The 112769-nt window shown below is 39.6% G+C and overlaps 7 protein-coding genes and 2 long non-coding RNA genes across 25 annotated transcripts; 2 read left to right on the top strand and 7 right to left on the bottom strand.

Moving 5' to 3' along the window:
- Positions 1–212: 212 nt before the first annotated feature.
- Positions 213–10424, bottom strand: LOC129355461 (OX-2 membrane glycoprotein-like). 8 transcript variants are annotated; one of them, XM_055025056.1, is made up of 13 exons: positions 8905–10422; positions 6847–6915; positions 6021–6127; positions 5669–5921; positions 5378–5478; positions 3778–3923; positions 3489–3578; positions 2917–3083; positions 2160–2249; positions 1801–2052; positions 1396–1713; positions 666–753; positions 213–588 (listed from the first exon to the last, which is right to left on the bottom strand). In XM_055025056.1, exons 8-13 carry the CDS (start codon positions 2954–2956, stop codon positions 549–551), a joined length of 828 nt encoding a protein of 275 aa, XP_054881031.1. In that variant the 5' UTR covers positions 2957–3083; positions 3489–3578; positions 3778–3923; positions 5378–5478; positions 5669–5921; positions 6021–6127; positions 6847–6915; positions 8905–10422; the 3' UTR covers positions 213–548. The 8 variants fall into 8 exon arrangements, with proteins under 8 accessions (XP_054881031.1, XP_054881029.1, XP_054881030.1 ...); XM_055025054.1 differs by having other exon boundaries at positions 3489–3923; XM_055025055.1 differs by lacking the exons at positions 3489–3578; positions 3778–3923.
- A 2638-nt stretch (positions 10425–13062) lies between these two features.
- Positions 13063–36672, bottom strand: LOC129355481 (uncharacterized). 4 transcript variants are annotated; one of them, XM_055025077.1, is made up of 8 exons: positions 36625–36672; positions 19002–19143; positions 18757–18790; positions 18335–18483; positions 17188–17499; positions 16976–17108; positions 16735–16780; positions 14620–15497 (listed from the first exon to the last, which is right to left on the bottom strand). In XM_055025077.1, the coding sequence occupies exons 4-8, from the start codon at positions 18372–18374 to the stop codon at positions 15351–15353; spliced, it is 678 nt and encodes a 225-aa protein (XP_054881052.1). In that variant the 5' UTR covers positions 18375–18483; positions 18757–18790; positions 19002–19143; positions 36625–36672; the 3' UTR covers positions 14620–15350. The 4 variants fall into 4 exon arrangements, with proteins under 4 accessions (XP_054881049.1, XP_054881052.1, XP_054881051.1 ...); XM_055025076.1 differs by lacking the exon at positions 36625–36672 and having other exon boundaries at positions 19002–19213; XM_055025074.1 differs by lacking the exons at positions 14620–15497; positions 16735–16780; positions 16976–17108; ... (2 more) ...; positions 18757–18790; positions 36625–36672 and adding exons at positions 13063–13302; positions 13394–13430; positions 19224–19535; positions 19647–19993.
- A 3049-nt stretch (positions 36673–39721) lies between these two features.
- On the bottom strand, positions 39722–40660 carry LOC129355482 (uncharacterized). Its single transcript, XR_008605280.1, has 3 exons — positions 40576–40660; positions 40302–40401; positions 39722–39811 (listed from the first exon to the last, which is right to left on the bottom strand). It is a non-coding gene; the product is annotated as an uncharacterized LOC129355482 (long non-coding RNA).
- Positions 40661–42527: 1867 nt separating this feature from the next.
- Positions 42528–50281, bottom strand: LOC129355475 (uncharacterized). 2 transcript variants are annotated; one of them, XM_055025067.1, is made up of 5 exons: positions 50129–50281; positions 49680–50000; positions 48733–48868; positions 43699–43756; positions 42528–43610 (listed from the first exon to the last, which is right to left on the bottom strand). In XM_055025067.1, exons 1-5 carry the CDS (start codon positions 50190–50192, stop codon positions 43473–43475), a joined length of 717 nt encoding a protein of 238 aa, XP_054881042.1. In that variant the 5' UTR covers positions 50193–50281; the 3' UTR covers positions 42528–43472. The 2 variants fall into 2 exon arrangements, with proteins under 2 accessions (XP_054881042.1, XP_054881043.1); XM_055025068.1 differs by having other exon boundaries at positions 43711–43756.
- LOC129355478 (uncharacterized) lies at positions 46701–47385 on the bottom strand. The gene is made up of 3 exons (XR_008605279.1): positions 47191–47385; positions 46960–47071; positions 46701–46791 (listed from the first exon to the last, which is right to left on the bottom strand). It is a non-coding gene; the product is annotated as an uncharacterized LOC129355478 (long non-coding RNA).
- Positions 50282–55388: 5107 nt separating the features above from the next.
- Positions 55389–57157, top strand: gemin8 (gem (nuclear organelle) associated protein 8). 2 transcript variants are annotated; one of them, XM_055025069.1, is made up of 4 exons: positions 55389–55448; positions 55613–55644; positions 56389–56707; positions 56778–57157. In XM_055025069.1, exons 1-4 carry the CDS (start codon positions 55415–55417, stop codon positions 57035–57037), a joined length of 645 nt encoding a protein of 214 aa, XP_054881044.1. In that variant the 5' UTR covers positions 55389–55414; the 3' UTR covers positions 57038–57157. The 2 variants fall into 2 exon arrangements, with proteins under 2 accessions (XP_054881044.1, XP_054881045.1); XM_055025070.1 differs by lacking the exon at positions 55613–55644 and having other exon boundaries at positions 55400–55448.
- A 698-nt stretch (positions 57158–57855) lies between these two features.
- Positions 57856–88495, top strand: LOC129355469 (neuronal membrane glycoprotein M6-b-like). 3 transcript variants are annotated; one of them, XM_055025062.1, is made up of 7 exons: positions 57856–57925; positions 83859–84045; positions 84241–84400; positions 84724–84892; positions 86503–86576; positions 86669–86734; positions 88023–88495. In XM_055025062.1, the coding sequence occupies exons 1-7, from the start codon at positions 57922–57924 to the stop codon at positions 88173–88175; spliced, it is 813 nt and encodes a 270-aa protein (XP_054881037.1). In that variant the 5' UTR covers positions 57856–57921; the 3' UTR covers positions 88176–88495. The 3 variants fall into 3 exon arrangements, with proteins under 3 accessions (XP_054881037.1, XP_054881036.1, XP_054881035.1); XM_055025061.1 differs by lacking the exon at positions 57856–57925 and adding an exon at positions 68395–68706; XM_055025060.1 differs by lacking the exon at positions 57856–57925 and adding an exon at positions 80675–81141.
- A 4340-nt stretch (positions 88496–92835) lies between these two features.
- LOC129355444 (ras-related protein Rab-9A-like) lies at positions 92836–96256 on the bottom strand. 2 transcript variants are annotated; one of them, XM_055025028.1, is made up of 2 exons: positions 96138–96256; positions 92836–94207 (listed from the first exon to the last, which is right to left on the bottom strand). In XM_055025028.1, the coding sequence occupies exon 2, from the start codon at positions 94136–94138 to the stop codon at positions 93533–93535; it is 606 nt and encodes a 201-aa protein (XP_054881003.1). In that variant the 5' UTR covers positions 94139–94207; positions 96138–96256; the 3' UTR covers positions 92836–93532. The 2 variants fall into 2 exon arrangements, with proteins under 2 accessions (XP_054881003.1, XP_054881004.1); XM_055025029.1 differs by lacking the exon at positions 96138–96256 and adding an exon at positions 95189–96122.
- A 442-nt stretch (positions 96257–96698) lies between these two features.
- Positions 96699–109685, bottom strand: LOC129355442 (transcription elongation factor A N-terminal and central domain-containing protein). 2 transcript variants are annotated; one of them, XM_055025026.1, is made up of 3 exons: positions 109443–109685; positions 99695–99774; positions 96699–99429 (listed from the first exon to the last, which is right to left on the bottom strand). In XM_055025026.1, exon 3 carries the CDS (start codon positions 99406–99408, stop codon positions 98470–98472), a length of 939 nt encoding a protein of 312 aa, XP_054881001.1. In that variant the 5' UTR covers positions 99409–99429; positions 99695–99774; positions 109443–109685; the 3' UTR covers positions 96699–98469. The 2 variants fall into 2 exon arrangements, with proteins under 2 accessions (XP_054881001.1, XP_054881002.1); XM_055025027.1 differs by having other exon boundaries at positions 96699–99413.
- Between the last annotated feature and the right edge of the window lie 3084 nt (positions 109686–112769).

The following is a 112769-nucleotide window of genomic DNA, read 5'->3' as shown; positions in this document are numbered from 1 at the left end:
ACCAGAGGTCTGATGCCTGATCACAAGTCAAATCATTTCAAAAATATATATATAAGAAAACATTTACTCAATAAAACAATAAATAGGTTTGAAAATAAATAGCAAAACAAATTTTAGTAAAATTTCACATTCCTGGCATTAGATAAAAATGTGCATTCATTTTGCTTTCTTTTTTTTGTGCAAGCAATAAATATCAAAATAACAAAAACATGTCTATATATATATATATTTTTAACTGAGGTAAGACGTCCAATAAGTTTGCACGAATAGAATCACAACTTCTCAGGATGGTCGCTGAAGGAACAGGACACTAGATGGCGCCAGAGGTTCAGTTAAGAAGTCGTGTTGCTGACGTCAACGTTCTATTATGCGACACTGCGGCTGTGCTGTGACTTTCACATTCAACAAGGTCCGTAGAAAAGCTTCGAGTTAAAGTGCAATTGCAGAGAAATGTGAACTGCTGCAGCTCCGGCTGGAGCTTATGAACGTCATCAGTGCAACAGACTCCAGAGGTTGTCGTAATGCTTGAATGCTGCTGAAAAGGCGGATCAAACAGCGATGAAATCGTTGCGTCTTCTCTTTAATCTGCTGGAAAGAGAAAACAGAAAGATTAGATGATGCATGTTGAAGTTTTTTCGCGCCGGCCATAAAGTGAAACCTCTCACCTTTTGTGGACCAATAGGACCGCTGCGACAGTGATGCAGATGATGATTATTAGGACTGCGATGATCAGAACGTTCTGTGACACATTTCCTGAAGAGAAACGACACTTGGTCAGTCTGCGCAGAAATGAGCCACATCATGTTTCCCCCACCCCAAAAGAGGAAGCTGGGAATCCCTCCCTCTCTTACTGTTACTAATGACATTCAGAGAATGAGCCTCTGGGATTAGAACAGTAAACCTGAGACCCCACTCTCTGCCCCACAGCACACAGTGTGACGTGGGGTTTCCGGGAACATGAAACTAAAGTGAAACTAAATCCTTGGGTGCCTGTGAGTCACAGCTCAGCTGATTAAAGGGAACCATGACTCAGTTCGCTTTGATTCTGTTGTTTGACTTCCAGGACTACGAATTTAAACTGCGAGTCATTAACCTTGAAGAGAGTTTCTGGGATTTCCTGACTTCCTGATTGGTTGATCATTGACACAATCAGGTGTGTAAATCTTTGACATCACAACCAGGCAGTCAGAACTCTTGGGGAATTTCTTATGCCTGTGTGGGACTTCCTTGAACTGGAGCCAGGTACATCAATCTGAAGATTATCTGGAATTTGAACTTCCACAGCAGTAGCACTTCCTGATTGGTTCCCTCCCAGGCAGCAGATCAGGACAAGCGGCCCGTTTACACACATCTCCACATGATAGCTTTTAAAACCATTAAGTTCAGCATGCGTACCTTGCTCCTCCTCACTTTTTCCAAGTGAGGAAAAAGAGAATTCCTCCTGCCTCTGTCCCAGCAGTCCTTGGTTCACTACACAGTACACATGTCCTCTCCAGTCTCTCGGCATCTGCACTGTGATGTTGCTGATGGTGGTGGACGTCCCATCACTGTTGTTGACTGTAGTCTCTGTGGCGTCTGTGAGAGCGAGATCGGAGATGTTCCAGGAAATCTTGGGTGTGGGTTTCCCTGTGGCTGAGCAACTGAGTTCTTCCTTTCTGCTGTTAGGGGCAGAGCTGCTTGCAGAGGAGTTCCATTTCTGCATCTCTGATATCCCTTCATGAAAAATTGGAAACCGTTACTCCTGCTTCGTGTTTTCCGACATTTTGAAACAGAGAAAGTCGTAAAGAAACAGCAGCTCACCTTCCACCTTGAGGCAGATCTGCTTCCTTTTGGAGCCGTCGGGATACACGTTGAAGGAGCAGACGTAACAGTTTTCATCTGCCCACGTCACATCCCTCAATGTGATGGACGAGGAGCTCAAAGACGAATTGTGCAAGATCACCTTCCCTTTAAAAGGCTCATTTATTTGCTCCCCAACAGGTTTGTTGTACGTTGCCATGTTTTCCAATGACTCAGGTCTAAGACCCCGCTGCCAGGTGACCTGCAGAACGCCTGCGGGGGAAACAAACAGTCAGTACATCACCGGTGACCTTTGAGAGAGTCCTGGCTGTTTGTTGAGAGCCAGCTGTCAGGAAAACGCTCCAGATGTGGGACTTTACCTGTTGGGTTTGCGAGCGTACAGTTGAAGTTTGCCTCGCCGCCGTACGCGACTGTGGTCGTCCCATGGAGGCTGATGGGAGAGGCGCAGGCTGGAAACAGAAATACAGAGTCAGCAAACAGAGTCAGCAAACAGAGTCTAACGGTTCAACAGGGTGAGACAGAATAATCAGAAAATTATTATTGCATAAGTCCTAAACAAAATAAATAAAATAGAAACACATGAATCCATAAATTACATGAATATAAAGAAAATGCAATAAATAATGTAATAATGTATCAAAAGTAAACCACAAAGGAAACTGAAAATACATTTCATGCTAATAACTTAAGAAAATAGAGATAATAATAATAAATGACGCAAGTGCATAAATAATAATGTATATTTTATGATATACAATCATAAAATTTTAATTGTATTATTGTAAAATAATATATTTTATTTTAAGATATATATTTGTATATATCATATAAAGTTTGTTACAAAATATAATAAAAGATATATTTTATTATTTACATGAACTGGATCTATTTTTTTAGCCCAACTAATCACAAATTAACTTAAGATACATTTAATGTTAGAAAAATAAAATAGCATTTTAATATTAAAATAACATTTTTTATATGAGCCAAATTCTTACAAGCTATCATAAAAATATCTTTGTTTCACTGTGTACTGCACAACAATATCATTGTTTAATAATAGAGTCATACAGTCAGTACAGGTGAAGCAAAAATAAAAGTCAAAAGTCGTCTTACCATTAATAGCCAAACAGAGGACAGAGAGGATCAGTAGCATCCTGTCACTGCTGCAGCAACTAGAAAATAGTTTCTCTTTGTGCTGCGCTGCCTTTATAGCACTGGGTGAGTTTCTTCTGACTCATGGAAATCATTTGTGGGGGAGGAGAGAAGGTGCTTCCCTCCGCCTGCAAGGATTTGTCAACATATTTTCTTTCAATTCAGTTTAATAAATAAATACTGCAAATCATTTCTGAGGAAAGTTAAAAATTTAAAGATCAGATTTGAAGAACAAACAACTTAAAAAAAAAAATCAGACAAACTTAATTTGAGGTCTTTCCATGTCCGCTCTATGGTGTTTATTTTTTATATTTCTGCTAATAACATTGGAGCTAGTCAAAACACCGACTTTTGCACATATATATATATATATATTTTTTTTTTTTACTCAGCACCCAGTAAACAGTGTCATCACTTCTGGAAACAATATTTACTTGATCTTGCTGCCAGAGGGGAAAAAACACTGATACCAATAGTAGAAGTTCCCTAAAGTTCTTGGCTTACTCAAGGTTTATTTTCTGATGCATAATCACATTCTCATGTAGCAATGCGTCTCTCACAATCACTGGTCCCTCAGCAGAAACAGTGTGTCGTTTTCTCGTCTTTCCCATTTTGAAGAACGACTAAGAATCACAAACCAAATACGAAGTTACGCTGTTACATTTCTGGATTTTGTGTTGGTTTCTCATTTAATTCCCGTATGACATGTTCTCCTTTCGCGTCCAGGCGGTGAACCACGTCTGGCTTCAACCACAAAAACCACAGCAGAAGAAAAAAATGTGACAGAAGTTTGCTGAGCTCATGTTCGGTAAGTTTCATCACCGCTCAGATGCCGTGACACGTTCAGCGTCCACTTCACGCCGTTTCGCCCGCCTTCTACAGGAACATAAAACCAACTCCTCCAGGGAATCTATGAACCACGCATGAACGTCATGTCAGAGGAAATCTAAGCTGTGATTTCCTCTGTTCTATCAAGAAACAGAGAACAGGAAGAGGCATTTAGAAGCACAATAAATTTGGTTGGTTGAATCATTACTGTTACTGTAAACCCATGTTGTGAAACAACCATACGATTACCAAGTAAAGCCAACTTGTCAGATCATTTCTTACATCTTTTATAGTTTGCAGAGACGTTACAAAGGATTCTTGTGCACAAAGGTATCAGTCAGGAGAAGGATGCAATGAATACAATAGCATTAAATTTCAAAGTAATTGAAGAAGACATGGGATCGTCAACAGGTGAGCGACGCATTGCCAGGAAGAGTTATGTGAAGAACAGGAACATCCAAAATCCTCTCAGACTTTGAGGAAGGACTCACTGCTGCAGCTCAACGCAAAAATATAGTTTCAGGCTGACTGGGATCTGAGGTATGAAAGCATAGCACACGCTTTGGGGTGGACATTTTTCTATTTCCAATAATGGCAACGACAAAATCTTAAAACAAACAAAAAAACACTAAATGGTTAATTGATGCAAATTGTATCCCAAGTTCAAGATATTTCTGAAAAGAGAAACCTAACAGTCCAGACTGAATCACAACAGAAACTGAAACTTAGCAAAAGGATCTTAAGCTCCTCTGTGAGCAACAAACTGAGCCCCAAAACCTTCATGTATGTAAAGCTGCAGATTCATTTGAATCAATTGCACAGCATCACGTTTCAGGTGTTTTTGTAACGCCTAATAAATAACCGGTTATTTATTAGGGGTGTGTTGCTCCACGTTGTTTCCTTATTTATGGGGAAGTTCCTCTTTAATTCCTCAGAGTCACGAATATGAAAGAACCTGGCAGCTCTGGGTTGTGTTGCTGCGGGTTTTTAAAAGACACACAAAACATTTATCATGATTAAAATATGACATTGTTTTTGCTGCAGTGTTTTTTCTATCATATTTCACTTTCAGTCTGAGTCTCCTGCGAGGTTTACTCTTAAGCACGCATTAAATGTCTCTTATCATTATGTAAGTGGACCACATGGTTACAGCTAATATGACCATAGCTACTGTATCTAAATGGATAAATGACAGTAATTAAGTTATATAACTTGGACTAAATTGGGGCAGGGAAGTACCTTTAATACTGAGGTTCAATCTGGTTTTAAAGCAGAATCAGGTTAGAAACATTAGCTGCTTTGAGTTTTATGAATCTAAATTAAACCTCCTGTCAGACTGAAACACAGTCGGGTTTTTTTTTATTGCAGGTGTCACTTCTGTCATTCACAAACTTCTCCATCTGACTGTCAAATATAGTCGCAGTCTGCCGGTCAGTCAGAAAGCAGTGGCTCCGATTGGCTGTTTTTGACCAATCGTCAGGCAGCAATATCAGAGGGAGGGCATGGAGGAGTTGGACCTTTTTACAGATTATCATCATTTCAGGTAACTAGTTTTCACTCAGGACGTTTCAGAGAAAAAAACAAAAGAAATTACCTGTGGTGGTTCCCCTAAAGATCCTCAGAAGATCCAGGCATGTTGTTGTTTTCAAATCCTGCTTCCCAGTCTCGGAGGTTTGAACTTTTACCGGGGAATACCTTCATAAACAAAACAACCACAGTTCACACACATAAAACCATGACATCGTGACTGATTAGGAAAAATAACCATCATTTGTGCAAATAAAAAACAAGTGTGCAACTCTATGTTTGGAGCAGCAGCAGTTTATCTCTGTGTTTTGGTCTTACATTAAAAAAGATGCTTTTCAGCAGAAATTGAAGCTCTTACCCAAACAGAGTCGGTTGTTATTAAAGGAAAGGTGGACGCTCTCAGTAGTGAAAGTGATATGCATTTAGGGATTTTTTTTGCAAGTCACTGAATCCTCATTAGCAAGTATCCTGCTGAACCTGCAGACTCAGTCATGATAGCTGATGTTTCTTTGGGGTTTTCTTTCGGCCATGAAGTTCCTTGAATTGTGCTGAGCAACCTGTTCTTCTGACCCCCAGTACTGCAAGTCTGCACAAATCCTGAGCAACAGTCGCTGTAACAAACAAGAAAAAATAACATGACGGACAGAAAATGTGAACACAGTCGGCTGCAAGAATTGCGTGCATAGATGGAGAGAAAAAAAGGAAGTTACACAGCTGATAAATAAAGAGGAGGGGGTTTCAGGTCAGATGTTCTTGACCTCTTACTTCCTCTGCAAGTAAACAGGAATGTCGAAGTTAGAGTCCGGGGAACACCAGACTGCCAAAACATAAACAAAGAAAATGTGCTTGTCAAAGGCTGCAGAAATGAAAGTAGAATTAAAAAAACAAAAATATTTAGACTTATGAAAGATTGTATTGTCCCGTTTCTTTTAACGCAATCAAATTAATTCAATTAAAGCTTCCTGTTTCGGGATGTGAAGGGTTCTCAAAATGCAAATTGAATTTGCATTCCAAGAGTCCTGCAAGTTTTAGATGGTCCATTCACCTGAATCAAAGACTGAATGACCTTCAAGACTTTTTGATTCATTGTGTTCAAGCAGAAAACCGAAAAGTGCAAATTGCATAAATATATTTTATTCCATGTGATATTTATTAGTAATAAAGTATATTTCGGTGATCGGTGATGCATAATGACAACCTGCTGTTCTGCTAGAATAAATGTCTTTTTATTCCACACAGATTACAGCAAACTCATTCACACAACAAACAACACGTGATGCTTAGATTCTTATAGTGACACAAAGACCGGAGAGCCATCAGTCTGGGCAGAGCAGCAAACACGTGGCTGGACGTCCGTATGAAACCCAGAGCAGCCTCTGCCAAACGGAGGGGCTTCTCCACCTTTATACTCATCAACAAAAAACCTCGCAGGAGAGAAAGGAAAGGCCAATTTCCCTCTACCAGACGGGTTACCCAATCAGAGCGCTGCTGCACTCCGTGGTAAAATCGCCACAAACTCAGAGCATGACCTCTCACCTATCAGCGCTTGACCCCCGTTATCCACAAGCTCCATGACTGACAACCACGAGCTCAGAGCATGACCAGCTACACAATGTGGGTTAAAGGTTTACCAGAGTATAAAATGAGTATAAACACACAACTTATCTAAGAACATAAAAAATTCTCATATCAAGGCTCTTTATACAAATAACAGTTTATCAGAATTATTTAGGGCAGAATTTTCTTTAATAATTTTTTTAAATTAAAAATTGTGCAAAAAAAGAATTAATGAGTTTTTCTTTGCATTTGATCCTAAATGGAGTTTTTTCTTCTCTAACTTAATAGCACGCAATTATTTAAGTGCAGCAAACATGCAGCCTTCAGTGTGCATGAATGAGTAAATTTGGTGGTTAAGAGCGGCTCATGGAGGCGGTCCCAAACCGCACAGCTGAACTATTTAATGTGAAACAATAAATGAGGGGTTGTAGTTTAAAACTGTAGAGCCGGGATGTCAAAGTCAAATACACTGAGGGCCAAAAAACCAAATTTGCTGCAAGCCGAGGCCAAACAGTGTATATTATTGGATAATGAAATGAATAAAGCAATATTTTCTTATGGATCTGTCAGTAACCTCAAGGGAAAACAAATTCAACAGGCAAACAGCAAAAATTTAATTGTTTTGAAAAACTAAATATGTTTCTTAATATCAAGATAAATGCATAAATTATAAACTGAAACTACATTATTGTGCTGCTCTATGATGTTGATGCTCTTGTCTTTGTGTTTCTGAGAAGCTTGTTAGAGCCGTCTTAGATTATATTCTCATTACAGCCAGACTATCTAAAAAAGTAACTTTTATCAGATTACTGATTACTGATCAGTAATCTGATCAGTAATCAGTAGATTACTGATTACTGATCAGTAATCAGTAGATTACTGATTAACAGTAAATAGTTGAAATAGTCATTTAGATTACCACTTTATGAGGAAAGTAACTGACATTAACAGTAACTATTTACTGTTAAATAGTTTTTAAGTATTTGACAGTTAAATATTTAATAACTATTTAAGTTATTTACTGTTAAATAGATAATAACTAAATAGTTATTAACTATTTTACAGCAAATAAATAGTAAATAACTATTTACTGTTAAATAGTTAATAACTAAATAGTTATTTAGTTATTAAATACTTAATAACTAGTTAACTATTTAACAATAAATAGTTAATAACTATTGAAGTTATTTACTGTTAAATAGTCGCAGTAAATAACTGTTTAACAGTAAATAAATATTTAACAGTAAATAGTAAATAACTATTTACTGTTAAATAGTTAATTTATTTATTTTTAAATAGTTACAGTAAATAATTATTTAACTGTAAATAGTTATTTACTGTAACTATTGTTGCATTGTTGTTTTCAGCAGCTGCTAACAACGCAGTGAAAATCATATTGATCTTTGACAAACGTTAATAGTTTTGTCAAAGATTAAAATGATTATTTTCTAATGATTATTTTATAATGGTTATTTTATAATGATTATTTTCTAATGATTATTTTCTAATGATTATTTTCTAATGATTATTTTATAATGATTATTTTATAATGATTACATCATCACTGTGTTTCCAGTTATAAATTTAAACTGAAGGAGAGATTGTTTAATGGTTACCACAGTAACCATGGTTACTACAGTAACCATAAAACAACATCAAGTTAAAACAGTAACAAAAAAAACTTTAGTAATTTGTGCGTCTTTTTGTGTTTCTATTGTCTGGAAAACAAAAATAGTATTTTAACCTAAAACAGCAACTCATAACATCAGTAAGCTAATTAAAAAAAAGAAAAAGCCCAAAATGGCTTCTAATAATCGGCCGTTTGGAGCAGAACTCAAAATGCACATCTCCCTCCACTGTCCATGTTTCTGCCACATGGACGCTCCCCAAGCTGCAGAGAGGAAGACAAATTTAATTACAAAATAAAATAGAAACACAAAGTGATTTTTATAAGTCACTGTAGTCTGACTGCAGGACTCGACTTTGATATATGTGCAGTAGAAAATGTAAAAACAATGGCAAACTGAAAAAGGATACACCCACGTGAAAAAGATCCGTCCATCCGCCCGTCCATCCGTCCGTCCTTCCGCCCATCCTTCCACCCATCCTTCTGCCCATCCGTCCATCCACCCGTCTGTCCGTCCGTCCATTGTCTGCTGCTAATCCAGTGTCGGGTCTCGGGGGAAGCAGCTTCAGAAAGGAGGCCCAGTCTTTCCTGTCTCCAGCCTCTTCTTGCAGCTCCTCTGATGGAACCCAAAGTCGTTCCCAGGCCAGCTGAGAGACATGGTCCCTCCAGCATGTCCTGGGTCTTCCCTGGGGCTCCCTGGGACCCTTGTGAGGGACCAGGACCTCGGACTTGGAGGCATAGATTCTCATCCTGGCCGCTTCACACTCGGCTGCGAACCGCTCCAGCGAGAGCTGCTGATCACGTCCTGATGGAGCCAATAGGACCACATCATCCACAAAAAGCAGAGATGCGATCCTAAGTCCACCAGAACGGATCTCCTCAACACCTTGACTGCCCCTAGAAATTCTGTCCATGAAGTGATGAACAGAATCACTGAGGGCAGCCCTGGTGGAGTCCAACTCTCACAGGGAACGAGTCCGACTAACTGCCATTGTTCCACGACCAGGACGAAAACCACACTGCTCTTCCACAATCCGAGGATCCACTATCAGACGGAGCCTCCTCTCCAAAACTCTTCCATCCTTCAACCCAGACCTTCTCTCTTGAAGAGACCCAACAGTGCTTCAGAGAGTTGGGCGTGTTTCTGTCTTGATGGCAGATTTACAGCACTTTTAAAAAATCCATGATGGTACCCAATATCGTAGTGTACCCTCCTGGTACATCTGAACAAAAACACGCCCAACTCTCTGAAACACTGTTGGCTTGGGCTCATCCACCATCTTTACTGCCATGTCCTCATTTGTCTTTGCAATCTGGGCATGTGCTGACCTTGACTTTAGCCTGTCTAATTTAATTTTCAATGTCACCAGTTTTTTATTTAATTCGTTGTTTTCATTCTCTAACCACTGGCGATTTCTATTTTTTCCCTCAAAGCATTCTCTGCCCTCCTTCTGATCGAAATGTTATTTGACTCCAGTCTTTGGTTTTCCTTGCTTAAGTCTCTGCACTGTTGTTTCAGTGATTGAATTGTCACTCTGGTTTCCTCCAGCTCATTATTGAGCGCCTCGATTCTCCATTGTTGTTGCTCCATCCTTTCCTGTAACATTTTATTTTCGGACATCAAATCAGCGATGCCACTGTTTGTCCTCCCAGTTAGCTGGTGTATTTTCTGCTCCATGCTGTCCACCGTTGTTCTTAGCATGGAGTTCTCGTCCTGTAGCTCCATGCATCGCTTATCAAGAACCTCCACCGTTGTAAAATACTCCGCCATCGCTATGTCTTTTTTGAACTTCGTCAAACCGCAAATGAATCTCTCTGTAGAATCTTGGAATATAGAGACAGTCTCCAGTGATGTCACAGAGAGGATGAGTGACATCACAGTTTGTGATGTCACTCGAGGGGGGAGGGATGCGAGGGGAGAGTGACATCACAGTTTGTGATGTCACTCCCCCCTCCCACTGTTGTGTGTGAGGGGGGAGGAACGGGGGAAGATGTTTTTTTTAACTTTATTCGCAGACACACTGTATAACGACAGAGTGAAACATTTGTTATGCCTCAAGAAAAACAAATACAGATAAACATTGTTCAAGGAAAAGCTAAGGGGCTTTGGTTCCCAACTATACATTCAAAGCAGTGCAGATTTTAATTGTTTTAATAGTTACTTTTTGTCAGAGTCTTGATATAAAACTTAACTTCATTGTAATATGCAGCAAGGCATGGACTTTTGTCAAACTATTACTTGACAAAAGTCCATCTGCTGAAGGTTTTTTAATCAATTTAGTTGTGTAAATGTACCAAAAAATCTCCACAATTGATAAGTGACTTCTTCACAAAACACCAGGAAGCTTGACAGGTTTCCCCATTCGATGCAGAGATGCTGTAATGTGGGTCAGGTTGTAGTTGCCAAGCTTCTCAGATTAATGATGCAGCAAACCATACCTCCAGGGACAAAAGCCCCACTGACAGCTGGGCAAACACACACCGAATAAACTAATTACTTACTTTGGTAATTGATCCCAGGAATGATGTGTAATTAAGTCGATAAGGTGTCTGCAATTAGCCATGGCCTATAAAAAAGAAAAGGTAAACAGTTCAAATCATATTTGTGCTTCCTCTATTGGTTCTGATTACAGCATGAAAAACAGGCGGCTGATTGGCTGCAGTGACCAAAAACGACGAGAATCAGTTTTAGTTACCAGCACACAGAATGCAAAGTCAGAACTAACATGAATGAATAAACTGGTTGGGAACGATCAAAACTTAATACTAAATATGAACGCAGATGAAAAGTATATAGGTTGTCTGATGGTTCTGTGGTCAAAAGTTGCACAAATTGCACAAGAAAGTTGCTTTAAAATATAAAAAGCTTCTTAACGATGCAGAACTGGAGTCTTCACTTTTGTTTCCATCCATGTGGAAACTCGAGCTGAAAATCCTGAATCATCATCATCATAAAAAACGATTATGAGGAAGACCTCACGCTCAAAACCACATCCATGCAGTAAGTCCAATCCACACTTTGATCAGAAACAGGAAAAACCACTCAGTCTGTCGGTCAATGTTTGGTTTGGGCTTCACTAGAAGGATCAGTTGCATAAATATGCTGAATATGTCTGACAAACATTTATTTTTCTCTCAGTTCTATCATGACCCTCCATGAGGAGGGTCATGATAGAACTGAAGGCCTCTGGGCCTTCAGTTCTATCATGGCGTTCTGGCGTTCAGTTCTATCAGGCCTCTGGCGCAAGATGCACCTCAATCAAACTTACTTGATTAAGTTTTATGTAACAAACAAGTTATTCACTGAATAGTAATGAAAGTCACTACCAGTTTTTACAGTGGAACAATATTTTCCTTTCTAATCTGGTGAATCGATTAAAGTTTGAGACAGAAAAAGTACCTCAGACTCCAACTGCACAGGTTCGGCCGGTCCGCCAATCAGCTGCCAGGGAACAAACGCAAGATTTTAAGGTGCTTTCAGGAGAACTTGATTTTCCAGTCTCAACATCACAAAGACGTTGCTTTGATTTCCCCCCTGCTTGATCACTGAATATGGCTGCTTGATGAATACATTGGTATGTGTTCTGCTACTAGACGACCCGGGCCGACTGTAACGCCTTCGCCTCTCCTTTTTGGTTCATATTTGCAAAACGTACATTATTTTTTTGAATGTCTTGAACATTAAAATATTTTGAATTTAAAATCTTGTCTATTTTATGAATCAAACCTCTTAGATTATTTTTAGTGACCTTTTTATAGCTTTTGAGGGATGTATCTTGTACCCCCTGCTGGGGTAGATGCGCGACCATGACGAACAGGAGGAGCGCTGCCCTGCAAAATGACCTGCAGGTCACAAATGTGTCTGCAGAAACGGTTAGGAAGCGATTGAGTCAAAAGAAACAAGTTGAAAAGTTATTGAAACAGAAAATAAAGCAAGTGGTGACACTTAATAATAACGCTCCTAGATGTATAGCAATATAACATACAGGTTATATTGCTATACAGTATGTTGTATTGCTAAACAATATGTTATATTGTATAGCAAATTGCTGTACAAAATAACATATTGCTATAAAATATGTTATATTGCTATACATCTAGCATATAATATGCTATAGGAATCTATTCCTATTCCGGATATAGAAATAGATTTCCTATTTCAGGTGTTTTATTTTGAAGGAGCATGAGGCTACCGAAAAATTAACATTATATAAATATTAAGGATACACTTGTTGAGATCACGGCAATAAAAAAAAGTATTGAAGGTGCAAGAGAGCCACCTGGCGGACATCAGACGGTACTTCACTCATAAAACTTAATACTGTAAAACAAGATATTTGCATCAGCTATTTTAAAGAACACAATAAAAAAAATTTTTGCCCTCATCCAACATTAAATTGAACAAAATGTTCTAGTTTCTGAGGCATAAAGTCCAGAGTTTTTAATGATGGGAAAATAAAAATAAATTTAAAAAAAATCACAGTGATCTGAGAGAACTAAACCCAACTGCACAAATAACACAACATAAGAAACGAAACACAAATGAATGAGCTTATATGGCAACAACATTAATGAATACAAGGACATTTACTGAGTTTGGCAAGACATATTGGACATAAATAAACTACAAGGAAATAACCGTAAACACAAATTAAACGACAGCCATGGGCTGTGAAGGCAAATTTGTCTGTTCAAGAGAAAATATTTGCATAGTCAGAATTAATTTGACAGCTGTGCGATGTGGCTGTTGAATAAAGTGAGTTTTCCTTCTGAGTGTAGGAGCTGTACGGCTCAATTTCAGTCAAATCCTGCAGAACAAAACATGTTGAACAATAAGACTTGCTTAAAATCTGCATGTAAATAAAATCAAATGCATCCATAGATTTTGATGAACATTACCTCCTCTAGATCATCTCTGCATGATTCTGGTTGCCCTCTGTTAGGAAATACAACAGTTATAAATAAACAGACTATTATTACAGTGACTTATAAAAGACAGGAAACTAAAATAGAGCTCAGTCTATCAGTGCTATGACAACGAGGCCAGATTATTCTTAACTACAAACAGAACAATTTTTTCCTTAAAAAATAAGAGCGCTGACGCTGTTAACTTGATTCTGAGTAAAAGAAGAAATTATGAATACTGCATTAGTGTCTCACCGATGTGAACGTCTTCTGTAGATAAACACTAGAATAACTGAAACCATGATCATTAGAACTGCAGCAGTCAAAGCAGAAGAAAGAGTCACTGCTGCAGACTGGCTCCAAACTTCATCTGCTGGATTATTATCAGGATTTGATTCTATTGGAAATAAAACAAACATTGTTAGAGAATATTTGGTTCATATGAGTTTGACATAACATTTATATAGATCCACTCACCATTAACTGTGATGCAGAGATGGAGAAACTGCGGTCCATGAAGATTTGAACAGTGACAGGAGTAGTTCCCACTATCAGCTGCTGTTAAACTGGTCAGGTGCAGAAACACAGTTTGATTCCTGGTTTTTAGTGAGAATCTGGAGTCACACTCATGAACAAAGTCACCTCCATCCTGATACCGTAGATTGCACTCCTCTGTTCTGATCTTACAAATGATCAACATGATGACGTTTGATGTTTCGTTGGTGCAGATTGGAGTGAAATCAGATTCTTTCCCGATTGTTTTTACATGAGTCTCTGCAAGAAATTAAGACCAAAGAATGAGAAACTGATTGCTGTAAGAGTGGAAATTTAAATGATAGAACAAATGAAATTAAGGTTGACAGAAACTAAAAATTTAGTGAAAAACAATTCAAGACTCAATTGAAAGAAAATTAAACTTTGTGCTTTACCTTCAGCATCCAAAAAGCAAACAAAACACAGCAGAAGCAGTAAAAGGTTGATTCTCACTGCGTCCATCTGACCTGCTTATTGATGCAACATCTGCTGCTGCTCTGAACAGAGGATGTCTCAACTGTCCTCTAAACTTTTAAACCACAAATTCTCATGTCTCAAAGAGGATGTGACTTTTTCTGAAAAGGAAACACGTCTACATAACAGTGTCACTTTGAAACAACAGAACACAAACCAGAAATATCTGCACATCTAAACATTACAGTTTAAAAACCATGTTAGCTCAAAAGTTTGCTTAAAACCAAAACAATCAACTATTCTCTGCGATTGTAAACATGTTTTCTGCACACAGAAAACATGTTTTTCACACGTTTTCCTTTGTTCTGGCAAAGCCACCATCTTACACCAGAACAAAGCTGGTGGCATGACAGCCTGTTGTCATGATAGAAGATCTAAATGTCATGTTTGCTTTGTGGTCTTGACAGTTTTACAGTGTTGAATGTGAGTTGCAAAGAGAAGACACCTCCCTGCTGCAGGTTGATGTAAAATGGGCCCATTTTTTAGTCCAACAAAAACAACAAAATAGACTGCCTTAATGTTTCAATAAAAGACAAAAGCAAGACAAACTTAAAGGAATTCTTATGCATTTTCTTAAAATGTATTTTTGGCTGAGAGTTTTTGTCACTCAGATGACTTTGGCCATCATGACAAAAACGTTTGGACACCACTGCAGATCAGTGATGTCCTATAACACATACGTTTTCAAGCAAGAGAAATGAAAAACATAACATACTAATACACAAATAATAAGCACATTTTATATGTACATAAGTCCCATGCAGCAAATGCACTAATAGTGTTTTAACAGCTTTGCAAAGACAGAAATGGCACTTTCTGTTCCTAATAGTCAATAACGTGAGAATGAACTTGATTCTGTCCACACAAAGAGGTAAATTAAAACAGTAAGTCATAAGAAAATTCAGCCTGATGTAAATCAAACTGTATCTATCCTGACAGATTTTCAGTTTTCATAAATATTCCTGCTCTTTCCCAGTTTTTCCAGGCCGCGGGTGACTTTCTTCTTGGCAGAGTTTAAGGAGACGGTTTGATAGAGGTCTCTGGATGGCCGCTGGAGATTTACGTACAGCTCATTCGAGTTATCGTCATCCTAAACAACAACAACAATAATAATAAACATTAAAAACAATTTTGAAGCAAAATACTCTTAATCAATACAGACATTAATCTATGTTGCTCCTTTGTGAAAATCTTCCTAGAACTGGTAAATCTAATTACTGGAAGGCAGAAATTGACAATAACAGAGTATTTATTTATTTAATTATTTATTTATTTACTTATTTATTTTTTCTAATTCACATTTGCAACAGTTTCTTCTCACAGTTTCAGCACAATTAACATTAATGTATATATGCATATTGTGATTGTTTATCCTGCATCTATGGTCCTGTGTTGGTGCAACAGTGCCATCTTGTGGTTATTTCCTAAAGTACATGAATCCTTTTCTTATGTAAATGAATTCAGTTCATTGATCTGTTCTTGAAGCTAAAACAGTCTAATTATTGAACAAGAATTAATCTCAAATTTTCTCCGGTCAAGGATTTGTTCTGTTAATACACTAAACAGATTTATTTCAGAAGATTTAAACTGCAATATTCTTTTTTTATTCAATGTTTTATATACAGACGAAACCACAACTGTGTGTGAAACACAGCTTTTTATCTCACTGTCTGAAATTAAGTCAGGTAAAACGTCTTATTTTGGGTTTGTTAGAATTATCAGAATTATTTACATTTTCACAATAAAGATATCTGGTCTTATTATTTAAACATCAACAAGTCTTGTTCAGTGGTGTACCACAGGGCTCTGTTTTGGGCCTTCTGATTTTCTCCTTGTCTGTTGCCACTTGGATCTATTATCAAACTCCACAATGTCAACTTCCCATCTGCAAATTTATCTCATCATCTGGGTTTTACCTCGTTGTTTAAAGAGACAGAAAACATTCTCGTAAAAATCTGATTTTGAAAACACAGCAATCAGATACAACAAACTCTCTGTTACGAAAGCAAAATAGCAAAAAGAAACAACTTGATGATAAAACAGATTGATAGGATGTTTCCTGATGTCGCCCTGGGCAATTGAACATATGACTCAGATCAAAAACAAAAACTGGATGGATGGAAAGATAAATGGAAAATGAAAAAAAAAAGTTTTTCATTCCAGCCCGACTGGTTGCTACACGCTTGTAATTTCTAAAATGATCTGCAAAGTACAATAGAAATTGGAGAATAAAACAGAATGCCTGTTCTTGTGTTTACTAGTCCTTTTTATGCCATTTGGCAAAAGAATTGGTGCAAATTATAAAGTAGTAAATTATATTTACTCACTATAGTGGCAGCTGATCCATGAAAAGATGATCCAGATGTTTTGGATCTAAAGCAGGTGGAAAAAATCAGGATTAGTGTCAAAGTAAAATCATCAAAATGTAGAATTGAGACAAACATTCAATAAAAAGTCAGTTTTCACAAAAGATAATGGAATAAATGGGCTGAAGAAGCAGAAAGAGACTAAAAATGACATGAAAATCAACTATTTTAGTTGAAATAAACCTTTGAATTAGTTTCTCACCTTAGTGAATGTCTTCTGTGAATAAATACCAGGATGACTGAAACTTTGATAAGTAGGAGAACTGCAGCAGAAGTAAGAATCACTCCAGATTGACTGAAAACTTCCTCTGATGAATGATCGTCGGGATTCGAATCTTTTGGAAGCAAAACAAACATCATTAGGGAACATATAGCTACTAAACATTTGAGATAAGCAATAGAAAAGTGTCTCACCATTAACTGTGATTCTGAGATTAAGAAAATGCGTTCCATGAATATTTGAACACTCACAGGAGTAGTTCCCACTATCAGCTGCTGTTAAACTGGTCAGGTGCAGAAACACAGTTTGATTCCTGGGTTTCAGTGAGAACCTGGAGTCACACTCATGAACAAAGTCACCTCCGTTCTTATACCGCAGATTGCACTCCTCTCCATTGTTCCCCTTTGTTCTGATCTTACAAATGATCAATATGATGATATTTGATGTTTCGTTGGTGCAGATTGGAGTGAAATCAGATCCTTTCCTGATCGATTTCACAAGAGGTGCTGCAAACAGTGAAGTTCAACTGATGAGAAATAGTTTCAATGCTATAAAAGTCAATTGAGAAAAAAATGGATGTAAATAAAATGAACAGAAACTGAAACAAGACGACTTCAATGCTACCTTTGCTGTCCAACAGCCACACGAAACATGGCAGAAGCAGTAAAAAGGTGATTTTCATCGCATCCATTTAACTTCCCTGTGACTGCAACGTCTGCTGCTGCTCTGAACTGAGGCCGTCTGAACTGTCTGTACGTTTTGGGCGACTCAAACCACAAATTTTCATCTTTCAAAGTGCTTCACGAGTTCGAGACACTTTTTCCGAAAAGGAAACGCGCCCACTTTGACCACTGCTCTTTGAAACAACAGAGCACACAAACTGCAGGTATATTTGCATCTGTTTAGTTGTTCTGTTGTGTCAAAAGTTTGCTTCAAACCAAAACAATCAACTCTTATTTATATTACCGAGAAGAAATGGTACTTTTCTGTAATGTAGCATCTTATATCAGACATTGACACAGATAAATGCAAACCCAACCGTGCAACTTGTGGTCGGCAGGACTTCCTGCCGCTTTTCCTGTATCTGTAGGGGCTAAATAAGACGAGATAAAATCTACATGTGATGTTTGCTTTGTTGTCTTTATATATTTTGAAGCTCGACTGTGAGCTGGAAGAGAAGAAAGCGTCCTGGAACAGATTGATGTAGGTCAGGTCCCTGTTTGTTTCTCAATGCCACACTTTCACACCAACATGTTCACAACCAGGCAGAAAAATGCAACAAACATCCATCAGAGACTGATCTGTCATTTTATTAATGTCAACAGATTATTGGTCCATTACAATTCCTGTGCCTTTCCAGATGTTCCAGGTCGTCGGTCATGATGTCGTTAGCCGAGTTTGATTTATTTTCTTGCTGATGAAACAGTTTGGTAGATGTCTGTTGTTGGCCGCTGGAGACGTGTGTACATATCACCTGTGTTGTCTTCACCCTAAACAATAAAATAAACAGCAAAGAACAATTCAAAGAATTGTGAGACCTGTTCATTAAATGCAGCACTGAAACATTTTCTTACATTTTTAACTAAAATATATATGTTTGCATGAATAACACTGCTTTAGTTACTTAGTTTGGATACTGCAGCTCTCAGTGCAACAGTGCCATCTTGTGGCCATTGTCTGCAAGTGCAATATCTAAATGCTACAAGTTTGTAATCTCTAAAACAGGTTGCAAAATTCAGAAGAAAAAACTTGAATTTACTCACAATATCAGCAGCAGATGATCCAGATGTTTCAGATCTAAAACAGGCAATAATAAAAAAGGAATTCCAGATTAGTGTGACAGTAAAAAAATTTTGCAGGCAGTTTAGCCAAACGTATCCAAAGAAATAACAACTTAGGTAAAATATAATAGAGTAGATCATGAGTCAAAATTAAAATATGCAGTTTTAGCTGTTAAGCTGATATTTAGGCAAAGGATGAAATTATGAATACTGCATGAGTGTCTCACCGATGTGAACGTCTTCTGTATATAAATCCCAGAATAACTGAAACCATGATCATTAGAACTGCTGCAGTCAAAGCAGAAGAAAGAGTCACTGCTGCAGACTGGCTCCAAACTTCATCTGCTGGATTATTATCAGGATTTGATTCTATTGGAAATAAAACAAACATTGTTAGAGAATATATGGTTCATATGAGTTTGACATAACATTTATATAGATCCACTCACCATTAACTGTGATGCTGAGATGGAGAAAATGTGTTCCATTAAGATTTGAACACTGACAGGAGTAGTTCCCACTATCAGCTGCTGTTAAACTGGTCAGGTGCAGAAACACAGTTTGATTCCTGGTTTTTAGTGAGAATCTGGAGTCACACTCATGAACAAAGTCACCTCCATCCTGATACAGCAGATTGCACTCCTCTCCATTGTTCCTCTCTGTTCTGATTTTACACACAATCATCATGATGATATTTGATGTTTTGTTGATGCAGATTGGAGTAAAATAAGATTCTTTCCTGATTGTTTTCACAATAGTCCCTGAAAGCAAGAAAGACCAATGAATAAGAAACTGATTGCTGTAATATTGGAATCTTTTAAAAACTAGAACAGATGTAATACATTTCAAAGAATATTGAACTTTAACGTTACCTTCAGAGTCCAGATGCCATGCAAAACACAGCAGAAGCAGTAAAAAGTTGATTCTCACTGCGTCCATCTGACCTGCTTGTCGATGCAACATCTGCTGCTGCTGCTCTGAACAGAGAGTCTCAACTGTCCTCTGAACTTTTTTTGGCCAACTCAAACCACAAATTGTCATCTCTCAAAGTGGTTCAAGAGGATGTAACACTTTTTTCCTGAAAAGGAAATGTGTCTACATCACGGGGTCACATTGAAACAACAGAACACAAACTAGAATTCCCTCTGCACATCTCAACATTTAGTTAGCCAAAAGCTTCACCTAACTTTTTCCCTGTTAGGTAAAAAGTTTGCTTAAAATAAAAGCTCATTTATATCAACCATTACTGAAATGTATTTTAATGTACTGTTGCCTCTTGGATCAAAACAGAGCTGGCAGCACACAGCATTTTGTCATGGCACTTCCTGTCTGGTTTTCTGCCCCAGCAGGGGTTAGTTAGTAAAACTTAAGATCTAAATGTCATGTTTGCTTTGCTTTGTTTAGGATCGTGAATATGAGCTGTAAAGAGAAATAAAAACGTCACACTGAAGGTTACAGCATGCAGTACATTAAAAGTAGAAATACTGTTAATGTGCTGCAAAATACCCATCTTCCATTTTTTTATGTTAAAAATAGATCCTTTTAAATAGATGTATTTTTTCTGTGTATTATTATTATTAAATCATGTCATTATAAAAGTATCCAGGACATAATATGTGTAAGACGATTACACATATCACAGAAACAACTCACCAGCTCAGGAAGTATGATGAGAAGATTAATAATAGTTTTCTGACATTTGATTTACTGAATGTTTCAACAGCTTTAAAGGAAAAAAACTTAAGACCTTCATCATGTGCTGCTTTTGTCAAGATTGATGCAACAAACTTGCACAATTTTGCAAAACCCTTTTTGAAACGGCAGACAATAAATAAACCACATTGTTTATTGCTTAAACAATGTGGTTAAAAAGTGACAGATGACCCAAAAAGATGTTAACTGATGTCTAAATGTGGTTTAAAGGTGATCAGGGCTGATCATAGTCTAACCAAGTCTGACTCTTAATTTAAAATTGTTTGGGTTTTTTTTTTTTCAAAATTTGTGAGACATTGTTCAGTTATGTTTTCCTACAGTAAATAAAAACAAAAGCCAGCAATGTTAAATGTTTACTCAAACCTATTTTTACACAACACAAATATTAACAAATGTACTTTTTTTTCTTTTAATAAATCACCAAAAATTATAACTTTTCTTTGTGTTTGCTTTGTTGTTTTGTTCATTTATGCTAAACCAACATGCTGCTGAGATCTCTGGAAACATGTTAATGGATGTACATATATATCCATTTATTATATGAACACATGAACATGTCTTTATCAAAGGAACTTATAATGAACACTGGGAAATGAACCCAATGTGTCAAGACCTGTTGGACATAAATAAATCAGAAGGAAATGATCTGAAATACGCCAGAAAAAAAAAATCCCAAGAATTATGATGGTAAATTTGTTAAACATTTGTAGAGTCAGAATTAATTTGACAGCTGTGCAATAATGGCTGTTGAATAAAGAGAATTTTTCTTCTGAGTGTAGGAGCTGTACGGCTCAATTTCAGTCGAGTCCTGCAGAAAAAAACATGTCATAGAATTAGTTTAAAAATCTGCATGTGTAAATAAAATATTGCATCAATTTTTTGAATATAAATTACCTCCTCTCCATGATGAATGCATGACTCCGGTTGCTTTCTGTTGGGAAATAAAGCAGTGTGACATTGACTTGTTTGATTGATTAATATTTTTACAGAAAAAGTACATTTCTTTATATATATATATATATATATATATATATATATATATATATATATATATATATATATATGCACATTAAATATATATTTCTTATGTTGAGAAGTCTAAGTGTAAATAAAAGAAAAATACTGCATTAGTGTCTCACCGATGTGAACGTCTTCTGTATATAAATACCAGAATAACTGAAACTATGAAAAAGAAGATCACTGCAGCAGTCAAAGCAGAAGGAAGAGTCACTGCTGCAGACTGGCTCCAAACTTCATCTGATGGATTATTATCAGGATTTGATTCTATTGGAAATAAAACAAACATTGTTAGAGAATATATGGTTCATGAGTTTGACATAACATTTAAATAGATCCACTCACCATTAACTATGATGCTGAGATGAAGAAAATGTGTTCCATTAAGATTTGAACACTGACAGGAGTAGTTCCCACTATCAGCTGCTGTTAAACTGGTCAGGTGCAGAAACACAGTTTGATTCCTGGTTTTTAGTGAGAATCTGGAGTCACACCCATGAATAAAGTCACCTCCATCCTGATACAGCAGATTGCACTGCTCTCCATTGTTCCTCTCCGTTCTGATTTTACACACAATCATCATGATGATGTTGAATGTTTCGTTGGTGCAGATTAGAGTGAAATCAGATCCTTTTCCAATTGTTTTTACAAGATGTGCTGCAAACAGAAAAGAAGAATGAATGACCAACTATCTCATATACACTACCGTTCAAAAGTTTGGGGTCACCCCATTGAGTACTGTAGCTCCTGTGAGGAGCTAAACTGTTTTCAGATGTGTGCACATGATTGCACAAGGGTTTTTGAAACATCAATTAGCCTCTGAACCAATGAGCAATCACATTGTACCATCAGAACACAGGAGTGACAGTTGCTGGAAATGGGCCTCTATACACCTATGTAAATATTGCACCAAAAAAAGACATTTTTAGCTAGAATCATTTACCACATTAGCAATGTATAGAGTGTATTTCTTTAAAGTTAGGACTGGTTTAGAGTTATTTTCATTGAAAGGTACAGTGCTTTTAGTGACATTTCAATGTGACCCCAAACTTTTGAACAGTAGTGTATGTATCAGTGGAATTTAAAGTAAGTCAGATCAAAGTACAGTTCTAAAAAGTGAAGGCCCCCGATTGATAAAAAATCTCAAAATTAAATTCAAAGCAATTCAATTTTTACGTTACCTGTAGAGTCCAGTTGGCAGCCAAACCACAGTAGAAGCAGTAAAATGCTGAATCTCACTGCATCCATCTAACCTGCTTATTTCATGCAAATCTGCTGCTGCAATGAACCGAGGACGACTGAACTGTCCTTTAAAACTTTTTGGCGACACAAACCACAAACGCTCATCTCTCAAACCAGCACAAAAGGATGTGACTTTTTTTTTTTTTTTTTTTTAAAGGAAATGCACCTGCATGATGACTTCTCTTTGAAACAACAGACCACACAAACAGGAATTTTCTCTGCACAACTCAAATAAGAGTGAGTTGATTGAAAGCAAAACAATCAACTATTATCCATGATTATATTTTCCAGTACTGTAACATCTGAGATTAAAGCTTTGTCAGCATTCTATGATGCTCGGCAGGATTTCCTGCTTGTTTTCTGCAACAATGTGGGGTTAGGAGATCGAAATCTCATGTTTGCTTTGTGGTCTTCACACATTTATAAGCTTGAATGTAAGCTGCAAAAAGATTAAAGGTCATGCTACAGCTTTATGTAGGTTAGGTCCCTCATTGCTCCTTTATGCAACACTTTTAGATAAACATATTGGCAACCAGACAGAAAAATGCAACAAACATCCGAGAGACGAATCTCACTGCAAAGATGCACAGATACAAATGCATTAGAACTGCTGGTTAATACAAAAAGTTAATACATTTGTTCTTTCATTTTAAAATGTTTATAAGTACATATATTTTTCCTTAAATGTTTATCAAAGCTGCAGATGCCATCAGAAATATCACTATTTACTGTATGACAGTAAATTCTTAACATCTTGATATGAAGGTTTTTGCTCAGCGACAGCCAGAATGAAATTATGCAGATAAAACTAAAACAATAGAAAGGCTTGCATTGTGGCATCACTTTTAAGCAGCCATAAAACAAAAATGTTCATGGATATTCAGTGACTGTTTTTATTTTAATCTTCCACCAAGAAACAAAATTATATCCTTCCATGTAGAAACAGAAATCAGATCCGATTGTAAGTTATTGTGCTATACAGGTGAAATAGTGGCCATCATTTTCAAAGGTGGAGTAGATTTATTTATATATCATTTTTAAAATAAAAATGTGGGAGCTGTTTACAGAAAAAAAGGGGAACATAGAAAAAAAACACCAGATATGTCAGAAACATGACATAAAAGCAAAATCAAGTCGAAATAAAGAAAATGTTAAATGCCAAAAAAATAAAATGAGTTTTGTGTTAAAGTTTAACATGCAAACCAACAGAAAGGTTGTGAAGTACAACATAACAAGGAAATTCTGTTGTATTCATCAAGACAGATGTTTAATTCAAAATGTTTTCATAAATGTTTCCCAGCCCGTCAGTGACATTTGTTTCTGATTTATACTGATGGTGACCAAAGGAGACAGTTTGATAAATGTTTCTGGTTTGTTGTGGGAGACTTGAGTACAGTTCATCCTGAACAATAAAAGACAAAAATATAGTAATAAGAACCTTCATGCAAATGGCCAAAGTCAAGTGAAACATAATTTAATGTCTCTGTTGGGAAAAGACATTTGAAGAACTGTTTAATAAAAGACAGGAGTAAATAGACGCATTATTTAGTTCTTATCAATTTTTTTGTCCTTCAAGTATGAATTGATTAAATGCAAAGAAGATCAGTGTTTGCATACAGTGCAGTTCAGTTCCTAAATTAAAAGATTCTCTACCTAAGCGAAACAGTGCCATCTTGTGGTCATTTTGAAAAGCACATGCAATATAGATATTTTTGGATTTCTGTCACTGCTCCTTTATTGGAGCTGAAACAATCTGTTTATTGAACCAGAATTAATCAAAAACTTCCTCCAGTTACATACGATGTTGACAGGAAATGATGTGCAGCTGGTTAGGAAACAGCAGGGACGTTTCTGAATATCACAAACTTCATCTGCTGAATTATTATTAGGAAATGAGTCTACTGGAAACAAAACAAACATTATTAGAGAATATACAGACCATATAAGTTTGATTCAAGAGATATAAAAGTGTCTCACCATTAACTGTGATGCTGAGATGGAAAAAATACTGTGAAGTTGCACAATTCACAGACTGAGTTCCAGAGAAACGTCAGGGAGCAAAAACAATATTTATTACATCTGCAGACAGAGAGCAAAAATACACTGCAGGCAATCATTCTGATCTAACAAACTAAAAGTTGCATAGTTGCTTTATTCACCTCTCTGATAACAGAGGCAGAGACTCAATCTTCTAAGAACAAACAAAAGAAACAAAATGGAACAGTTCAACCTTGTACTATTTGTGATAAACATCACAAGAGTGCTTCAGCAAGTGTTTTGTTCTCTGGCGATATTAAGTAAAGCAAAAACCTGAAAATCCACAACCTTCACTGCGGTCATCAGTTCTTCTTCCTGAAATTTTTAAGAAACACAAAATCTCCAAGCTGTAGGTTATGTAATTGTTTGCCTGCTGGCACGGGTCGTTCTCCTTGGGCCTGCAGTCTTTAATTGATCTGCAAGAGATATACAGAAGTTAATCATGTTGTCATTACATGTCGTTGAAAAAACTCCAGTTTTCATCGGTGGTCCCATTGCGATGTTTGGGATATCCTGCAAATAAGATTGTGTTTTTATCTTCTTCGCATGCGCATGTAAACACAGAACACGTAGACAAACATGACACGTAAACAATCATTCACTCCAACATGAAACAGACAAACAAACAGACACCATCACAATTAAAAGTCAGTCAAATTTGCATTGCAACAGAACCTGGTATAGTCAGGTGGAACACCCTCCACGATGTCCTGTAAATCCACCTCAGAAAGGAAAGCCTTGACCCCCTGGGGAAGCTTCCCTGGTTGCCATCAAATCTTCCCCCTCGGCTCCTGTGCAAACCTTCGGCCTCCTGGTTGTGGTTTGAATCGTCTCTGGAAGCAGTCTCTGGCTCAATGTCCTTGATGTCTGCAGATAAAAACAAACATCAGCAAGTGTCCATATTGTCCTGGCTGTCCATACTGTCGTGACTTTGGATGTTCAGGGCAGCCTGATGAAGCAGGGTCAGTTGGCAGAATGGTGCAGTTGGGCCTGATGGAAACAGTGCCATCTTGTGGTCATTCTGTAAAGCACATGCAATATAGATATTTTTGATTTCTGTCACTGCTCCTTTATTGGAGCTGAAACAATCTGTTTATTGAACAGAATTCATCAGAAACTTCCTCCAGTTACATATGATGTTGACAGGAAATGATGTGCAGCTGGTTAGGAAATGGCAAGGACGTTTCTAACTATCGATTCTGTTAATACACTCACTATTTAAGTATTCAGGAAAAGTAAGTATTGTGCCAACTAGTGATTGAGATGTTACAAGTAGTACTGGGTGTCATAAAAACCACCACTAGATGAATGGATGTAAAATCTAAAATTAGAGGTAAGGTTTTAAGACAGTTTATTACAGAATAAAAGGAAAACATGTTCTTCCTGTATTTTCTTGTCTTTTTGTGACAATTTAAAAATAGTTTCTTGTAAAATAAGGATATTTACTCGCTACAGTGGCAGTTTCTCCTTGTGCAGACGATCCAGATGTTTCAGCTCTTAGACAGGCGCTTTAAAACTGAAATAAACTCCAGATTTACGTGAAAGTTTAATAACATCTGGAGGTAAAGTTTAAGAAAATATGATCAAAGAAACAAAAGTTTAGATTTAAAATAAAACCATCATATTGAAGATGCAGATAAAAATCAAAAGTAAAATTAGAAATCTGCAGCTTCAGTTATAAAGCTTGAATTAGGTAAAAGAAATTATGAATATTGAATTAGTTTCTCACCGTTGTGGACGTCTTCTGCAGATAAATCCCAGAATAACTGAAAATATGACCACCAAGAAACCTGCAGCAGTCAAAGCAGAAGGAAGAGTCACTGCAGACTGGCTCCAAACTTCATCTGCTGGATTATAATTAGAAAATTAGTCTATTGGAAATAAAAAATCATTCTCAATCTCAACATCAGGAGAGTTATGGGTTATGAAGTACGGCATCCTTAATCCACGTGGGTGTTGTTCTGCGTCGATGTCCCATCCCGACCATGTTCTCCATGCTGTCTCAGCTAGGTAGACCACCTACTGAGTGGGCTGTCGGTGGTATCCCTATTTTTTCAGGGATACTTTGTTGGAATCCCCTTGGTGGGATTCTGGGTGAATCGATTCCCCAGTAAACTTCTCGCCAATGGCTGGTGAGGACCCAGGTGGACATAAGAAAATCCACAACCTTCACTGCGGTCATCAGTTCTTCTTCCTGAAATTATTAAGAAACACAAAATCTACAGGCTGTAGGTTATGTAACTGTTTGTTCGCTGGCATGGGTTGTCCTCCTTGGGCCTGCCGTCTTTAATTGATCTGCAAGAGAAATACAGAAGTTAATCATGTTGTCATTACATGTTGTTGAAATAATTCCAAGTTTCATCGGTGGTCCCATTGCGATGTTTGGGAAATCCTGCAAATAAGATTGTGTTTTTATCTTCTTCGCATGCGCATGAAAATACAGAACACTGAGACAAACAAGACACGTACACAATCATTCACTCCAACATGAAACAGACAAACAATGGACTTGATCAGATCAAAGTCAGTCAAATTTGCATTACAACAGAACCTGGTATAGTCGGATGGAACACCCTTCACGATGTCCTGTAAATCCACCTCTGAAAGGAAAGTCTTGACCCCCTGGAGAAGCTTCCCTGGTTGCCATCAAATCTTCCTCCTCGGTCTTTGTGCAACCTTCACCCACCTGGTTGTGCTTTGAATCGTCTCTGGAAGCAGTCTCTGGCTCAATGTCCTTGATGTCTGCAGATAAAACAAACATCAGCCAGTGTCGGGCTTTCTGACTGTCCATACTGACCTGGCTGTCCATACTGTCCATACTGTCCTGGCTGTGGTTGTACAGGGCAGCCTGATGAAGCAGGGTCAGTTGGCAGAATGGTGCAGTTGGGTCTGATGGAAACACTGCCATCTTGTGGTCATTCTGTAAAGCACATGCAATATAGATATTTTTGGATTTTTGTCACTGCTCCTTTATTGGAGCTGAAACAATCTGTTTATAGAACCAGAATTAATCAGAAACATCCTCCAGTTACATATGATGTTGACAGGAAATGATGTGCAGCTGGTTAGGAAACGGCAGGGACGTTTCTGACTATCGATTATGTTAATACACTCACTATTTAAGTATTCCGGAAAAGTAAGTATTGTGCCATCTAGTGATTGTAATGTTACTAGTAGTACTGGATGTCATAAAAACCACCACTAAAAGAATGGATGTAAAATATAAAATTAGAGGTAAAGTTTTAAGACAGTTTTTTACAGAATTAAAGGAAAACATGTTCTTCCTGTATTTTCTAGTCTTTTTTGTGACAATCTTAAAATAGTTACTTATAAAATAAGGATATTTACTCGCTACAGTGGCAGTTTCTCCTTGTGCAGACGATACGGATGTTTCAGCTCTTAGAACGGCAATGCAGTTGGGCCTAAGGCCCATCCTTCAGTTGGGCCTGATGGAAACACTGTAATCTTGTGGTAACTCTGTAAAGCACATGCAATATAGATATTTAAAACTGAAATAAACTCCAGATTTACGTGAAAGTTCAATATAACATCTTGAGGTAAAGTTTAAGAAAATATATTCAAAGAAACAAAGGTTTAGATTTAAAATAAAACAATCATATTGAAGATGCAGATAAAGATCGTAAGTGAAATTTGAAATCTGCAGCTTCAATTATAAAGCTTGAAGTGTGGTTAAGAAAATTATGAATATTGAATTAATTTCTCACCGTTGTGGACATCTTCTGCAAATAAATACCAGAATAATTGAAAATATGACAACCAAGAAACCTGCAGCAGTCAAAGCAGAAGGAAGAGTCACTGCAGACTGGCTCCAAACTTCATCTGCTGGAATATTATTAGAAAATGAGTCTATTGGAAATAAACATTCTCAATCTCAACATCAGGAGGGTTATGGGTTATGAAGTACGGCATCCTTCATCCACCTGGGTGTTATTCTGTAGCGATGTCTCATCCCGACCATGTTCTCCATGCTGCCTCAGCTAGGTAGACCACCTACTGAGTGGGCCGTCGGTGGTATCCCTATTTTTTCAGAGATACTTTGTTGGAATCCCCTTGGTGGGATTCTGGGCGATTCGATTTCCCAGTGAACTTCTCGCCAATGGCTGGTGAGGACCCAGATGAATTTAAGAAAATCCACAACCTTCACTGCATTCATCAGTCTTCTTCCTGAAATTTTTAAGAAACACAAAATCCCCAGGCTGTAGGTTATGTAATTTTTTGCCTGCTGGTACGGGTCGTTCTCCTTGGGCCTGCCTTCTTTAATTGATCTGTAAGAGAAATACAGAAGTTAATCATGTTGTCATTACATATGTTGAAATAATACCAGGTGTCATCGGTGGTCCCATTACGATGTTTGGGAAATCCTGCAAATAAGATTGTGTTTTTATCGTCTTCGCGTGCGCATGAAAACACAGAACACTGAGACAAACATTACACGTAAAACAATCATTCACTCCAACATGAAACAGACAAACAAACAGACACCATCACAATTAAAAGTCAGTCAAATTTGCATTGCAACAGAACCTGGTATAATCAGGTGGAACACCCTCCACGATGTCCTGTAAATCCACCTCTGAAAGGAAAGCCTTGACCCCCTGGGGAAGCTTCCCTGGTTGCCATCAAATCTTCCTCCTCGATTCCTGTGCAAACTTCGGCCTCCTGGTTGTGGTTTGAATCGTCTCTGGGTGCAGTCTCTGGCTCAATGTCATTGATGTCTGCAGATAAAACAAACATCAGTTATAAAGTCAGTGTGAGTCTTTCTGGCTGTCCATACTGTCCTGGCTGTCCATACTGTCCTGGCTGTCCATACTGTCCTGGCTGTGGATGTTCAGCCTGATGAAGCAGGGTCAGTTGGCAGAATTGTGCAGTTGGGCCTGATGGAAACACTGACATCTTGTGGTCAATCTGTAAAGCACATGCAATATAGATATTTTTGGATTTCTGTCAATGCTCCTTTTTTGGAGCTGAAACAATCTGTTTATATAACCAGAATTAATCAAAATCTTCCTCCAGTTATATGATGTTGACAGGAAATGATGTGCAGGTGGTTAGGAAACGTCAGGGACGTTTCTGACTATTGATTATGTTAATACAATCACTAAGAATTCAGGAAAAGTAAGTATTGTGCCATCAAGTGATTGTAATGTTACTATTAGTCATAAAAAGCACCACTAGATGAATGGATGTAAAATCTAAAATTAGAGGTAAAGTTTTAAGACAGTTTTTTTTTACAGAATGAAAGGAAATCATGTACTTCCTGTATTTTCTAGTCTTTTATGTGACAATCTGAAAATAGTTACTTATAAAATAAGGATATTTACCCATACAGTGGCAGTTTCTCCTTGTGCAGACGATCCGGATGTTTCAGCTCTAGACAGGTGCTTTAAAAATAACAATCTCCATTTACCTTAAAGTTTAATAACATCTTGAGGTAAAGTTTAAAAAATATGTTCAAAGAAACAAAGTTTAGATTTAAAATAAAACAATCATATTGAAGATGCAGATAAAGATCGTAAGTGAAATTTGAAATCTGCAGCTTCAATTATAAAGCTTGAAGTGAGGTTAAGGAAATTATGAATATTGAATTAGTTTCTCACCGTTGTGGACGTCTTCTGCAGATAAGTCCCAGAATAACTGAAACTGTGACAACCAAGAAACCTGCAGCAGTCAAAGCAGAAGGAAGAGTCACTGCAGACTGGCTCCAAACTTCATCTGCTGGATTATTATTAGGAAATGAGTCTATTGGAAAGAAACATTCTCAATCTCAACATCAGGAGAGTTATGGGTTATGAAGTACGGCATCCTTCATCCACGTGGGTGTTTCTGCAGCAATGTCCCATCCTGACCATGTTCTCCATGCTGCCTCAGCTAGGTAGACCACCTACTGAGTGGGCCGTCGGTGTATCCCTATTTTTCAGGGATACTTTGTTGGAATCCCCTTGGTGGGATTCTGGGCGATTCGATTTCCCAGTGAACTTCTCGCTAGTGGCTGTTAAGGAGCCAGGTGGACATAAGAAAATCCACAACCTTCACTGCGGTCATCAGTTTCTTCTTCCTGAAATTTTTAAGAAACACAAAATCTCCAGCTGTAGGTTATGTAATTGTTTGCCCGCTGGCACGGGTCGTCCTCCTTGGGCCTGCCGTCTTTAATTGATCTGTAAGGAAATACAGAAGTTAATCATGTTGTCATTACATGTTGAAATAATACCAGGTTTCATCAGTGGTCCCAATCCAATGTTTGGGAAATCCTGCAAATAAGATTGTGCTTTTATCTTCTTCGCATGCGCATGAAAACACAGAACACTGAGACAAACATGACAAATAAACAATCATTCACTCCAACATTAAACAGACAAACAAACGTTTGACGGCATCAGGGTTAAAAGTCAGTCAAATTTGCATTACAACATAACCTGGTATAGTCAGGTGGAACACCCTCCACGATGTCCTGTAAATCCTCCTCTGAAAGGAAAGCCTTAACGCCCTGGGGAAGCTTCCCTGGTTGCCATCAAATCTTCCTCCTCGGCCCTTGTGCAACTTTCAGCCTCCTGGTTGTGGTTTGAATCGTCTTTGGGAGCAGTCTCTGGCTCACTGTCCTTGATGTCTGCAGATAGAACAAACATCAGGCAGTGTGAGGCTTTCTGGCTGTCCAAACTGTCCTGGCTTTCCATATTGTCCATACTGCCCATACTGTCGTGACTGTGGATGTTCAGGTCAGCCTGATGAAGCAGGGTCAGGTGGCAGAATTGTGCAGTTGGGCCTGATGGAAACACTGCCATCTTGTGGTCACTCTGTAAAGCACATGCAATATAGATATTTTTGGATTTCTGTCACTGCTCCTTTTTTGGAGCTGAAACAATCTGTTTATTGAACCAGAATTAATCAAAAACTTCCTCCAGTTACATATGATGTTGACAGGAAATGATGTGCAGCTGGTTAGGAAACGGCAGGGACGTTTGTGCCGTCAAATGTTTGTAATGTTACTAGTAGTACTGGGTGTCATAAAAACCACCACTAGAATAATGGATGTAAAATCTAAAATTAGAGGTAAAACCAAGAAACCTGCAGCAGTCAAAGCAGAAGCAAGAGTCACTGCAGACTGGCTCCAAACTTCATCTGCTGGATTATTATTAGGAAATGAGTCTATTGGAAATAAACATTCTCAATCTCATCATCAGGAGAGTTATGGGTTATGAAGTACGGCATCCTTCAGCCACGTGGGTGTTGTTCTGCGTCGATGTTCCATCTCGACCATGTTCTCCATGCTGCCTGTGCTAGGTAGACCACCTACTGAGTGGGCTGTCGGTGGTGTCTATTTTTTCAGGGAATCCTTTGTTGGAATCTCCTTGGTAGGATTCTGGGCGATTGGATTCCCCAGTGAACTTCTCGCTAGTGGCTGGTGAGGACCCAGGTGGATTTAAGAAAATCTAAAACCTTCACTGCGGTCATCAGTTCTTCTTCCTGAAATTTTTAAGAAACACAAAATCTCCAGGCTGTAGGTTATATAATTGTTTGCCCGCTGACACGGGTCGTTCTCCTTGGGCCTGCAGTCTTTAATTGATCTGTAAGAGAAAACAGAAGTTATGTTGTCATTACATGATGTTGAAATAATACCAGGTTTCATTGGTGGTCCCATTGCGATGTTTGGGAAATCCTGCAAATAGGTTGTTTTTTATCTTCTTCGCATGCGCATGTAAACACAGAACACTGAGACAAACATTACACGTAAACAATCATTCACTCCAACACGAAACAGACACAAACAAAAGTTGGACGCCATCAAAATTAAAAGTCAGTCAAATTTGCATTACAACAGAACCTTGTATAGTCAGGAACACCCTCCACGATGTCTTGTAAATCCACCTCTGAAAGGAAAGCCTTGACCCCCTGGAAGCTTCCCTGGTTGCCATCAAATCTTCCTCCTCGGCCCCAATGCAACCTTCGGCCTCCTGGTAGTGGTTTGAATCGTCTCTGGGTGCAGTCTCTGGCTCAATGTCATTGATGTCTGCAGATAAAACAAACATCAGTTATAAAGTCAGTGTGAGTCTTTCTGGCTGTCCATACTGTCCTGGCTGTCCATACTGTCCTGGCTGTCCATACTGTCCTGGCTGTCGAGACTTTGGATATTCAGGTCAGCCTGATGAAGCAGGGTCAGTTGGCAGAATTGTGTAGTTGGGCCTGATGGAAACACTGCCATCTTGTGGTCATTCTGTAAGCACATGCAATAAAGATATTTTTGGATTTCTGTCACTGCTCCTTTATTGGAACTGAAACAATCTGTTTATTGAAACAGAATTAATCAGAAACTTCCTCCAGTTACATATGATATTGACAGGAAATGATGTGCAGCTGGTTAGGAAACGGCAGGGACTTTTCTGACTATTGTTTCTGTTAATACACTCACAATTTAAGTATTCAGGAAAAGTAAGTATTGTGCCATCTATTGATTGTAATGTTACTAGTATACTGGATGTCATTATAAAAACCACCACTAATAATGGATGTAAAATCTAAAATTAGAGGTAAAGTTTTAAGACAGTTTTTTACAGAGTAAAAAGGAAAACATGTTCTTCCTGTATTTTCTAGTCTTTTTTGTGACAATCTGAAAATAGTTACTTATAAAATAAGGATATTTACTCACTACAGTGGCAGTTTCTCCTTGTGCAGACGATCCAGATGTTTCAGCTCTTAGACAGGCGCTTTAAAACTGAAATAAAGTCCAGATTTACGTTAAAGTTTAATAACATCTTGAGGTAAAGTTTAAGAAAATATGTTCAAAGAAACAAAAGTTTAGATTTAAAATAAAACAATCATATTGAAGATGCAGATAAAGATCGTAAGTGAACTTTGAAATCTGCAGCTTCAGTTATAAAGCTTGAATTTAGGTAAAAGAAATTATGAATATTGAATTAGTTTCTCACCGTTGTGGACGTCTTCTGCAGATAAATCCCAGAATAACAGAAACTGTGACAACCAAGAAACCTGCAGCAGTCAAAGCAGAAGGAAGAGTCACTGCAGACTGGCTCCAAACTTCATTTGCTGGATTATTATTAGGAAATGAGTCTATTGGAAATAAAAAACATTCTCAATCTCAACATCAGGAGAGTTATGGGTTATAAAGTACGGCATCCTTAATCCCCGTGGGTGTTCTGCGGCGATGTCCCATCCCGACCATGTTCTCCATGCTGCCTCAGCTAGGTAGACCACCTACTGAGTGGCCGTCGGTGGTATCCCTATTTTTTCAGAGATACGCTGTTGGAATCCCCTTGGTGGGATTCTGGGCGATTCAATTCCCCAGTGAACTTCTCGTCTGTGGCTGTTGACAACCCAGGTGGTTTTAAGAAAATCCGCAACCTTCACTGCGGTCATCAGTTCTTCTTCCTGAAATTGTTAAGAAACACAAAATCTCCAGGCTGTAGGTTATGTAATTGTTTGCCCGCTGGCACGGGTCGTTCTCCTTGGGCCTGCAGTCTTTAATTGATCTGTAAGAAAACAGAAGTTAATATGTGTCATTACATGATGTTGAAATAATACCAGGTTTCATTGGTGGTCCCATTGCGATTTTTGGGAAATCCTGCAAATAAGGTTGTGTTTTTATCTTCTTCGCATGCGCATGTAAACACAGAACACTGAGACAAACATTACACGTAAACAATCATTCACTCCAACACGAAAACAGACACAAACAAAAGTTGGACGCCATCAAAATTAAAAGTCAGTCAATTTGCATTACAACAGAACCTTGTATAGTCAGCTGGAACACCCTCCACGATGTCTTGTAAATCCACCTCTGAAAGGAAAGCCTTGACCCCCTGGGGAAGCTTCCCTGGTTGCCATCAAATCTTCCTCCTCGGCCCCAATGCAACCTTCGGCCTCCTGGTAGTGGTTTGAATCGTCTCTGGGTGCAGTCTCTGGCTCAATGTCATTGATGTCTGCAGATAAAACAAACATCAGTTATAAGTCAGTGTGAGTCTTTCTGGCTGTCCATACTGTCCTGGCTGTCCATACTGTCCTGGCTGTCGAGACTTTGGATGTTCAGGTCAGCCTGATGAAGCAGGGTCAGTTGGCAGAATTGTGCAGTTGGGCCTGATGGAAACACTGCCATCTTGTGGTCATTCTGTAAAGCACATGCAATAAAGATATTTTTGGATTTCTGTCACTGCTCCTTTATTGGAGCTGAAACAATCTGTTTATTGAAACAGAATTAATCAGAAACTTCCTCTAGTTACATATGATGTTGACAGGAAATGATGTGCAGCTGGTTAGGAAACGGCAGGGACTTTTCTGACTATTGTTTCTGTTAATACACTCACTATTTAAGTATTCAGGAAAAGTAAGTATTGTGCCATCTATTGATTGTAATGTTACTAGTATTACTGGATGTCATTATAAAAACCACCACTAGAATAATGGATGTAAAATCTAAAATTAGAGGTAAGGTTTTAAGACAGTTTATTACAATAAAAGGAAAACATGTTCTTCCTGTATTTTCTAGTCTTTTTTGTGACAATAAGGTTGTGTTTTTATCTTCTTCGCCTGTGCGAAGATAAATATCTCTTATAGTTACTTATAAAATAAGGATATTTACTCACTACAGTGGCAGTTTCTCCTTGGACGATCCAGATGTTTCAGCTCTTAGACAGGCGCTTTAAAACTGAAATAAAGTCCAGATTTACGTTAAAGTTTAATAACATCTTGAGGTAAGTTTAAGAAAATATGTTCAAAGAAACAAAAGTTTAGATTTAAAATAAAACAATCATATTGAAGATGCAGATAAAGATCGTAAGTGAACTTTGAAATCTGCAGCTTCAGTTATAAAGCTTGAATTTAGGTTAAGGAAATTATGAATATTGAATTAGTTTCTCACCGTTGTGGACGTCTTCTGCAGATAAATCCCAGAATAACAGAAACTGTGACAACCAAGAAACCTGCAGCAGTCAAAGCAGAAGGAAGAGTCACTGCAGACTGGCTCCAAACTTCATTTGCTGGATTATTATTAGGAAATGAGTCTATTGGAAATAAAAAACATTCTCAATCTCAACATCAGGAGAGTTATGGGTTATAAAGTACGGCATCCTTAATCCACGTGGGTGTTATTCTGCGGCGATGTCCCATCCCGACCATGTTCTCCATGCTGCCTCAGCTAGGTAGACCACCTACTGAGTGGGCCGTCGGTGGTATCCCTATTTTTTCAGAGATACGCTGTTGGAATCCCCTTGGTGGGATTCTGGGTGAATCGATTCCCCAGAGAACTTCTCGTCTGTGGCTGTTGACAACCCAGGTGGTTTTAAGAAAATCCACAACCTTCACTGCGGTCATCAGTTCTTCTTCCTGAAATTGTTAAGAAACACAAAATCTCCAGGCTGTAGGTTATGTAATTGTTTGCCCGCTGGCACGGGTCGTTCTCCTTGGGCCTGCCGTCTTTAATTGATCTGTAAGAGAAAAACAGAAATTAATCATGTTGTCATTACATGTTGTTGAAATAATTCCAGGTTTCATCGGTGGTCCCATTCCAATGTTTGGAAAATCCTGCAAATAAGATTGTGTTTTTATCTTCTTCGCATGCGCATGAAAACACAGAACACGTAGACAAACATTACACGTAAACAATCATTCATTCCAACATGAAACAGACAAACATTGATCATTAGGAGAACTGCAGCAGTCAAAGCAGAAAGAGGAGTCACTGCTGCAGACTGGCTCCAAACTTCATCTTCTGGATTATTATCAGGATTTGATTCTATTGGAAATAAAACAAACATTGTTAGAGAATATTTGGTTCATATGACTTTGACATAACATTTAAATAGATCCACTCACCATTAACTGTGATGCAGAGATGGAGAAAATATGTTCCATGAAGATTTGAACACTGACAGGAGTAGTTCCCACTATCAGCTGCTGTTAAACTGGTCAGGTGCAGAAACAGTTTGATTCCTGGGTTTCAATGAGAATCTGGAGTCACACTGAGCAGACTGCACTCCTCTCTATTGTTCCTCTCCGTTCTGATTTTACACACAGTCATTATGATGATGTTCAATGTTTTGTTGGTGCAGATTGGAGTGAAATCAGATTCTTTCCTGATTGTTTTCACAAGAGTCCCTGAAAACAAGAAAGAACAATTTATAAGAAACTGATTGCTGTAATATTCGAATCTTTTAAAAACTATTACAGATGTAATCCATTTCAAAGAATATTCAACATAACGTTACCTTCAGAGTCCAGACATCATGCAAAACACAGCAGAAGCAGTAAAAAGTTGATTCTCACTGCGTCCATCTGACCTGCTTGTCGATGCAACATCTGCTGCTGCTGCTCTGAACAGAGAGTCTCAACTGTCCTCTGAACTTTTGTTGGGCAACTCAAACCACAAATTGTCATCTCTCAAAGTGGTTCAAGAGGATGTAACACTTTTTTCATGAAAGGGAAATGTGTCTACATCACGGGTCACTTTGAAACAACAGAACACAAACTAGAATTCCCTCTGCACATCTCAACATTTAGTTAGCCAAAAGCTTCACCTAACTTTTTCCCTGTTAGGTAAAAAGTTTGCTTAAAATAAAAACTCATTTATATCAACCGTTACTGAATGTATTTTAATGTACTGTTGCCTCTTGGATCAAAACAGAGCTGGGCACACAGCATTTTGTCATGGCACTTCCTGTCTGGTTTTCTGCCCCAGCAGGGGGTTAGTTAGTAAAACTTAAGATATAAATGTCATGTTTGCTTTGTTTAGGATCGTGAATATGAGCTGTAAAGAGAAATAAAAACGTCACACTGCAGGTTACCTCACCCTGACTCGTTCCCAGCTCCACGACAAACGCCGTTGCAACGTCATCATCACTCAATCACCCTCAGGTGTGTCACGAGCCCAGCTGAAACCACTTTGGCTGACAAAGCCCCGCCCCCCACCAGTGAACAGTCAAAGGCACCAAAAAACCCCACAAACAAATAAAGAATCCAAAGACGGAGAGAGAAAAAAAAAATGGAAATACTCTTGATATACTGCAAAACACGTATCTTCCATTTTTTATGTTAAAAATAGATCCTTTTAAATAGATGGATTTTTTCTGTGTATTATTATTATTAAATCATGTCATAACAAAAGTATCCAGGACATAATATGTGTAAGACGATTACTTCTTACACATATCACAGAAAACTCACCAGCTCAGGAAGTGTGATGAGAATTAATAATAGTTTTCTGACATTTGATTTACTGAATGTTTCAACAGCTTTAAAGGAAAAAAACTTAAGACCTTCATCATGCGCTGCTTTTGTCAAGATTGATGCAACAAACTTGCAAAACCCTTTTTGAAACGGCAGACAATAAATAAACCACATTGTTTATTGCTTAAACAATGTGGTTAAAAAGTGACAGATGACCCAAAAGATGTTAACTGATGTCTAAAGGTGGTTTAAAGGTGATCAGGGCTGATCATAGTCTAACCAAGTCTGACTCTTAATTTAAAATTGTTTTTTTCTTTCAAAATTTGTGAGACATTGTTCAGTTATGTTTTCCTACAGTAAATAAAAACAAAAGCAAGCAATGTTAAATGTTTACTCAAACCTATTTCTACACAACACAAATATTAACAAATGTACTTTTTTTTTCTTTTAATAAATCACCAAAATTATAACTTTTCTTTGTGTTTGCTTTGTTGTTTTGTTCATTTATGCTAAACATGCTGCTGAGATCTCTGAAACATGTTAATGGATGTACATATATATCCATTTATTATATGAACACATGAACATGTCTTTATCAAAGGAACTTATAATGAACACTGGGAAATGAACCCTGTGTCAAGACCTGTTGGACATAAATAAATCAGAAGGAAATGATCTGAAATACGCCAAAAAAAAATCCCAAGAATTATGATGGTAAATTTGTTAAACATTTGTAGAGTCAGAATTAATTTGACAGCTGAGCAATAATGGCTGTTGAATAAAGAGAATTTTCCTTCTGAGTGTAGGAGCTGTACGGCTCAATTTCAGTCGAGTCCTGCAGAACAAAACATGTTGTAGAATGAGCCTAAATCTGCATGGTAAATAAAATAACATGCATCAATTTTTAAAATATAAATTCCCTCCTCTACATGATGAATGCATGACTCTGTTGCATTTCTCTCACTGTAAAGAATGAGATCAGTCTCTCTCTTTGCAGTGAGAAACTGATCTCACTTCAAAGATGATCAGATACAATGCATTAGAACTGCTGGTTAATATAAAAAGTTTTAATATTAAATACATTTGTTCTCCTTTCATTTTAAAATGTTTATAAGTACATATATTTTTCCTTGTGTTTATCAAAGCTGCAGATGCCATCAGAAATATCACTATTTACTGTATGACAGTAAATTCTTAACATCTTGATATGAAGGTTTTTGCTCAGCGACAGCCAGAATCAAATTATACAGATAACAAAACAAACAATATAAAGGCTTGCATTGTGGCATCACTTTTAAGCAGCCATAAAACAAAAATGTTCATGGATATTCAGTGACTGTTTTTATTTTAATCTTCCATCAAGAAACATAAAATTATATCCTTCCATGTAGAAACGGAAATCAGATCCTATTGTAAATTATTGTGCTATACAGGTGAAATAGTGGCCATCATTTTCAAAGGTGGAGTAGATTTATTAATATATCATTTTTAAAATAAAAATGTGGGAGCTGTTTACAGAATAAACAACATACAAAACATCAAATATGTTAGAAACATAACATAAAAGCAAAATCAATAGAAATAATAAAAGTTTAAATGCTAAAAAAAACGATTTTTTTGTGTTAAAGTTCAACATGCAAACTAACGAAGGTTGTGAAGTACCACATAACGAGGAAATTCTGTTGTATTCATCAAGACAGATGTTTAATTCAAAATTTTTTCATAAATGTTTCCACCCGTCAGTGACATTTGTTTCTGATTTATACTGATGGTGACCAAAGGAGACAGTTTGATAAATGTCTCTGGTTTGTTGTTGGAGACTTGAGTACAGTTCATCCTGAACAATAAAAGACAAAAACTTATATAAGAACCTTCATGCAAACGGCCAAAGTCAAGTGAAACTAATTTAATGTCTCTGTTGGGAAAGACGTTTGAAGAACTGTTTTAATAAAAGACAGGAGTAATAGATACATTAATCATTTAGTTCTTATCAATTTTTTTTTCCTTCTTCACTTTTGAATTGTTGCTTAAATGCAAAGAAGATCAGTGTTTTCATACAGTGCAGTTTAGTTCCTAAATTAACAGATTCTCTCCCTTAGCGCAACAGTGCCATCTTCTGGCCATCTACTGACTGTAATGTTACAAGTAGTACTGGGTGTCATTATAAAAACCACCACTAGAATAATGGATGTAAACTCTAAAATTAGATGTAAAGTTCTGGGTCAGTTTTTTACAGAATAAAAGGAAAACATGTTCTTAATGTATTTTCTAATCTTTTCTGTGACAATCTGAAAATAGTTACTTATAAAATAAGGATATTTACTCACTACAGTGGCAGTTTCTCCTTGTGCAGGTGATCCGGATGTTCTTAGAGAGGCGCTTTAAAAATGAAATAAACTCCAGATTTACGTGAAAGTTTAATAACATCTGGAGGTGAAATTTAATAATATATGTTCAAAGAAACAAAAGTTTAGATTTAAAATAAAACAATCATATTGAAGATGCAGATAAAGATCATAAGTGAAAGTTGAAATCTGCAGCTTCAGTTATAAAGCTTGAATTGAGGTAAAAGAAATTATGAATATTGAATTAGTTTCTCACCGTTGTGGACGTCTTCTGCAGATAAATCCCAGAATAACTGAAAATATGACAACCAAGAAACCTGCAGTAAAAGCAGAAGGAAGAGTCACTGCAGACTGGCTCCAAACTTCATCTGCTGGATTATTATTAGGAAATGAGTCTATTGGAAATAAAAAACATTGTTAGAGAATATACAGACCATATAAGTTTGATTTAAGCGATATAAAAATGTCTCACCATTAACTGTGATGCTAAGATGGAGAAAATGCGTTCCATTAAGATTTGAACACTGACAGGAGTAGTTCCCACTATCAGCTGCTGTTAAACTGGTCAGGTGCAGAAACACAGTTGATTCCTGGTTTTTAGTGAGAATCTGGAGTCACACTCATGAACAAAGTCACCTCCATCCTGATACAGCAGATTGCACTCCTCTCCATTGTTCCTCTCCGTTCTGATTTTACACACAATCATCATGATGATGTTGAATGTTTCGTTGGTGCAGATTGGAGTGAAATCAAATTCTCCCCCGATTGTCTTCACAAAAGTGCCTGCAAGCAGAAAAAAACAATGAATGAGAAACTGAGAATTGTTTATATTTGTATATATAAATATACGTACATGTATGTGAGACACATAGGATTTGTTAAACATTGATGATTAAAGAACATTTTATTCAGTAAATGCCAGAATAAAGAAAGTCAGAAGTTTACACTTATACACTGCTTAATTTCCTAATTTATACATTTTTTATACTGCAAACATTTAGACCTTTAAGAAACAAATGTGGGACTTTGTAATAAAAATATGAAATACACATTGATTTGACGATCCATAAAGATACCGATTAGACCTCTGAACACAACAAATTAAGAGGACGAGGCTTTCAAAAACAAGTCTCCACAATTTCATTTTAGTTAATCACCCTGAGTTAATCAGGTTATCAACTCAAGAAGCTTAATAAGAGACCAAGAATGAGCAAAGCTGCCATCAATGACTACAAAATCTCTGAAAGTTGTTTGAAAATTAAGAAAAATCAAATTAAGTCCAAACTTCTGACTAGTTTATGTGGCATTTACATTGACATGTCAAAAAGATCTTTACGTTACCTTCACCATCCAAAAATGAGAGAGATGATGGAATAAGTAGCAAAAAATGCAGCTTAAATATTTCCACAGAGATCATGATGTCCAAGCAACAGTGAGGTTTTCTTTTGTATGTCTGGCTGTCAGCATTAAACCACAGATTCTCTGTCAAAGAAACAGAAACGGAAATGCAACTACAGCTCTATGGCTCCTTTGTTTTTGAGTTCCACTAAATTTGACACCAAATTGTTTTCTACTAAACATCAATTTAATTTCCCCTTTGGGATCAATAAAGCATTTTGAACCCAATTGAAATGATCAACAGCTAAATTGTCAAAAGAAAGTTATTGGTTAAGATACTTTAAGTTTCTTCTCACTGCACAATAATAAAAAACATGAAAATCAGGTTCAATTATTGACAGTTTCAGGTATTTCAAAACAAAATAATTCAAATACATTTAAATGTGTTCTACCATTAATCTTACAGGTGCAATTAATAAAAATATAATAGCATTTCCAACCAATTCACAAAACTATTTTTTATACTCTCTCTTGGCCTCTAGGGGTCCCTCAAGGCCTTTTCTTTGGACCAGTTGTCTTTACACCTTTTGTTAATTTTCTACTTATTCAACATGTATGCAGATGACACTGCTGGTTATACACAAAACTGGAAATGTTACAATTTTTCTTGGTTGAAACTTAAGTTTCATGTTTAAGTTACTCTTCATATCTTCTCAAGCTAATTGTTGCATCACAGCATGACGGCCTTTGACAGAATAACATATGCACATCTCAGTTCGAACTGTGGTCTGCTTACTGTAAACGCTACAAGATGGTCGACTTTAAACAAACTCACCTATTGCTCCTTTTGAGATCACATGCTCTCCAGAAACATTATTTATTAATCATGAATCATTTACTCAAATGATTTAGTTTCCCCCAAATTCTAAAAGATAGATTCTAGTTTCACAGACTTTATTCTTGACTTGGACTCATGCTCTAAAGTCTCTAGCTTCAACTCTGGCTTTTTTTAAACAATATCCAAGAATCAAATCCTCGTTTCTCGTAAATACAACAAAAACAGATAAATTATCACGAGCTTACAAATGATAGAACAAACTTTGAAGTAGATCAATATTAGAAGAATCTTCTAAACCCATGTTTGAGTGAGATTTAAAAGAAAAGAAAAAAACTTAATGCAATCAATGCACAGATATTAGAGCATACAGTAAAACAAAAATACTAATTTTAAGATAATTCTATTTTTCTCTACATATTTACATCCTTACAGTTTCAGTTTATTGCAACCAATATAAATAAATAACAGGGGAGTGAAGTTAGTTAGAAGAAGTTAACACGTTTGTGCACTAAAGTCAGTGTGGTGTTGTTTGCAGAGTAACCTTTGTGTAAAAATCTGCACTCTGCAGTGAGGAAAGGTTACACCTCCAGTTTCACACCAGCAGGCCATGCGGCCACTGCGGGTGAAAACAGGAAGTTCGTACAGGAAGAAAGAACTTGTCAAGAATTTGTTGGTCAGCTTTAAACCTTCGGTTCGACCTGCTGCTGCATGAGTGGGCGAGTGAGGGAGTGGTCGACGTTCAAACGACCCGAAACACCCAAACTCACCCCTCAAGCATTACATTAAAGCAGGCGAAGTCGAGAAGACTGCGGGGGAGAAAGAGAACATGGTTTTTGTTTTAAATGTGGTCTTCTTTTTACTTTGACATGGAAAAACACTTAATGATGTTTAGAAAATGAGTTTTTAACAAAATACACATGTTGAAATATAGACAGTTACAGTGCTCCACAGAAAACATGTTTTAAAACATCAAATGTTCATAAAGGTCTCCCTGAAGCTGGATTATCCATCCCAATCACAATCAGATTATTTGTAGACAGGCTGGTGTGAATTACAGACGTTAAATAAAGTTCGTTCTCTCTGTAGACGCTGTACGGCTCAATGTCCTGCACTTCCTGCAAGAGAGCAAACCAAATCATAAACAAAAGAATATCCCAAACTGAAATAAGAAATGAAAAAACTGCATTGGATTCAATAATTTACAATGTAATGCACCGTGTTTGGATGAGGCGTTATGGTCACTTCACGTCTTCTTCTTCTTCTAAACGACAAACAGAAGTTATTCATCTCAAATTGTACATTTGTCAATTTCCAGTCTGAATATTAACTTCCGTACAAGTGTGGATGTGTTTGAAGATACTAATAAACGTTGATGAATCTTCTGTATTCTGCACGCAGATGAACATGTTGGGCATTTTTTTTGTGTGTGTGTTCTTGGTTCTGCGGTTTGTTCAAACTTTCCCCTCATTACCAGACATGCTGCTGCAGCAGGACGCCTGCTTACGAGGGTAAAGTGTGTCTGATTGCCATCATCGAGAAGTGTGCCAGGTGTCAAATGTGAATATCCTGCCGTCCCGTGCACTGCATAAAACTGCAAACATCAGTTTGACTTCATCTGCTTTATGAGCAGATAGATCAAAACAATAAACGGGTAAATGATGCCTTACTATTTTGCACAACTTAAATTTATGAAACGAGGTCACCCAGATAGAGATCAAACCAATGAGAGACAGTTAGTGTAATCATAGTAATGCAGCTGTCGGCATGAAAGCTCATCAACAATATAACTTATGATAGGCTACAAAAAAATTGGGTAGAAAGTCAATAGTAACTGTGTTTTTGAAGAGTAAATAAATTAGCAAAGTCTTTCTCAGTTTTGAACCTGGAGCAGAAAAAAGTTTCACCTTTGAGTTCGAGTCGCAGATTTTGAGCAGGTTAAAGAAACTGATCTCATGACTTCAGCGAATTAAACGGTGCATAATTCTAGAAAGACTTAAAATAAATATTCAGGATGCTTAAAAGGAAAACTTAAATTTAGTATTTGAATTTCTGTTCGTCAGGAAGTCAAGAAAAGGTTGGACAGATAATCATGTGTCTGACTGGATAATAAACTTGGACGTCATCTTCATAAATTTTAGAGGGAATATTATGTTTATACATAATATCACTAAGAGACAACAATCATTATAAAATGTTTTGAGAACAGAGCTTTGTGGTTTTCCCTTACAGAGATCAAAAACTACAGACTAACATTTCAAGATCTGTTTCTAAAAGCTTTACAACTGGAAAAAAAGCAGGACTTTCTCCACGCTGGTTATCCAGCTATTAAGTTTAATAATGGAATAATGATTTACTTAAACTAGATTAGAAAAATAAAGCGAAACCAGGGATGCTGCAGGTGTTGTTTGGTCAAACGATATGACTTAAGTCGTACAATTCAAGGCCACATATCTTCTAATTTTAACCACAAAATTAAGTAAAAGAAAATGGTAAATGAATTTGATGTTACCTGTATAAGGATGAAAGGAAATATGTTTTTGAAATTATTTTTATAGCACTTTGTCACCAGGCAGAGAGAAAAGGGGGAAGATTTGCAGCAAAGGTCTCAAGGTTGGGAATCAAACCCAAAACAGCTGTTTCAGTGACCATATCCAATGTTTATGAGGCGCCTGCTCTACCTGATTGCTTCAGGACGCCTTAATGAAAACGGCAAAGTTATGACAGTATGGATTACACTTTGAATGTTTCATGTAGACAGGATGAACTCGACCTCACTAGGAGAGCAGCACTGGAGTCATTGATGCTGATGCAGAAAATTGTGTCCAAAGGTTTGGACCAAAACCATTAAAATATCCGGAGAAGGTTGTTGTTAAGTCAGAACTATAGCAAGAACTGGACATTTCCAGTACTGCTCATCTCCTCAGTTAACAGTCGGGCTCACAAGTTTCTTTTTGCTATTATCTTGGAGGAGAGAAGCTGAAAAATAGGGGAACTGATGTCCTTATAAACTATCATTTCAAAATGTAAAGTAGTCATTAATACAAACATGATGGATGAACCTTTGAGAAAAACCACATTCATCTCCTACCTGTGGCATTTGTTCCAGCAGATGCATCCAGTAATGACTCCCAAGAATGATGATGATCAATCCACAAACTCCAAATAAAAATTAAAGTTGTAGAGAAAGTCGTTTCTGAAGGAGAGATGGTGACTTTCTCATCTAAAAAAAAAAAAAAAAAAATTGTCAAAGATGTCAACATCTACCATTTCTATCCTTTTAACATTTTCATTACTTTGACACATTTGAAGCACAGCAATGCACTTTATTGGGATCTTAGGTGATAAACAAGTACATTATCAGTAGCACAAGAAAAAGTCGACATGGTTTTAAAAACTTTTTCAAAGGAAAGCGGCTGGATTTGTTTCAGAGCCTCCCAGTTAAAACTTGTTGAACCACTTCTTGTGTTTTCTACTGGTCTTCTGCATCTGGAGTCTGAAATTTTAAATCTGTTTGTCTTTGCAAAATAGCCCAAGCTCGGTCCGATGGGACAGAGACTTTGACTGGACATTTTACCTACGCTTAACAACTTATTGTTTACTTTTACTATGATGTTTTGTTAAAAGCTTTTGAGCTTCTTTCAGATTTTATACTGGGATAGTTTTGTATTTACGTCCAAGAAAGAACAGCGTTATGCTGCTGCTATCATATTCACCTTGGCGATGTTAAGCTCAGGATGATGGGCAGTTTGGGATAAAATAGGGTGCACTTCCAATTTACACATTTCCACTATTCAAATTGGAGAGGTTTTCACTTAAAATCCCAAATCAAATTAACATTTGAAGCTGTGCTTCTCATCCTGAAATAGTTCAAGAAAGATGAACACTTTAACAAGAATATAAACTTTTCTCTGAATCTATTTTATTATTTTCATTGTGACAAAAACTTATTGATGTTTTTAAACAAACTAAATCTCTTCCTTACCTTCCACAGTGATGTTGAGCGTAGAATAATTTCCACCACGGTCTGAGCACTCAGCTGTAGTTTCCACTATTTTCTGCTGTTAAATTGTTCAGATAAAGAAAAACTGTCTGATTTATTAACATGAGTGAAAACCTGGAGTCACATCCCTGCTCAAAGCCTTTCTGCAGGCGGTACAATACACGACACTCTTCTTCTCTGCTCTCACTGGTTGATCTTACAGAGCCATAAATACGATTGGTTTCGGGTGGAATTGCTGCAAACTGGAGTCAAATCTGCTTCTTTCCCAATGCTTTTCGCCACCGGTTCCCGATACTCTGCAGTCATAAAAGTGGCAAAGAGCAGCTATTAAACAGTATTTATTTTTGTTTTTAACATGTATCGATTGAAAATGAGCAAAATAATACATTATTGGGTTCTGTTGAACTTAAGAAATAAAGATCAATTACTTAATTCAGGGTATAGTTTTTGCATGTTTGCTTTACCTTTGTCGTAGGAGCAGCGCGTCAGCCGCAGAAGTAAAACAAACCACAACGTGCATCTCCACATACTGATTAAACTTCCTACGACGAACCACAAAGACGCTGTAGCTCGTTCCTGTAAGCGAAGACGAGAAGCACATTTACCTTCACAATACAATTAAAAATGACTATTAAACCAACTTCCTGCAGAGACAGGTTAAGACAAACAACAATAATGATGAAACATCGTCTCACCTTTAACAAAAGCAGAGCCAAACCAACACATCCATGTATCCTCTGCAACAGCGACCAACCGAACCGAACCGAACTGAGCAGTACAGAGCAGGCTTGTGCCCCTTCACACTCTTCTTCAGCAACAGCAGCCAAAACCTCAGAGCCAGACAAAGTGTCTGTTCTCACAAAAGGAAGATCGAGTTCTAAACCCACTGAAAAAGGAAGTGCATAACATTTTCCATAGCTGCCCTTGTGGCGAAGTTGAAGAAGTGGTCAAACAAAAGAAAAACGGCAAGAAAAATCTGTGATTTTTCTTTAAGTTGCATAAAAAAAGTTTTATACCATAAGTGGGTGCATGTTGCATAAATCAAGATATTATCAGTTTTCCAAAAATAAATGAGTCAGTTTAGTCTTGCTAACTAGTAGCAACATTTACTTGAAAAGAACTTTTTTCAGTCTGCTTAAGTCAGATTGGATTACTAATTGCTAATTGGTGAATAAAAATGAAAAGAAAAACATATTTTTGTACTTTTTAAACCCAGAGAAAACACTGATGACATGCAGAAAAAGAAATCCTCTCAGGCTGTATGTAATCTTTCAGTAATTTAAACTTTTAACACAGGTCACTTTGACTTCGGAATAAAGCCTCATTACTTCCTGTTTAAGGTACGGCTCAGTCAGCGCAGCTTCCTGTTAACGACAAATGAAAAAGGAAAACCTATTGTGACACCAAGCCTGAAAGAAGACAAACATTACAGTTCATTTAATGATTACCTGGTACAATGCTGTGCTTGTCAGTTCATTCAAAGTCAAGATTTTCAATTTTGTTCTGCAAACAAACAACAACAAATGTACATATTAATATTACAAGCTGTCTTGAATCAGCTACATTTTTTCCATGTCAAAAATATCATAGAAACACCAAATCTACTGGACAGCAGGACAAAGTGCTCAGAAATGCACTTCTAGTGGAAAATGAACCTGATGTTATTTGCATAAGAATGAAAGGAAATATGTTTTTGAAATTATTTTTATGGCACTTTGTCACCAGGCAGAGAGAGAAGGGGTCAAATTTGCAGCAAAGGTCTCAAGGTGGGAATAAAACCCAAACAGCTGTTTCAGTGACCATATCCAATGTTTATGAGGCGCCTGCTCTACCTGATTGCTTCGGGACGCCTTAATGAAAACGGCAAGTTATGACAGTATGATTACACTTTGAAGGTTTCATGTAGACAGGATGAACTCACCTCACTAGGAGAGCAGCACTGGAGTCATTGATGCTGATGCAGAAAATTGTGTCCAAAGGTTTGGACCAAAACCATTAAAATATCCGGAGAAGGTTGTTGTTAAGTCAGAACTATAGCAAGAACTGGACATTTCCAGTACTGCTCATCTCCTCAGTTAACAGTCGGGCTCACAAGTTTCTTTTTGCTATTATCTTGGAGGAGAGAAGCTGAAAAATAGGGGAACTGATGTCCTTATAAACGATCATTCAATGTAAAGTAGTCATTAATACAAACATGATGGATGAACCTTTGAGAAAAAACCACATTCATCTCCTACCTGTGGCATTTGTTCCAGCAGATACATCCAGAAATGACTCCCAACAGAATGATGATGATCAATCCACAAACTCCAAATAAAGAAATTAAAGTTGTAGAGAAAGTCGTTTCTGAAGGAGAGATGGTGACTTTCTCATCTAAAAAAAAAAAAAAAAAAATTGTCAAAGATCAACATCTACCATTTCTATCCTTTTAACATTTTCATTACTTTGACACATTTGAAGCACAGCAATGCACTTTATTGGGATCTTAGGTGATAAACAAGAACATTATCAGTAAGCGCAAGAAAAAGACGACATGGTTTTAAAAACTTTTTAAAAGGAAAGCGGCTGGATTTGTTTCAGCGCCTCCCAGTTAAAACTTGTTGAACCACGTTCTTGTGTTTCTACTGGTCTTCTGCATCTGGAGTCTGAAATTTTAAATTCTGTTTGTCTTTGCAAAATAGCCCAAGCTCAATCCGATGGGACAGAGACTTTGACTGGACCATTTTACAACATCACTACGCTTTGAACAACTTTATTGTTTTGTTTTCTTTTTGTTTGTTTGACTTGGATTGATGTTTTGTTAAAGTGTGAAGCACCAACCCTAGACTGAAAACTTCTACAGCTTCTTTCAGATTTTATACTGGGATAATTTTATGTCCAAGAAAGAACAGCGTTATGCTGCTGCTATCATATTCACCTGGCATGTTAAGTTCAGGATGATGGGCAGTCTGGGCTAAAATAGGGTGCACTTCCAATTTATGCATTTCCACTATTCAAATTGGAGAGACTTTCACTTAAATCCCAAATCAAATTGACATTTGAAGCTGTGCTTCTCATCCTGAAATAGTTCAAGAAAGATGAACACTTTAACAAGAATATAAACTTTTGCTCTGAATCTATTTTATTATTTTCATTGTGACAAAAGCTTATTGATGTTTTTAAACAAACTAAATCTCTTCCTTACCTTCCACAGTGATGTTGAGCTGTAGAATAATTGTTCCACCATGGCCTGAGCACAGACAGCTGTAGTTTCCACTATTTTCTGCTGTTAAATTGTTCAGATAAAGAAAAATTGTCTGATTTATTAACATGAGTGAAAACCTGGAGTCACATCCCTGCACAAAGCCTGTCTGCAGGCGGTACACTAGATGACACTCTTCTTCTCTGCTCCTCACTGGTCTGATCCTACAGGCCATAAATACGATTGGTTTCTGGGTGGAATTGCTGCAAACTGGAGTCCAATCTGCTTCTTTCCCAATGGTTTTCACCACCGGTTCCCGATAATCTGCAGACATAAAAGTGGCAAAAAACAACTATTAAACTCAAGTTTGCAAATATTGTATGTAATTCACAGAAAGAGTATTCAAGAGAAATGAAAACAAAACGTTGTATAGAAGCAGTTCTGGTACATACCTTTGTCGTAGGAGCAAAACGTGAACGGCAGCAGGAGAATAAAGGACAGATTAAATCTACCCATGGTGGTCAAGACTTCAATAATAGCAGCAATGCTTCTGCTGCTCCTTGTTTACTGTGAATGGTTTACATGGCGCTCTGCAGTTTACCTCAGCAGCTAAACCGCAGATTCTTTAACCCTATGAAGATACGAGCTGCAAACGCCCCTTTAAAAGGAAGCCGCCAGCACCTTTAGTTCAACTTTCACTTCAAAGTTATAAAAGCATCCAATCGCACAGAAATAAGTATCAAAAAATGTAATTTATTTTAAAAGTAGTTCTAAAGAACGAGGGATACATAGATCAGGATTCCTGTCCGACTCGAAACTCAGTGTCGTTTATAGCTAAACCTCAGATTGACAAAAGAGAAAATAGTTGGACTAACTACACTTTAAAACAAAGTATAATAAGTTATTATGTTATTTATGGTGTGTTTTTAGTCAGTTGTGCTTCATGTATTGAGCTCCTGGTACCAAACAATCTAAAATATAGAAAATGATCTAAATTTTCTACTGTACATTAAAATGTGGTCTTGCTAAAAGCAGCTACAAATGCTAAACTATTTGCAGCACAAATAAAACAGAAAAGTTGGTTATGAATTAATGTGGTGCTTGTGCGCCCTCTTTCTACGGCTGCCCTGGGAAACCGCCCATATGGCTCAAATCACAAACCACTCTAGAAATTTAAACTTTATTGATAATAAAAACTAAATATTGTCATTTCTAAATATTTGTAAAGGTAAAATCCTCAGGTAGATGTTCCCAGATTAGCAGATTTTTTTATTGTATCACAGAAAATTGATTTTGCTTTACAGATTTTCATAGATGTCCTGTGTTTCTTCTGCAGTTTCTAAAAAGGCCTTTTTGCTTTTCCTCCCCAGAGCGCCGACATGCGGATGGTTCACCATTGATGCAGCCTGGTAGAAATCTTCCACAGGCTGCTGAAGGCTGGTGTAATCCCCTTCATTTTTACCCTGCTGAAGATAACAAAAGCTCCAGCTAAGTAACGTCTTTTGAAAACATAAAGCGGCGAGCTGCATCCTAAGGTTGGGCAGAGAGACGCTCGACGCACTGTAAGTGTGATCAGGAAGCCGCAGTCAAACTGAAACCTGGGTTTTTTTTAGGTCACTCTACGCCCTCATCCTGTCTGCCATCACTGACCTCCTGAAACTTGGTTGGGCCTCAAACATCGACAACAGGGGACTAACAACCATTTACGGCAAGTTTACAGCTTTTCCAATCAGCATAAGCTGTTCAAGTTCAGCTTCAACACACGTTGAGCTGTTCAGTGTTTTTCAGTATCATGTCTTGCACCTCATCCACAGTGTGAAAACGTCACAAATTTAAATTGAGACGTTTTGCGTTGATTCTTCCGGTGGCAGACGAGCAGCAAAGTATCAACTTCTCTTTTTAATTTTTCACACTTAAAACCAAAAAATGCATTTTAATGCAACAAACCATGGGAAATGTTGCATAATTGTTAGTTAAGATGTTAAAGACTGGAAGAGCTGTGCTGTATTCTTCTTCCCCAGTACAATAAGGCACCACTTTGTGTTGGTCTACGACAAACATATCCAACACAATACATGAAACATTTTGGTTCTTGCAAGATAAAACATGAAAAAGCTCAAAATGTGTGAATATCCTTAACACACCGTTATGTAAAGCTTCCAAAAATTAGATATTTGTTCAGAAATGTAATGGATCTCAACAGAAACGCAGCTTTCTGATGTCGCTCTACATATGAAAACAGAAAAGAAACTCTTCGGTGCATCTTCACAATAAGGGAAGCGTCTCGGAGTAAATGTAGAGTTTAAAGAAGTAGATTCACTTACATCTAATTCAGGACTTTCAGACTTTTTGCAGCATCTGGAAACAAAAAGAAAGAGTTAAAAATCAGCATCAAGGTCACAAAGATTCTTGACTCCACATAAAATTTATTGCACCCTTAAATAACATTTTAAAGTATCTCACTTTATCTGCTATGCCCATTGACTAGATATTATCAATTGTGTATGTTGACTTTCACTTCAGATGAGTCAAAAACAACTTGCGGTCCACTATTTCTTTTACATCTTACAGTTTTGCAGATTTAAACACAATAAAGGTTTTGCTGGAGGAGACAAAGACGATCACCTGCAGCGTGTTTTTCTCAGGGTGAGTCCAAGCGTCACTGCGGCGACGATGGTAAATCCAGCCGCAGCGCTGACCGCCACCATCCAACTGGTCACTCTGAGCAGAGAAAAGCTGCCGTCATCTGCTAGAGATGCATCAGAGCAAAGAAAAGTACAAGAGGATCATCATTAACTTCATCAAGTGGAGGGTAGAAATACATTTTTTGCATGTCATGTTTGCACAATGTCCTAATTATTGCCCCTATTAATGAGAAGATTGATGATGAACATAAAATTTGAATTAATAGCATAAATGCAACACAACAACTTGACCACTACAATGTAAAATAATGAAGAGTTAAAATAAGTAGAAAATCAGGTATAATATGAAGAAAAGAGACTTTTGGGTAAAGGTTACATGTAAAAGCTCCTTTCCTGTACCTTCAGGTTCCAAACAAAAACAAAGAGGCAGCATCACCACAAGCCACAGTTTGTCCTGATCTATCATGGCCAACAGATCTGCGCAATACTTCTGCTATCAGACGACTCTTCAGAGCAAATGCAAGGAGGACGAAGGTGAATTCATACAAGCTAATTTTGACTGCCACTGAATAGGAAGTAAAACAAAACTGCTCATTTCTAAGTTACTTTCAGCGACTATAATTAGAGTTGCTGCTCTTTTTTGTGTAATAGTTCATTTGGCCAAATTTGAAGGTTTTTAGAATGAAAAAGGAAGAAAATTGCAATTTTTTGAGGACAATCGCGTTTCCTCTACTTTCCTCGAATCTCAAAGCCTTGTAAATAGATTTATAATACTTTCCTGGCTGATTATTTTTTATTTGTTCTTCAATGTCTTTAGATGTTTTCATTCTTGGATCAGCCAGTGTGGCCTGTAAATATACAAATAAACACAGGTAGTAAACGATTACTTTTTCCACACATGGTATGGTGTATCTCAACAGTTTTTATTCCTTTGTAAATGAATTAATCATCTGAAAACTGTTTTCTGTACTATTTTAGATCATTTTCTGAATAAAATGGACTATAAAAAGGGGAACTAAAGAGGAGCAAGGAGTTATCCCTGATGAACGCCTTCAGGTATGTTTCCTGAGGTTGAGTGACAAAGTTACTCTTTTACAGAAGCTCAGGCTTAAAATAAACATTAAACACCCAACCAAGAAAGGGAAACGTTCCATCAACGTCATTAAAATTGGAACTAAAACCAGCATGATTTAACTCAGAGCTTATTACATCAGGGACTTGTTCTGTACTTTATCTCTCAGTTAGTGGACTGACTGCTGTCTCCTGAGCATTTGTCACTTTGTGAAGTTGACACGTTGTTTCTCCAATTGCTGGTGGGTGATGTGTTGCACGAGTCATCTGCAAGTTTGACACCATCCTATACATGCTGCCCACAATTACTTGTGTTTATGTCACATGAAAATGATTGACAATGATCTAAATGCAGGAAGCATTCATGGAGTTTGGGGATTTTACGTAAAAGGAAAAAGAAATATTACAATTTTTTTGTATGTTCCTCAGCTGGATTAGAAGCGAGATTTAGACACGGAGTGATTCATGAAAACAGACACAGTCATAGATGTATGGGATGTGGGACCCTGAAGCAGCACAGAGACTGCCAACGCTGTTCGTATCGTAGCTCTGACTGGTGATGATGCTCAAGGTGGTCAAGGTGGTGAGCTAGGAAGGTTGTGGTTTCACACTACAGTGCAGAAGTGTGAACAGAATAGGTTTGGGGTTCCCACGCTTCTCTTATAGGAAAAACATGGATGGCACACAATAATATACAATCTTTTCCAGCTGTGTGGAGCTACACACGCTAACACAGGAGAATTATGAAACAGATTCAGAGCGAGGAATGAAAAGACACTGGTGGTAAGCAATCAGATGTGTATTATTGAAAAGCAAATACTTTATAATATCTGCTGTTGTCATCTTTGGTTTGGGCACTGCGGCTTTCAATCTGTTCTACTCTGTACTAGTAAAGCTAGATAAGAACAGTCGTACCTGGCTGGCACTACTTTACGAATTGTATCAGAATAAAACAAAGAATCAAACAGAGTTATTGGGAAGATTAAAGCAATAGAAAACTTGTTTAGAGCTAAACTTTGAATATATAATGTACAAGACTAGGTGTATACAGCAGCAAAAGGATTTGAGCGCATTTGTTATTCATGCTACAAGCAGTAAAATAAACATCAAAACAAAACAAAACCCTGCTTTTCCTTTTTATAGCGTCGGCACACACACATATTCCTACGTGAAGGGAGAAAACATGTTCAGAGAAGACGCAAGGCTCTCTCCACTTCCTCTGAAAGCTTTGAAGCCTGAGGCCAAAGTATGACCCACATATACAGTACAACGAGTCTTATGGCACTTAGACGCTGAGCAAAGCTGCTCTGTTTGTGTGCTGTTAGCGAAATATTAAGACGCTCGTCAAAATCCAAATGTTTAAAAGAACATTTCACTTTGTTTTGCCCTATATTTATCTTAAATTACTTGATTTAATTAGCTATGTGCCTGTGAGACAAATTTAGCATCCGCATCTACATCAGAGGTTTAAAGATAAACTGATTAACTGCAAAAGTTTCAGATGATTATATTTAGTCGAGAAATACGTAATCCAGAGTAACTTTATACTATGTGAAAGCTGTTGTTACAAGGAGTTTAACACTTGAAAACAATGTTGCTAAAGTTATTAGGTTTAAAGTTACTTTTTCCTTCAATAAATTAAATAATCATTTAGGTTTTCTCTGTGATTAAAATGTGATTAATGATCTGAAACATCTCAGTGTTAAGAAAGAGAAAGGAATCTATTGGGAGGTCAATTCTTTTTACTTAATTTTCATTTTTAAACTACAATCTTGAAATCTAAGTTTTATTTTAGGAGCTTTTAAATAAAATTTCTATTGAAGCATATGAATAAGAACGTTTTGGTAACCTAAATTATTTATTATACCAGTGTCTTTATAATAATAAACACATTATGCAGGCCTAAATATCTGCTATTGCACAATTTATTACTTTTAAACACCTTCGCAGGATGTCCGCAAGGGGGCGCCAGGTAACCGGGAGTTGCCTTCCTTTCGCTCAAAGGCTGCTGGGAAATTTTCAATGTGGCGGCAGCATGAGCCGCTAACAGTGAGAGGTAAACATTAGAGTTAACTAGAGACTGAAAATATTGTGCTTATTGAACATGTTTAAGATATGAAGACGTACTGACGTCTTGTTATCGCTCTGACGCACAGGAACAGGAAGTAGCGTCACAAGAAAGTGTTGCATTTACTTACAGTATTGTATCTGTTCACACAGAAGAAGAGCTGAAGGGACTGGAGTCAGACATGGTAGGGAAGCTAAATCAGCCTCAATTACCGACACCTGGTTGTACTTTACGGCTTCCTGTTTAGTCTCTTCTGGTTTCTGCAGCTTTCCTCCTGCAAAACGCAGCATTTAGAAAATATGAGAGCATAAACAACACACAGCTGGATTAATATACTCAAGTCTGCAGACTAAAAGCATTACAGAAATATAAAAAGCAACATTTAGGACAATAGAAGAAGAGATACAGTTTATGGAGGAGAATCTGTGCTAATTACATTCAGGCTCAAGTATAAACCATAACACTCCAGAGTGTGGAGAGAAAAAAATGATTTTTCAGCAAGTTTGCAATACAAATGCTTCTGTACACACACATTTACTTTTTTTGTTTTTAGCAGAAAGTCTGATTTTCTTGTACAGTTTTCAAAACCAGATGTTTACAAAATTTTGTTTGAATGCTGCATGTATTTTAAGTGCATTATTTTTCAATTATGAAAAATAATTATCTCAATCTAGGATTAAACCAGACAGAATCCCATCCAGTTTGGTGTTCCACAGGGATCTCTTTCAGGACTAGTGTTTTTAATCCATCTGCTCCATATTAATATGTCTCATCTGGATTATTGCAAGACACTCCACTCATGTCCAACCAAAACGTGAAACCAGTTGCAGTCTACAAAAAGCTGTAGCGGGGCTCCTGACTAAATCTAATTGAGTTGTTGAATAATTGAGTTGTACATGGAGAAATAAGAAGTTTTGCTTCCCTGCAGGAGGACGTCAGCACTGTGATGTCCTGGTTCTCCAACCCCGTCTACAGCCGCTACTGGCAGCACTACCAGCAGGCCATGGCCTGGCGCCGGAGGCACCGGGGAGCCTACAGGAAGGCCTGGGAGGCCGCTTACGGCCCGGCACGGCAGCGCCGCTACCGTGACTGGGAGGCCAGCGGGAGCGACCGCAGCAGCAGCAACGACGACGCGGAAGATGAAAGCAGCTCGGACAGCGACATCGAGTGTGACGTCAGCAATATGGAGATCAGCGAGGAGCTGCGGCAGTACTTCGCCCACACGGAGAGACACAGAGAGGAGCTGAGTACGTCCACTTTACATGTCAACTTCCACCTCCTTTAGATGTGGGATGAAGTAATGATGATACGTTACAGGGAGGCAGCAGGAACTGGAGGCGGAGCAGCAGGACGGCTACGTCCCGGCCGACCAGGACCTGCGCGCCGTCTGCCGGCGGAGCAGCGCCGCGCCGCCTGCAGAGCGGCCGGGAGAGAGGCGGGCCGCCGAGATGAAGAAGCTCTACGGCCAAGACGCGGCCAAGATCCTGGCCATGGAGGCGGCCATGCAGCTGGCGTTCGACAGGAACTGTGACCTGAAGCAGCCCAAGTACTGGCCTGTCATCCCGCTGAAGCTGTGACCTTCACAAGGGAGAAACAGTTATTTTCATCTCTGCCTCTTTGCAGCCAGGTGTCTGATGTGTATTTTGTATTTTCACAGAAATGTAATGAATAATAAAGTGCTTTATGTCTAAATATTGAAACAATTTTGCCCTTATCTTTCTTTTTTAGATGAAGAGGGTTTTGAACTTAGTATTATATTAATACTTTTTCCTGATCTGAATTCATGGGGGGAAAAAAAAGAGAAATAGTATCAAGTAAAGATTTTCTTTTCTAGATTCCATTTTCCATTCCTTCATTAACATGATGAGTTTTCATTTATGAAAAGTTTTTTTCAGTGTTTTCTAATCACAAAGTTTCTTGAGTTTTTCTCTGAAATATCCACTATTTTCTTGTTTTTATAACATTTCTCAAATGATTCGAGTTCTGAGGATACGTACTCCTCTTTTTTTCCCCATCCACAATAGCGGTGTTGAGTATTTTTGCTGAAAAAAAGTTCAGCAAAATTGGACTAATAACCTGGTTCATTTGCGAGCATAGGACATATTTCATTAAGTATATGAAATATGCTCTGCTGTTGAAAATGAGGAGTTAACATTTACAAATAGAAATAAAATCTAGTACAATATCTTGAACTAGATTTTAGTGCGCATGTGCACATTGTAAGCCCTTAAAGAAAACAATTTTTTTTCGCATTTAATGGCTTACTGTACTTGAGTAAATCCGGAGCAGGAATTGCCTTCGTGTTTGGGTCTATTTCCAGCCTCTGGTGGTGACGTCACACCTCCTCCTCCTCCCCTGATTCCTAAACGGGACGTCCAGTTGTTTGCGTGCGCCTCGACAACCTGTGGGACAGCATCTCAGACACTTTGTCTCAGGGAAAGTTTACACGGGAGCGGTGGACATGGGTGAGTTAACTCAGCTTTATATTCATGCAGGTCATCATGTTGGACGCTGCGGGAGTCTTCACTGGCTGTGCACCAAACGTTTCCAATTTGATCCGTTTTAACACTTCACTCCTGTGGTGTTTGTGCAATTTATTTATTTTTTTGACATTTTTTTTAGATGCAGTTATCCGCTTTCAACATTGACACACTTCATCTCTGAGTGTTATCTCAGAATGGGGTCAAAGCGAGGGCTGCGGATGAGATTATTTTGCATGTTCCACAGAGAAAATGCATGTAGCCTGTAGTGTGTTTGTGTCACTTCATAAGCTTGGGAATAAACACTCTAGGCTCCACTAGCATGCAGAAATAGGTGCATTCCCTCTAAATCAGATATTATATGGATATTACTGCATTAATGTACAATATAGAAAAAAGGAAATTTCACATTATAGCAGCCATAGGCTCCACAGACTGCTTAGAAGTCTAACAATATAATGATTGGTATGAACAAAGCAGAGGAGGAAGATGGAAATGTTATTTTACTGATGAAGTCAGGAAATAATTCCTTAACATCCCATAACTGATGTAAAATCAGAATTAAAGCTGATGTCACAGGGACTATCTGTGTATAAAAAAAATAATTAATTAGCAAAAATTCAGAGCAAATGGTCTCAGGAATACTAATTATAATCCATATTACACTTTAAAACATCATTTTCAGTCAGTTCTAGACCCAGATTAAGCAAAAATAAACCAATAATTTCACACAGTTAAAAGCTTTTATGTAGGAAAAAATGGAAGTCGATTCCCCAGCTGGAAGTGGAACCGGCTGCAACAATGTGATGTGGTCTAGTGGGAATATTTACAGAAATCTCTCTAGTTTTGGGGAATTTCTTGGATTACGAGGTGGAATTTGAGATTACCCAACAGCTCAGATTCATTCCATCATCATCCCCATGTCAGGTATTCACGTGAGGGCTGATGTTGATTGGATTAGGAGGGGGTGATCAGCTTTCTCTCTGAGGATTAAACAGACTGCATGAGCTCGTAACAAGCAACATAACCGACAGGTAGAAAGCATATCTTCCAAAAACCAACGACTCTGGACGCCATCTTGGCTAAACTGAATTATCTACTTAAAAATGTTCATTAGAAAATTGGGGGCAGAAAAATTGTATCAAAGCTTATTCAACATTTCTAAACAAAAAAAATGCAACTTTTAAAAATCCAGCAAAGGTAAAATAAGCAAACTAATTTTCACCTCATTTATATTTGATTTCAAGCGCAGAGTCATACTTATGAAGGTTATTCATTTGATCAACTGTTGATCATGAAAACACAAAATAGAGCAAAATAAACAGAGAAATGTTTACAGTCTGAGCTGAAAGTCATTCTGGTCGCTGTAAATCCAAGCCTGTTGTATTTGTTGTTAAATATGAAAAAGCGCCAAATTGTTGACGTTGACGTCAAAACATGCTCTCTTAAATGTGAAAGACAAAGAGTTCAATGTTAATGGAGTGAAAGAAAAAACAAAACATCACACTATCACCGCCATGTTTGATTTTGGATCAGAATTCAGCGCTAATTCTACTTTTTGAAATGTTGAAGCTTGGAAATCAATATTTGATTTTAAATTAGAAAAATCTAAAGGGACATTAAATGGAGAGTTTACGAGTTTGAACAAGTGGCGCTAGCAGCTAATCTCAGCCAAATTTAGTGAAAAGCTAGAATAAAAGTCACTTAATAATTTGAAAATAAAACTGAAGTAAAAATCATGCTGAGTAAAATACAAACACTTTATTGAATCAGAGTATTTTTCATTTTAACAAGCTTTGACCACTGCAAATAATCATGCTGAGGTCCACTATGAGCCCACTTTGCACCCCTGATTCAGATCATACAACAAACATACGGTGCGTTAACAGCATTTTCTTTTCCCCGTAATTGTTTCGGGAAACATCATGCTTGTTTCCCCATAACTCGAAACCAAAAATTACACCGAAAGCATCCAGCTCGGTCCCATTTCTGACCCCTCTAAAGGCCACAGCATCTGTTTCCAATAAGGCAGCTGGCCCGTTTATGGCCTTCAGGCTGGTGCGAATTCGAGAACCGACAGGATGTAGCCCGGCGACGTGATTTACTGCCACGGAGAACTTTGGGGGCTGTTTTGATTCAGGAAACTGACATGAACTTCTTCCTCGTTTGGCCTGTTGCTTCTCCCAAACCGCGGCTCGCCTCTCATAATCATCTCGTCTTTCGTCTGTTCCTCTCATCATCCCCTGCTTGTTGCCTTCATCGTTATTCTTTCCGACACCCCCTCGACGCGTCTTCCTCTGTGAATTCGCTCTTTGTGCTCTCTCTTTCCGCCGCGGCTCGGCTTTGTGCATCAGAGTGGGGAGGGGAAACCGTCTCTTCTTGCATCCTCGCCAGTGGATTTGTAGCGGGAGACACTGGATGTAGCGGCTGTCAGCAGACAGACTTGAAAAAGAGCTTCTCTTTTAATGACTCGCTACAGGCTGAAGGAAAATTTGATCATTCAGCTGGAGAAACGGAGAAAGTGGAACAATGTGCTGATCTGATCTGATAAAAAAAGAAAGGACACAAGCATTTGTCCGGCAGCAGTAGAGTCTTTGCAAAGCTGTTTTTAGGGTTAGTGTTTTGTAGCTGATGCATCAATTTCTTTTCTTTTTTCATTTTCTCTAGTTACCAGTTTTTTTTTTACACATCCTGCTCTGAATAAAATTAACTCGTATCATCAGTTAAAGCAATACTTTAACTTGTTAAACTGAATATTTACATAAATTACAAGTAACTAAGACACCAATACCAAGCCTTGTGGAACACCAGAGGTTATTTTTTGAGCGCTACATTAAGTAGAAATGTAATTAATATTTAACCTTAAGTGGCATTAATTAAATGTACCTCTAAACTGCAGAAATGAAGGATGCTCAGGACGTTGACAGTCATTGAGTGACTCGTATTTCTCAATAAAGTCATCAAGTTAAAACACAAAATAACTCCAAATTTAAAATAATTCCGAAAATAATCAATGTATTTTAGCAAATCGATTGAGCAAAATGTGTACTTTGATTTAATGCGTTTTTGTTGGGGTTTTTTGCTAATTGGCACCACTTTAGCTGTTATTTTGTGATGGAAAAAACCTACTTGAAAGGATTTCTTAATTTGGATGGAGAAAATAAAAAAAGGAAAAAGTGTGCTCACTGTAGCCAATTTAATCACAATATATACATAATAACATGTTTTTCTGATGTCCTGCTGCTCTATAACCCACCTGAGGGCAGAGCCAGATATACTGAGTAGTTATACCTACTGACGAGTTGATTAAAGGATAAAAAAAAATACATTTAAGGTATTTAGAAAGTCATTAAACTGTGACTCCTGCTGGTTTTTCAGCTGACAGCTTTATTGGGGTTTTTGACAACTATGTACTATTTTGGGCATCAATTGTGGTTTTTATTCTTTCCACTTGCTTTTATGCTTCCACATCTGCAGGCCTTATTCTCTCTTCTCATGCCAAAGTTAAGATTTCCTCTCCTGTACCAACTTTTGCAGCATCTGTGTATAATCTTCCTGTTTTATGACTGGATTTAATCGCTTTTACAGAACCTTTAAAAGAACGAAACCTGAAGCTTAGGTATTTTTTCTGCTTTCTGGAAAGCGCACTTGATGCCCGTTAAGCCTTTTATTGTCTGGAAGCATCTAATCCCATATCTTCAGATGTAAATTATGTTTTTAGGGGTGAAATGGTGAAACAATGCCACACTATTCTACCACTGCAGCTCATTTTAAACAAGAATTGGGCACCCGAGTTTGAAACCAGTACCTGGTTTCAAACTATTATATTGTGCAGTAACACTTGAGCAGTCCTATAAATACTAAAAGCTTTTATAGCTGCATTAAAACAGAAAAAAAAGCACAACTGCTTTTGGAATGGAAAACCAGGCTAACAATTGAGTATTTGGAATTACTTTGACCTCAAACTCATTTTTAATTTATCTAATGTCAGGAAAGCAGCCAGTTCAGGTAAACTCAACCATTTATACCAAATTATTAGATATCAGCCAGAATTAGGACAAAAACTACCTGGAATTGAGGCGTAAGTTGATAAGGGCCATTTATCTGAATATTACTGTAAGTAAATATATTGGAGCCTGCAGGTATAATTTTGAACGCATGGACATTAAAAAAAAATCTTTTTTCTTAAATGTCATAAAACGTTTATGTTGTGAAATAATTTTGTGGAAAACAGACGTGTATTTATTACTGTCCACATAATTCTTGTCGCTTTTGTTTTCTTTTTCTGGGCAAAAACTTTCACACTCAGACCATCAGATGCGTCACAAGCCCCCTCTCACCCCTCCCCCTTCTGTTTCTTTTTTCCTCAAGTAGACGGACCTGTTGCCGAGGCAACGTGGAGATGCAAAGCGCTCGGAGAGTGGGCGTCACTTCAAATCTGGGCAAACAGTCGTGCATCTTCTCTCACAAGCCCACGGACGCAAAAAATAGACATCACATAAATATAGTATGACCCACAGGCAGGGGGGAGGGGGGAGGGACGGTGATGATGATCACAGTGGGGGAGATGAAGATGCATTTCCTCCACGTGACTCACACTCTTATCCCACGCTGCTGCATCTCTGTACAGTAGGTCACAGGTGCAGCAGCTCCTGGTGTCACGTGACGCCTGCATGGGGTCACATGACGAAAGCAGACAAGTCTGCAGCTAAATATGACCAAATAAATGAGTAAAAATGTGTGCGTTTTTGGACGACGGCGGCAGGGATTGGTGCAACAGAGCAGACCGCGGGCCGAATCTGGGCCAGCAGGATTAGCGGCTTGTTGGATAGAAATTGTTGGGAGGAGACCGAGGTGGGAGGGGGGTTGGTGGTATAGGGCGCATCTTTTTTACTTGTGTGTGCGTGTGCGTAGAGGTGTGCGTCGGTTTAACCGTCCGTGTCGACCGCAGTCAGAAAATAATTGTGTATACGAGTTAATTCTGCTTCCAGGAGAGAGGCGGAGATGCGGAATGAAACTTTGCAAATCCTGAACACAGGTGTGACGGAGCAGAACGGCTTCGTGGTTTGCATGATTTTTGCATTTAAACTCTTCGTCTCGATTCAAGAGAGGAGTTTCTGTACATAAAAAAGAGAAAAAAGAAGAAAAAAAAACCTCCACATCATAACAAGCCTGACCTGAATCTTTAAGTGTTTGTATAATCGGGAATCTTTACATTATGAGTTGTAAATGTGTGTGTGTGCGCGTGTGTTTTGAGATGGATTAACCTTTGTCAGCGTCTGACGGGATGAGAGGGAAGCGTCTCCTTGGCGACCGATAGCTGAGGGCGGGGGGAGGGGGGGGTAAGGGGGATGAAAGTGGGTCATCATCATCATCATCATGGCCGCAGATTAATCTGGAAATCCAGACGTGCATTTATCAATCGGCAAATAAATAATAATTAAAAGTGAGTGCAGGACGAACGAAGTTCAGGAAATGTAACTTACGCAGAGCGGCCGCAAAACTTTAAGAAATATTAAGAGAAACCATCCAGCCGTGTTGGCTGAAATAAAAATAGGACACTATTAAATATTCAGTTCCTCTGAAAGAAATATTCCAATATTTATGCCTTTTGGGGCTTTTTTTTAATCATGAAATTATGTGGAAACAACATTGTAAACTTGAATATGAATTGATAAATTTATTTAAGATTCTTCACCACAAGAAAAAACAAAACATAAAACTACTGCCAACTATAAGTTGAACTTAAGTCAACACACTTTGATCATGAAACAAAAATTAAAACGTTATCACAAACGTGATGCAACTTGTACAATTGAACTCAGTTGATTAATAATAATAATAATAACCAACTCATAATTTAATGAAGAGAACGTTTTATTTTTACGTAGAATTGGCTTGGGTGCCTGTTTTCCCTAAATAACCTTATTTTCAGCAACCAGAAACATCCTCATGTTGTTTACATCTTAACATTTTGTGCTAAAATTACAGCATAAACATGCTGTGTTATTTTGACAGTATTTTGCAGCCCAACACCAACGGAACGATAAGTTGAAGTGCAATAAGAAAGAAAAAAAAAACAACTCATTGCCTCTTCTTTAGTCTCATCTAATTAAGATCAACCCAGAAGGAAGCTGCAGACATCTTTCTCCCAGAGGATGGCTGAACAAACACTGCGGGGTCACGAAAAGGCCAGCAGCCTCTGGAATCACAGCAGCCTCTCTCTTTAAAGTTCGACCTCACCGCAGCCTAATCTGACTCTGGAGCCAAAAGCTTCCATCTCTGACCTTGTAGCTGAATAGACTGACAAGTCAGACACATAATGGACTTGAGCGGCGTGTCAGGAAGACGGTTTAAAGGTCAACGCGATGCCTGCAGCGAGGCTGGGGAGACGTAACAGAAACAGGAAGTGATGCAGTGGTCTGTCACCGTTTGGGAGAGTGGATGAGAGAAAATCTGGTGAAAATCTGGAAATAATAGTTCATTAAATCTTAATTAAGACACGATTTAACATTTTAACTTTAATTTCACATTGCTTGACACTTATGATATTAAGAGGGTGATACATTGCAATATTAAAGCTGGAAATTGAGAAAAAAAACATTCTCACTTTTCTTTCACTTCTTGTCCTTGAAAACATTTCTCAGACGTTTTTACGCAGCAACACGGAGAGCCTGCAGTTGTTTCTCAGTCAGAAATGGCTTTTCTCTGAAATATTTAATGGACTTTTCAGAGTCGCAGAGGCAGATAACATTCAGATTCCCTCTGAAGTCCAAAAACTCACAAAGCGGGCCCTTAGCGACGCGCTGATGGCGTAGGGTCATTGCCGAGCACAAGACTTTCCAAACGTGTGTGCATTCAAAATAATGGCATTTGCAGAACATGCTCCAACAAACAGGCGTGCCGTTTATAGTCCAAAAAGCCCAGTAAGAGTCTTCAAGTGGTTTTCATTTCGCCTCAATAAGACTTTAAGATAAATCACTGCCACCAATACGTTCATGAAGCAGCGCGTGGCACGCGGCTCATTCTGCTAACATCTTTGACCAAGATTATCTGAGTTTGGATGGATTGCTGTGAAATTTAGGGCAGATATGTACTGAACCCAGGGGGCACAAAAGGCTGATTTCGGTGATGTTTTGGGGCTTTAGTGAACCATCTGGATAATAAGAAGAGATCGACTTACTTTAGAGTTTTGATGCGTTTGCTGTTTTAACATCATCTACAAAGTTTGTGCATATAGGAGAGATCTTTGACTGCAGGTCCTCCATTATGAGCTGGAAATATTTTCCTTATATTCACTCATTTTTTTTGCCAAAAACTCTAATCATTAGTTGTGTTGCAGAAACTAGAAATATGAAAATAAATTATCTTAATGGTGACAACAATTTTAAGAAAACTCAGGTTTCCAGTAAAGTTGAGGAGGTTTTTCAGCACAAACCACAAAGAAGGAGAAAAAGACAGGAAGTGGTAGGAAGATGGTGACACAGCATGTTTTTTATGACTTGTCATAAAATCATAAACTTATTCAAGCGTGAATTTAATTGCATTGCTTATTTAACAAAATTAAATAGTTATTTCCTCTGGCATAATGATCGGCATAGTGACCTCAAAATGCTACTCTCTTAAAAACAATTGCAGAAATTGGCAAATTTAGCAAACGGTAATTTTCTGACTTAAGATGAAAACACACATTTCCTGTCTTTCCCATTTTGAAATCCAGTATACTTGTAATCCACGGAAACAGAAAATTATGGTATACCAATTTTTTTCTGAAATCACAGTTTCTATTGGAAATTGTTGCATTGGATGTTTTTTTATTTTATTTTATTTTAAAACTTTTCTGAAACCTTTATGTCCAATAATATCAATAAATCTTCTGGATTTAAAGGCAGAGAAAGTTATGCATTTTAACTATGTACTGTAACAACATTACAGCTGGACAGTCAGCCAACCACAGTGAGTTGATCGATAAATTGACGCAACAGAAATATTAAAAAAAGATACTACAGAAACAGTAGAACAACAAATAAGCAACCAGCATTCTGCCAGTACAGCATAGTTAGAGTGATGGGCTAAAGTCCAAGGACTGATCTGTGTGTGTGTGTGTGTGTGTGTGTGTGTGTGTGTGTGTGTGTGTGTGTGTGTGTGTGTGTGTGTGTGTGTGTGTGTGTGTGACAACGTGGTGGGAAAGAGTGCCAGTGAGCTCTGTATCTCATCTTCTGGACAAGTCCTTAATCTGTGTGACCCAGTGAAGGATTACGGGGGTTCTGTAATAAAAGGGGACTAGAAGCGAACCCATTTTAACTCCCTACGTTGTTTCTATGTTTGTCTCCACAGATTTTATTAATATCATGAACTAATTCCTGGATGAGTTCTTCACTTTTAGCAAATTAGTTTTAAATTGTAACTTAGGAGAAAATGTGATTAAAGTGCAATGCCTCCAACTGCAACATGTTGACCGGGTTATTGGTTTAGAAAGCATTTTCTGCTTCTGTCTTGTAGTCATCACATTACCCTCAGTGTTGGGAAACCAACAATAGTTTGATTTATACAGTTAGAGATTGATATTTAATCATCTGGAAATACAAATAGCTAAATATGCTGAGCTAAAGTATTCTGAGATGCCTTTGAAAAACGCTTATAACCGGGTAATTTAATATTTGAAACACCAAATATGCTGTAATATACATCAATATGCACAGTATGAACCATCTCAGAACAATAGCAGGAGCTAATGTCCACAGTTTTCCTCATTTCCAATCAACATCAAGGTAAAGGAAACACTAGCCTAGTAATAATTAAGCTTTTGTATTTTAGCTCCCTAAGCTGCATTTTCTTTTGAGTTTCTTTTTGGAAAAAGTAAAAATAAAGTGTGAATGATTGAATTTGAATCGGAGTAAAGTTCTGTAGAAACATTTGGGAATGCTGAACGACAAACGAGCGACAAACGCTGCATTTTTCCTTAAAGACGAAGATGGTTCAAATGTTAAAAGAATAAACAATTCAGGTGAAACACTGAGGGACAAAAGTGAAACGAAGATGAGCAGATCTCTCGTCAGCATTTACAAAAAGCATTAACTTTAACCTCTAGGTTTACATCTTTAACTCGACCTGCTTTCTTGACTTTAAAAGGACAGCAGAAAAATTTCACGTTAAAATGAAACAAAGCTCATGTAAGGAGCTGGCGCGCTACATTGTACTTATCGGTGCTGGTTTTTCTCCACTTATTTTATGGTGAGAGTTGGTTGTTATTCGGCGTATTATATTTCTCTACTACTTTGAAGTCAAAAAGCCGGTGCAAAAGGAGACGCTCCCCCGATTCACAGACATATGGAGCGGAGTGGGTGTTGATTTCTACCCCCGGGGGCAAAAAGAGACACTAAATGTCAGATACGTCACGTTAACTATTCATGCGTCTGATGTTTTCCTGGGTGAAAGCATTTTGGGGGGAGGGATTGGGGTGTGTAGGGGGGTGCCGGTGTGACCACCACTGTCTGCAGTTTGGTGTGTGGGTTTTTTTGTGTGTAGGAGAGGGAAAGGTGGTGGTGGGGGGGATTTCCTGGACCCATCGGTGGGCTGAGCTTTGTCTGAAACAGCCCCACGTGAGCTCGCATTAAAACCTCATTTAAGAGGATTCAGGACAGATGGTGTGCCATTGTTTGAGGATATGTTTGCATCAGAAAACAGGGTGAGTGATGGAAACTGACCCATGCATACACACACACACACACACACACACTGTCTCCCTTTCCCTTTAATCCTTTATTTCATTCTGTAAGCGCGCCACACCCACTTTTGACCACTTCAAGCCCGTGTTCCCTCACCTTGCTTTGGATGTTTATTGGATTGCATTGTGGGCCAATCGGAGGGCAAACCTCAGAGACAAACAAAGGAACCCTCTCTTAAGTGAAGCAGGGCACATGGCCATTTCACCGGCTCAGGAGCTCCGATTGGTCGCGGAATAATCCAATCAAAGCTGAAATCAACTTAAGTGGCAGCGGTTTGAAGAATGAGAGCTGGAGAAAAGCAACTTTCAGAGAGTTGAGCTTACAAAATCTCAGCCGTCGCCAATCTTTGCACTCTTTTTCTTTTTTTTTTCTCCCTGCACATTGCAACCCTTCCTGCTGTACTCTCAGTTTCTCGCCAGATGGAGAGGGGGCGGCGAGCGCCTTCTTCTGCATGTGTGGCTCTGTGCAGTCCAGAGTATTCATGCCTGGTTACCCATGAGTTTGCATATTTGCATACCCTGAACATCCTGTCCCTCCATGTTGAATGAGGATGAAATAATAAGAGCAATCAGCTGCAGGCGGGCGTACAGCTGCTGATGGAAAACTTTTTTTTTCTTTATTTATTTTTATTTTTTTAAGTGGAAACAAAGCATAATCATCTAGGTGCATTTGGAGGCTAATCTGCAGTCATTTTTTGGCTGGGGGAACTAATCTGCATGGGTGAAATAAATCCCGTCTGTCATCGCCTTTGCATGAAGCTGGATCGTTAAAATACATAGAGAAAGAGAAAGAGAGAAAGAGAGAGAGGGTGTAAAGAGAGCGAGAGCAAGAGAGAGAGAGAGTACTAAGCTGAAACAGAGGAGAGGAAGAGAGGGGGAGTGTGTGAGGGAGAGTCAAATCACCGCTCCACTGTTAACGCCGTCAAGGTTTGAGCGCGAGCACCAGGAGGCCACATTCCTCGTGAAATAATGGATGGGACAAAGCCGGCCATGGAGTCCAACACCGAGGAGACCCAGGACGAGGGGCAGGAGAGCAAAGGTACACGCTGTCATCTGCGCCTTTTCTCTCTCACCTCTGTTTTTTTTTTTTTTTTTTTTTTTTTTTGCGTCTGCGCCAGCTTGAGCCGTTTAACCTACTTGCTACAGCGACACAAAGGCGCGGGGGTTTGCTGTCATTTCGGGGCATTTAAGTGCCCCAGCCGGGGGGCAGAAATAGCTGATAATCCTTGCGGTGTTTGCAGGTATTTTTCACGTCTGTTGCGCGATTCTGAGGCGGACCGAGGAGCGAGAGGTGGAGGGTGGGTTGATGGGTTGGTGGTGGGCAGAGGAAGGTATTCAGAATGGTCGAGCGGGGGGTGGGGGGTTTACGGAGCGTGCGTTAATGCCAATTTGCTTTTGCGCTGCTGCACCATCATGAGCTTATTTGGTGTCTAATGAGCGGCTGATAAAGGCAGAGGCGGCGCTGCTGCCGTACGCTGCGCTCCGAGCGCGGCGGCATTGTTCTCCTCCAGGTGGATCCTCCCGCCTCCTGCAGCCACTTCCATGATTATCGGCGGGGGTCTCTGGGGCTGATCTGTCAGCGGCTTGATTGATGCACCACACCGCAGCAGAAGGTGGTTTTTTTTTTCCCTTTCTCTTTCTGTTTGCGCGACAGCAAGGACCAGTTGCAGTCGCTGGAAAAATAAAAGGAGCAGCGGCGCTCTTGGCGCAGAGTGTCGATCATTTGCAAGCCCCCACAGACATGCATGTTAATGAAGCCCCTGATCTGCACAGTTAAGGTTTCATATTCATGAAAGCGGTCATTTCATGTGTGCACCAAAAGTCCAAATATATATATATATATATATATATATATATATATATATATATATATATATATATATATATATATATATATATATATAATTGCATCAAAATTGAAAATCTCACCCAAACTGTTGCTCCTGTTACGCGGTGCGGTGTGTAGGCGTGTCTTTGTGCGTTGGCGGATTCAAGGCCACGCAGAGTGGATGTGACTGATTTGTTTGGAAGCCTATTGTGTCTTTATAGTTCAAAAACTCTTTGCTGTGGTTAAATTATGCCTTAAAATATAGAAGTGCACAGCCAGGGCCGGGTTTGAGAGGATGCAGGCCTGGGGGCTGAAATTTGTTTTGGTGAGCTAAAGTCATATTTCATGCTTGGAAATTGCTGGTCAGGGAGAAAGCATTTCTAAAAGAACTATAAAAACATTCACATTTACAGAAGGAAAAAAAAATGTTGCAGTAACCATTCCAGGCCTGCAGGTGGTGATGTTGCACGATCACCAAAATATCTCCAAAAATAAACAACAGAATGTATGGAACGCGCTCTTAAAGTGTGTTTTTGTTACATCTGGTGTGTCCTGGTTGTATTTTAATAAAAATGCGGAGCTAAATGACCATAACAATGCTCACATCTAATTTCATTCTTTGCAAGAAAACGTCCAATATTCTATTCCCATTTATTGTGTTTCAAAAGTTTGCTTTCATAAAACAAAACAAATCACGGCCCCAATCAACTCAAAGATAACTCAGAGTTTTTACCTAGGATGTACTGATTGCTGTCTTCTGGCCGATCACCAGATGTTTAATAAGTCTGACCTGCTAATTCCAATTATGACTGATGCTGAGTTGTTTGAAAAAAAGTTACTTCACACCTCTATGGACGTAGATAAGAACCGTTTCACAAGAAGCATCAGCCAATCACCAAAATCTGGGCCGATTTATTGGTGCACCTCAGTTTCTATGGTAAATACTTCATTGCAGAAGCCATTTATACCAATTTCTTTCCATTATTCCCAGTTTACTAAGGTTTTATTGGAACCCTGAACACAAAAAAGTCAATCATTTTCATTATCTACTCCACTTGATTACAGTTTTATTGCTTTAAATAAAACAAAACAAATTAATTGTTGGCACTTCCGCTAGTTCTCTTCACCTCACTTGATGAACATTTTCCCTTAGTGTTCAAATACATTGAAGTTTATCACTGTGGTCAGCAAGTGTGTGCGATGAAACTGGTTTTCAGACTTGCAACTGGAACATGATGTCTTAGCTCCCCCATGTCTGTTTTGGCTTGTGAGACAAATGGAAAAGTCGATTAGCCAGGGCCGCACTTTTGGGAATATTCTGGATATGGTAATTAAAATATGAGTCACAGACCTGTAGCATTCCTTTAAAATATAACAAAGAACAAGCATTTCTTTCAAAATATGCTGACATAAATGTCGAACAAATCAATATTACGATTATATTTGCACCACATTGCACCGTGCTGCCATGTACTTTATACTTCTTATTTCTTAAATAGATGTTCTTTGAGTTTTCAAAAAAAAAATGGTGTTGTAATAACTATTCCACACCAGCAGGTGGCAACAACATGGTTAACAGGTGGAAAAAAGGCCAACATTTGTGGCTTCAAGCATAAAAAGTGATTATATTTTTGTCAACTGTGTTATAAAAACTGAATTCTAGATAGTACTGATTTTGTGTAGAGCAAATCTTTGACACTCTAAAGAAATGCAGCTTTGAAACACAATGTTACATGACATTATTGGCTGGTGCTTGAAAAGCAGCCAATCCAGGTTTGCCATATATGTGAGCTTCATGCTGTAGGGTTTGGCTCTTGGCCCAGTCACACTGCTGGGTCACAGTCTTGTCTGTGACGTAGGGTACAGGCGATTGGGGTGTCCCTCAGCAGTGAGACTTTACATCATCCTCTCCTCAGGCAAAGCAGCGACACACCGACCACTGTTCAACAACAGCCTGTAATCACGCCTCTTCATTTGACAGTGGAGGCGAGCCTCTTGAAAAGCCCCTGAAGATAACTGAGCAGGAAGACAATGGTATTTATAGCAAGCTATGAGGCCTCTCAATTCCTTAATCACAGTTGTTCCATGGAAGCAGGGAGTTTATTTCACCCGGTTTGGCTTCTGCTGTGCCCCCAGGTGAGTTCAAAAATGCAAAAATGACAAAAAAGACCGTGAGAGATTTTTGAAGGTTGCATGTCGTTGCAGTCATTTGACATCTGGACTGCGACCAAGCTTGCAGCGTTCGTTAAGAAGCTGGAGATTTGCAGCAGGGGCCAACGAGGCAAGAGCCAGAGAGCAGCGTCTACTTCAAGATGCATAATGAAGAGCTGCTGTGTATATATTCTGCATGGCCGACGGACGGAGTGGTGCCTCTCAATATTCATGAGAAATTAGGCCAGATTCTTGCAAGCTTTTACGATATCAAAGAGAAAAACACAATATTTTGTGTCAAAGTGAATTTCAAAGCTCGATCCAGTCAATCTCATTCCAGAGAGAATAGATTCACAAATAGAGAAAAGATGTATGAAACTAATCACTAGTTACAGAATCCCTAAGTAGCCCCTTAATAACTACACTAATATATATTTATTACATACATAAAAAAAGCAAGGACTGATTACTTAAGAAGAATCTGAACTGAATGTTTTATTCACTGGTTAGAGATCTAATTTATCCAAAACATATCAATAGCTGTGTTCGCTAGGATGAAGAAGTTTTTCAATGTATTTTGCAAAACTGCAACGGAAAAACATTTTTCGCACCAACTAGACGTTGCTGCTGGCGGAAACTACGAAGAAGCCGACAGGAAGTAGAAGGAGGAGGATGGCGTGGCATGTTTTATGATTAACTGTGCTAACAAATTTACTCAAATGTGATTTTAATTGCGTTTCATATTTAATGGAAACACCGTAAAATTGTGTTTTCTTTAGCAGAAAAGAATCTCTTTCTTTCTCTGAAATAGGATTTAGATGGCTAAATAATCATCTTGAAGATAATGTTTGGAGAGGAAAAAGGAGAGTATAAAACGATAAATAACTTTTACATTCACTGGAAGACAACCATAAAGAAACTGATGAAACGAGCCTCATTTTTATTAGGTTTTGTTTGTCCTCTCACCGTTCTATAAGCCGTTGCGGCTGTCTGGTCATAGTCCTGCATGTATCTTTTCCTTTCTCAGCAGTTGGAGCACAACATCTGTTCCATCTGGCATCAATATCTGTTTACCTCTTTTGGATGACTTCCTCTCTTTGGATCACAGACTTGAACAACTAACAAAGCCAAAAATTAAAGTTTGCAACTTTTAACTTCTGAAAATGAACAGTAAACCAAATTCAGAGGAACGTTTGCCCACATAACACTTAAAAACAACTATTTCTCAAAGTCTACTGCTAACTTCACAGAGTTCAGTTTCAACTCAAAAGAAGAAATGGTACATCTGACAATAGTCGCTGTCCAATCATTGTCTCCAGTCATGAATCTAAAAAGGGACATAAAGAAATACCGTCAGCTTAACTGTCTAGAGATTCAAGTTGACCATCAATTAATAAACAAGCAGTCATTTTCAAAAAGCTTACAGAACTCTAAACTAGCAAAAATAATTCACCCACTTCAAGAAAAGCAAGTCTCAAGAGGTGACTAAATAAATAGATAATCACCACGGCAGCAGGATCATAAATACTGCACAACCTCACATCTTCATGCAGTTTTGGGGATCAGATATTTTATCAAGTCAAACTAATGTCATGATGAAGGCCTTCTGGTGCAAAACATGGCTATGCTAAAGTTAACATCTCAGTTGCAGCTCACAGCTTTATAAATCATCTCGATTGAAACTCAATGATTCTACAATGAACACAGAATGATAAAAAAAAAAACTGCTATAGATAAGTAAAAATTCATAAAGTAAAAACTTTATGAATTATAGCCGCTACAGAGGAATGGTGTCAGTGGGAGTAGATTGATTGTTGCGCCTGATTTCATGCTGTAATGTGTAATCTGCCAGCACACAGGGGTATTGTGTGATAATGAGGGATCATCAGCTCTCATAATCACCTGCTTCAATTAGCCTGACGCAGTTTGACTGGACAACTCACACCGTCATGATTTTACTTTGCTTTAAACACGGTTTCCTAAAGCAGGGTGCTTAAATTTGCAGTAACTGAGCGTACTGTTAGAGCCTGCTGTTACATAACGCCACCGTCCCTTCATTATGATGCTCGGATCAGAACAGTAACACATTACATCACCGTCTGGAAGGGTGCACGTTTTGTTGCATTTCCTGTTTGGAGCAGCAGAATATGCTACTGGAGTTATGCTTAAATCAGGGCTACTTGTTATCTTTAATAATGTCAGGGATATTCAGCGAGAGCTGTGCAGAGCTTTATTCCTGCAAGATGTTGGCAGACGGAGCGGAGCTGGGCCTGGAAGCCTTTAAGCGAAACATGTTTGGACGCACTTCCAGTTTGGACTGCAGATGTTTCCCGTTTCCAGACTGTTTTCGCGGGTATTTTTAGGAAATTCAGGCTATTTTTGAGTCCCATGCGCAAAACTATCGGCATCCGTTTTTTGTTTTCATGTCACATGTGGCGCACCGACTTGATGTTGGCTTCAGCTATTTTCATTCTTGTAGCTCCATCTGCTCAACAATACAACAGGTGACTGTTATTGCTGAATTTTACAAACGGTTTTGAAAAAGGATTTGTTGAGTTCGCAATGAGATTCTGACAATATAAAAATATAATTTTACAGCATCAAACGGAACAACCAGTTATTTCAACTGCTGTTAAAATAATTGAAACATAAAATGTTAGTGTTATAGTAATATTACCTACCATAACAGAAGTAAACTACTGCATTAAACACGTTTTTTGCCAGCTGACTATAATAGTCTGGCATCTCCTTAGTTTTTGTTCCCATAGAAATGAAAAACTAGTGGAAACCTAACAAAAGCATATTTTTAAGAGGTTTGTATCTAATTTGAGGTATAATATAAACATGGAGTGAATCTTCTGAAAAGGGGCAGAAAGTAAATGATATTTTCAATGAAGTGAGCTTCACTTACACCGGAGAAATTAGCAAAAAGTCATCCTCCAACGTTAGTTTTGTGTAAACTCTGACTGCCTTGGAGATAAAATAATCAGTATGAATACTAGAGTGGGATAAAACCTTTCAGTGAGAAGGTTTGTCGCCTCTGAAATGAGTTTTTTATGACTAACATGTCAGCATTATCAGAGAGAAAAAGGGTCAGAGAGCGTCCAGCTGGGCATCGGCTGAGAGCCAGAATCTAAAGGCCAGATCCCGTTTGATGATCACAGAGGAGTCGTCCCTCTCTCGCTGGTGGCTGCTGACATTTGGGCTGTGCCGGGTTTCCTTCCCCGGTTTCCCTGACCTTACTGCGAAATGATTCACTTACACAACTTGAAGTTTTGATGACGATATCTGGAAAACCGAATTTCCCTCTGAAATTAGTGAAATCGCTGCAAACGCGTTTCCCTCGCAAATGGAGCATGAAAACACAGTTCAATTCTCCAACAATCTGGTTGTGGTTTGATATTTTGATTAAGGCTGAAACGAGTCATCGGATTAATCAAATCGATAATTGAAATAATCGACTGGAGTATGCAGACTCCAAACAAGGCCATTTGCAGAAAGAGCAACATTCTTAGATGACTAGACGAGTCAAATATATAAGAACAGTATTCATTTTCCATCTCAAACTAAAAAAAACTTTGTAAATATTTTCTACCAATTCCTCCTCAAGTGACAGTTTTAGCTCCACCTGGATCAAATTATGTAAAGAAACACATATTTTTAAGCACCTTCTGCTTTCTAGTAATTAATTAGTTAATTAGCGCTGCACTGTATTGACGCCCAAGTCTAGCAGGAAGCTTTTCACATGTTGATGTTAAAACTATTTCCTTTTCTAGAAATAACCAAGTGTTCACTACAGGATTGCTGAGGCAATAAAATTGTTTTTTGATTTAAAAAAGGAATTTAATTACTAGCTTGCATCTATTAATGTATGTTTCTTATTGTATATAAGAAGCTGAAATAAAAAATCTGCAGAATTAGCCAAATTTTTTTAATCTGGTGAAACAACTAATCGTCAGAATAAATGAAAAATTAATTAGTTGCAGCCCTAATTTTTGCCATCATCACCCTCACCCGTCTCTCCGCTCGCCCCCCACCTTCGCCCCGGAGGTGTGTGAGGCTCTGGAAGCATGTGAAAGCCGTCACACAGAGAGAGGCTCATGTGTTCCTCGTTTTGAAGCCATTTGCCCAGAGCACGCTGTCAGCCTCCATCTGGACACGCGTGTGTTTGTGAAGGTTTACCGTCGGTATGTGCGCTTGCATTTGTTTACGTGTCAGTGACCAGGAGTGGTTGAGGGGAATGTCTCTGGGAGTGCTTCGCTTGCACCAAAAAGGAAAAGGAAAAAAAAAAAACAGGCTTATTTTTGCGCAAACATGTGTGGAGAGCCGTGCGGTACGCCGCTGTGTTTGTATTTAGCGCTTCCTGTCCTCACAGCACCATCAATTTTCTATTCAAAAGGATTTGCAGCGACATAGCAGATCTCACTTCCATCTGAACCGTCTTTGGATTCATCTCAGGTGTCATGACTGACCGTATTTACCTCAAATGCAGTGCAGAACAACAACTTTCATCCGCCGTCTCTTACCTACTGCCCTTTCCATCAATCTGACTCCCAATTACGTTTGACAGAAATGCAGTGTTTCGTACTTGAGCCAACTAAAGTGGAATGCTCCTTAGTGAAAGGTTTAAACTGAATAAAGAACATATGAAAGAATCTGACCTGCCTCTGTTCACATCAGTTCTTGCTCCATAATTAGTCTTTTCACTGAAAATACTGGATATACAAAAACATTTACCATAAATTCACGGCAATATTTCCACTGCTCTGAGTGGAGAATGTGAATGAATAAATGAATGGATGAATAGATGGAACTCGTTTTGGAGGGATGGATGGACGGAGTGAGAGTCCTGATTTGGAAAAAAGGACCTTCTTGCTGCTAGGCAACAGAGCCAACCTGTGCAGAATCCTGCATCCCTGCTCAACATTTATCTTTTTTAAATTATATTTTTTATAAACCTAAATATAAAACCTGTAACGGAAAATGAAGCTAATCACAAAGAATGGCGTCCAACACTGAAACCGACGGGTAAAAACTGACTTTTCACATCTGATCCAGGCAGGCAGCCTGGCAAACAGCTGCAGCCTTAAATCAAACCAAACACATTTCAGGAGTTTGACATGCAACCTCTGCGGTCAGACTACAGGAATGTAACACTTCTCGCTTGCCATAAGAATGGCATCATAACCTGTGCAGGATTACGTTGCAGTCGAGTCTGCCGTTGGTATATGAATAGCAGCAAGTGGCAGGTTGGCCCAGCAGGTCTTGTTCCTGACTAATGCCAGCCTCTTCTGGCCATCTTCCATCACCTACTGATGCCCAATCTGCTGCTCTCAGCCAGAGCCCATAAAATGCCTGATGCTGATTAACACTTGACATCACTGGCTGAAATGGACGTTGATGAGTCACTGTGCGGGGTGTGCAGTTTGCTCTGAATATTACAGTGCTGTATTTGTTTGCTTTTGTCTCATTTTGCCATCTCAGCCAAAGCAGAATATCGAAACAGAAAAACAGGTTTCAAGTGACCATTCAGTGATGTGGAGACAACAAGACCTCCTGACTGCTGTTGAAATATGCTGTAGTGCTTTGGTCAGAGAGCGGGAGATGGAGAAACGGATCGGGTCGCCTGGTCTGCAGTAATTCAGCCACTGCTACAATCTATTGTGATGAGCAAGAAAGCAAAGCTGTTGATGCATCCAAACTGTGTACGTTCTGGATTATGACTGAAAGAACAAGATTCTGGACTCAAGCAACGCAAACAAGGTTTCCATATAGAGTGGCTGGACTCAGCCTTCAAGAAATCAAGCATTGGAAATATACATAACCAACACACAACAGAAATCATAATGTCCTGTACACAAACCACAAGCATTTTCTAATTTTTTTTTCTTTCTATTTTTTTTTTTTTTTTCTGCTGTGTTTCTGTAATCATAAGGAAGCCTCCGCAGGGAGCGGCTTTGTGCTACCAAACAACAGACTTTGTGCACACACTCGAATCGTGGTTTTGGCCACACACACACACACACACGCATGCACACACACATGCACACACACGCACACACACACACAGTCACATACAAAGTGCTCATCTGCAGCTGGAAACCAAATCTCTGTAATCTCATCGGCAGAAGTGGGAGGAGGGTGAAAGAAAGAGATGACTTCTTTGACTTCTTGGAGAAAAAGTGACATTAGCCAAGTTGGTTGTGTAACCACTAAGGCACAGCATTTGTAGCCAGAGGGGCCATTTTACATGTTGGTGGGACTAAAAGTGTGGCCTCTGCTCTTTGCTTTGTAGTTGGGATTGCGTTGCAGGGTTTTATCAGCAAATAGTTTTCAAGACAGATGCTTGTTTCCTAATATTTCTGATATTTTATCTAGTTTTTGGCACTGATAATGAGTTGTTTTTAAACAATTTTAGTTTTTTAACTGAAAAAGGGACTCTGCAATCTCAGCAGGATAGTAGTTGCTTGAGTTAGTGGGTTTTCTCTAATCTGTGGCATAAGTGTATTGATCCCCACACAGAGATCCGCGAACGGGATTTAAAGGCACATTCCGGCCATCAATCTCAGTTACGCTTGGCCACATGCTGACTTTGTGACCTGCATAACGCTGCATAAACAGCAATGGGTTTCTCACAAATAGCAGATTAGGGTCAGTTTTGTGTTGCTACAAAATAGAACCAAAAAACAAAAAAAAAAGAAAAACAATATTTTGGGAACAGTGACGGCTATATCCTCTTAAACCTCATCCACCATTACTGAAAACATTCTCAACATTATGCGTTTGGAAAACAGCTTTGTGACATATCTATAAAAAATTTTTTTAAGCAGCTACAGAATTTATATGGAAATTCTGTAATCCTGCTTATTTTCTTCATATTTATGGCATAAAATATGAAATATAGGACTCCATATAGTTAAAATGCACAATTTTTCCAAAATACTGCATTAAAAGAAGCTAATTATCGACTGAACCTTTTAGGGTTAAAGAGAGATTCTGAAAAATAAACCAATGGGACATTTGTGGCTGATTACCAAGTTTATTTCTGGTCTTCCTGTCATTAGTTCTCATTAGTTATTTATATTAGAAGCAGAGATGATGTCACACTGTGTGAGAGAAAACAATCTTATATTATCATCTAAAGTGCCATTCAAATTGTTCACCACTCTGCTCAGATGTAAACATTTTGAAAAAAATTTGGTTTTAATTGTTTTTGCTCATTTCTATGTGATGGTCATTAGGTCTGAGGCAAACATTTATTCCTAAACTGAGGTGAAATCTCCGGAGCTCGCGTTAGTAATTTTGTGTTGTTGTGTCTGCGGTCAGCCTCCATGAAGCAGATGGGACCTTGTTTTCATCTCTATGTGACGCAGCCATTTATCCCACACCTTTTGTTCTCCGAGGTCCTCCCCTTCCCTCGCAGGGATCTACCCATGATGCACTCTGAGGATATTGCCCGATAATGAATACAGAGTTTGTGAGATCTGAATGGAGCCGCAGGCGGCGGGGGTTCTGGGGAGGGACCAGATCGGTCACTGAAATATTCAGAAAGCTTTATTAAGGATGTTATTTCTGGCAGATGTACCGCGCACACTAACAGAGATAATCACGCCGCAAATCTGGATTGGAGGAAAATATTTAAACGGGATTCCTCTGCCTGCCCTAAACCTTGGAGATTTGTTTTCAGTATTTTCTAGGTCTAGGAAAATATTCCTCCTTCTTACATAAATTTAAGTTGAATTTCAGTGTTTGACATTTTTAAATAAAAGCAAAGAACCTCAATGTTAACTGGAAAGATGTGGTAGGAAGAGCATGACAATGGAAATAATCGTCTCATCGTTTGAGTTTATCCTTTATTTAGGATTTGCAGGCATTACAACAATGAAATCTGTGTAGCCAGAAAAAAAAAACAGCACATTATTCAGCCAATATTATCCAGAACTAACAGACACCATTTACCCCGTTTTTCTTTTTTTTTTTTTTTTTCTGTGCATCTACTTACTTGGAAGCCTTATTTTTTTCTAACAAATGCTCCAAATTCAATTCCTGTGACAATAAAGTTTGTAAGACGACGTGCATTTGAGGGATTGTTTCATACCGTGGGTGTCGGGTGATTGACAGAATGCGAAGCGTAATCACAAAAGATGTCAGCAATCGGTGACAGGTTCTGTTTGCGAGCGCATCTCCGGCCTGCGAGGCATTATTTATTCAGTCACAGCGCCCGAGTCTATTAGGAAGGCACAGATTTAACTATGAAGGCGGAAAAATGGGAACGTGGGGAAAAAACAAGGATGAAGATGAAGAATCAGGAAAGAGAGCTGTCTATTATTTAGAAAAGGAATCTATTTACAATGTGTTCAATTAATTTATTATCATGAATGATATATTAGTTGGAAAGAGGACCCACATTCAGGCTCAGAAATCTGACAAACATTCATGCAGCTGAATATATATATAAAAAAGAAGCAACTATGAATTTATAATGGAAAGGAGGTGATCATTTACACGCCTAAGATATTTCAGCACATTCCCTTTTTCTTTTTTGTAACATTACAGTAGATAATATCAATATTAATAGCTGATACTGGAAGTCTAATGCAATAAAGAAACGTGAGTTTATGCGACATACATGTGGACGAAAAGATTTTGCATTTTTAATACTTTTCTAGCGAATAGCTTAGCCACTTTAGGCCAACATGAGGACTACAAATGTAAAAAAATAATAATAATCCTCTGGCAAGTTAATTCTTTTTTAATCAGCAAAGGGAAAATGGTATTAGAATTAAAACTAAAGGTGTAAAATGTAACCAGAATACCTAAAGGTTTGAGTCTGAGACATAAGTCGACATTTTTGAGACGTTTCCTCCATTCACAGAATTTCGTTTTGAAAACATGAAAAGACGAACCGAACGCCACTCCGCCGCTTCATTTGGGTTTTGCTCGCGAGTGAAGCGACTGCGAGGGACTGAAGTGGGTCGTGGGTAACACGTTGCTATGGCAACTGCCGTTCGCCGGCCCCAGGGCCAAGAAAACGTTTCCCCCGTCCTTCTCTTGCTCTGCCTTTTTCCCCCTCTCACCTCCTTCTCCTCACTTGTTCCTCGTCGTTCGACGTGTTCCCTCTTCTTTCTCATTTTATCGCCCTTTTGTTTCGGAGCTGCCCGTGAAAAGGCGATCAAATCAAGCACCCTCTCGCTTAGTTGTCAGCCACAAATTGAGGTCGGCGTTTAAGCGGGAAAACTGTCCCAATACTCCCGAATTTCGCTCATCGTCTGTCAAATTCTGAGCCGCCCTGCCTCCTAACGTGAACAGAAAGGTGAAATCCTTCGGTGGGGACCCGCCGAAAGTTATTGAAAATGATCTACGACGCCGTAACATAACAGGAGCGTAACATAGTGTCTTGGTGATTAACTCCAACTGGCTTAATGGAGCACGACGGCGACAAGCGGCCATATTTCAAAGAAAAGGAGACAATAGAGCGAAGACAGAGGCGGCGAGGTATGAAACGAGGCAGATAGGCCGGCCTCGGTGTGTCACCTAAATTCTGCTCTAATGAATAGCCCATTGATTTCCATTAGGGCCGGTGGGAGCTGCCCACTCCGGCCAGGCTGCTTCCCATTAGCGCACTTTTTAACCGAGGCTGGCAGTCGCAGCCGGGGGGAGTGGAAGGACCGGAAAGAGGAGAGAGTCGGCTCCGTCGTTCAAGAGGAACCTGTGAATTCATCCATGAAGCGGCGCGGAATCAGGGGAGAGAAGACGGAGCTAAAAGCAGAAACAATAAAGACCATAAATAGCTCCTATGAAGGCGTGGGATTTGTCCCAAAAAGGCTCCCATCCTGTCAAATTACTCGCATCCAAGATGGAAGATAAAGGTGGAAATTCTACATTTGCATTTGAAAGGAAGGATTTCCTTTTGTTTCCGTCTCGCTTTGAAAATACAACACTCAAATTTTACTCGTTGAGGTTTCACAGCAGAACTGACCGGTGTGCTGACCGGTTCGTCCTGGAGGCCTCGGCCCGCTTCCCGGTCCAGCCGTTCAGCTTGATCAGCTGGACCCCTCCACCAGCGCGCTTCCTTCATTAACTTTAATAGGATTTGGGTTCGTTACGTAACAGGCCTCCGCTGGGTTACATAACGCAGGGGAAGATGATGCTTCTTCAGATTTAAGGATGAGCTTTTATTAAGACTCAAACTTCTTGAATCAACTCTGACAAGACTTTTTATCTGGATGTGGAAAAAAACTAATCAAAACTGTTTGATGTAAACTGTGCTTGCATTGTGGAAGCCGGAACAACTTTTGGTTTTAAAAAAAAAATAAAGTCGCAAATGACCAAAAGATTTAGCTCATCACAAAGGTTAAAACACAGCAGTAATAAATGTAATCATTGCTAGAATTTTTACATTTGTAGAGCGATTTGGAAGCAACAGTTACTACTTTATAAAAAAAAACAATAAAATACTGATGTTTTTGAAATCAGACTCTAAATTAAGCAGACTTTTTTTTTTTTAATGCCATAAAATAGATAGAAATGTTGGTATTTTGGGGATAACGCCGTGTTTAATGTGGTATGCTTTACAGAAAGAAAAGCAGTCAAACATCCTAAAAAATTTTATTTATTCAATCTTTAATCTGCATTTTGTTGATAAAAAAAATACATTAAATTGGAAGAAAAAATCTAGATCACAATATAACTATACATTAGTTTACCAGTAGGAGTATTTATTGCGTTTCTGTCTTAAAGTCAAAAAGCTGTTCTTGAAGCCATTTTCTGTCATTTGAAGATCAACACTATCGAATGTTTTCCTGTCTTTCCCATTTTGAAAAGAAGCAAAGAGAAAGGGACCCATGTGGAGGAACAGGAAGTCTTAGACAGGTAAAAAAACAAACTGATAGACTGTTCAATATTTGTATTATCAGTAACAGAGAGATTTTATTCCCTATTTAATACATTTATTCAAATTACTGTCTTTAGCAGAGGTGATCATAACTGGAGAAAAAAAAAACACTCCATTTAGTTTATATAGTGTTATAGATTGCCATTGATGCTGAAATCAATTGGCTCTTTTAAACCCATCAACAGCATCCGCCTGCAGGCCGTAAACTCTACCACGCCTCAACACTTCAATCCAGAGTTTCTGTGAGGATTTCTGTTCAAAGCCAACCTTGAACTGGTATTTTTCCATACTTCTGCCATCAGGTGTCACATTGCATCGAGGTCCACGCTGATAAAAGCCGTCAGCGGGTCCGGGCTCCCAGGTCGTGTGGATGTTTGAGCGGATCTCATGTTTTCCCGAGACAAGCTGTCGCACAGATTAGAAATCACAAAGTGCGTTATTCACTGGCGATCGGGGGAGCATGTCAGAAATATATTGGTGTGCGTGGAGAGCCACACGGAGGACATGCGGTGGGTTGAGTCGGCACCAAAACCCGTGCCGATTTGTGAACATCAGCTGGCGGTGCCAACTGGAGCAGGCTGTCATGGAAACAGCAACGTAGCCACATAAGACGGTTCATTTTGTCTTTTTTACTCCCAGAGTAACTTCCTGCTTTGCCACAGGAGTTATTTTTATCTGCTGTGCTACATGTTATATAACATGCAGCTCTTGCATTCGGTGCCTTTTGTTCCAGCTTTTTTTTTTTTTTTTTTTGGGAGGGTGGGACTGGAGCAGGATGGATCTGCAGCACCTGTAGACCTGATTCAGCATCGCAAAACACAAGAGACGGATTTTAAATTTTTCATCAACGTTTGGGAAGTTTTACTGGCAAATTCAAATATTTACTTCAACCTGGAAAAAAAAAATAGAACATCATGCATTTGACTATGAGGCATTCTTGAACAGAAAAGAAAAAAATGACACACGGGGGTTTTTGTAGGTGGTGCAAAATTCAGCACTCCAACTCGCTGTGAAAGATGCTCAACATGCCTGATGCACAGGATAAAAAGCCATTGAGTTTTGCAGCGAGTGTCGTCAGCAGAGCTAAGCAAGTCACTATGGGATGTCAGCCAGCTCTCTTTGTTCTTTCTTATAAAAACATGGCTGCAGTAGAGCGTCTTCTTCTGTCCGCCCCCCCACCCCCATCTGCCTTCTTTCATATCTGACCTAAATTCTTTGTTCTCAGATCCCCTTTAATGCTTTCTTAGCTGTGAGCTTTCTCGTGTCTAAATGCAACAGGAAAAGTGGAAACAACCTCTTTCTTCGTCTCCCTCTGCAGGATGCTTCGAGTGCTGCATCAAGTGTCTGGGCGGGGTGCCCTACGCCTCGCTGGTGGCCACCATCCTCTGCTTCTCGGGCGTGGCCCTGTTCTGTGGCTGCGGCCACGTGGCGCTGACCGGCACCCTGACCATGCTGGAGAACCACTTCTCTAGGATCACCAGTGACCATGCCACCCTCGCCGCTGTGTGAGTCTTGTACATCCTCTTCCCTCAGCTATGGGTTTTTACTTCCTTTAAAACTAAGAATCCAATCCATAATTTTTCCATTTTCCATTTTCCTTCCATGGAGATCATCCCTACTTCCTGCATATTTGATCTTTGTCATAAATATTCTGAGTTCATCCATCTGATCCACTAACAATTTTTGTTTCCTGCGTCCAGGATCCAGATCTTTCAGTACATCATCTACGGCATCGCCTCCTTCTTCTTCATCTACGCCATCCTCCTGCTGGGTGAGGGCTTCTACACCACCAGCGCCATCAAGAAGGAGCTGCAGAGCGACTTTAAGACGACCATCTGTGGACGCTGCATCACTGCCTTTGTATGTGAAAGCCAAGAAATGAGACGTAGCTACTTCCACAAAGTCGCTATGGCGGCATAAAGATGTGGAGATGTTTTTAATCTCTTAAGCTAGATTCTTGATTCATGCTTCAGCCCTCAGGGTTTCTTTGGCACAGTTTGTCCTTCCTTGTCTGATTAAGTTAATTACTGCAGATGTCCAGTTACATTAGCATGGAAGCAAAAAGTGATGCATGAGTGGGTGGATGGTGAGGACTTCAAGTAAATATTATGAGCCTAATTCTTCAGTGCATCACAACTTAGTAATAATATCACATCTTCTGCCTCCTCCTTTCCTCGGTTCAGTTCATGTTCCTGACCTACATCTTCGCTCTGGTGTTTATCGCCATCTTCTGCTTCACGGCGATCCCGGTTTTCCTCTTCTTCAACATGTGGAACACCTGCGCCGCCATGAGATCTCCAGACTCCAACATCACGTATCCTGACTCCGTCTGTGTGGATGTCAGGCAGTACGGTCAGTCGCTGATGCTTTCATTCACTCTGGTTCTCTGGGAGGATCGGTCGGTTTGGGTGGTCACACCGGGGTGGCATTCGGAGGAGGGGTGGAGCTGCGAATTCAGACGTCTTTTTACACATTGATTACATCCTGACAGAGTTTTTTGTTGCCCATTTGCATGTCTTTATCAAGATTTCAAAAGACAAGAATTGACTTTCAGGATGAAATAAAGGGGTTAAGAGAATCTTAATGCTCCAGATGGGGTTTGCCCTCTTGATCTAATTAGAAATGACAGATTTTCATTACAGTTACGTAGAATCAGGTGGGCTGGAGCCGAACTCGAGGGGCAGCAGGGTTATGAAAGCACGTTTTTGAAATGAAAAACAAAAGGTACAATGCCTTTGTAGCTTTAACCTCCAAAACCTCGGCTCTCAGAACCTTGCCAACGTATTCCACTAACACAAAAGCAATATCGTCAACCCACCATCTGAGAATGGAACGGCTCCAAATATGGCCGCCCTCCGACAATAACAAGGCAGTGAAGGAGAGCAATAATCAGAGAAGTTTTTTTAACATTTCTGAAGGAGCCACTGAAGAAAGGAAGCATTGTTTCACCATATAAAGGGCACTGCAAACATGTGCAAACCTTTTAGCCAACTTGCAAAACACAATATGTGGAGGAAGACCAACACTGTGCATCCCCTTGATGACACCTACTCCACAGCAAAACATGCTAGTGCTAGCCTCAAACACCCTGTTTTGGTGCTAAAATACAAACAAACAAACACTTGAAACAAATGCTCTCCATCCAATTTGACTGAGCTTAAATTATTTTAAAACAAACGATGCATATTGAAATAAAAATACAAAATCTGGTGGTTAAAGTGTTGAAAATCATCAACACAGCCCCATTTTGCTTTGATCCATTGAAGCATAGCATAAGATGCTACAGTTTTGACATGGGATCTGTGAAAAGTTTAGGGGAAGGAATACTCAGCAGCAGCACGAATATGCATTTCCTTTGTGAATATTGCATTTGCAGCTTCAGAGAGCGAATGCAAAACATGCACGACTGCGTTTCTTCAAAGATGAAGAGCGACTCCCCTTGATCAAGGAGCTCAGAGAGAAGCATCTGATGTGAAAGCCTCTGATTTTCAAACTAGCAGAATGGTTAAAAAAAAAAGGACTTAAAAAAAGTTAAGTATGGAGAATCCAGTCTTGTAGTTCTACGGTTCACTGTTTGATGGAACAATGTACAGTATTTGACCCACATCTGAAAGACAGCTGGCCAGACTATAAAGTAGGATGAGGACATACTTCAGAATATTAACCCCAATTAGTGGGAGGCACCAAATTATGATCAGCAGATGCTAAAACTGAGGAGCGATTATATTTCTTTGTGACTGAAACAAGAAAGAGGTTAAATTACGTTGATAAATGATATGTTTCAGCTTATATGACGAAATGAGGTAGAAATCCATTCAGAATAATGACCCATATTTTTCCAGCAGCAGTGGCAGCCCTGTTTCCTTTAATCTTTCTCTGAGCCTCATTCAATATACTTTCAATCTGGGGGGGAAAAAAAGCTTCTTGTCGTTTGGTAACGTTTCATCTCTTTGATCCTGCAGGCGTTATTCCCTTGAACGCAACACCCGGGAAGGCTTGTGGAACCACACTGACAGATATTTGCAGCACCAGCGAGGTGAGTGGGTTTTTTTTTTTTTCACTTTTTTCTGCAGTTTATTCTCGTGTAACTCGCCTAAAATCTTTTTTTTTTTTATCTCCCCCTCTCAGTTCTACCTGTCCTACCACCTCTACATCGTGGCGTTGGCCGGCGCCGGAGCCACCGTCATCGCTTTGGTGAGCTGCTCTGACCCGCCGCTCAAGATATGCGCGTTGCCATGACGCGCTTATCTGTTGCCGCGGCAACCGCGCCTCTCACGTAAATGTGTTGTACCGTCAGCTGAAATGCTGCCCCGCGGCCTGCTGGGCGAGCGCGGATGTGTTTTACTCCACTGTGGAGGCGGACTTTTGTGTTTTGCATCCGGGGAAATGGACATGCCAATAAATAAATAAATAAAAATCATGAAATATCTGAACACGTTCGGCTGGGTCACCTGCATGCCTTTTATTTTGATGTTTTAAAGGAACAGTGCCACGAAAATGGACTGGCAGCATTAACATGCTTCTTCAGCCATGTATGGATAAAGGTTATAATGCTTAGAAATAGATTTGTTCACATTAGGATGCTTAAATCAGAACTATTCCTTTTTTTTCTTTAGATCATTTGGCCCACTTCCTGTTTATAAAAAAGCGATTTATAGGTGCAGCAATAAGCTTTGGATGGGATTCATGGGATTAAACTAAGAAAGGTGGTTGATCTTATTTAGCTCTTAATTTAAGGAGGAGGGTAATTACATTTTCATAGATATTCAGGTTGTTTTGGATAGCTTTTTTTAAGCCTAATAAATGTATTTACTGTAGTTATGAATTACACTTTACATAATTATGGAGAACAAATAGATATTTTCATACCTGTAAGTCCTGAACGTTCTTGTTCATTTGGCCGAGACAAATGAACAAGGCAAGAAAAACCTGCCTGAGCTTTTTAACAAGGTCTGACTTATGGCATAATATTCATGTCAATTCGCTTTACTGTAGGATATCGGCATGTATTTTATAATGGCAGAAAATGCAACAAGCAAACACAATGAAAAATGAAAAAGTTTTTCTTACCTGAAAAACATCAAGTCAGCGCTTCAGATTCATCAGGATGTCTCTGTAGAACCTTCACTCCTTGCATTTCAGTGAGGACGTTTCCTGAAACACAGTGAAGTTACATCAGTGGGTTTCTTATTATCAGACTGTTTGTTTTGTTGTTTTTTGGGGGGAGAATTTATTGAGAGGCTTGAAACTGTTTTAGAAAGGTGGCGATAAGAGAAAGTAAAAGTTTAAAACAAAATTACAACAAGATGTAGTTTTTTTTTTCTTTGGTTAAATGTGTAAAAATATTCAGAAACCTTGAACTTTTCCACATTTCCTCCAAACAATACTTTTATTTAACACACTCCAGTCATTTTAATGGACACCAAAATGTGCTTTTGAGTTCTGAAATGTAAAACGTCTCTTTTTTCCCCTCTGCTCTCAGATCCACTACCTGATGATTTTAGCGGCTAACTGGGCGTACCTGAAGACTGCCGCCTCCACGCATGACTACCAGGACATCAAGACGAAGGATGACCAGGACCTGGAGGCCGAGGCGCGCTCCAAGGACGGCCAGAACTCCTCCTCATATTCATAAGGACAAAGCGTCCTCTCTTGCCATTGCTCATCTTCTCCCCTGAATCTTAAACCCTCAACACCTAGCGCCCACCACCCCCAAACTCTCCCCTGTCCCCCCCGACAAAACAAACCCACCTCGGTCATGTTCGACAGCCCAGTCTCCTGATTCTCCATCCTCTTCCGTTTACCCAGAAGCGCTTTCCGCTCCGGGGCGCCAGCGCGCTCTCCACCACCGGTAGGGGAAGAGGCTGGAGGGTCGGGAGGAGAGCGGCCAGGCCCCGGACGGAGGCGGCTGCTTCAGAGCGCTGAAGGCTCGCCCCGTCGGGTGTCGAGCTATGTTAAGGTTTTCGGCGCCTCCTCTTTTCCCCCCTCTCCTCCCTTTTTTTGGGCGGCGGCTCGTGAACGTGGCCCGGCTGTGATGGCCTCGCGCCCTGAGCCAGCACAGCCTCTCGACACATAGCTCCTGATGACAAAATAAAAAAGAAAAAAAATTTAATAACAGAATAAAAATCGAAAAACAATGCTCACTGTGTGTTTCAGCCACTGGGAAGCACCACAGCAACCAAGTTCCTCTGTTTTTTGGTGTTTTATATGCATATATATATATATATATGAATATGAATATATTGTGCGAATGTGTGTGAATGTTGTTCTTTTCTTTTTAAATACTCTGAAAAGTATGCCAGGTATTGTTATGATCTTTACGAGTTTGGGCTCATAGATTTTTTTCTTCTTTTAGTTTTTCTTTCCCCACCACTTTGACTTTTTATTGCTATTGCTCCAAACATTGTTGCACTATTTAAAAAAAAAAAACTAATTAAAATGGGGGAGAATAAAATTTCCTTGCGCAAAACAAACCCTTTCTTTACTCCCTCCAGGAATAAACACCTAAAAGAATGAAAACCCATGTAGTATCTCAAGGATTTCTGTTCATTTGAGTAAGTATATTTAAACGCTACTTTTCTTATAGGATTAGTTAACAGTTTATCTGCTTCCATGTCCTGGATTAAAATTAAGTTTTCTTGCTAAAAGGTCATAAATATGGAACCAGTCCTCTCATCTGGCAGTGAAAGAAAGCAAGGAAGCTCGCCAAATGCCTCTTTTTAAAACCATTTGAGGTTTTTGGGTTTTTGTTACATTCATCACCAGCTGAAATAAAAGTCAAATGCGGCGTCCTCCACAATTACTGGCACCAGTGGCTAAAATGTGTACATTTTTTCTTTCGGTACATTGTTTTTTTTTATTTTGTTGTACGGTAGTGGCAGCATCATGCCATGGAGATGACATTTATTTAGTTTTGACTTGGCTGTACATGTGGGTAAGTTTAGGTGGTTTCAGCTAATGCAAATACAAGTCTTTGTCACATTTCTATACTGGTGTCCAAACTGAGGGTCGTGGACCATTTTAGGCACTTGGTGTGCTTTTTTTGTGGTCCGCCAACAGAGAAGCAGACAAACACTTGCTTTTTGGCACTTAATTATCAAACAGTAAATGCAAAATATCAGACACAGCAAAAAAAACTCGATTTTTTTTTTTGCTAGTGGAAATTTGATGCCCTTTTTAAGGCAACCCATTTTTATGTTTTTGTTTTTCCCTTTTCTAGTCTCTTTTGTTCATGTTCTGAAAATGCTGCATGATCAGATTTTTGCTCAGAAGGTAAAATTAATTTAAAAACTTGTTTTGTTTTAAGTTAGTTTTTGACTGCTTGGGAAAAATGTCAGACACTTTTAAGTAGTTTTTTTTTTTATTTTATTTTATTAGAAACAGACATAATTGTCGGGTCAATGATTTTGCAATTTTATTTTAATTTTTTACATCTACGCAGGGAATGAATGGTGCTAAAATGGACTTTTCTAATTTCCTGCGACAATAGAGGTTTAGTTTTTATTTCTTTACAACTTTAACAAGTCTGCCTCTAAGTGTGGAGGGCGCTGCACATCTAGGTCTTAAAAAAAAAAAAAAAAAAAAAAAAAACAAGACACCTCAGGTATCAAACCAAAATCCGACTTGTGTTTCATTTCCAAATATTCACCATTTAAACTCTGACCTGATTACTGATCTTATCCTGTGTGAACACCACCCACCAGTTCCTCCTTTCGGGAACTAAATTCACCTGTAAATAGCAGAATCACCCAAAAAAAGAAAAAAAAAATCTGTTCACACCTCTTCCCATGCCCCAAAACGGGGAGAAGACATGTTTAATTTCAGACATGCTTTTTTTATTACTTTTTTTTTTAAACAAATATATGTAAACGTACCCTTTGAGAAATGTGTTTAGCATTCAAATACTAGTTTCTGCATTTGATATACTAATTGTAATGTAACATCTTCAATGATATGTCGTGAGGGACACAGTTCAGTCATGATTATATGATGGATTTGAGGTGATTGTGACGTATACATTTTAAAATGTGAAGAAAAAAAATGGGAATTATTATTTTTTATTATGATCATTATTCTCTTTATCCATTTTAGGCAGCTGGGTTCTTGTGGTTAAGTATTTTATGGAACATGTTTGTGCTTATTTTTAGCCAAATGCGTGACAAAAGTCACTTTTTTCTTCTTTTTTTTCCCTCTCTTTTCTCCTATTTCTTTTGAATGCCATGCCTCTCATACAAGCCACAAAGACTATTTTGGATGTTTACACTGAATAAAACAAGTCAGGAATTTTCATACATTAATTTTATAACCAGATGTGTTTCAATAATCATGGCCTATATTCTATATTAATCATGACCGATTAGTTAACCCTTAGAAAAAAAGACGAGAAATTTTTGAACTTTGATGAGATGAAGCATGTCCGTATCGTCCATGTGCGCAGCTGTCTATTCTGTATTTTAAAAAAAAGGACTATATTGCCATGTGTGTTATGTTGAATAAATATCCGTGCTTTGCCGCCAAGTTGATGTAAAAGGCAAAACTTCAATTTCCTATAAGCCGACGATGCGTGTCAGGGTGTTGTTGTTTCCTCGTTATTTGCATGAAGGAGACATGACTGTGTCTTTGCGGTTTTTTCAGGTGATGTGTAGTCATTTGTACTGACAACTATGGTAGGCGGTGTTTTGCCCCCTTCCTCCCTCCCCTCTCTCTGCCCCTGCTCTTTTCTAAAGAAAAACTCCATTGTACTTTGATGGCATTGTAGTCCCTGTAGGTGTTTCATTCTGGTTTTTCTTCTCTTTCTTTCTTTTTTTTAAGTTGGAAATAGTTCTATGACTCCTCTATGGTGATTTTTGTAACCTTCTCTAGTAAAACCGATATTTTTTATTATCGTGACGACTGTGTATTTTGCCTCTTTCTTCGATTTGGGACTTTTAAGGAAAGTTTAGCAAGTGAAAGCAGTCGGGAGCCACAAAATGTGTCTAAGCTTCACTGCAAAAAGAAAAGCAAAAGCCAGACTATTAACTAAATATAGGGCAGCTACTTTAACTCTGCTTCACAGTGTAAAAGCTTTTAGATTCACTGTATACACCTTAAAATCTGAAATTAGCAGCAGACAAAGGATATTATTATTGAATTAAATAACATATTTATGAAACCACAAATAATATTGAAAAATATTTACAATGAACGCCAAATTGTTCTAATTACCGAGTGCATTTTTGTTGTTGTTTGATAAAGTTAATGCCACTTTTTTAAACTTAAAAATCAGTTAAAATTTGTCAAAAAAGTTGCAAATCTATGAATTTCATTATTGATTCCAATTGCATTATACTTTCCATTATATACTAGCAGCAAGTATATTGTTTTAAATTATTCTATATATTTAATGTTAAATCTTCCAAAGAAAACTAAACGTGGTTAAAATTGTACATTTCTTAGTACTAATCAGTGTTAGAAAAACATAGATTAAATAATGTATGAATTATGCAGAATCCCACATTCTTCTAAGCAGATTTTAACTTTTAGCCACAAAATTATCTTTACAGAAAATATCACTGACGTTTAAAGTTGACATAAATTACCTTTGGAAAGTAAATGGGAGTTCAGAAGTTTGACTTTATTCAAAGGTTTTTTTCTTTTAAATTAACTACATTACAGAATTACCATAGTTAATTGTGCAAAAATTTATGCATTTATCTTGAAAATCTGTCTAATTCTATTTTCAGCAGAGAGTAAAAAAGTAGCCAAACTGTTTTCATTTTTGTTTCACAAGAATTGGCATTTATTGACAAAATAGGAAGGAAACAACTCTTCTGCAGGAAGTGTTTGCTTAAAAAACGCTAAATTTGGTTTTATCGCTTCTCTGATCGACAGAATTTGTGACTCAACTTGATCAAATCTCTCGAAAGGAATAAAGTGCAAATATTTTTGTTTAAAACTTTTATCTAGTAAAGCAAAAGTGAACTTACTTTTTTAATCCCGGCGGCTTTTCCTCCCTGACGACGTCACCGCCGCTTCGCCTAATTGCTTACACCTGCTGCTGCTTCTTCTTCCTGTTTTTTTTATTGGCGGATGGCAAACAACTTAGGGTGCATTTACCGCCATCTAGCGGACTGAAGTGTTGACATCAATGGTCACAATGACTGTCCAATCATTGTTTTTACCTGTCGTCGTCCGGCGGGTTTTATTTAAAATATCAAAAAGTTACTAGGAAAACTTATTGTAGGAAAATGGGGTAAGTTTTGTGACATAACAGTCAGTAAATTACAGAATTTTAATTTAATAAAAGGCACGTCTGCTATATTTACCGCTCTTTATTGGCTAATCTTTAGGATTAGTTTCCCTTGTTAAAAGAAACCAATTGGTTTTATTGTTTCTTTTTAATTCTACAATGAAGCTTGAATATGAACTTTGTAATAGTGGCGCGACCATGTGGACGAAAAGGGTACTGCACAAAAATAAAAATAAAGCAAGTTAACCTGAATTGTTCTGCAAATTTGTGTCAACTTCACAGCAAATTTAGAGTAAAAAAATTAAGTATGGTATAATGTAGCTAAAACCCTCACATTTTAAAACATAATTTCACTATGAGTTATTGAGAAATGAGAACTCTGGGCTTCTGTGCAGTTTTTTTTACACGAATACAAGAATGATTATTTTAGGAGAAAATAAATCTAAATCCAGAGGGAGTGCAAGTGTTAATGTCAATCTGAGCACTACTTCTGCAATTATGAGCACAAAATAATCTCTACTTCTGTTTTTCTGGGCATCAACATATTTTAATCACAGTTTTTTTTTTTTGGTCTTATTTGGTTCCCTGATACAAACAAAAGAGATAACATCAGTAGATGTGAGCCAAACGTGGTGTAGTTTTGATTGTTGAGCTAAAAACTTGACATGAAAATGTTGATCCAGGTTTAATCATAAATAGTAGCATGCAGAGCTGTACAGTGGCATCAGTGCAAAGGCCCAGCCAAAACCCCAGAGTCCCTCAGATTAACAGCAGCTGGGCTCAGGGCGAGGCTTCTTCTGCAGGTTCACTGTGTCAGTCTGAATCAGGTGATCGTCTCTGTCTTCAGACGCCAGTATCCGACGCACCGCCTCCTCAAAGGCCGACGCCACGTTCGTCGCGTCCTTGGCGCTCGTTTCGAAGTACGGGTGCCCTCCGTTTTCCCGGCACCACCTGCGGGCTTCCTCCCCGGACACCTGGCGTTTGGGGACGTCCAGCTTGTTGCCCAGCACCACAAACGGGAAGCTGTCGGGGTCCTTGACGTCGGCGTAGTAGGCGAACTCCTTCTTCCAGTTGGAGAGGTTCTGGAAGCTCTGTCCGTCATCCAGACTGAAGGTGAGGAGGCAGCAGTCGGAGCCGCGGTAGAAGGGCGTGCGGAGGCTGCGGAAGCGCTCCTGACCCGCCGTGTCCCAGATCTGCAGGGTGACCCGCCGCCCGTCCACCTCCAGCTCTCTATTGAGGAACTCCACGCCGATCGTGTGGAAGAGATGCGAGTCGAACTTGTTGGTGACATAGCGGTTCATGAGGGACGACTTGCCAACGCCGCCGTCGCCCAGGAGGATGACCTTCAGCAGAGCCGACTTGGCCATCATGGCTGCAGTGATGCGGGGTGTAAGGACTCGGGCACCAAGAGACACCAGAACCAGAACCAGGTGTTGGACCTAAAGGGGAAGAAAGCATTTAATTACCTTCACATACAACCCAGTAGCCAAATGTAATGCTCTACTACATACATGAACATTTAGGACTTTATATACAACAGAGAAGTAATGAATACATCTAAAATGTATTCATTTAAAATTACATGTCTTTTTACGTCCTTTATTTTACTATTTTACTTCTATAATTGCTTTTTCTGTTCCTTTCTGTTTCAATAAGAAATAAATGTTTAAAAAAATAACTAAATAAATAAAAATCAAGCAAAACAGAAAGTTTAGATAAGGACAAACTGCTTTCACTTTATCATATACTGTGTTGCATTAACTGCTGACACGTTTTCCTTCCACTCAACCAGACCAGAAAATCCTATTAACAGTCCAGATCTTACACTACGCCACACATAAACACTCTGTGTGATAGGTAAGGCATGAAATAATCCGTGTGGTGCATCACATGAATGCGGATCACAGGATCTTTGAGCGTGCCAAGTCAGCAGTGGGAAACGACTTGTTTCCTCTGAGCAGAACCTTTCCAGCAGAAACCTCTAAAGGCAAAGACGGATCAGAACCGAAGCATTTTACAAACGGCTGCGTTCACTGTGGAAAACGAATACAGTGATATAAAGTGACCCTGAAGACATTTTGAAGAACTAAATCTGTGTAAAAGGTCAGATTAGCTATGCTGCTAACGTGACGGGTGTCCCACAAACACTCATCCACATCCTGGATAGTTTGCAATAACAGATCACTACTAAAGCAGCTGGTATTTTACACAGGGCTGTATCCAGGCATATAAATGTAAAGTTGAGTGGAAGGAAAAAGTGTTATGACACATTGGTTAAGCAGGTCCAGTGTGCAGTTTCCAGTCGGTAATGACTGTGGAGGCACATCGTCAGGATGTCTGCATGCAACCCAGCCGAAGAGATAAACTGAAGGCCCATGAAGACGAAGCGTCACATGAACTGGCAGCGGAACGAATACTACCGGGTAAATGGTCTCTTTGTCTCGGAGCCTCGAAACCTGCTGCTGCTTCTGTCGTTTCCTCTGGAGCAGAAGCAGAAGTGCACGGCCTCCCACTCAGGAGTCATGTGCTTCTTTCAGCTGCTTCTGTGTGACATGACTGCTGGACGCGTGACTGCAGTTAAACCCTCGAAATGCAACAAGTCAGGCTTCACTTTTAAACCCAGGGAAACTGCAAAGTAATGATTTACCCACCAGTCCAGGTTAAAGCTCAGCTTGCAGTTTGTGATTCGTCATGTGATTGTTTTGAACTGTTTATGAGGAAGCAAACATGTTGGTTAATGTTTAATGACACTTTCAATACTTTAAGTATTTGAGGTTGGAAATCCCTTAAAGCTTTTTTGTTGTCGTCGTTGTTTGTTTTGCAATTAGTTTGTGTTTCTGAATTCAAAATACTTCCTCATATTTATTTTAAAATCAAGAGCGGATTAAAAATAAATTTCCTTGGCAATTTCACCACAATATAAGAATTAATTTACGTAACAGCCATTTAGAAATGATTTAAAAAATAAAAAATGCACAATACAATGTAAATGTTACGAAAAGTCGCCTCACTCTGAGAAGCAACTTGAAAGAAAACAAGTGCTCTTGGCTGCCCCCCGCTGGCCTGGCGGGACATAACCACATAATTTGCTTATGCTTCAGACCGGCTGTGCACACAGACCGCTTATTAGTTTTTGTTAAACATTATTTAAAAAATAAACTGAACCAAAACAAACAAATCACTACTTCAAAACTGACACGTCATTGCGAGTTAATACTTTAGTCACAAACGATAATAAAAAAAGCGACTAGGAGTCCGTCCGACAATGGAACCCGTCGCGTCACGTTTACGACTTAATGGATTCAAACTTCAGGAAGCGTCGTATTGAAATAAACGGCAAGACGTCACCGTCTTCCTCTGCAGACGTACCTGCTCCCACGGGGCTGACCGCAGGCTTCCAGCGGGTTACATCCTCCTGTTTGCCCCGGCAGGTCAGGCAGGCAGAGCGCAGCGCGGTGATCCAGGGCGCAGACACGGTGCTGCGCGCGTCCCCGCCGCTGTGGAGCGCACGAGCGGCTGATGACGCTCATATGAGCCGCTGAGGGCCACGCCCACCTCCTCTCTGATCCAGCACACGCGTGGCGTGGCATACGGGGTTTTTTTTTCTATAGCAGTCATAATCTAGTCATTTTTCCCGGTTATGATAAAAGCGGAAGTAAAATTGCAATAATAAAAGTTCATTTTACTTCATAAAAGTTGATAATAAAAACTCACTTTCAGAGGGTCTAAACTAACTCATCTGAATTCTAAAAATATATTTTTGTCTTTACAGCTGGTAAAACAACTACTGTTCACCTTAAGTGCTCCAATATGAAACCAATGTCTAAAGAATAAGCATCATGTTTATCATTAAAATACATGTGTAACGATGGAATAAAGAAACCAACTAGAGGAGGTTTTAAATGTTAATTACATTTATGAAGGGAGAGAGAGGGAAAAAAAGCATGAAATCCTTTATTCAACACAATAAGTGAGAGATCATTCAAAAAGTAAACAGAAATGAAAGGCAGAGAATCACCAAAACTAGCAGGAGTCGAAGCTTTTCTGCTTCCGTTTTTATAAGGGATTTGCACCTCATGATGACCCCACATCATATGTTTTTTTGTTTTTTTTTTTTGTGGCAGCATCGTGACGCAGGAATGGGGAAGCTGGTGAGACACGATGGGAAAATGGGTGGAACTGAACACATGACAATCTGGGGAAGAAAAACCTGCAGCAAGAGGCTTGAGATTGGGCCGCAGGTTCCCCTTGCGGGAGAACGGTTTGGATCGCACGTTAGAATGGCCCAGTCAAAGTCCAGACTCAAAAAAGTACTGACAAAAAAAATTGTCTTTCATTTTGAAATCATGTACAATAAGATGCACTTAAGTATTTGGAATGAAGTAGATTATTTGGCTCTGTACCCAGAGCTTGATGGATTCTGGGTTTTGATTGATTGATTGATTTATTACACAGACTCAAAGTCCAAATATACAAAAAAGAAAAGAAAAACAATAAAAGAATAAAAAGTGCATTAAAAAATGGCAACTAACCCGTCAGGAGGCAATCATACCAATGTCTCCAGAGTACAGATGAATATTTTATGGCACTATATTTAACATTCGTCAACAATAGAATAATTCTATTATTAGACTCGTTTAAACGACAAATAAATTGATACATAAGCTTCCTTAAAACAGCCATCAAAGTGCTAACGTGAGCAGATACAAACAGTTCACTGGCTGGTCCATCTGGGCTTATGTAACAAAAGTCTTAAAACATCATTAAAAGCCACCTTCAATCTTTGAAGACTGGTTTTTTTTTTAATTGTACCACAAATGTGCTGAATACAATGATGTACAATATGATCGAAACAAATGCAGTTTCACTTCATCAGTACAGAAGCCAAACTTACGGACCAGGATATTTGCCTGAGCATACAGCATTCGAACCTGTCGGTAAATGTCTGCATCATCAGACAAAGTGTCTGTCAACACATGACCAAGATATTTTACTTCATTAGAGACATTCAATTGAGTCCCAGACAACTTGAAATTTGGAAATTTGCTATATTTGTCCTCCTTGGTGCGACAGATCAAGACGATGCTTTTTGATGGATTAAATTTAACATTATGTACTTCACCATATGCTGAACAGACATTAAGCAGCTTCTGAAGACCAGCTGAACTTGGACTAAAAATCACTTTATCATCAGCATACATTAAATGATTAATGATGGTATCGCCAACCATGCAGCCAGTTCTACACAGCTTGAGCTGCTTAGAGAGATCATTCATATAAAAGTTAAATAACCTGGGTGATAAAATGCTACCTTGTCTGACTCCATTGCTGACACGAAAGGATGCAGATATACAATTGTCCCATTTGACCTGCATAGTTTTGACATATCGCCAAATAAAAAATTATGTTTTTGTAGATCAATACTGCAGTCTGAAAGTTTTCACAAAGATCTTAAAATATAGATCTTTCCAAAAATATTTCCTTGTTCATGTTTCTGATAAATGATATCAGTTTTTCTTTGTGTGTGTGTGTGTGTTGTGTATTAGAGGAGGGGGAATTTGACAAAATGTGAAACATTCAAGGACGTATGAAGAAGCAGGCAAACTTGTTTAAACTTTATGCAGAAGTTCCATGAAAAAGAACTGCTTTTGTTAACTTCCTCACCAGATCATCGCTAGACAGTCAATGTGGCTTTTTGGATTCAGAGGCACACCCAGCCGTTGTGGTACCACTGCTGGCCACACCCGCTGCAGGTAACAAAGGTCATGGCGTCCTCATCAGGGCCGCCACGCCTCACCCACGCAGGCAAAAACAGGGCACCTCTGGACACTTGAGTCACCCTGCAGTCTGATCCTCCGCATCGTTTGCAGCGGACCTTCTGCGTCGGCGTGCCCTCCAGCCCTTGGGGAAGCTGCCTCTCGCTCACACCCCTGGATGAGTATTCCTCCCGAAGCTGCCGTAGCTCAGCGTTGGCCATCTCCTCCGCAGACATCCGGGCAAAAGACTCTGGCGCCAGGGAGCCGCTCAGTAGGCCATGGCGTAGGTGACTGTTTTTGGGATTCCTCAGGTTGGCCACCTTGCTCCTGACGCAGGCTTTGTATTTGAGGAGCTTGGTTTTGTGGAGACGGTGGATGTGCCGCTCAATGCTTTCTGCCAGCTCTGCTGCCTTGTCTCCATCGGGAGGTTCAGGGCGGAGGGCAGCCAGCAGGAGCTGAACGCATTTGGTTCTCACAGAGTCAGAAGAGGGAGACGTCGTCTCTCCTGTGGGAGTCTCACATTCCTGACCCGATGCTCTGTCCTCCTTATTTCCATCCATTTGTGCTGAATCTTTGGAAACCCCCCCATCCTCTGCTTGTTCTGAAGAAACAGCACAGGAGTTTCCTGAGTCGCCCCGCCTTTCACTCCCGTACCGTCTCTTCCACCTCGACAGCAGACTCTTCGCTGTTTTCCTCACGCTGCTCTCCCTGCAGGTTTTTAGGAGTTTATAAAGCACTTCCACTAGGTCCGTCATTCCCAGCTGCTCTGCAGATATATCACATCTCTCCAGATCCCCAAGCAGAGCTGAGATGCTCCCAAAGCTCTGCTCTGCAGCTAACTTCTCCAGCTGCAGAGCACAGTGCACTACTTCCTCTGTTTCCATTGTGTCTGCAGACAGACGAAGCTGAGAATGAAACGCCACAAACGTCACATAACAGTTGATAACAGATCAGGCAATGGTATCTGTATAAAACCACAAACAGTACATGTGGGGTTCCTCAAGGCTCTGTTCTCGCCTCCCCCTAAACAATCACAACATCTCTATTCACATTTGTGCCAGAATGTAAAGAGTATCCAAAGTAGAAGAAAATTAACCAAGCAGAGATCTCTCTTTCTTTGTGCACATGTTTCCTTTATACACTAACTAACAAATGTTTCGGTTATATTACCTGGTTTTCTTTATGGCTCGCTGTCTTTTCCTGTGAACTGTTTTCCAGAAAACGTCTGTACAGGAGCAGCCATGTTGTGTCTGTCAAAACAAAAACCCAGAATGTAAAACATTAATGTAGCACTAGATGGAGCTGCAGGTTCACTTCACTTTAACAATACAGGCTGTGGGGTGAGTTGGTAAAATGCCTGGTAATGTGGATGTCATGCTCAGTTTGGATTAAGTGCACAGTCAAAAAGGAGTTTTTCATTGTTTGAACTGTAATTGTATCCCAACAAAACCCCGATGCCTTGTTTTCCCTTTTGTTATTTGTCAAAATATGTGCAGAGAGATTAGAGCTTTTACCCGAAGGGATTTGCGTGTGTGCGCTCAGGTTCTTCCCACAGCCGGCTCAAAGGTTTCTGTTTACCTTCTGTGTTCGCCAAAACTCAGTAGGATTAGTCATGCTGCGGGATGTATGCAGACATCAACTAAATAAAGCTAATGTGCCACAATCTTTAAGGAAACGGGCATAACCTCATTTACTCTGGATACATACGACCATGTTGGAGACATCCGCGTCAACCTTGGACCAAACGTTTGAATGCAGCATGTAGAAACACGCATCTGCCTTACACAAACAGAACACAGGCCTCTGGATAGGAATTCAGGAAGGTATCTCATAACAAGACGAGGCACGTCTTCAGGCCGTGGCGCAATATGTGATGAAACAGAAAGATGACTGAGTGTTTAGGATCCTCTGTGTCCTGAGATGTTTCTGTGCGAAGCGTTTGCACGTACTTGTTCCTAAACTCTTGAGACAAGAGTTTGATGAAACTCAAGACTCAAGATCTGCGCTGTTTTATCCGTGAGAATATAAAACAGAGGAGTTTTATACGGACGACTGATATGACGGTGAAATGAGCGCAGGGGAGAAATCAAATGTTGCAAAACATCCATGTTTTATTGAGTTGGCCCGAACCCAAAAGCCTTCTGGGTAAAAAAACAACTCATTTTATGTCATATCTGCAAAAATAAACCCAGAAAGACTTTAAAACCGAGAAAGAAACTAACGCACATCTAGAAGGAAAGCGTTTAATTTGAAGTAAGGAAAGAATTGAGTTGAGCTTCTGCTCCTCGGCTGTGGTTGAGATGTTCAGCTCTCATTTAGTCATTGAAGCTTGACTCCCCATGCAACCCTGACCACTGTCTCACTCTGGCCAATCTATTTCTCTTCAGATAACAAGCTTTTTCCCCCTCTTGCACAAGAGACTAAATACCATAAATTTGCTTCTGCCGCTGAAAGGCTATCACATCTTTCAGCTGCTTTTACAGTCCTGACTCTAATGCAGAGATGACTCATCGTTTATCTGGAATTAATCGCACATTCAAGGCTAATGACAGCCCTGGTAGAAATCATATATCATTCCAGGAAAGCAACTTCTTCACCATGTCAACTTTTTTGATGGAGCTGAAACTCTTAAGTTTTGTGCTCAAGCAATAAAAAAAATGCTAGAAAAAAAAATTGTTTTTCACAATTCCTGTAGCTCCTGGTGGTGCCAGCGGAGGGCCCAGAGGGAGAGCCAGTCCAGCGTCTCTTTGGGCCTCTCAGGTCTTCACCCAGCAGGCCTCAGAGACACCAGCGCTTCCAGGAAGCTTTTAGCAGCGTTAATGTTTAAATTTCCAGACCACAGTGCGCACGCCGAGGCCGGGAATGTGCGCCGTCACATCTTAGAGGCTTTCAGGGGATTTTGTCAACTTCTCAGTTGCCTGGGGGGCTTGAACTTTACAGTTGACTTGGGTGGGGTTCTTCAGCACCGCATGTATGCATGATAAACTAAAACAAACCGATTCAGCTGTTGGGCGCGACGTTCCTGCAGAATCTCGTCCGAGCTGCACATGACCAGAATTCCCCAGAAATCACTCCTGGGGCTCCTTGGATCTTATCGAATAATTTCACTTTGGCCTGTTTGCACTTGTGCTTTCCTTATCTCAGGGAGTGGAATTTTACCAGCACGCCGACGCCCTGGCGACAGCTCGCCAAGAGGTGGCGCTCTCTGCACTGCCAAGGATCCAGCAGAGATGAATGAGGAAGTGCTGTATCACATCCTGCCTTTGTCTCCACCTCTTTGCTAGACCACGCCACATATGATGGCATGTTCACATTAACACGCACACACACACACACACACACACAGAGACACACACACACACACACACACATTACTCCGCCCTGAGCTTGAGAAATCCAGGGGAGGAGGGCAGCTTTCTTGTTAAAGAGATCAGCTCCTTTATGAGTTGACAATCATGACATCTTGGCAAGTCCCTGCCAGCTGCCCCTACCCTCCAACCTGAATCCCCTCCACACACACACACACATACACACATACCAAGTGCACAAAAGAGCAGTGAAAAGATTTGCTGCGGCCATTTTTTCTAATAAAATTTAATCCACGCGTTTAGTGTTCTCGCTGGAACTTTGTTGGGTGAAAATGCAAACAGTCAAAGTTCTTCAAACAGTTTAAAAAGAGACAAACGTGTCTTTTGTTTTCAGCCAACATGTGGAGGGCAGGTTCTGCAGCTGCTTCCTGGTTGTTCTGCCCAAACGTCCAGAAATGTGACGTCCCTGACCTCTCAATACAGTAACCAACCTCACCTCTGGTTAACCATGACGGTAGTCAAACCATTCTGTGTGTTTATAGCTACAGTAGATTTCAAGGTTTGTGAGCTTTTTTTTAAAATTATTATTATTTTTCTTGTGAAATTTTATTTTTGAAACATCTGAAATGTTTTTATTAATGCAAATGCTGTAAAAAATAAAAATACAAATAAAAAGTGGCAGTATTTCTTGTCGTTCCATGTACTCAGAGGTTCAGGTTTTGCAAAAGCGCACACGACAAAAAAGAGACAAAAAAAAAAAATCCTGTGGTTTTTAGTGCTGCAAATGCAAAATCAACCCCTAGATGGTTACTTAAATGCTTCTGACAGGGTGTGTGTGTTCGGAAGTGAGGGGTGTGTGTCGTGGGGCTGCTTGGTTGGCTGTTGCCCTCTTGTCACACCCGCCCGCCCCCGACCTTTAAGACCTTGACAGTGATCGCAGACGACTGGAGTGGAAGGGGTTTTCTGCAGGATTCGCCTGTTTAGTCTGACACCCTGCAAGGTTTTTTGACGCTTTTTTATTTTTTTTTAACTATTCTTGGCGAGTTGTGGGTGAATCAAGTGTCACAAGCTTTTCAGATTTGCTCTTATTAGCAACCCCGCTACGCCTCGGGCAGGAAAGGAGACTCTAGAACTGAGCCACCGTTAGTAATGTCTGCTGTGATGTCATCCTTCTTCTGCAATTTAAAGGACTTAAACAAGCTGTATCTCTCTCTAGAATAACTGATCCGAAACATAAAAAACAAAACATAAAGCTCTCCATTTATGTTCCCTCCCGAGTCATCAGTGTCTCTCCTGATTTGTTTTCCCATGAAACCCTTCACACACTCAGCGTCCAGGCGACTGCTCGGCCTTGTGGGAAATCCACCACCAGCGCAGCCACACGCGGGTAAATAAACACATCATCTGTTGGCTCACAGTCGTGACCCATCTGCAGGACATTCATCGCTCCACTGGAGTCAGAGATGGCGTCCTCAAGTGGAAACTGTGAGATCGATTATTCTCGAAGATGCACAGCGTCTATGTGCTTCTTAGAAATCCAAACAGAAGAGAGAGTTTACTTCTTGCAAGAGCACCAAGAGGAAAACATCTTTTAGCTTAAGCCACAATCAAATTGCGTCTTTCTGGACGACGCAGCGTGCAGATATTCAGGTGTCTCAGGGTTTTGTTCAGGAACAAAAGGAAAATGGAAGTAAACTGTGTGAACTGAACCAAAAGCTGAAGATCTTGATGTTATTGGTCGATCGATTTCTTACAATCGTCTATGATCACAAGCTTTGAGTGTGAATAGGTTTGGAGACAGACTGGAACAAAGTTGTTACTGTTGAACAGGTTTCATGCCGGCTGCCTTAAGAGGAGATTTCAAACACATTTTCTAAACATGTGGCGAAGAAACAGTTGTGTGGCTTTCCATCTCGCAACGTCGATGAAGCTCTGTTTGTCAAAAGGCCGAAAGTGACGTTAGCCGAGCTTCTACCGAGCGCTGACAAAAGGAAGAAGCAGTTCGGTCAAAACAGAGGGGGACGTAAAAAAGACGGAAGTAAACAAAAACGGCAACGAGAAGGTCAGCCCCAAACATGGGTTTCGCTGTTTGAAAGCCTCCCGATGTGGTTCCATGTTAGCCGCTGATAAGCAAGAACTGTTGAAGGACATTTCCTGTCTGTGTTTACTGTTGTTGCTGCCAGAGGAAAAAGCGGCAATGTGAGGCCGCTATGTGTGTGTGTGTGTGTGTGTGTGTATTGGAGAGTGATAGAGACATGCATAAAATAGAGATCTGGATGCAGTTTCTTTCTAGACATGAAGGCTTCTGTGCAATAGTATCTGCACTCTTGTAGCCAAATGTAAAAGTTTTTCATCACTCGCACATTTTTGCATCAAACCTCAAAAAGCTGAGTCAATGCAAAAAGTAGTAAATGAAAAAGCGATTCAGGACTGTATACCAACACAAGCTCCCTGCTATCAGTGAGTACTAAGATAAGAGTAGATTGTCTGGTGCCAGGTTTGTGAAATGTCTGGTTTTGTCCTCTATGGCCCACTTCTAAGGAGTGATGTTATCTTTGTCCGGGTTCGATATCATGTCAAGCTGACGTCAGGATAAGGCCGCAACGCTTTCTGCCTTATAAGTAGAAGACAGAGGTTGTATGAGGCGTTTTTTATTTTTTTTTGTCCCACAGCAGAAGGAAAGTGAAGAGGTACTTTCCTTTCTGCATGTTTCATTTAAAGCCCTCTGCCTCTGCGGTAATTTCCGCTGACTGATTGAGTCCAAATTCCAGATCTCCCACAGTTAAGACTCATGGGCCTGCGGTGAGCACGGACAGGACTCCTTAGAACTCCACTACCTTTCTGCTTCCCCTCCCTCCATCTTTTCTTTGTCCTTCATTTTCTGCTCCTCATCTCTTCGGGCTCCCCCACGTTGCTGCCTCGTCTCGCCCACCCCATCCCCCCTCTTTGCCAATTTACCAAACGCATTCCTCCCCTCCCCTCTTCTGACACCCTCCATTTCTCCTCTCGGCGCCTGCTCTCCGCTCCAGCCGTCTTCGATGGGAGCCCGGTCTCAATCTTGATAGTCGAGTGCAAGGGTGAGAAAAGACGAGGGGAAAGAAAAAGGGAACGCACGCCTGTGTTTGTGTGCGAGCTCCTACAAATTCCTGATTGGTCATGTGGCAAAAACATCAACAGTCAAACAAGAGAGAGCAGGAGGGACCACATGTCTCCTCCGGTCTCTGAGTAATCAATAAAGGAATGCAACACCACGGTTTTCTCTAGCTTCCCTCGTATTTCAACCATAAGAGGAGATCAAAAATGCAGCCTGAGAAGCTGGAATTATGCAGCTTCACATGCTATTTGCTGGCATTTGCAAATTAGCCAATCCAGGAACACAATCATGTTCCTTTGTGCAGTTGGATCAGGTAAAAACCGATCAATAGCTACGTATGTGCATGCACCAAACAGGCAATCTTACAAGCAGCGCTTCTTCATCTGCTTTGCTACATTTGGCTCAGAGCGACGCTGACGGAGAGCTGCCAGTAAAACGAGCCTGAACAAGTTTACTGACACTTCTCACAGCAGAGGGACGTTTGCTTATTTTTCTAAGTTGACTTTAACTGCCAAGTCCAAGTCTCTGTAGCAAGTTGTAAGGAAATGTTCAAAGGTAAGCAAAACGTCGACTTGAGCAACCTTCATAGAACATCGAAAAAACAAAGGCAAAAAAATCACTGACATCTTGAGGCATGCAAACCAAAGAAGCAAAGAACTGAAGCTCTGCAGCTGCCAAAATGAGTAAATATAAAGTATATATTCCCAGTCTGTGGACTGAGGGGACAAAATCTGAGCTTTTTGGAAGATGTGTGTCTCGTTCCATCTGGAGGAGAAACTGATTTCAGTGAACCAAAGCAAGCCAGCAGCTTCACCTCGAGACGGCTTGACAATATACAAAAAAATGCGACTTAATAAAGGACTTTGGTTTGGCCTAATCAAAGTTTAAACTTAAATCTGATGGAAATGCCTTAGAGGAAGTTCAAAGGTGTGACTAAATTGGACACAGCACTGTTTCACAGCACATGGCTCATGTTTGCTACGTGGTAGGAAGTGGAAGGTCACTCAGATGTATTGTGGGGATCAAAGTTCTTCCTTCAAGCTGAAGACAGAGGCCAGGTCTTTCTCTTTGAGCCCCCCCACTGAGTGTTTGAACTGAGTCCCTTTTTTAGCTGATTTGAGTTCAACCGCAACTCACTTCCTGTCATTGAGCCAACGCGTTGTCTCATTTGAAATGGGGAACTTAAAAAGCAAGACAAACACCCAACTCTGTGCCGCCTTGCGGGTTTTGAGGAAGTATGCACAGCGAACAGGAAGTTGCCTCTCAGTCGAGAACCGAGAGCCGGAGCCTTAGCTGAGTGGCGACGTCCACCCGATTGGTTGAAAGTATCGGAAACTTTTAGTGGTTCTTGACCCAGCAGCGCAGGAGTTACTGCAGGCTTTTCTTTTCCTCGAGCAAATGGCCATTTTAGGCCGTGGACACAAAAACAAAAGGAGTGCGTAAGTCGTAAACAGACGGCCTGTGAAGTGAAGCAGCTGTGGCCAAGGGGGAATAAAAAAAGGTCCACAATCTGGCTGCTCCGACTGAGTTACATAACGGCGAACATGTGAAGGCGAAACGTCAAAAGAGGGGAAGAAAGAGGAAAAATAACAAAGTGACGTAACGTAAGGGAAGGGAGAGCGAGGCGAGCTTTCCGTTTCTTTCCTCCTCTGTCATTCTCTCGGTGCGATGAGGAGAGCGACAGCTGAGAAACGAAAGGCCTCGGATTTCAGCACATGTTGCCTTATTTGGCATCCCAAGAAAGAGAGGTGGGGGGAGAGAGGGCGGGAGGAAGGAAGGAGGCGATGAGGAGCAAAATTCCACATCAGGTTTTTATCAACCCAAGACTGACGTGGAGTCAGCAGCAGCCACTCAAATTCCTGAAGGCTCAACGATACCAGAAGGCCGTCAGAGTCCAGCTTTGAGCGTCTCTCTTTCCGTAGAAGCACTATGTGTGTGTGTGTGTGTGTGTGTGTGTGTGTGTGTGTGTGTGTGTGTGTGTGTGTGCCCTCAAAGCACAAACAGTTCATTTTGACACAAAAAGGCACATTGAGCTGCTCACATCTGACAAAACAACCAACAGGAAGCCAAACAGACACTTCCTTGTCTCCGCCGCACTTTTTGCAGCACTAGCCGCCCCCACTGTTATGAAGCCTGGGGGTCGCACTTCCTGCCTTTCTGCAAACTCAAATTCGCTCACAGAAGGATTCTGGGTATAGTACGATGAAGCTACAATAAGCCCCGCCTTCCTCCATTTTTGTGTTTTTTCTCTTTTTTTTGTCCCCGCCCACTTGTTTCAGCAGCAGGAAGTCTCTCCCACTTCCTCCTTGCTCAGGAGCAAATGCAGAAGTGTGGAGGCTTCACGTCGGGGGAAAGGTCGTTCTCGGTTCTCCATCTGCAGCTCCTCTTCGTCCTCTTCCTCTTTGAAAGAGAAAATGTCTCTTTCAGGACCATTTTTATTGCCAAGCGAAAAGTGGCAAAACATCACAGTTTGTGTTTTCGGTGAACTGAGGAAGCTTCGGAGCGACGTCCTAGTAGAGGATGCCGACGATGGCCGTTTGGTACCAAAAGTGCCAGAGCTCTGAACATTTGCTCCACCAACTTTCTGAACTGCTCGCCATGAGACAAACAGAACACTGAAAGCAGAACCAAGCAGGCGTTCTGTTGGGTCACACCGCAGGGCAAACAGAAACGTTTATGTGGCGGAATTGTCACCAACGTCTCCGACTTAATAATCACAACATTCCTGATCGACGCCTGAAACAATGGCCGCCCTCTCGGCCCAACGCGGTCATCCTCTGCGCTGTCCTTGGACTGGGCAGGTTAACTGGCTGGTTTCAGTGTGACAGAGGAAAGAGACAGCCCACATTCTTCACAGCTGACATCATGTGTGAAGGCCGCTTTTGCCCCATTTGTGCACCGAAAAGTCCCAAACCCGAGGCGATACTGGGTCGTTGTTCACCTGAAATTCAGCATGAAATATGAAGAAAAATAAATAAAACTTGTCCTTATAAAACGTAATTTCTGGTGGACACCCAAACCTTTATTTCCACTTAAACTAGCAACTCTTACTGCTGTTAAAGTGCAAGGAGGAAACTTTTTAATTTGAGGAAAGACCAGACTTATCACCTCTATTGGGATGTTATCTTTTTTTTCTTTTCTGCAGGAAATACCAGCAGAGATCTCTCTTTTTTTTTTTTTTTTTTTTTGGTGAAACTCGACGCTCACCTTATCTTATCACACTGGAGGCCAGATTAAGAAATTCCTGTTCTGTAAGCACCTGGTCCATCCTTCTCCAAATACAGCCGCATGCAGCAAGATGCAGAAAAACAAGGTTGAGGTGGGAGCTGCAGATTTGAGATTGTGTGTGTGTGTGTGTGTTCCGCGTGAGCGCCCTCGGAATGTTCTCCTGTTTTCCACTGGCCCCGTGAGAAAAGACCTCTGACCCCAGGTGGGCTCCTGGAGCTCAGGCAGCTCGGACTTTGAAAAGCGTTGAGCACCCGCTGCGCAGCTTGTTCCCTCTCACAGAGGTTGTGTTCGTGCAGGCGGACAGGGACGTCTCATGCATATGCATTTCTACTCTCTTCCTTTACCTGACACGGTTAATTCATCATCCAGATATGGACACACACACACAGTGACACGGACGGACACACGCTAAGCCAGGGCCGCTAATGAGCAGCAACGTCCACAGATCAGTGAAACAGGACAGCAGATGTCGCAGGAGGGAGCCCTCCTATTGATTGGCTGTTGTCTGCAGCCAGCAGCACCCCACACACACACAGACACACACCCACACACACCACTAATCAGACAATAGCATGACTGGCTTTTCCCGCCATGGTAGAGTTAATACTGTACAATGAGGGACGGTGACAAAGAACGAGGTTGAGGATTCGTTTCTCAAAGTTTCAGTTTTGTTTGTTTTTATTTAACTTGGTCGTGTATTTATTTATTTTTTATTGGTTCCCTGATTAACTTTGCAAAATGTATTTTGATAATCTTGCCCGAGCTGATTTTAAGACCTTCAAAAACAATCGATTTTTGATCATTTGTTTTGTACTCGTACTCTGACAGCTGTTTATGTACTTTAGGAATATCTGAGCTGCTGCTGACATTTTCATTGTGCTGACTTTTGTCTGGGTTGTTGTTTCTGCTGCAGGTGGATGTGTGCAGCTGGTGTCTGGCACCGCTCAGCATCCATGCATGTTATACAGGTCATAAAACACAGGATGCAGGATCTCATTGCCAGCATGTCTGACATATTTCTACTTCTTTCCTCCTTTCTTTCTTTCTTTTTTTTTCCACGGACTGTAGCCACAAAAATCTGACCAAACAGAGCTGGCGCAGCCTCAGCGAAAATGTAGGCAAATAAACCGAAATGCAAGTAAACACAGTTAAAAGAAGGATGAAAACCAGCCAACAAGAATCCATTAAACTACTTTACGGCTTTAATCCCCCACAGAGGCCGCGCGCGCTGCCTGCAGCACAAACAAACGCTCCATTCAGGGACTTAAACATCACCTTTAATACCCACACAATGTGTTGCGATGACATAAGTGCAACGGTCTTTCCCCATCTGCTTCCCCGGGAACGGCCTGACGTCTGAGGAATGTACAGCGACATCCTCCAGGAGGAGGAACGCTCACTCACAGGCCGGACTTTGAGAGAGCCGAAAGAACACCAAGGAAAAAGTTAAAGTCTCAAGGGCCAATCTGAAGACGGTTTAAAAAAAATAAATCACATAAAACAAAGCAGTGCGTCTGTGTTTGTGCATGGACTTGCCTGGATTTGCCTGTGCCTCTCTCTCTCTCTCTCTTTCTCTCTCTCTATATATATGAATGTGGGGATTACATAATGTGAGGCCTGATTGGCTGCTTCCAAGCATGATAGCTTCCATGGATGCATCGCAGTGGATTAGGGGGAGAATATTGGAAAGCTCCGTCTGGCTGAGTGCTTTCTCCGTCTCTTGGGGGCCGCATTGACATTTCTCTCAAATGAATAGCAAAGAGGGTAAAACAAGGACATTCATATGGGGGTTGGGGGGTCAAAGGGCATTAACTCCGAACAAAATAAGCAAAGCTGTGAAATGCAACCACACTTTCTTGCAAAAACATTCACTGTCTGATTTTTTTGGTTGTTTTTTTCCACGCATTTTGTCACAATCACTAAACTTTGTTGCGTCAACAAACACAAAAGTGAGTGGGAGAAGCTGAAAAGTGCGGCATGCTATTTTTTTATTTTTTACTTTGCACCATTTGACCTGAGTCGACTCTTTGCGAAGCCTCACAGAACCCGCCTGACTGGAGATTGAATCACAATAGGCTGCACGCAAATGCACGCCGCACCTTTCAGATTTATGGCTTTGTGCTACAAAAGATGTGCAAAAATCGCCAAAACGTGCTACTTTGCGCTACACTCTGACACCAAATCCCACTCAACTTCAACATGCATGATTATTTCTGAGAGGTAATGAATATAAGGTCCAGGAAATGGGATATTTCAGCACGACTACCAGGGTTTCCCAAGAAAAGGTCGCACCTTTACAGGGAATTTCTGACAAGTCTGAGCCACAAGCAGAAAGGAGGCAACCAACCAAGCAGCGCGGCAGGCCCGAGCACGCTTGACCCGACTCACACACCCACTGTCTGCAGTGCAAGCCGAGCTCAAACTCTCTCTTTTTTCCCTCCCGAGTCTGAGGCAAAACAGTGGATCGGCTCGTTTGGTTCGTCGCCATTGACTTTCTCGAGCCATCTGCTCAGATTTGGCCGTGGCAAACATTCCCATGACAACGCAGCGTTGAAAATTGGAGTCTTATTTAAATCTGCCTTCTGCTCACGCGGTGGATGTGTAAAAAATAAAAACAATAAATAAATAGATGAACAACTTTCTACCAGAAAGAAGAACAAAACGCATAAGATTCTTCTGTTTTAGGTTACATATGGAGAACCTCGTCGCCGTCATTTGGATTTAGAGGAAGTTGACACGGGAGGTTTTGAATGTGCAAAGCAAACAAAGCAGAACATCCCCGCTGCCTCTCGCGTTCCCACATAAACAAGCCTCTCCACTTTTCTCTGCGATGTCGGATCTGCTTTCCTGTGACCTTTTCGCTCACATTTTAACCTCCAGTTCTCAGTTCCTCAGAGCTCTGCGCAGACACCACAGGGTTGCACAAAAACCATCTGACCACTTGTGAAGGATAAGGTGTCGTAGTTGCTGAAAAAGAGTGCGAAACACATATTTAGCCGTGAGCCGCACAGACAATGAGCAGCAGGGGTGAGGCTGGTCTCCTGTTTCAAATGTGAGCACGGCTAATAGCGAGCCTCTGCACTTTAATTCACTTTTGTTTACACTTTGTAATAGGAGATATAAATCCAGCGCCTTCCATTGTCACCCAACACTAAACTCATTCACAGTCCAAATGCTGCAATTTTAAGCAAATATTCAATTAGCTAAATGGTAGCTGCAGAAAGATGAGAAGTTTTAAAGATGTAGGATAAAATGAATTTCTGGATTACCTCTCCGTCCAGTTGATGGTGGTAATAAACCAAGTCTGCAAGCTGCCAGTAAACAATATAGAAGAAGAAAACAGTTATACGGGCGCACTTACCGACCTCAACCTCAAAATCCAATATGGCTGCTTTGCTACATATGGTTTTTATTTGCAGGACTTTCAGTTAGCGTGTTGCTAAACAAGTCAAAATGCTACAACTTCCTTACTGGACGTAGCAAAGCGAAAACACAACACGCAGAGAACCATGTTTCTGTTAGCATGTGTCGCTAATATTTTGGAGTTGGAACACTTTAAGCTAATGTGTTCGGGCAAATGTTTCAAACTATCAGTGCACTTGGAGAACCAGGGCAATACACTGCTAATTCACTTTTAAAGTGGAAGATCTCCACCTAGAACGTTAACCATTTCCTCTCCCTGTATCGTTTCCATGTCCTTCCTGTGGCAAAAGCCTGATAACGCAGTCAAAACGTCAGCGGGACACATAAATGCTTAAAATCTGGGTGAGTTGTGTCAAAGCGCTGCTTTGTATGCCATTGGGGCATCTCAACTCTCATCACTGGGTCTGTCAGTTGTTGGCCATGTAAGATCCAGTCACAGAAAACCCAGCAAAAACCTGACGGGACATGCATGCCTGTCAGAGGAATCTGCAGGCTCCTCAGCATCTTGTCAGATCGGATCAGTTTGTTGTGGTGTGATGAAATTACTCCCTTCACAGTTTGGTGGCTGTCTGTGGAATCACAAGCTTCTCTTCATGGAGTCAAAGAATGATCATGTCTATCGGAACATCTGGCAGAATTTAATTGTTCTGAATGATGCTTTTCATCACCAGCAATCATTCTCCCAAAAGAGACTTTTAAATACACATGTGGGGTGCCGGTTTGTAAGGGATCACTTCTCCTGATTTTCTTTTCTATTCAACTCAAAACTCCACTGCATTGCTCCGAAACAATATTCCAAAGAGAGCTTTGTGGATATGTGTGTGTGTGTTTCTTGGTATTTCTGTCACACAGCCTCATTGTTACTACAAGCACAAGTTGTCCTACTTATCAACACACGCGCCCTCTCTGGCTAACAGGCTAATAGCTGCTTCTGTCACCCAGTGAATGTGGTCCAGGCCTGAAATGGCGCACGCGTGAAAAAATGACAACTGCTTTTTTTTCCCTTCCCGTAGTGTTCACGCCCTCGTGCGAAGCGCTCAGCTTGCGAGCGGCCTGTGAGGGGGCGCAGGAATGTTCAAGGCCGTCAGTCTCTCATTGTCTCCCTATCAGATGGCGGAGACGAAGACAGATGCTACATTGTTGGGGAAACTGGAGGGATCAGCATCTCATCCCGTCAGGCCGCAAACGCAGC

This window comes from Poeciliopsis prolifica, unplaced genomic scaffold, assembly GCF_027474105.1.
Source record: "Poeciliopsis prolifica strain line A6 unplaced genomic scaffold, Auburn_PproV2 SCAFFOLD135, whole genome shotgun sequence".
NCBI lineage: Eukaryota > Metazoa > Chordata > Actinopteri > Cyprinodontiformes > Poeciliidae > Poeciliopsis > Poeciliopsis prolifica.
The sequence above is the reverse complement of the archived record's forward strand: the minus strand, read 5'-3'. Positions and strand labels throughout refer to the sequence as shown.

Coding starts and splice junctions, on each gene's coding strand:
- LOC129355461 (XM_055025049.1), bottom strand. Junction 2,053..2,159: donor TACGCTCGCAAACCCAACAG/GTAAAGTCCCAC, acceptor TTTCCCCCGCAG/GCGTTCTGCAGGTCACCTGG. Junction 1,714..1,800: donor GATCTGCCTCAAGGTGGAAG/GTGAGCTGCTGT, acceptor TTTTTCATGAAG/GGATATCAGAGATGCAGAAA.
- LOC129355444 (XM_055025028.1), bottom strand. CDS start 94,138: ATGATGGCCAAGTCGGCTCTGCTGAAGGTCATCCTCCTGGGCGACGGC.
- LOC129355475 (XM_055025067.1), bottom strand. CDS start 50,192: ATGGGTAGATTTAATCTGTCCTTTATTCTCCTGCTGCCGTTCACGTTT. Junction 50,001..50,128: donor GTTTTGCTCCTACGACAAAG/GTATGTACCAGA, acceptor TTATGTCTGCAG/ATTATCGGGAACCGGTGGTG. Junction 43,757..48,732: donor TGCTGGAACAAATGCCACAG/GTAGGAGATGAA, acceptor TTTGTCGTTTAG/AAGAAGAAGAAGACGTGAAG.
- LOC129355442 (XM_055025026.1), bottom strand. CDS start 99,408: ATGGAAACAGAGGAAGTAGTGCACTGTGCTCTGCAGCTGGAGAAGTTA.
- gemin8 (XM_055025069.1), top strand. CDS start 55,415: ATGTGGCGGCAGCATGAGCCGCTAACAGTGAGAG. Junction 55,449..55,612: donor TGAGCCGCTAACAGTGAGAG/GTAAACATTAGA, acceptor CTGTTCACACAG/AAGAAGAGCTGAAGGGACTG. Junction 55,645..56,388: donor AGGGACTGGAGTCAGACATG/GTAGGGAAGCTA, acceptor GCTTCCCTGCAG/GAGGACGTCAGCACTGTGAT.
- LOC129355469 (XM_055025060.1), top strand. CDS start 81,069: ATGGAGCACGACGGCGACAAGCGGCCATATTTCAAAGAAAAGGAGACA. Junction 84,046..84,240: donor CATGCCACCCTCGCCGCTGT/GTGAGTCTTGTA, acceptor TCCTGCGTCCAG/GATCCAGATCTTTCAGTACA. Junction 84,893..86,502: donor TGTGGATGTCAGGCAGTACG/GTCAGTCGCTGA, acceptor TTGATCCTGCAG/GCGTTATTCCCTTGAACGCA.
- LOC129355481 (XM_055025074.1), bottom strand. CDS start 19,815: ATGACAATTTGTGGTTTGAGTTGGCCAAAAAAAGTTCAGAGGACAGTT. Junction 13,431..19,001: donor TACAGAAGACGTTCACATCG/GTGAGACACTCA, acceptor ATTTCCTAACAG/AGGGCAACCAGAATCATGCA. Junction 13,303..13,393: donor GCAGAGATGATCTAGAGGAG/GTAATGTTCATC, acceptor TTTGTTCTGCAG/GATTTGACTGAAATTGAGCC.